At 42.5% G+C, this 144,179-nt stretch overlaps 1 protein-coding gene across 2 annotated transcripts; it reads left to right on the top strand.

Moving 5' to 3' along the window:
• The first annotated feature begins 52,338 nt into the window (after positions 1-52,338).
• Positions 52,339-119,705, top strand: LOC137385018 (lectin-like). 2 transcript variants are annotated; one of them, XM_068059756.1, is made up of 6 exons: positions 52,339-53,829; positions 95,929-96,011; positions 111,216-111,385; positions 117,279-117,419; positions 117,506-117,614; positions 119,567-119,705. In XM_068059756.1, exons 2-6 carry the CDS (start codon positions 95,957-95,959, stop codon positions 119,647-119,649), a joined length of 558 nt encoding a protein of 185 aa, XP_067915857.1. In that variant the 5' UTR covers positions 52,339-53,829; positions 95,929-95,956; the 3' UTR covers positions 119,650-119,705. The 2 variants fall into 2 exon arrangements, with proteins under 2 accessions (XP_067915857.1, XP_067915858.1); XM_068059757.1 differs by having other exon boundaries at positions 52,340-53,829; positions 117,506-117,563.
• Positions 119,706-144,179: the final 24,474 nt, after the last annotated feature.

The raw sequence follows: 144,179 nt of genomic DNA on the forward strand, positions 1-144,179 counted from the left end.
TTCCAGATCATAACAACTCACTGTGTAAAAGAATTTCACCTTATTGCTTCTCTGGGTCTTTGGCCAATTATTATAAATCTGTGTCCTCTGGTTACCTTTCCATAGAATCATAAAAGCACACAAGGAGGCCATTCAGTCTGTCCTGTCTGTACTGGTTCTCTGCAAGATTCCTTCTGCCACTGGAAACAGGTTCTCCTTATTTGTTTTATTAAAGTCCTTGATGAGTTTGAAAACCTCAACAAAATCTGCCCTTAACCTATCCTGCTCGAAGAAGACAATTCCAGCTTCTCTATTCTCTTTACGTAACTGAAGTCCTTCATCCCTGGCACCATTCTATTAAATCTCATGACTGGGGGAAGGGGGAAATCTCACAGCATGGGAGTCCTGAGGTTTCCATGTGGGGTGAGGAGGGACACTTCTGATCCGCCTGGCCAACAAAGAATCTATAAAAGTTTAAAACTAACATTTACTGGGTGTCTTGTGCCCAGGATCCTCACTGCTCTCAGCTTTGGCTGGAATCTCAGTTGGGCTCATGGTTATAATGGTGGGCATGTTCTGATTACATTATTGGGGAGCAATAATGCTGTTTAAACCAGGCCCTTGCTCCTCTGGGATGGGTGTCCATCCAGTCCCCAATTTCAGGCAAGTTATAATGATGGGGAATGAGAACGAATCAGCCCAAAACACTGTCCCCATTTTAACCCCCTGTTGAACCTGTACCATTAGTGCCAGGAGGAGACAGGGGTTAAAAAGCCCTGTGCCATTCAAACAAAGGCAGCTCCATGAGATGCTGACATCACCCAGTGAAACTGAAGATGACTTGCAGCTTATGTGTTTACAGAGTTCAACAGTTGGCAAAAGGCCCTGAATTCTCCTTCATGAAGCTATTCCAAGTTAAAAGGGAGCAGCAATAAATAGACCTAGCAAAATAATCGACGAGGAAATTGTCACATATTTACATTTGGGTGAAAATTTACAAAAGCCAAATTAATTCTTCTTTAAAGACTGCCAGGTATGGGTAACGTGTTGGACACCATTGGCTCCATACCAGCTGGCTCTGTTGTCACAAAGAAATTAATTACACAGAAATATTTTATGTCAATGAGCTGTTGTTTGGACAATAGATAAAGATCTATTGGCACTTGAGCAGAGCTCAATTCCAGAACAAATACTGTGAGCTCAAATTCTCATGTTTTGCTTCACCCCTTTTTCTCCGACTATGAAACCTTCACACTTTAGTGTGGAAATAACCGTGGGTTCATCAGATTAATAAAGGAAAGATTATGACATCCTCAGGCTTCCCAAACACTTTATAGCCAATTTTATTCTTTTTTCTATTTCAGGAGCAAAAGCCAATCATATCAATATCTAAGTCAGATATCCAGGACAAAGCCTCCCGTGTAAGAGTGTGGATATCTCGGAGGCTTTGCCATGTCCCAGGCATGTGAGCGCATGGCTTTTTCCGTGGAAAGGATGGCAACCCACAGGGTGAGCCACATTCCACAGATGTGCGCTGACCTGCAAATCCTCACACAGCCATGAGCTGGATCCAGCAGTGACTAGGCGAGAGAGGGACCAGGGGGGCCTGGAGAGTGTCTCTGGTCCTGGTCCTTCTCAGGAGAGCAGCGAGGTTCCTACGAGCCTTGAGAGGGAGAAGGTGAGCCTGCGGTCCATATCACGTGTCTCCCCTCAGGATGATTCCAATGTGGACACTGGCTGCTCAGCCCCTCTGCTGGTGAGTCCAGCACCAGCAGCCACGACGTCTGAGAAGAGTTCTGCACAGGTGCAGGAGGCCCCTAGGCAGCCGGGGCCCTCCAGGCCTCGCGTGCCCAGAGGATGACTGCCCAAGTCAAACAAATCCAAAGAGCATCCTGATCAGCAGCCTGCCTCCAGTCAAGCTGCTAGAGCACTGTGCTCTCGCACTGTGAAGGAGCACCTGCAAACATTTCAAAAGGACACCATGACACAGATGGGTTGCCATGGTTGACACGCCTATGTATTAATTCCTTCTCACTAAATGTGCTTTTCTAACATGTCTCCTTTTTATTGTGTGAATGATGCACGCCAGCATGTGCTGATTATGTCTCTTCCCATTACATCATTGACCTGAGAGAAATATAAGGAACAACATCGCCATGCCAGTATGCGTGATGTGGCTATGCGTGATGTGGCACTGCGTGGATGCAGTCACATGGGCAATGGCTCCGTCATCTGCTGCCAGTAATGGTGGAGACACAGGTTACAGCTGCACTGCCTACCAGATGAAGCACGTTAATGTGTGACATGGGGAGCACTTCAGGGATTGTGGAAGCGCCCAACAATAACGCATTGTCATGCATCCATTACTCGCTGCTCGCCATGTCTGCACTGTATCGATGCTCTTCATCCACCCATGCGCATATGCTGCTGCAACTCCTCTGTGTCCTCATCGTCCGAGGATGTATCCTGCTCCTCTCTTTCATCATACTGCAAGACCTCCCGCTTCTGCATTGAAAGTTGTGCTGAGCAGAGCATACAGCAACGATGCGCTTTCCCTTTCTGGTGCGTACTGCAGGGCCCCACCTGATCTATCCAGGCAGCGGAAGCACATCTTCGGCATGTTGATGACCTGCTCGATGGTAGCTCATGTCAAGCAATGGCAGGCATTATATATCTCCTGTGCATCGCTGGTGGCGTTTCTCATTGGCGTAAGGAGCCATGTCTGCAAGGGGTAGCTCTTGTCCCCAAGAATCCACCCCGCGATCTGAGCCAGTGCAGTGAAGAACATTGGCACCTGGGACTGGCGCAGGATGAATGAGTCATGGAAAGATTGGACAGTCTCGGCTTGTATCCACTGGAATTTAGAAGAGTAAGTGGTGAATTGATTGAAACATATAAGATCCTGAAGGGTCTTGACAGGGTCGATGTGGAAAAGATGTTTCCCCTTGTGGGAGAATCTAGAACTAGGGGTCACTGTTTAAAAATAACGGGTCACCCATTTAAGACAGAGATGAGGAGAAATTTTTTCTCTCTGAGGGTCATGAGTCTTTGGAATTTTCTTCCTCATAAGGCAGTGGAAGAAGAGTCTTTGAATATTTTGAAGGCAGAGGTAGATAGATTCTTGATAAGCAAGGGGGTGGAAGGTTATCAGGGGTAGGAGGAAATGTGGAGTAATCAGTTCACCATGAGCTTATTGAATGGCGGAGCAGGCTCGAGGGGTCAAGTGGCCTACTCCTGCTCTTAATTCATATGTTCATACGGGCCAGACCCATCTGTATGCTGCAGGTGAATCCGGTTCCTTCAGTAAGTCAATGGCACCTATCAGGGCAGAGAGTGATGTAAATCGGTGCTTCAAATGCATTCTGTCATCGCCTATATACAATGGCATGACATTGCCTGTCTTAGCTTTGAATAAGAGTGGGGCAGCATGAGCACAGTCATGTTATTGACATTTCCTGGAAGGGACCATCAGCAACATGACCTTCAACATGTTACCATTTTTGGCCCCCACCCCTCACAAAGGGTCATGGAGTGCTATTGCTCTGCCTCCCCAAACCGCATTGGCTGATTGCAGGATCAGCCCCCTTCACCCAGCCCCGCCCCCTGCCAAACCTTAGTGGGCACAGAGTGGCTCCCTTTACGGAAGAAGGACATTGGGTGCCTCTGTTCTTACATGCAGAGTTTAAACCCACACATTGCAGTCCCTCACTCACCTTCACATGCTCTGAAGACTGACGCTTCGATGCCGCCGGCTTTCCACAGACATGAAAGTGAAGGCACGTAAGTGCCGCACATCTGAATGAAGATTGTAGCCTGCTGTCTGAATCGCAGTGGCCTGCATATTAAAGAATGCTAAGAGTCCATCTGAATATTCAAAGCCGGGTCCCATCGCTCAGCGGCGGGGAGGCTTCGCCACAGAGTCCCACCGCCACCAGGAAGACCGGGCCGGGCCCTGTCAGCATCGAGGTCCGTGGCGGGACTCGTCTGGGGCAATCTTCATGCCCCCACCCCGCCACAGATCCCAATGTCGAGGCCTCTATAAAATCCAGTCTAAGATGTTGTCAAAGAGAAGTAGACCTGTGGATTGGGAGGATTTTATAATTCAGCAATGGATAACCAAGAAAATAATAAGGAAAAAGAGAATATGAGATTAAGTTAACATGAGAAATAAAAACAGATTGTAAAAGTATCTCTCGGTATGTAAAGAAGGAGAGATTGGTGAAAGTAAACATGTGGCTCTTAGAGGCAGAGACGACAGAGGTTGTAATGAGGAATAAGGAAATGACAGAAACATTAAAGAATTACTTTGTATCTGTCTTCACAGTAGAAGGCACAAAAAACATTTGGAAATAGTTGCAAATCAAGGGTCTAGTGAAAATGGTGAACTTAGGGATATTATTATTAGTAAAGAAATAATACTAGAGAACTTGATGGAACTGAAAGTTAACAATTCTCATGGACCTGATAGCCTACATCCTCATATTTGATAAGGTAGCTACGAGATCGTGGATGCATTGGCAGTGATCTTTCAGATTTCCCTAGGATCTAGAAGAGTCCCCATGTAGTGGAAGGTAGTAAACATAACCCTGCTATTCAAGAAAGGAGGGAGCGAGAAAACATGGAACTATAGGCCAGTTCATTAGTAGGGGAAATGCGAGAATTTATTATTCAGGACATGCTAACAGGGCATTTAGAAAATCATGATTAGGCAGAGCTAACACGGATTTATGAAAGGGAAATTGTGTTTGACATTTAGATTCACTGGACTGATTCCTGCGATGAGGGGACTGTGCTATGAGAAAAGATTGAGTAGATAAGGCCTTTACTCCCTAGAAGTTAGAAGAATGAGTTGTGATCTCATTGAAAGATATAAAATTCTTAAGGTGCTCAATAGTATAGGTGCTGGGAGGATGTTTCCCCTGGCTGGAGAATCTAGAACAATGAGTCACAGTCTCAGAATAAGGGTCGGCCATTTTGGACTGAGATAAGGAGGCATTTCCTCACTCAGAGGGTTGTGGATCTTTGGAATTTTCTATACCAGAGGGCTGTGATGCTCAGTCGCTGAGTATATTCAAGACCGAGATCAATAGATCTTTGGATACTCAGGGAATTAATGGATGTGGGGATAGATTGGGAAGGTGGGGTTGAGGTAGAAGATCAGCCGTGATTGTATTAAATGCTGCAGCAAGTTCGAAGGGCCTCCTCCTACTTGTATTCCTTATATTTCTAAATTAGTTTCTTTGAGGTGTCAGGAGGTGAACTATTCATCAAAGAGTACCCAGCCTCTACCCAAATCATATAGTCAAGGAGTTGATATGTGTGGTTCAATTATACTTCTGGTCAATGGATGTTGATGTTGGGGGACTCGGCAGTGGTGATGCCATTGAAAGTCAGGGGAAGTTGTTGCAGTGGAAATGTTACCAGGCACTTGTCAGCACAAGGCTGGATATAATCCAGGACCCTGTTCAGCTGGCCTCTGATAACAGCTCCACCTCTGACAATACTTTGAAAGGAAGATCATTCATGGAGCAGTTGAAGATGCTTCCTTGAGGAAGTTCTGCAGTGATGTCCTATGCCTGCGATGCTGGACCTCTGGCAACTACAGATATCGTCCTTTGGGTCAAGTGTGACTTCAGTCATTGGCAGGATTTTACTTTGAAAGGCAATGGTGGGTTCAAGTCCCACTCCAGAGACCTCAGCACAAAGGTCTGGTGACACTCCAGTGCAGTCCTGAGGAATTGCTGCACTTTTGGAAGTGCCATCTTACAGATGAGATGTTAATCCGAGGACTCATCTGCTCTCTCAGGTGCATGTTAAACATCCTATGACATTATTTTGAAGAAGAGCAGTGGTGTTGTCTCCGTTCTCCTGGCCAATATTTAGCCCCCAATCAATATCACTAAAACAGATTATCTGGTCATTATCACATTGCAGTTTTGTGGGGCCTTGCTGGCACAAATTGCCTTGTCATGTTTCCTACATTAAAACAGTGACTCCACTTTAAAAGTATTTCATTGCCTGTAAAGTGCTTGGGCACCTGAAGTTCAGAAAGCCTGTATATAAATGCAAGTCGTTATTTTATTAATCTGATTAACCCACAGTTATTTCTACACTAAAGCGTTAAGGTTTCATATTCAGAGTATGTGGAAAAGGTTAAATGAAACATGTGCGAATTTGAGTGGACAGAGTTTGGTCTGGAGTTGATCCCTCCCTGGGTGCCGATGGATCGTTTGTCTGTTGTACTAACAACAGCCTATTTTCATAAAATCTTTCTGAGTAACTCACTTCCTGATTAAAGAGCCAGCTGGTATGGATACAATGTTGTCCAAACTGTTACCCAAACTTTGCAGCCTTTGAAGATGTAAGACCCTCTCTCTGGTCTAAAGATTCCAGCCTTTACTCTGGGTATCAATGGCACAGAACTATCTGTTTGATGTGGTACATCCTTAATACACCATTAAACAATAGTACATACTCACAATAATACCAGTTGCTTAACAGTCCTGCTAGCCAGAGTCAATCCCAGTAGTCAATCTGCCGACAAATCTTCCATGTGTGACTTCCAGATGCCGACCGCACCACCCTAACCACTGCAGCAAAGATGTTCTGTGGGCTTTCTTTATACTTTTTTTCACTATGGCCCTGTTCCATATAAGACAAAACTTCCAGAATTGACCAGCATGCCTTGCGTTTTCAAGCCCACAATACAGTTCATTAGATGTCTTCGGGTCTGGGTACTCCGATACTCCATATGTTGCCACCATGAGACAGACTCCACACACTCAGGACTCTACCACAACCAGTCTACATGTTTAAGCATGTTTAAATGATTTGACAAGTAAATTGAGTTGAGGTGCAGATCAGCTGTGATCTAATTAAATGGTGGAACAGACATGAGGGGCAGAAAGACATACTCGCGTTTGGAATGAACTATGTTCCAATGACTGACCAGAGTATGTGAAGGTTACACTGGCAATTGTTTTTTGCATGACTGAGTCATTTTAGTCTGTGGGAGATGAGCCAATGTACTGAGCACCAATGTGGTTGTTAACAAGTTAGTGAATGTTTTCACCCTGAAATGGGACAAACAGTGCATAAAACAGGTGGGTTTATGTTCCTGATTTCACGACCCACACTAGCTCCTTGCCCCCAGCAGGGGCTTGTAAAATCAAGGCTTGAAGAGATGTGGGAGTTACCAGGGGAGGACTTTGAAGCTGAGGGCACAAAAGGGTTTAATAAACCACTTGTGTCTATGGAATGAGAAGTGATTGGGGATATGTGAGACGATCTGATCTGTGTACTGGGTGCAGTGAAAATGTAAACCCATTCATTGGAACAGGAGAGAACGTGCAGTCAGAAAAGGCTATTCGGCCCATCAATCCCACTCCCTTCAAGGTCCAGCTCTCATCATTCCATCATGGACTCCCTCCCACACCACCTGTTTGTTTTGGGAACACTCTGTTCTGTCCCTGGAGAAACATTGAACAATTCTATTATTTCCCCATCTCTCAAGTCATCTTGAAAGCTGCCAATGATTCTGAATTGACCCTGTTCTTTTCCAAATGGGTTCAATATCACTGCAGTCAGTGCATGAAGGAGACCTTCCACCCCAGTGAGAAACACGGGGAATTGATGGAGTTCAGATCTATTACAAAAGGGAATGGATTGAACGGTATAAAAATTCTCATGTTTTTGTGAGTATTATCCCTTTATTTTGGGGGTCTTTATTCTCATATAATTGTCATATCGTAAATATTCTTATTGATAAAATTATTTAAATCCAAACATCATAACTGTATTCTCTTACAAGTTGAAGACTAGGTCAGGAACCATGATTGCAGTTTCCATTTCTCACTGAGCAGTTACAGTGTCACTTCATACAATCCCTTGCAGCTCACAGAACATTCCCATGGTTTCCACTCAATCCTGTTCTGAGCTGCCAGTCACTGATTGGTCAGCAGTAATATTATTATTAATAATATTATCATTAATAGTCCAAGCAATTGATCGAATTTCAATGGTTCCAAAGGTCTCCACAATCTGTGATATTTATATATTTACAATAACGCTCGAAACCTCATCACATCAGACAACTTGGAGAGAGACAGATAGGAATGGGAGCAGGAAATCCCTACCTTTAAATTGAAACTTTGACACTAATGTTGAATCTTTTTGTTGTGTTTCAGGTTTGAGGAAAGGATCTTCTCTGCAGACATGATGCTGGTGATGGTTTTGGTGCTAAGTGAATTGCTCATCAGTGATGTGACAGTTAAGGGTCAATTAAACATAATGTGTGAGGACAGGTTAGTGCTGAGAGGTGAGGAGTTAGTGGATTACCTGCTGTGTAAATTAGAGGGAACAGAAAGAGGCAGCATCTGGAGGAATGTCCTAAATTGGGAAATTATCAATCTTCTCAAATCTTCAAAATGATACCGAGCACAATCCCACTCTCTGCTCATTCCCCAAAGCATTTATGATTCCTGTCAATCTAATCAAAATCTCCAACGCACCCCCATGCCCTTCAATATCTCACCCAAACTAATTCCACTCAGCTCCTCAATCCCTGTGCCCTCCAATAATCTATTTTTAAGAAGCTGTGTATTTCCCTTTTTAAAGAATTGATGAGCTCTGCTTCAACGTCAGTTTGTGACAGAGAATTCCACAATCTCACCATTTGTTGTGGAGAAATATTCTCTGAAATTCCATGACCCGCAGTGTGGACAGTGATGCTGGGATTGTGCCCAACTGTGCCCTCCAGCATAAATCCTGCACTGGAGTAAGGGAGTGGTCAGCGGGAGGCCCCTCATTAGCATGGACTCAGTGGACAATGGTGTATACAAAGAGGTTGTCTCAGGCTCCACACAGCCCAAACAATGGGCACCAGCTGCCATCCAGATGTTTACCCACTTCCGTCCACTCCACAATCATTCTTGTGTCCCCTTCAGCCACCACTACCCACCTTCGGGGTTCAGGCTGTTTCTCTGGCCTGGATTCCCTGCCTCTGGTGGGCCAGATCCTGTGTCCTGATCCTGTCGAGTTACAGCTGGAATCTGTTGGGAAGCTGTGCCAGTTTGTGAATGTTGTTTATTATTAATTTGTGCCCCTCGTTATCCTCTCTCTGAACTGCAGAAACAGATTCAGTGAAATGCTGGCTTGGTGTTGGGTGAGTCCACATGACAGGATTTCATAAGAAGATAAGAACTAGGAGGAGGAGGCCATTCGGTCCCTTAATCCTGCTTCACCATTCAATAAAGTCATGGCTGATCTTATATCTCAGCTACACCTTCCTTCCCAATCCCCATATCCCTGGATTCCCTTCGTATCAAAAGTCCATTGTTCTCTGATTTGACTATACTCAATGATTGCGCATGCACAGTTCTCTGGGGTAGACAATTCCAAAGATTTACAATTCCTTGAATGAAGAATCTTCTCATCTTATTCCTAAATGTCCAACCATTTTTATTCCAAAAATACATTTTATTTCTAAAAGTTTGCAAAAAATGCATTGCAAACAGTTCAAATTTGATATTTTGGAAAGTGCAAAATAGATCAAATTCCTTCGATATGGAACATGAGGTGCCTCACAACTCTTGCCACTCTATTTTATCTGCAGTGCACATTTGCATGACATAGCAAGAAACATTTATGGTGCACACAGCCCGAGGAGGTTCTATACGGGTTCCAGCCTCTTGGTATATTATGGCGTGAGGGCCTTACACAGTGTCCTTTCCCCATTGAGCCTTTGCGGCGACTCCCCCAAGCTTTAGTGCATCCCTCAGCATGTAGTGCTGGACCTTGAAATGACAGCTCTTTGCACTGGAAGACCAGCAAGCTTTGGGCAAATCAAAGAGCATCTTTCACCAAGTTGATGGTCCTCCAGTTGATCTTTATCTTGGTGTGCATCACGAGGAACAGCCCACACAGCACTGAGTCCTGTATTACGGAGCTGCTCGGGATGAACCTCGACTAAAACCATTGCATCGCTTTCCAGACCTGCTTTCCAAAGGCACATTCCAGAAGGAGATGGGTGACAGTCCCTTCCACACCACAGCCACCTTGAGGGCAGTGTGTGGATGCGGTGAGATTTCGGGCATGCAGGAAGGATCTGATGGGGAGGGCCCTTCTCACCACCAGCCAAGCTACGACTTGGTGCTTGTTTGAAAGTTTTCGTGATGAGGCATTTTGCCAAACGACTTTGACAGTCTGCTCTGGGAACCATCCGACAAGAGACACCATCTCCATTTCCCGCAGGGCCTTAACAGCATTACATGCAGATCACTGCGTGATGGATTTGTGATTGAAGGTGTTTGTCAGCTCAACCTTTTCCACAAAGGATAGATGGTACGGCATGGTCCAACTGAATGGCAATGTGCCAGACCATCCTTCATAACACTGGGGACAGATAGAACCTCAGCACATAGTGACACCTGATGTTTGTGTACTGGGGCTCTACACATGGCTTGATGCAGCCACACATAAAGATGGCCATCAGGGTTAACGTGACGTTGGGTACATTTTCTCCCCCCTTTACCCAGAGGTTTGAACATCGTGTCCTGTGGACATAGTTCATTTCCGATCTCCAAATAAATTGAAAGATGGCTCGGGTGACCGCCGTGGCGTAGGAGTGGAGTATGGGCCAGATCTGCACCACGTACAGTAACTACATGAGCGCCTCGCACCTGATGACCAGATTCTTACCCGCAATGGAGAGAGAACGCAGCTCCCACATGCCCAATTGTTTTACTATGGCTACATGCTCCTTCCAGTTTTAGGCTCACGGCCTGGCCCCTCTGAACTATATCACCAGCACCTTCAGGTAGTCTGACCTGCCGATGAAAGGAACAAAGGATCTGTTGGCCCAGTTCCCAAAGAACATGGCCTCACTTATATCGAGCAGTTGGATCCAATTGCGGATTCCCTCCCCAATTCCCATTTTGGAGAGCAGGTCCATTATGTAGATTTGCGATATCCTGTCAAAAGCCTTCTCCTGGTCCAAGCTGATGAGGCAGGTGTCCGCACCCCCTGTCGCGCACATCGGCGATCGTATCCCTAAGTAGTGCGAGGCTATCTGAGATCAGCCTGCCGAGTACAGTACAGGTCTGATTGGGGTAAATCACCACCTTCAGAGCTGACTTCTCCTGATTGGCAATGACTTTGGACAGAATCTTGCAGTTCACATTAAGCAGTGAGATGGGCCTCCAATTCCTGATTTCCTCCCTCTCCCCCTTCCGCTTGTAGATGAGGATGATAATGCCTTTCCTCATGGATTCTGACAGGCTGCTGGCCAGAAGCATATTCTCATATACTTCCAGCAGGTCTGGGCCGATCCAATTCCACAGAGCCGAATACAACTCAACCGGTAAGCAGTCGCTTCCGGGGATTTTACTCAGCTCGAAGGACCTGACAGCCTTTGTCAGCTCATCCAGAGTTAACGGTTTTTCCAGACTCTCCCGTGTACTGTCATCTAAGACCTCTGTGATAGATGACAGGAAAACTGGGAGGCCATGCTGTCCAAAGACTTCACATCGTACAGCCCAGCATAAAAGGATTTGCTCATCCTTAGTATGTCAGACTGCGATGATGTCCCTGAGCCATCCTCTTCCTTCAGGCTGCTGATCACAGAGCTCTCTCTGTGTACCTTTTGGAAGAAGAAATGTGAGTACATATCATCCTACTCAACGGAGTGAGCACTGGACTGGAAGATGATCTTGGAGGCATCCGTGGAAAAGAGTGAGGCCTGCTGGCTATTCACATCTTGGAGATCCTCCTTGACCTTGACTCCTATCGACTGCGACAGGAGCAGATTCTGCATACTTTTCTGGAGTCGGGACATTTCCCATAGAGCAGTCAAGCATAGAGTCATAAAGTCATAGAGTTATACAGCACAGAAACAGGCCCTTCGGCCCGTTGTTTCGGTGCCGGCCATCAAACACCTATCTATTCTAATCCTATTTTCCAGCACTTGGCCCGTCGCCTTGTATGCTATGGCATTTCAAGTGCTCATCTAAATTCTTCTTAAATGTTGTGAGGATTCCTGGCTCTACCGACCCTTCAGACAGTGTGTTCCAGATTCCAACCACTCTCTGGGTGAGGAAATCTTTCCTCCTTCCCCTTACCTTAAATCTATACCCCCTGGTTATTGACCCATCCGCTAAGGGAAAAAGTTTCTTCCTATCTATCCCATCAAGACCCCTCATAATTCTGTATCCCTCTATCAGGTCCCCCTTCACCCTTCTCTGCTCTAAGGAAAACAACTCCAGCCTATCCAGTCTCTCTTCATAGCTGAACTGCTCCAGCCCAGGCATCATCCTGGTGAATCTCCTCTGCACCCACTCCAGTATTTCCTATAATAAAAACAAGAAATGCTGGAACCACTCAGCAGGTCTGGCAGCATCTGTGGAAAGAGAAGCAGAGTTAACGTTTTGGGTCAGTGACCCTTCATCGGAACTGACAAATATTAGAAAAGTCACAGGTTATAAGCAAGTGAGGTGGGGGTGGGGCAAGAGGTAACAAAGGAGGTCTAGATTGGACCAGGCCGCATAGCTGACCATAAGGTCACGGAGCAAAGGCAAACAATATGTTAATGGTGTGTTGAAAGACAAAGCATTAGTACAAATTAGGTGTTAATACCCTGAATATTGAACAGCAGCAAGTGCAAACCTGAACAAAACAGTGAGTAAGCAAACTGAACAAACTAAGATGAAATGAAATAAATGCAAAAAAAAAGATTGTAAAAAATGTAAAAAAGAATGTAAAAAGAAAGAAAAATCACTAAAAATGAAAGTAAAATGGGGGGCTGTCATGCTCTGAAATTATTGAACTCAATGTTGAGTCCGGCAGGCTGTAGTGTGCCTAATCGGTAGATGAGATGCTGTTCCTCGAGCTTGCATTGATGTTCACTGGAACACTGCAGCAATCCCAGGACAGAGATGTGAGCAGATGAATCTGTCCACCAGTATTAGGAGGAATGACCACCACACAGTCCTTGTGCAGAAGAAGTCCCGTCTTCACATTGAGGATACACACCATCGTGTTGTGTGGCACTATCACTGTGCTAAATGGTAAAGTCTTCGAACTAAAACTAGCAACTCAAAACTGGGCATTCATGAGGCGCTGTGGGCCATCAGCAGCAGCAGAAGTGTACTCAGCCACAATCTGTAAACTCATGGCCCAGCATTTCCTCCACTCTACCATTACCATCAAGCCGGGGGATCAATGCCGGTTCAAAGAAGAATGCAGGAGGGCATGCCAGGAGCAGCACCAGGCATACCTCAAAATGAGGTGTCAACCTGATGAAGCTGCAAGACAGGACTACTTGCATACCAAACAGCGTAAGCAGCATGTGATAGACAGAGTTCAGCGATCACTCAACCAACGGATTAGATCTAAGCTCTGCAGTCCTGCCATATCCAGTTGTGAATGGTGGTGGACAATTAAACAACTAACAGGAGGAGGTGGTTCCACAAATATCCCCATCCTCAATGATGGGGGAGCACCGCACATCAGTGCAAAGATACGTCTGAAGCATTTGCAACAATCTTCAGCCAGAAGAGCCGAGTGGATGATCCATCTTTGCCTCTTCCTGAGATCCCCAGCATCACAGTCTTCAGCCAATTTGATTCACTCCACGTGATATCAAGAAATGACTGAGGGCACTGGATACTGCAAAGGCGATGGACCTTGACAATATTCCAGCAATAGCACCTGTGCTCCAGAACGTGCTGCGCCCCTGACCAAGCCATTCCAGTGCAGCTACAACACTGGCATCTACCCGGCAATGTGAAACATTGCCCAGGTATGTCCTGTTAACAAAAAGCAGGACAAATCCAACCCGGCCAATTACCGCCCCATCATCTATTCTCGATCATCAGTAAAGTGATAGGAGGTGTCATTGACAGTGCTATCAAGCAGCACTTGCTTAGCAATAACCTGCTCAGTGCTGCTCAGTTTGGGTTCCACCAGGGCCACTCAGCTCCTGACCTCAGCTTTTGTTCAAACATCTACAAAACAGCTGAACTCAAGAGGTGAGGTGAGAGTGACTGCCCTTGACATCAAGGCAGTATTTGACCGAGTATGGCATTGAGGAGCCCGAGCAAAACTGGAGTCACTGGGAAACGGGGGGAAAACACTCCGCTGGTTGGAGTAATATCTAGCGCATTGGAAGATGGTTGTGGTTGTGGTATAAACTGAGAGAGGGGAAAATGCAGCGAGACCTGGGTGTTCTCATATACCTGTCGCTGAAGGTAAGCATGCAGGTGCAACAGGCGGTAAAAAAGGCAAATTGTATTTTGGCCTTCATAGCGAGAGGGTTTGAGTACAGGAGCAGGGATGTCTTGCTGCAATTATACAGGGCCTTGGTGAGGCCACACCTGGAATATTGTGTGCAATTTTGGTCTCCTTATCTGAGGAAGAATGTTCTTGCAATAGAGGGAGTGCAGCGAAGGTTTACCAGACTGATTCCTAGGATGGCGGGACTGACGTATGAAGAGAGTTTGAGTCAGTTAGGATTATATGCACTGGAGTTCAGAAGAGTGAGGGGGGATCTCATAGAAATCTATAAAATTCTAACAGGACTTGACACGGTAGATGCAGGAAGGATGTTCCCGATGTTGGAGGAGTCCAGAACCAGGGGTCATAGTCTAAGTATACGGGGTAAACCTTGCAGGACTGAGATGAGGAGAAATTTCTTCACCCAGAGAGTGGTGAACCTTTGGAATTCGCTACCACAGAAAGCAGTTGAGGCCAAAACATTGAATGTTTTCAAAAAGGAATTAGATATAGCTCTTGGGTGTAAAGGGATATCAAAGGGTATGTGGCGAATTTCGGAAAAGGCTACAGAGATGGATGATCAGCCATGATCATAATGAATGGCGGGGCAGGCTCAAAGGGCCAAATGGCCTACTCCTGCTCCTATTTTTTATGTTTTCTATGTTGTTAGAAGTCAATCATCTCCACTCCAGGACATCACTGCAGGAATTCCTCAGGGCAGTGTCCTAGTTCCAACCATCTTCAGCTGCTTCATCAATGACCTTCCTTCAAGCAGAAGGTCAGAATTGGGGATGTTCACTGATGATTGCACAATGTTCAGCAGCATTCACAACTCCTCAGTTCCTGAAGTAGTCTGTGCAGAAATGCAGCAAGACCTGGACAATATCCAGGCTTGGCCTGATAAGTGGCAAGTAACATTTGTGCCACACAAGTACTAAGTAATGACTATCTCAAACAAGAGGGAATCTAACCATCTCCCCTTGACCTTCAATGGCATTACCATCACTGAATTACTATCAATATCCTGGGGGTTACCATTGACCAGAAACTGAACTGGAGTAGCCATATAAATACCGTGGCTACAAGAGCAGGTCAGAGGCTAGGAATCCTGCAGCGAGTAACTCACCTCCTGACTCCCCAAAGCCTGTCCACCATCTACAAGTCACAAGTCAGGATTGTGATAGAATACTCTCCACTTGCCTGGATGGGTGCAGCTCCAACAACACTCAAGAAGCTCGACACCATCTAGGATAAAGCCGCCCCCTGATTGACAACCCATGCACAAACATTCACTCCCTCCACCACCGACGCACGGTGGCAACAGTGTGTACCATCTATAAGATGCACTGCAGCAACGCACCAAGGCTCCTTAGACAGCACCTGCCAAACCCATGACCTCTACCACCTAGAAGGACAAGGGCAGCAGATGCACGGGAACACCACCACCGGCAAGTTCCCTGCCAAGCCACACACCATCCTGACTTGGAACTATATCACCATTCCTTCGCTGGGTCAAAATCCTGGAACTCCCTTTCGAACAGCACTGTGGGTGTACCTACCCTACATGGATTGCAGCGGTTCAAGAAGGCGGCTCACCATCACCTTCTCAAGGGCAATTAGGGATAGAAAATAAATGTTGTCTAATCCAGTGATGCCCACATCCCTTGTATGAAAAAAAAAGGGAGAGGGGTGAATCTCCTTTGCAGCAGCCCTGCCTACTGCTCCTGCTTTTATGGCCTACGCATAGGTGGTAGAATCTTTTGGGCAGGTCTCGTAGAGATCGCCACCCTCCCCACACAGGTTGCAGCACTTGCTCTCTTTGCAGTCCTTTGTCAAATGCCTTTCCTGCTTGTAGTTCCAGCAAAATGTTGCACTGCAGTCGATGATCAAGTGCTCAGTTTTGCCACAGGTGGGCTGTCACCCTGTCAAACGTCGTTGTCATCACCCCCGCCGACCTCAATATGCTGTTGTTGTCGAAGATCTTCAAACTCGCAACTCAGAACTCACACTCGGCCCTGGGAGTAGTATCAAGACTTCTTCCCTGCCAGATAAGCTTGACCAAACCTTTATTCTGAGACTGTGTCCCTAGTTCTAGATTCCACAGCCAGGAGAAACACCCTCCCAGCATCTACATGCGGCACAGTGGCGCAGTGGTTAGCACTGCAACCTCACAGCTCCAGCGACCCGCGTTCAATTCTGGGTACTGCCTGTGTGGAGTTTGCAAGTTCTCCCTGTGTCTGCGTGGGTTTTCGCCAGGTGCTCTGGTTTCTTCCCACCACCAAAAGACTTGCAGTTGATAGGTAAATTGGCCATTATAAATTGCCCCTAGTAGAGGTAGGTGGTAGGGAAATCTAGGGACAGGTGGGGATGTTGTAGGAATATGGGATTAGTGTAGGATTAGTATAAATGGGTATACTAATAAATGGGTCGGTGCAGACTCGGTGGGCCGAAGGGCCTGTTTCAGTGCTGTATCTCTAAATAATAAAAAATAATCTACCCTGTCAAACCCTTTTAGAATGTCATAAGATTCAGTGAGATCACCTCTCATTCTTTTAAACTCTAGACAGTATAGGTCTCGTCTACACAATCTCTCCTCATAGGACAATCCCCTCATCTTAGGAATCAGCCTGTTCAATCTTGGTTCTTTTCCCACTAATGCAACTATATCCTTCCTTACGTATGAAGGCCAAAAATGGACACAATTTTCCACATATGGTCTCATCTTGGCCTTACACAATTCAGAAAGTCCTCTAAGGTTTAAAATTGATCTGCTCCTGTTTTCTGGTGCAGACTTCATGAATCGCGATCTGCCCCCTGCCCGGTCCCACGGAGACAGGCAGCGTGCAAACTGTGTGCTGCCTCCTTATTTCCATGATTGCAGTATTCAGCCGAGCATGACCCACACTGCTGGCTGGCTGAACACTCAGCAGGAGGCCTAGCAGCGTGTGTGGCAGCATGCGTTCCAGCGAGCCTCCAGCTCCTAAAGGCAGCCTTCCCCATTTAGAAGGAAGCTGCTGCTGACTGCCTGAAGGGGAATTGGCTGCAAGTGGAAGCAAAATAATGGAGCACCAGGGAAAAGAGAGGCTCGCAGGTTCACAGGTGCAGCGATGGAGGCCGAAGTGATGGAGGTCGACAGGAGGAGAGAGACCGTGTTTCCACAGGGCTGGAGGGACGTGGTCAGAGGGATGGGTGAAGGAGGCCATCACAGAACATCCTCCGAATGAAATGGGAACAGGTGGTCAGGGTGTTCCACCCATGGAGACTGGCCCAGAGGACCTGGCAACATTACGGCAAGAAGTTCATTGACCTAACTTGGGTGGTCGAGATGAGTGAATGCATCCTCAAGGATATCTCATACCCACTGCAACACCAACTCAATGCAGCACACACCCTTCACTCAGCCATCAGCTCACCCTCACACTCAGGACTCAAGTCTAACATTCATGTCCTTCATCTCATCCTCACACCTTCCAATGATGCCAACCTCACACCCACCTCTTCATGCTTCCAAATACCTCCAGCTATTCAGCTGTGGCAGGATATCATCCAAATACAGTGAAACACAGTCACTGGCATTCTTCCCTCTCTCCTGCAGGACAAGGTCGGAAACAATCAAAGACAGAAGAGCTGAACAGGTGGGGACAGGTACGCCTATGGAGGAGATAATAGATGAGTGACCGTCTGGTCGAGTAGGAAGAGACCCAAAGTGCTGGAGTTTTCAGGGTGTGTTTTAGTTTAGTTTAGTTTAGAGATACAGCACTGAAACAGGCCCTTCGGCCCACCGAGTCTGTGCCGACCATCAACCACCCATTTATACTAATCCTACACTAATTCCATATTCCTACCACATCCCCACCTGTCCCGATATTTCCCTACCACCTACCTAGGGGCAATTGCTAATGGCCAATTTACCTATCAACCTGCAAGTCTTTGGCTTGTAGGAGGAAACCGGAGCACCGGGAGGAAACCCACGCAGACACAGGGAGAACTTGCAAACTCCACACAGGCAGTACCCAGAATTGAACCCGGGTCGCTGGAGCTGTGAGGCTGCTGTGCTAACCATTGCGCCACTGTGCCACACTCAACGCGGTGTTCAGCATGGGAGACTGCTGGGAATGATGACACCTTGGGAAGGAGTATAGACCTGACCATGGCACCAATCAGCAAAGGATTGCACAGGAGGGAACAGCAAAGAGTAGAAATGCCATCATTATAGGAGATTCTATAGTTAGAGGGACAGACAGGCATTTCTGCAACCATCATCATGGTTCCTACATGGTATTTTACCTCTGTGGTGCCAGGGCAAAGGACATTGAGGGGAGGCTGCAGAATATTTTGCAGGTGGAAGCAAGTGATCCAGAAGTTGTGGTACACGTCAGTGAGAGAGCAGTTATTGCAATCCTACGGTCAGATTTTCAGGGGCTAAGGAGGATTTAGAAAGTATGAATTCAAAGGTAGCAATCTCTGCGTTACTCCCAGTGTTGCACACTAGTGGAATTAGAACTAGGAAGATAGGAAGGGTCAATGCTTGGCTTGAGGCATGGTGCAGGAGGGAGGGCTTCAGATTCTTGGGGTATTGGAACCAGTTCTGGGGCAGGAGGCACCTATTCAAAAAGAATGGTTTACCTCAACAGGACTGGGACCAATACCCTTGCAGGGAGGTTCACTGGTGAGGTTGAGGAGGGTATAAACTAAATTAGCAGAGGGGTTGGCACCAGCATAGAGAAGTAGTTGAAAAGAGGAATTAGGTGCATAAAGGTGTGAGAGTGTTGGATAGTACTGTAGAAGAAAGTAGTACCAAATTTAAAAAATATATAAACAAATCTGGAATTAATAAAGCTAGCCTCTGTCATAACAACCCTTCTGTTTCACTAATGTACTTCAGGGAAATAAATCTGCCGTCTGTGCCTGATCTGCCCTACAACTGACTCCAGACACACAGCAATGTAGTTGACCCTTAACTACTTTCTGAAATGGCCTAGCGAGCCACTCAGTTGTACCAAACTACTAGAGAAAAGTCTAAAAGGAATGAAACTGGATGGAACATTCGGCATCAACCTTGGCCCTGGAAATGACAACGGCATATCCAGCCCTGTCGACTCTGCAAATTCCTCCTTCTTAACATCTGGGGGCTTGTGCCAAAATTAGGAGAGTTGTCCCACAGCCGAGGCAAGCAACAGCCAGACATAGTCATACTCAACGAATCATGTCCAAGATGGAACCATCACCATCCCTGGGTTTGTCCTGTCCCACTGACAGCACAGCCCACTATAAGTGATGGCACAGTAATATACAGTCAGCAGGGAGATGCCCTGGGTATCCTCAACATTGACTCTGGAATTCATGAAGGTTCATGGCATCATGGCATGAAACATGGGCATGAAATCTCCGGCTGTATTCCTGCTACCGCATGCCCCTCGGCTGATGAATCAGTACTTCTCCATGTTGAACACCAATTGGAAGGAGTACTGAGGGTGGCAAGGATACAGAATATACTCTGGGTGGGGGACTTCAATGTCCATCACCAAGAGAGGCTTGGTAGCACCACTAATGACTGAGCTGGCCGAGTCCTAAATGACATAGCTGCTGGACTGGGTCTGTGGTAGGTGGTGAGGGAGCCAACAAGAGGAAAAAACCTACTTGAATTCGTGCTCACTAATCTACCTGTCGCAGATGCATCTGTTGATGACAGTATTGGTAGGAGTGACCACTACACAGTTCTTGTGCAGATGGTGTCCCATCTTCACATTGAGGATACCCTCCATTGTGTTGTGTGGCACTACCACCATGCTAAATGGGATAGATTTCGAACAGATCTAGCAACTCAAAACTGGGCATCCATGAGGCATTGTGAGCCATCAATAGCAGAAGAATTGTACTCAACCACAATCTGTAATCTCATGGCCTGGCATATCCCCCACTCTACCATTACCATCAAGCTGGGAATAAACTCTAGTTCAATGAATAGCATAGGAGGGCATGCTACGAGCAGCACCAGGCATACCTCAAAATGAGGTATCAACATGCTAAAGCTACAACACAGCAACACAGGACTACTTGCATGCCAAACCGCAGAAACAAAATGCGATAGACAGAGCTAAGATGATCCCACAACCAACGGATCAGATCTAAGCTCTGCAGTCCTGCCAAATCCAGTCGTGAATGGTGGTGGACAATTCACAACTAAAAGGAGTTGGAGGCTCCACAAATATACTGAGATTCAATGATGGGAGAGCCCAGCACATCAGTACAAAATGCGAGACTGAAGCATTTGCAGTCATTTTCAGCCAGAAGGGCCGAGCTGATGATCCATCTCGGCCGCCTCCTGAAGTACCCAGCATGACAGATGCCAACTTCTGCCAATTCGATTCACTCCGCATGACATCAAGAAACGACTGAAACCACTGGATACTGCAAAGACTATAGGCGCTGACAATATTCCAGCAATAGTACTGAAGACCTGTGCTCCAGACCTGGCCCCCTCCCTATCCAAGCAGTTTCAATACAGCTACAATACTGGCATCCACCGATAATGTGGAAAATTGCCCAGGTATACCCTGTGCACAAAAAGCAGGACAAATCTGATCTGGCCAATTACCACCTCATCAATCTACTCTTGACCATCAGCAAAATGATGGAAGGTTTCATTGACCAGTGGCACTTACTCATCAATAACCTGCTCACTGATGCTCAGTTTGGGTTCCGCCAGGGCCATTCAGCTCCTGACCTCAGCTCACCTTCCAGTTCTGCCTGTTGCTGGCACTCAGGCATCATGAGCTGAGGGAAAAGAGCCCTGCTTAGTCTCTTTCTTTGTTCTTCTTCATGTAGCACTAGACAAATTGGGTGTATGAGACCCATGTCACTGTGGCTTTTCTGAACAATAAATAATCAGAGCGTGGTGATTCAGACCTCTGTTGAAAGTGAACTGAAACATCAAGGCAATAAATAGTTCCCTTAGATCTGCCTTCGAATTGAAGCCAGGTGGAAGATGCACCCACTGTCTTTTGCCTCCTCCCACTCTCCTTGCAATCCTTGAATGTCACCGTGGTTCCCATTGTCATAGAAGAATATGGTGCATGTGGAATTCAGGGCAAGTCTCCCCAACTTCCAACTGTTCCTGCAACCATCCAGCTTGAACCCATCACCCTTGACCGATCCAATGTTACAGTTACCCTTCCCTCCGTTACCATGGATTCTCCCCCATTACTGTACAGTGTAATCATCCATGTATTCATGCCATCCGTCCCCACTTTTCCTCTTCCCATTACTATCGACATGCCGATTCTTATTTCCTTGAACCTCCTCACATCGAACTGAACATTGTGGACGAGTCCCGTTCCCCTTCTTATGAAGCTGTCGAGTACATATCCATTAGTCTTGGCCTTCCCCTCTACAGAATCCATTTGCCCCCAGTGACTGAGACCATTCCCTCTGCTAGCCAGTATCCTCAATTTGCCCCACAGCTCCCTGACGTCAACTTGTTCCTCCCTTTAGGCCCTTGTAAATATCTTCACACCGTACTGATCTAATCCCCCCACCACCCCCGCAGCCGACAAAATGCATCTTCACCAGCAACAACAAGCATTCATCAACCTGGACCCTCCACCCAACCTCTCCTGCTCCTCGATGCACCCAATCAGCCCCACCCTTCCCTCCCGGACTACCCTCCCATGCTCCTCCATGGAGCCCCCACCTATGCCGTCACCGCCATTCCCTGAGATGATTCACCCTTGCCGGTACCAAGCCTGGAAGTAAACATCCATTCCAATTCTGGCATTAATTTAGCAACTGAGTGAGAGAGAGAAGAGCACAGTTCTGAGACTCAACTACACAAATACAACTGTTACACACCATGTTGAAACATTCGTGAACCGTGTGGTATGGGACTATCGCTCTTAGTTCACATAATCTGGCAGGTAGGACTAAATCGTAACTGTTAGGCAATGAGTATTCATGTTATTTAAATGAATACAAAGCTGCAATCCACCACTGCGCAGGGGGAACCCTGGAACGCCATGATCCCGACTTAGTTCCTCGAAAATATCTTGACATCGGGAACCCGAAATGACACATCTCGCCGAATTATATCACCCCACACGCCACAGCGGACAGTATAAAATTCCCCCCACAGTGTGAGAATTATCAGGGACATAAATAGAGGATTATCAGGAAAACAGATTGTGGATTATCAGAGATATAGGGCTGGATTTTAAAGCACGCCACCAATCTCACGATCTACCGCACAGCGACTTGTTTAAATAGCCAGGGTGGCCCGCAGTCCATCAATCTCATGGAAAGGGTGGGCAGTCCATCCCTGGCAATGGCGTCAGCTCCCTGTGTGCAGGCGCTGGTGCCATTTATAAAAGGCAGCCAATTCTGCCGCCCAATTTAAATTTTTACAGTTCTAACCCCAAAATTAAATAAATACATTTCTAATGTCCTTTTTCCACCTACCCTCCCAATAACAAATGCAATAACTATTTACCCTTCCCCCACCAACAAAATACTTACCTTTAACATCTGACGTTTCTCCAGCCACAAACTGTACAAAGTTTAAGGTTCAATTCTTCCCACCATCCCCTACGCCTATTATGTTTATTTGACCCCGTAGCCACCTCCCCACCAGTGTGGTGCCGTGTTTCCCGGGACGGAGACTTGAAGGCGCAGGAGTGACAGCCACCGTGCCGAAGATCATGGTGGGTCCTCAAGATTGGAGGTAAGTGTATGTAAATTCATTAATTTTATTTATTTGCATATTTAAATTGTGGTCTTATCACCCAGTGGCAGGGGTGCCGCCACGGAGCCTGACCACCTCCAGAAGGATTGGGCCGGGCACTCCCGGCATCGAGGTCCATGCCGGGCCTCATCCACAACCATCTTCAGGCACCAACCCCCCCACCCGCAACCCCTCTCCCACCACCCGCCCGCCACGGATCATGACGTCAGGAGCTTGGTATAATCCAGCCCATAGTTTGAAGATGATCAGAAGGATGGAAACAATCAGTCAGTGATCTCTTTCACAACAGAAACTGCCATTGAATACTTCTGTCACTGGAGTCGGGTTCATTTGGAAGGGCATCCTGTGTGCTTGTTGTTTGTGATGGGTACCCGTGGGGATGCAGTGATAGCAACAGACCCTGTGACCTCGTCGGTTTGAATCCCCCGAGGCCAATTTAACTCCCAGTCATGATCAATGTCTGCAAATAGGCCCAGCCAGAATGGAGACAATTGGGTAATTCCCACCTCAATTCCACCTGGAAACTGCACCAATGAAAGGGACTGGGGTTGATTTGATCCACATTATTCATCTGTAACTATCCTCCACTCACTGCATTTTGCTAGGGTAATAACCCTGATTTATTGGGTGATGTTGCTGCAGTTTTGGTCATGAGGCCTGCTTTCTATCATTCACCGATACGCTTTTTGAATAGACGGGGTCGACTATTTGCTGCAGTGTGTTGTTTAAATAGACTCTGTTTGCTGAGTAAACAGACTTTGTTTATTGTAAAATGGACTGTTTGCTGTGAATCCCACTGTAAGTCCCAACCCCTCCTCAAACTCATTGGCTGGCAAAGCGTAACTCATTGGCTGACACAATGGTGACAATAGTCACTCTGCTCATCAATATCTGAAGAATCAGGCAGCCCGGCCATGTGACCTGCACAACCTGGCACCTTGTCCGACTCGACTGAAAGCAGGGATGGACCTCTTAAAGCAAGGATGCATCGTTATTTGTAATTTTTGTTAAACAATTCTGTAAAACTTGCTGATGGCAGCATTGAGTAGAAGAGCAGCTTCCTGCCTTTCTCATGTTGGCCTCTCTGTTCACCAATGTCACTGGCTCATGTTCTGGTTCCCTAATGGCCACGTGTGGACAGTCAATCCCACCCTGCATGTGCGGAAAGCCAGCCCCTGCTGCAAAGACACGAGCTCTGTCCTGGTGACTGCTGAGCTCAGTGGGGAAGGTGATGTGCTGCTCGGCCCTGGTAAAGAGAGTGGCAGTCACCTGCTTAATGCAGCTGTGAACTGCAGACTGGGAGAGTGACTGATGTCTCCTCCAGCAGTGTGAAAGGAGCCAGTGGTGTAAAGGCTCAGGGCTGTGCTGACTTTAAGGGACACAGACATGACCAACAGGCAGGAGGTTGTGTTGCAGGAGGTTGCAGGGAGCTGACACACCTCTGACATATCCTGGCTGGAGAAACACAGTCTCCTCCGACACTGCTCCTCACAGAGATACAAGAAGGTGACTCAGTCTGTAGACCCTGTGTGCTGGGTAGAGCATCTTGTGCACAGTTGAGAAATAAATGTTGGTCAGCAGAACTTCCTGCTCTTTGACTTCGAATGTTGGATCATTTATACCCATCTGAACAGGCAGGTAAGGCCTCAGTTTAACACCTTATTCGAAAGATGGCACATCTGACAGTGCCACACTCCCTCAGTACTGCACTGATATGTCAGTACAGATTATGTACTCAAGTTTCTGGTTTGAGGTTTGAACCTTTGACCTTCTGAATCAGAGTCATAAGAGCTACCACTGAGGCACCCACTGTGATTGAAGCAGTGAATAATAGAGCTTTCCATTATGAATAAACGCTGTGGGGAATCCCACCTCCACTTCATCAAAAGCCATTTCACACAGACAGGAACAGGCTCTAAGGCTCTGAAGCCCTTTTCCTCATTAATATTTGTCAACATGTTCAAAGTACTTAAGAAACACAAAGCCTCTTCCCATTCCCATTCCGGCTCAGTGAGAGCTCAACTTCAGTGGCCTTAGTACCAGGATGCAAGGAGCCATGGTGGGGAGGTGTGGGGCCTGAGATGCTGTCTGGGTCTGGGGGTGCAGCAGGCAGGACCTGAGCATTAAAAGGAAGACTTTGTGACAGTGGACTATCTGGGATGTTGGAGCAGGAAATGGGGAAGGAGTACAATGCAGCTGCTGAGACCTGTTAATCTTCCCGGAAACTGGGAATACCAAGGGTGGAATTGATCACATGAGCCATGTCAACCAATCAGGGATAAGTATATCGAATACCGAGCACCGCCTAGTTGTCAGCTCAGAAAACTGAATCAGGCCTCAGTGTAATAAATAGGATATAGAAGTGTGACAGGAAGTGTGTGACAGGAAGCTAGAGTGACACTTAGCGGAAGTGTGTGTACTTGGAACACTTTGAACATATTCCCGATTGGTTTCACGCAAGGGAAATTTTGAGTTATTCTTAACGTCATTTGCCGTCATCTCTTTTTCCCTGTAATAATGTTGAAACCTTTTTTTTTGAATTCCTCTACTTCCGGAGCCTCCTTTTCCCTCTGTCATGTACAGTTTGTTGATCTTTCTCATTCTCATTACCATACTGTTTCCCCTGGCTGGCGGAAGAGTCTAGAACTCAAGAGCATTATCTCAGGATAAGGGTTGGCTATTTTGGACTGAGCTGAGGAGAAATTTCTTCACCCAGAGGGATGTGAATCTCCAAAATTGTCTACCTGGAGGGCTGTGGATTTCAGTTGCTTCGTATATTCAAGGCCGAAACGGATAGATTTTTGGACTCTAAACAGAATTAAGGGATGTGGGGATAGGGCAGGAAAGTGGAGTTAAGATCGAAGATCAATCATGATCTTAATGCGTGGTATAGCAGGCTCGAGGGGCTGTATGGCCTACTCCTTCTCCTATTTCTTATGTTCTTAGGACATATGCTGGGGATTTTGTTCAGTTTACAGTTATTTTTGGGAGTCTGTATTTATCTTTTACATTCTACGGTGGTTCAGGTTGAAAACAGTTCTATTTTCCATTGGCAGAGATTTCTTTCAGTAATATTTCTCAGTTCATTTCAACCCTTTAAAGTTTTTCTCTTAAAACAAGAGTGAAAGTTAATTTTACAAAGTTTGTGTCACCTTGAGTGAAGAGGTGGGTAGGAAGCTACAGTGAGGCTGGAAGACTGTGATAAACTAGACTCACACAGCAGCAAACACACAGCTCAAGATGCAATTACATTTATTATTGACTGAGAGACTAAGTCAGTCCAGTCCCAACAGGCAGTGACTGCAGCTACAAACAAATCAAGATAAATAAAGACATGAATCCACTCCTGGAAAGGATCTGTGGAACATTGCCAGATTCTTGTAAGCGCACTGCAGTTTGTAGGAACAAATGAAAGGCAATTTGAAATTACACGGCAGATCATTCCAAAGGTCTGCACGACCTGGAGAAAGAAAAAAAGTGAGCCCATTGGTGAATCAGGCTTCTATTTATCTAATGATTTCATCCTTCCCATTGAGAGAGAGTCAGTGTCTGTGATCCATTAACTTTACCTGTCTCTTAACCCATGAATGAGTTCACCTTGTAAATAAAGAGAGGCACTTCCTGTGGTGATTCCATGTGCAACCAGTCAGTGTGTGGGTCACTGAAATCTGAAAACCTTACAATGTTCAGTGGGGGTTTGGACAGTGAAGGTGCTGAGCTCATCCTGGGCTGGATTTCCCTGTGTGGGGTGGACAGCAAGGCCTCACCCCCAGGGTTAAACATTCCCTTCCCCATTACACAGACTTCACATGTTCAGAGCAAAATCTGATTAGAATCATACAATTCATAATGACACAGAAGGAGGCCATTCAGCCTATTGAGTCCATGCTGGCTCTGCAGAGCAATCCAATCAGTCCTATTCCCCTGCTCTATCCCCATAGTCCTGTACGATTTTCCCTCAAGTGCCCATCCCATTTCCTTTTGACATCATCGTCCCTGCTTCCACCACTCTCTTAGACAGCAAGTTCCAGGCCATTACCACTCGCTGCATAAAAGGTTCTTCCTCAAATCTCTCACCCAAAACCTTAAATCTGTGTCCCCTAGTCCTTGTACGATCAGCTAATGGGAACAGCTTTTTGTCCAGCTTATCGAAACCTGTCATAATCTTGTACACCTCGATCAAATCTCCCCAAATCCCCTTTGCTCCAAGGAGAACAACCCAGCTTCGCCAACTTAACCTTCAGCTAAAATCCTCATGCCTGGAAGTATTCTGGTAAATCTCCTCTGCACCCTCTCAAGGGCTCTTACATCCTTCTGGTTGTGACCAGAACTGAAAACAATACTCTAGTTGTGACCTAACCAGAGCTTTATAAAGGTTCAACATAACTTCCCTGCTTTTGTACTCAAATGCCATCCGTCCCCACTTTTCCTCTTCCCTGTGTCTGCGTGGGTTTTCGCCGGGTGCTCCGGTTTCCTCCCACCACCAAAGACTTGCAGGTTGATCGGTAAATTGGCCATTATAAATTGCCCCTAGTATAGGTCAGTGGTAGGGGAATATAGGGACAGGTGGGGATATGGTAGGAATATGGGATTAGTGTAGGATTAGTATAAATGGGTTGTTGATGGTCGGCACAGACTCGGTGGGCCGAAGGGCCTATTTCAGTGCTGTATCTCTAAATAAAATAAAATAAAATAAAAATTACTATTGATATGCCAATTCCTTTCCTTGAACCTCCTCACATCGAACTGAACATTGTGGACGAGTCCCATTCCCCTTCGTATGAAGCTGTCGAGTACATATCCATTAGTCTTGGCCTTCCCCTCTACAGAATCCATTTGCCCCCAGTGACTGAGACCATTCCCTCTGCTAGCCAGTATCCTCAATTTGCCCCACCGCTCCCTGATGTCAACTTGTTCCTCCCTTTAGGCCCTTGCTAAATATCTTCACACCGTACTGATCTAATCCCCCCACCATCCCCGCAGCCGACAAAATGCATCTTCACCATCAACAACAAGCATTCATCAACCTGGACCCTCCACCCAACCTCTCCTGCTCCTCGATGCGCCCAATCAGCCCCACCCTTCCCTCCCGGACTACCCTCCCATGCTCCTCCATGTAGGCCACACCTATGCCGTCACCGCCATTCCCTGAGATGATTCACCCTTGCCGGTACCAAGCCTGGAAGTAAACATCCATTCCAATTCTGGCATTAATTTAGCAACTGAGTGAGAGAGAGAAGAGCACAGTTCTGAGACTCAACTACACAAATACAACTGTTACACACCATGTTGAAACATTCGTGAACCGTGTGGTATGGGACTATCTTTCTTCGTTCACATAATCTGGCAGGTAGGACTAAATCGTAACTGTTAGGCAATGAGTATTCATGTTATTTAAATGAATACAAAGCTGCAATCCACCAATGCGCAGGGGGAACCCTGGAACGCAATGATCCCGACTTAGTTCCTCGAAAATATCATGACATCGGGAGCCCGAAATGACACATCTCGCCGAATTATATCACCCCACACGCCACAGCGGACAGTATAAAATTCCCCCCACAGTGTGAGAATTATCAGGGACATAAATAGAGGATTATCAGGTAAACAGATTGAGGATTATCAGAGATCTTGGGCTGGATTTTAAGAGCACGCCACCAATCTCACGATCTACCGCACAGCGGCTCGTTTAAATAGCCAGCGTGGCCCGCACCCCATCAATCTCGTGGGAAGGGCGGGCAGTCCATCCCTGGCAATGGCGTCAGCTCCCTGTGTGCAGGCGCTGGTGCCATTTATAAAAGGCAGCCAATTCTGCCGCCCAATTTAAATTTTTACAGTTCTAACGCCAAAATTAAATAAATACATTTCTAATGTCCTTTTGCCACCTACCCTCCCAATAACAAATGCAATAACTATTTACCCTTCCCCCCCCAACAAAATACTTACCTTTAACATCTGACGTTTCTCCAGCCACAAGCTGTACAAAGTTTAAGATTCAATTCTTCCCACCATCCCCTACGCCTATTATGTTTATTTGACCCCGTAGCCACCTCCCCACCAGTGTGGTGCCGTGTTTCCCGGGACGGAGACTTGAAGGCGCAGGAGTGACAGCCACCGTGCCGAAGATCATGGTGGGTCCTCAAGATTGGAGGTAAGTGTATGTAAATTCATTAATTTTATTTATTTGCATATTTAAATTGTGGTCTTATCACCCAGTGGCAGGGGTGCCGCCACGGAGCCTGACCACCTCCAGAAGGATTGGGCCGGGCACTCCCGGCATCGAGGTCCATGCCGGGCCTCATCCACAACCATCTTCAGGCACCAACCCCCCCACCCCACCCCCCCCAACCCCCCCACCCGCAACCCCTCTCCCACCACCCGCCCGCCACGGATCATGACGTCAGGAGCTTGGTATAATCCAGCCCATAGTTTGAAGATGATCAGAAGGATGGAAACAATCAGTCAGTGATCTCTTTCACAACAGAAACTGCCATTGAATACTTCTGTCACTGGAGTCGGGTTCATTTGGAAGGGCATCCTGTGTGCTTGTTGTTTGTGATGGGTACCCGTGGGGATGCAGTGATAGCAACAGACCCTGTGACCTCGTCGGTTTGAATCCCCCGAGGCCAATTTAACTCCCAGTCATGATCAATGTCTGCAAATAGGCCCAGCCAGAATGGAGACAATTGGGTAATTCCCACCTCAATTCCACCTGGAAACTGCACCAATGAAAGGGACTGGGGTTGATTTGATCCACATTATTCATCTGTAACTATCCTCCACTCACTGCATTTTGCTAGGGTAATAACCCTGATTTATTGGGTGATGTTGCTGCAGTTTTGGTCATGAGGCCTGCTTTCTATCATTCACCGATACGCTTTTTGAATAGACGGGGTCGACTATTTGCTGCAGTGTGTTGTTTAAATAGACTCTGTTTGCTGAGTAAACAGACTTTGTTTATTGTAAAATGGACTGTTTGCTGTGAATCCCACTGTAAGTCCCAACCCCTCCTCAAACTCATTGGCTGGCAAAGCGTAACTCATTGGCTGACACAATGGTGACAATAGTCACTCTGCTCATCAATATCTGAAGAATCAGGCAGCCCGGCCATGTGACCTGCACAACCTGGCACCTTGTCCGACTCGACTGAAAGCAGGGATGGACCTCTTAAAGCAAGGATGCATCGTTATTTGTAATTTTTGTTAAACAATTCTGTAAAACTTGCTGATGGCAGCATTGAGTAGAAGAGCAGCTTCCTGCCTTTCTCATGTTGGCCTCTCTGTTCACCAATGTCACTGGCTCATGTTCTGGTTCCCTAATGGCCACGTGTGGACAGTCAATCCCACCCTGCATGTGCGGAAAGCCAGCCCCTGCTGCAAAGACACGAGCTCTGTCCTGGTGACTGCTGAGCTCAGTGGGGAAGGTGATGTGCTGCTCGGCCCTGGTAAAGAGAGTGGCAGTCACCTGCTTAATGCAGCTGTGAACTGCAGACTGGGAGAGTGACTGATGTCTCCTCCAGCAGTGTGAAAGGAGCCAGTGGTGTAAAGGCTCAGGGCTGTGCTGACTTTAAGGGACACAGACATGACCAACAGGCAGGAGGTTGTGTTGCAGGAGGTTGCAGGGAGCTGACACACCTCTGACATATCCTGGCTGGAGAAACACAGTCTCCTCCGACACTGCTCCTCACAGAGATACAAGAAGGTGACTCAGTCTGTAGACCCTGTGTGCTGGGTAGAGCATCTTGTGCACAGTTGAGAAATAAATGTTGGTCAGCAGAACTTCCTGCTCTTTGACTTCGAATGTTGGATCATTTATATCCATCTGAACAGGCAGGTAAGGCCTCAGTTTAACACCTTATTCGAAAGATGGCACATCTGACAGTGCCACACTCCCTCAGTACTGCACTGATATGTCAGTACAGATTATGTACTCAAGTTTCTGGTTTGAGGTTTGAACCTTTGACCTTCTGAATCAGAGTCATAAGAGCTACCACTGAGGCACCCACTGTGATTGAAGCAGTGAATAATAGAGCTTTCCATTATGAATAAACGCTGTGGGGAATCCCACCTCCACTTCATCAAAAGCCATTTCACACAGACAGGAACAGGCTCTAAGGCTCTGAAGCCCTTTTCCTCATTAATATTTGTCAACATGTTCAAAGTACTTAAGAAACACAAAGCCTCTTCCCATTCCCATTCCGGCTCAGTGAGAGCTCAACTTCAGTGGCCTTAGTACCAGGATGCAAGGAGCCATGGTGGGGAGGTGTGGGGCCTGAGATGCTGTCTGGGTCTGGGGGTGCAGCAGGCAGGACCTGGGCATTAAAAGGAAGACTTTGTGACAGTGGACTATCTGGGATGTTGGAGCAGGAAATGGGGAAGGAGTACAATGCAGCTGCTGAGACCTGTTAATCTTCCCGGAAACTGGGAATACCAAGGGTGGAATTGATCACATGAGCCATGTCAACCAATCAGGGATAAGTATATCGAATACCGAGCACCGCCTAGTTGTCAGCTCAGAAAACTGAATCAGGCCTCAGTGTAATAAATAGGATATAGAAGTGTGACAGGAAGTGTGTGACAGGAAGCTAGAGTGACACTTAGCGGAAGTGTGTGTACTTGGAACACTTTGAACATATTCCCGATTGGTTTCACGCAAGGGAAATTTTGAGTTATTCTTAACGTCATTTGCCGTCATCTCTTTTTCCCTGTAATAATGTTGAAACCTTTTTTTTTGAATTCCTCTACTTCCGGAGCCTCCTTTTCCCTCTGTCATGTACAGTTTGTCGATCTTTCTCATTCTCATTACCATACTGTTTCCCCTGGCTGGCGGAAGAGTCTAGAACTCAAGAGCATTATCTCAGGATAAGGGTTGGCTATTTTGGACTGAGCTGAGGAGAAATTTCTTCACCCAGAGGGATGTGAATCTCCAAAATTGTCTACCTGGAGGGCTGTGGATTTCAGTTGCTTCGTATATTCAAGGCCGAAACGGATAGATTTTTGGACTCTAAACAGAATTAAGGGATGTGGGGATAGGGCAGGAAAGTGGAGTTAAGATCGAAGATCAATCATGATCTTAATGCGTGGTATAGCAGGCTCGAGGGGCTGTATGGCCTACTCCTTCTCCTATTTCTTATGTTCTTAGGACATATGCTGGGGATTTTGTTCAGTTTACAGTTATTTTTGGGAGTCTGTATTTATCTTTTACATTCTACGGTGGTTCAGGTTGAAAACAGTTCTATTTTCCATTGGCAGAGATTTCTTTCAGTAATATTTCTCAGTTCATTTCAACCCTTTAAAGTTTTTCTCTTAAAACAAGAGTGAAAGTTAATTTTACAAAGTTTGTGTCACCTTGAGTGAAGAGGTGGGTAGGAAGCTACAGTGAGGCTGGAAGACTGTGATAAACTAGACTCACACAGCAGCAAACACACAGCTCAAGATGCAATTACATTTATTATTGACTGAGAGACTAAGTCAGTCCAGTCCCAACAGGCAGTGACTGCAGCTACAAACAAATCAAGATAAATAAAGACATGAATCCACTCCTGGAAAGGATCTGTGGAACATTGCCAGATTCTTGTAAGCGCACTGCAGTTTGTAGGAACAAATGAAAGGCAATTTGAAATTACACGGCAGATCATTCCAAAGGTCTGCACGACCTGGAGAAAGAAAAAAAGTGAGCCCATTGGTGAATCAGGCTTCTATTTATCTAATGATTTCATCCTTCCCATTGAGAGAGAGTCAGTGTCTGTGATCCATTAACTTTACCTGTCTCTTAACCCATGAATGAGTTCACCTTGTAAATAAAGAGAGGCACTTCCTGTGGTGATTCCATGTGCAACCAGTCAGTGTGTGGGTCACTGAAATCTGAAAACCTTACAATGTTCAGTGGGGGTTTGGACAGTGAAGGTGCTGAGCTCATCCTGGGCTGGATTTCCCTGTGTGGGGTGGACAGCAAGGCCTCACCCCCAGGGTTAAACATTCCCTTCCCCATTACACAGACTTCACATGTTCAGAGCAAAATCTGATTAGAATCATACAATTCATAATGACACAGAAGGAGGCCATTCAGCCTATTGAGTCCATGCTGGCTCTGCAGAGCAATCCAATCAGTCCTATTCCCCTGCTCTATCCCCATAGTCCTGTACGATTTTCCCTCAAGTGCCCATCCCATTTCCTTTTGACATCATCGTCCCTGCTTCCACCACTCTCTTAGACAGCAAGTTCCAGGCCATTACCACTCGCTGCATAAAAGGTTCTTCCTCAAATCTCTCACCCAAAACCTTAAATCTGTGTCCCCTAGTCCTTGTACGATCAGCTAATGGGAACAGCTTTTTGTCCAGCTTATCGAAACCTGTCATAATCTTGTACACCTCGATCAAATCTCCCCAAATCCCCTTTGCTCCAAGGAGAACAACCCAGCTTCGCCAACTTAACCTTCAGCTAAAATCCTCATGCCTGGAAGTATTCTGGTAAATCTCCTCTGCACCCTCTCAAGGGCTCTTACATCCTTCTGGTTGTGACCAGAACTGAAAACAATACTCTAGTTGTGACCTAACCAGAGCTTTATAAAGGTTCAACATAACTTCCCTGCTTTTGTACTCAAATGCCATCCGTCCCCACTTTTCCTCTTCCCTGTGTCTGCGTGGGTTTTCGCCGGGTGCTCCGGTTTCCTCCCACCACCAAAGACTTGCAGGTTGATCGGTAAATTGGCCATTATAAATTGCCCCTAGTATAGGTCAGTGGTAGGGGAATATAGGGACAGGTGGGGATATGGTAGGAATATGGGATTAGTGTAGGATTAGTATAAATGGGTTGTTGATGGTCGGCACAGACTCGGTGGGCCGAAGGGCCTATTTCAGTGCTGTATCTCTAAATAAAATAAAATAAAATAAAAATTACTATTGATATGACAATTCCTTTCCTTGAACCTCCTCACATCGAACTGAACATTGTGGACGAGTCCCATTCCCCTTCGTATGAAGCTGTCGAGTACATATCCATTAGTCTTGGCCTTCCCCTCTACAGAATCCATTTGCCCCCAGTGACTGAGACCATTCCCTCTGCTAGCCAGTATCCTCAATTTGCCCCACCGCTCCCTGATGTCAACTTGTTCCTCCCTTTAGGCCCTTGCTAAATATCTTCACACCGTACTGATCTAATCCCCCCACCATCCCCGCAGCCGACAAAATGCATCTTCACCATCAACAACAAGCATTCATCAACCTGGACCCTCCACCCAACCTCTCCTGCTCCTCGATGCGCCCAATCAGCCCCACCCTTCCCTCCCGGACTACCCTCCCATGCTCCTCCATGTAGGCCACACCTATGCCGTCACCGCCATTCCCTGAGATGATTCACCCTTGCCGGTACCAAGCCTGGAAGTAAACATCCATTCCAATTCTGGCATTAATTTAGCAACTGAGTGAGAGAGAGAAGAGCACAGTTCTGAGACTCAACTACACAAATACAACTGTTACACACCATGTTGAAACATTCGTGAACCGTGTGGTATGGGACTATCTTTCTTCGTTCACATAATCTGGCAGGTAGGACTAAATCGTAACTGTTAGGCAATGAGTATTCATGTTATTTAAATGAATACAAAGCTGCAATCCACCAATGCGCAGGGGGAACCCTGGAACGCAATGATCCCGACTTAGTTCCTCGAAAATATCATGACATCGGGAGCCCGAAATGACACATCTCGCCGAATTATATCACCCCACACGCCACAGCGGACAGTATAAAATTCCCCCCACAGTGTGAGAATTATCAGGGACATAAATAGAGGATTATCAGGTAAACAGATTGAGGATTATCAGAGATCTTGGGCTGGATTTTAAGAGCACGCCACCAATCTCACGATCTACCGCACAGCGGCTCGTTTAAATAGCCAGCGTGGCCCGCACCCCATCAATCTCGTGGGAAGGGCGGGCAGTCCATCCCTGGCAATGGCGTCAGCTCCCTGTGTGCAGGCGCTGGTGCCATTTATAAAAGGCAGCCAATTCTGCCGCCCAATTTAAATTTTTACAGTTCTAACGCCAAAATTAAATAAATACATTTCTAATGTCCTTTTGCCACCTACCCTCCCAATAACAAATGCAATAACTATTTACCCTTCCCCCCCCAACAAAATACTTACCTTTAACATCTGACGTTTCTCCAGCCACAAGCTGTACAAAGTTTAAGATTCAATTCTTCCCACCATCCCCTACGCCTATTATGTTTATTTGACCCCGTAGCCACCTCCCCACCAGTGTGGTGCCGTGTTTCCCGGGACGGAGACTTGAAGGCGCAGGAGTGACAGCCACCGTGCCGAAGATCATGGTGGGTCCTCAAGATTGGAGGTAAGTGTATGTAAATTCATTAATTTTATTTATTTGCATATTTAAATTGTGGTCTTATCACCCAGTGGCAGGGGTGCCGCCACGGAGCCTGACCACCTCCAGAAGGATTGGGCCGGGCACTCCCGGCATCGAGGTCCATGCCGGGCCTCATCCACAACCATCTTCAGGCACCAACCCCCCCACCCGCAACCCCTCTCCCACCACCCGCCCGCCACGGATCATGACGTCAGGAGCTTGGTATAATCCAGCCCATAGTTTGAAGATGATCAGAAGGATGGAAACAATCAGTCAGTGATCTCTTTCACAACAGAAACTGCCATTGAATACTTCTGTCACTGGAGTCGGGTTCATTTGGAAGGGCATCCTGTGTGCTTGTTGTTTGTGATGGGTACCCGTGGGGATGCAGTGATAGCAACAGACCCTGTGACCTCGTCGGTTTGAATCCCCCGAGGCCAATTTAACTCCCAGTCATGATCAATGTCTGCAAATAGGCCCAGCCAGAATGGAGACAATTGGGTAATTCCCACCTCAATTCCACCTGGAAACTGCACCAATGAAAGGGACTGGGGTTGATTTGATCCACATTATTCATCTGTAACTATCCTCCACTCACTGCATTTTGCTAGGGTAATAACCCTGATTTATTGGGTGATGTTGCTGCAGTTTTGGTCATGAGGCCTGCTTTCTATCATTCACCGATACGCTTTTTGAATAGACGGGGTCGACTATTTGCTGCAGTGTGTTGTTTAAATAGACTCTGTTTGCTGAGTAAACAGACTTTGTTTATTGTAAAATGGACTGTTTGCTGTGAATCCCACTGTAAGTCCCAACCCCTCCTCAAACTCATTGGCTGGCAAAGCGTAACTCATTGGCTGACACAATGGTGACAATAGTCACTCTGCTCATCAATATCTGAAGAATCAGGCAGCCCGGCCATGTGACCTGCACAACCTGGCACCTTGTCCGACTCGACTGAAAGCAGGGATGGACCTCTTAAAGCAAGGATGCATCGTTATTTGTAATTTTTGTTAAACAATTCTGTAAAACTTGCTGATGGCAGCATTGAGTAGAAGAGCAGCTTCCTGCCTTTCTCATGTTGGCCTCTCTGTTCACCAATGTCACTGGCTCATGTTCTGGTTCCCTAATGGCCACGTGTGGACAGTCAATCCCACCCTGCATGTGCGGAAAGCCAGCCCCTGCTGCAAAGACACGAGCTCTGTCCTGGTGACTGCTGAGCTCAGTGGGGAAGGTGATGTGCTGCTCGGCCCTGGTAAAGAGAGTGGCAGTCACCTGCTTAATGCAGCTGTGAACTGCAGACTGGGAGAGTGACTGATGTCTCCTCCAGCAGTGTGAAAGGAGCCAGTGGTGTAAAGGCTCAGGGCTGTGCTGACTTTAAGGGACACAGACATGACCAACAGGCAGGAGGTTGTGTTGCAGGAGGTTGCAGGGAGCTGACACACCTCTGACATATCCTGGCTGGAGAAACACAGTCTCCTCCGACACTGCTCCTCACAGAGATACAAGAAGGTGACTCAGTCTGTAGACCCTGTGTGCTGGGTAGAGCATCTTGTGCACAGTTGAGAAATAAATGTTGGTCAGCAGAACTTCCTGCTCTTTGACTTCGAATGTTGGATCATTTATACCCATCTGAACAGGCAGGTAAGGCCTCAGTTTAACACCTTATTCGAAAGATGGCACATCTGACAGTGCCACACTCCCTCAGTACTGCACTGATATGTCAGTACAGATTATGTACTCAAGTTTCTGGTTTGAGGTTTGAACCTTTGACCTTCTGAATCAGAGTCATAAGAGCTACCACTGAGGCACCCACTGTGATTGAAGCAGTGAATAATAGAGCTTTCCATTATGAATAAACGCTGTGGGGAATCCCACCTCCACTTCATCAAAAGCCATTTCACACAGACAGGAACAGGCTCTAAGGCTCTGAAGCCCTTTTCCTCATTAATATTTGTCAACATGTTCAAAGTACTTAAGAAACACAAAGCCTCTTCCCATTCCCATTCCGGCTCAGTGAGAGCTCAACTTCAGTGGCCTTAGTACCAGGATGCAAGGAGCCATGGTGGGGAGGTGTGGGGCCTGAGATGCTGTCTGGGTCTGGGGGTGCAGCAGGCAGGACCTGGGCATTAAAAGGAAGACTTTGTGACAGTGGACTATCTGGGATGTTGGAGCAGGAAATGGGGAAGGAGTACAATGCAGCTGCTGAGACCTGTTAATCTTCCCGGAAACTGGGAATACCAAGGGTGGAATTGATCACATGAGCCATGTCAACCAATCAGGGATAAGTATATCGAATACCGAGCACCGCCTAGTTGTCAGCTCAGAAAACTGAATCAGGCCTCAGTGTAATAAATAGGATATAGAAGTGTGACAGGAAGTGTGTGACAGGAAGCTAGAGTGACACTTAGCGGAAGTGTGTGTACTTGGAACACTTTGAACATATTCCCGATTGGTTTCACGCAAGGGAAATTTTGAGTTATTCTTAACGTCATTTGCCGTCATCTCTTTTTCCCTGTAATAATGTTGAAACCTTTTTTTTTGAATTCCTCTACTTCCGGAGCCTCCTTTTCCCTCTGTCATGTACAGTTTGTCGATCTTTCTCATTCTCATTACCATACTGTTTCCCCTGGCTGGCGGAAGAGTCTAGAACTCAAGAGCATTATCTCAGGATAAGGGTTGGCTATTTTGGACTGAGCTGAGGAGAAATTTCTTCACCCAGAGGGATGTGAATCTCCAAAATTGTCTACCTGGAGGGCTGTGGATTTCAGTTGCTTCGTATATTCAAGGCCGAAACGGATAGATTTTTGGACTCTAAACAGAATTAAGGGATGTGGGGATAGGGCAGGAAAGTGGAGTTAAGATCGAAGATCAATCATGATCTTAATGCGTGGTATAGCAGGCTCGAGGGGCTGTATGGCCTACTCCTTCTCCTATTTCTTATGTTCTTAGGACATATGCTGGGGATTTTGTTCAGTTTACAGTTATTTTTGGGAGTCTGTATTTATCTTTTACATTCTACGGTGGTTCAGGTTGAAAACAGTTCTATTTTCCATTGGCAGAGATTTCTTTCAGTAATATTTCTCAGTTCATTTCAACCCTTTAAAGTTTTTCTCTTAAAACAAGAGTGAAAGTTAATTTTACAAAGTTTGTGTCACCTTGAGTGAAGAGGTGGGTAGGAAGCTACAGTGAGGCTGGAAGACTGTGATAAACTAGACTCACACAGCAGCAAACACACAGCTCAAGATGCAATTACATTTATTATTGACTGAGAGACTAAGTCAGTCCAGTCCCAACAGGCAGTGACTGCAGCTACAAACAAATCAAGATAAATAAAGACATGAATCCACTCCTGGAAAGGATCTGTGGAACATTGCCAGATTCTTGTAAGCGCACTGCAGTTTGTAGGAACAAATGAAAGGCAATTTGAAATTACACGGCAGATCATTCCAAAGGTCTGCACGACCTGGAGAAAGAAAAAAAGTGAGCCCATTGGTGAATCAGGCTTCTATTTATCTAATGATTTCATCCTTCCCATTGAGAGAGAGTCAGTGTCTGTGATCCATTAACTTTACCTGTCTCTTAACCCATGAATGAGTTCACCTTGTAAATAAAGAGAGGCACTTCCTGTGGTGATTCCATGTGCAACCAGTCAGTGTGTGGGTCACTGAAATCTGAAAACCTTACAATGTTCAGTGGGGGTTTGGACAGTGAAGGTGCTGAGCTCATCCTGGGCTGGATTTCCCTGTGTGGGGTGGACAGCAAGGCCTCACCCCCAGGGTTAAACATTCCCTTCCCCATTACACAGACTTCACATGTTCAGAGCAAAATCTGATTAGAATCATACAATTCATAATGACACAGAAGGAGGCCATTCAGCCTATTGAGTCCATGCTGGCTCTGCAGAGCAATCCAATCAGTCCTATTCCCCTGCTCTATCCCCATAGTCCTGTACGATTTTCCCTCAAGTGCCCATCCCATTTCCTTTTGACATCATCGTCCCTGCTTCCACCACTCTCTTAGACAGCAAGTTCCAGGCCATTACCACTCGCTGCATAAAAGGTTCTTCCTCAAATCTCTCACCCAAAACCTTAAATCTGTGTCCCCTAGTCCTTGTACGATCAGCTAATGGGAACAGCTTTTTGTCCAGCTTATCGAAACCTGTCATAATCTTGTACACCTCGATCAAATCTCCCCAAATCCCCTTTGCTCCAAGGAGAACAACCCAGCTTCGCCAACTTAACCTTCAGCTAAAATCCTCATGCCTGGAAGTATTCTGGTAAATCTCCTCTGCACCCTCTCAAGGGCTCTTACATCCTTCTGGTTGTGACCAGAACTGAAAACAATACTCTAGTTGTGACCTAACCAGAGCTTTATAAAGGTTCAACATAACTTCCCTGCTTTTGTACTCAAATGCCATCCGTCCCCACTTTTCCTCTTCCCTGTGTCTGCGTGGGTTTTCGCCGGGTGCTCCGGTTTCCTCCCACCACCAAAGACTTGCAGGTTGATCGGTAAATTGGCCATTATAAATTGCCCCTAGTATAGGTCAGTGGTAGGGGAATATAGGGACAGGTGGGGATATGGTAGGAATATGGGATTAGTGTAGGATTAGTATAAATGGGTTGTTGATGGTCGGCACAGACTCGGTGGGCCGAAGGGCCTATTTCAGTGCTGTATCTCTAAATAAAATAAAATAAAATAAAAATTACTATTGATATGCCAATTCCTTTCCTTGAACCTCCTCACATCGAACTGAACATTGTGGACGAGTCCCATTCCCCTTCGTATGAAGCTGTCGAGTACATATCCATTAGTCTTGGCCTTCCCCTCTACAGAATCCATTTGCCCCCAGTGACTGAGACCATTCCCTCTGCTAGCCAGTATCCTCAATTTGCCCCACCGCTCCCTGATGTCAACTTGTTCCTCCCTTTAGGCCCTTGCTAAATATCTTCACACCGTACTGATCTAATCCCCCCACCATCCCCGCAGCCGACAAAATGCATCTTCACCATCAACAACAAGCATTCATCAACCTGGACCCTCCACCCAACCTCTCCTGCTCCTCGATGCGCCCAATCAGCCCCACCCTTCCCTCCCGGACTACCCTCCCATGCTCCTCCATGTAGGCCACACCTATGCCGTCACCGCCATTCCCTGAGATGATTCACCCTTGCCGGTACCAAGCCTGGAAGTAAACATCCATTCCAATTCTGGCATTAATTTAGCAACTGAGTGAGAGAGAGAAGAGCACAGTTCTGAGACTCAACTACACAAATACAACTGTTACACACCATGTTGAAACATTCGTGAACCGTGTGGTATGGGACTATCTTTCTTCGTTCACATAATCTGGCAGGTAGGACTAAATCGTAACTGTTAGGCAATGAGTATTCATGTTATTTAAATGAATACAAAGCTGCAATCCACCAATGCGCAGGGGGAACCCTGGAACGCAATGATCCCGACTTAGTTCCTCGAAAATATCATGACATCGGGAGCCCGAAATGACACATCTCGCCGAATTATATCACCCCACACGCCACAGCGGACAGTATAAAATTCCCCCCACAGTGTGAGAATTATCAGGGACATAAATAGAGGATTATCAGGTAAACAGATTGAGGATTATCAGAGATCTTGGGCTGGATTTTAAGAGCACGCCACCAATCTCACGATCTACCGCACAGCGGCTCGTTTAAATAGCCAGCGTGGCCCGCACCCCATCAATCTCGTGGGAAGGGCGGGCAGTCCATCCCTGGCAATGGCGTCAGCTCCCTGTGTGCAGGCGCTGGTGCCATTTATAAAAGGCAGCCAATTCTGCCGCCCAATTTAAATTTTTACAGTTCTAACGCCAAAATTAAATAAATACATTTCTAATGTCCTTTTGCCACCTACCCTCCCAATAACAAATGCAATAACTATTTACCCTTCCCCCCCCAACAAAATACTTACCTTTAACATCTGACGTTTCTCCAGCCACAAGCTGTACAAAGTTTAAGATTCAATTCTTCCCACCATCCCCTACGCCTTTTATGTTTATTTGACCCCGTAGCCACCTCCCCACCAGTGTGGTGCCGTGTTTCCCGGAACGGAGACTTGAAGGCGTAGGAGTGATAGCCACCGTGCCGAAGATCATGGTGGGTCCTCAAGATTGGAGGTAAGTGTATGTAAATTCATTAATTTTATTTATTTGCATATTTAAATTGTGGTCCCATCACCCAGTGGCAGGGGCACCGCCACGGAGCCTGACCACCTCCAGAAGGATCGGGCCGGGCCCTCCCGGCATCGAGGTCCATGCCGGGCCTCATCCACAACCATCTTCAGGCACCAACCCCCCCCACCCCACCCCCCCCAACCCCCCCACCCGCCCCACCCCCCCACTCCCACCAACCCCCCGCCATGGATCATGACGTCAGGAGCTTGGTATATTCCAGCCCATAGTTTGAAGATGATCAGAAGGATGGAAACAATCAGTCAGTGATCTCTTTCACAACAGAACCTGCCATTGAATAATTCTGTCACTGGAGTCGGGTTCATTTGGAAGGGCATCCTGTGTGCTTGTTGTTTGTGATGGGTATCCGTGGGGATGCAGTGATAGCAACAGACCCTGTGACCTAGTCGGTTTGAATCCCCCGAGGCCAATTTAACTCCCAGTCATGATCAATGTCTGCATATAGGCCCAGCCAGAATGGAGACAATTGGGTAATTCCCACCTCAATCCCACATGGAAACTGCACCACTGGAAGGGACTGGGGTTGATTTTATCCACATTATTCATCTGTAACTATCCTCCACTCACTGCATTTTGTGAGGGAAATTACCCTGATTTATTGGGAGATGTTGCTGCACATTCGGTCATGAGGCCTGCTTTCTATCATTGATAGATATGCTTTTTGAATAGACGGGGTAGATGATTTGCTGCAGTGTGTTGTTTAAATAGACTCTGTTTGCTGAGTAAACAGACTTTGTTTATTGTAAAATGGACTGTTTGCTGTGAATCCCACTGTAAGTCCCAACCCCTCCTCAAACTCATTGGCTGGCAAAGCGTAACTCATTGGCTGACACAGTGGTGACAATAGACACTCTGCTCAGAATCAGGCAGCCCGCCCATGTGACCTGCATAATCTGGTACCTTCTCCGACTCTACTGAAAGCAGGGATGGACCTCTTAAAGCAAGGATGCATCTTATTTGTAATTTTTGTTAAATAATTCTGTAAGACTTGCTGACGGCAGCACTGGGTAGAAGAGCAGCTTCCTGCCTTTCTCATGTTGGCCTCTCTGTTCACCAATGTCACTGGCTCATGTTCTGGTTCCCTAATGGCCACGTGTGGACAGTCAATCCCACCCTGCATGTGGAAGCTGCAGTGGGACAGGAAGGTGCTTGGACCAGGAGAAGGCTTTTGACAGGATATTGTAAATCTACATAATGGATCTGCTCTCCAAAATGGGAATTGGGGAGGGAATCCTCAATTGGATCCAACTGCTCTTTCTAAACATCAGTAGTGCAGTCTCGATCAATGGGTGGGAATCAGAAAGTTTTCCGATCAAATCTGGAGTCAAACAGGCCTGTCCTCACTCCTCTGTCTTGTTTGTTTGCTGTATAGAACCTTTTGCTGAGTCCATCAGGAAGGATGCGGGCATAAGAGCGGTAACAATCCCAGGCAGCGGATTGCCTTCCTGTTTGTATCCCATGCATTTATGGTCAGATCCACCGACATCAAGCTGGTGTTCTTCTCTGACCACTGCCTCCTACTAGCCGACTGTCACTTACAGGACGGCCAGCATGTTGACAGGGGGACATGGAAGCTGAACGGAAAACCACTGACCCGAAAGAACATTGAGGAACTCAAAAGGGATTACAAAATTTGGAGAACCTCTTTGGTGAAACCCCTCTTTGAGTCACCGGTGCACTGGTGGGAAGCGATCAAGGCAAACATCTAGAGGTTCTTCATCCTCAAAGGTGTTCAGAGGGCAAGAGAAAGAAAGAGGGAAATGTCCCGACTCCAGAAAAGTATGCAGAATCAGCTCCTGTTGCAGTCAATGGGGGTCGAGGTCAAGGAGGATCTCCAAGAGGTGAAGAGCCAGCAGGCCTCACTCTTTGCCACGGAGGCCTCCAAGATTATCTTCTGGCCCAGAGGCCACTCCGTTGAGTAGGATGAGATGTGCTCACATTTCTTCTTCCAAAAGATACACAGAGAGAGCTCTGTGATCAGCAGCCTGAAGGAAGAGGATGGCTCAGGAACATCATCGCAGTCTGACATACTAAGGATCAGCAAATCCTTTTATGCTGGGCTGTACGATGTGAAGCCCATGGACAGCATGGCCTCCCAGTCTTTACTGTCATCTATCACAGAGGTCTTAGATGACAGTACATGGGAGAGTCTGGAAAAACCGTTAACTCTGGACGAGCTGACAAAGGCTGTCAGGTCCTTCGAGAGGAGTAAAACCCCCGGAAGCAACTCCTTACCAGTTGAGTTGTATTCTGCTCTGTGGGACTGGATCGGCCCAGACCTGCTGGAAGTATATGAGAATATGCTTCTGGACAGCAGCCTGTCAGAATCCATGAGGAAAGGCATTATCATCCTCATCTACAAGCGGAAGGGGGAGAGGGAGGAAATCAGGAATTGGAGGCCCATCTCACTGCTTAATGTGAACTGCAAGATTCTGTCCAAAGTCATCGCCAGTTGGGTCAATTCAGCTCTGAAGGTGGTGATTTACCCCAATCAGACCTGTACTGTACTCGGCAGGCTGATCTCAGATAGCCTCGCACTACTCAGGGATACGATCGCCGATGTGCACGACAGGGGGTGCGGACACCTGCCTCATCAGCTTGGACCAGGAGACGCTTTTGACAGGATATCACAAATCTACAGAATGGACCTGCTCTCGAAAATGGGAATTGGGGAGGGAATCCTCAATTGGATCCAACTGCTCTGTATAAACATCAGTAGTGCAGTCTCAATCAATGGGGGTGGGAATCAGAAAGTTTTCCGATCAAATCTGGAGTCAAACAGGCCTGTCCTCTCTCCCCTGTCTTGTTTGTTTGCTGTATAGAACCTTTTGCTGAGTCCATCAGGAAGGATGCGGGCATAAGAGCGGTAACAATCCCAGGCAGCGGAGGTCAAAGCCTCCCTGTACATGGACGACATCGCTGTCTTCTGCTCAGATCCACTGTCCGTTCACAGACAGATGAGCACCTGTGACCAGTTCAAACTGACCTTGGGAGCCAAAATAAATTGCGGCAAGAGTGAGGCCATGTTCTTTGGGAACTGGGCCAACAGATCCTTTGTTCCCTTTATCGGCAGGTCAGACTACCTGAAGGTGCTGGTGATATAGTTCAGAGGGGCCGGGGCGTGAGCCTAAAACTGGAAGGAACATGTAGCCATAGTAAAACAGAAATTGGGCATGTGGGAGCAGCATTCTCTCTCCATTGCGGGTAAGAATCTGGTCATCAGGTGCGAGGCGCTCATGTAGTTACTGTACGTGGTGCAGGTCTGGCCCATACTCCACTCCTACGCCACGGCGGTCACCCGAGCCATCTTTCATTTTATCTGGAGATCGAAAATGAACTATGTCTGCAGGACACGATGTTCAAACCTCTGGGTAAAGGGGGAATAAAATGTACCCAACGTCACGGTAACCCTGACAGCCATCTTTATGTGTGTCTGCATCAAGCCGTGTGTAGAGCCCCAGTACACAAACACCAAGTGTCACTATGTGCTGAGGTTCTATCTGTCCCCGGTGTTATGAAGGATGGTCTGGCACATTGCCATTCAGTTGGACCGTGCTGTACCACCTATCCTTCGTGGAAAAGGTTGAGCTGACAAACACCTTCAATCACAAATCCATCACGCAGTGATCTGCATGTAATGCTGTTAAGGCCCTGCGGGAAAAGGAGATGGTGGATCCTGTCGGAGAGTTCCCAGAGCAGACTGTCAAAGTCATTTGGCAGAATGCCTCATCACCAGAACTTTCAAACAAGCACCAAGTCGTAGCTTGGCTGGTGGTGAGAAGGGCCCTCCCCATCAGGTCCTTCCTGCATGCCGGAATCTCACCGCATCCACACACTGCCCTCAAGGTGGCTGTGGTGGGGAAGGGACTGTCACCCATCTCCTTCTGGAATGTGCCTTTGGAAAGCAGGTCTGGAAAGCGATGCAATGGTTTTAGTCGAGGTTCATCCCAAGCAGCTCCGTAATACAGGACTCGGTGCTGTGTGGGCTGTTCCTCGTGATGCACACCAAGGTAAAGATCAACTGGAGGACCATCAACTCGGTGAAAGATGCTCTTTGGTTTGCCCAAAGCTTGCTGGTCTTCCAGTGCAAAGAGCTGTCATTTCAAGGTCCAGCACTACATGTTGAGGGATGCACTAAAGCTTGGGACAGTTGCCGCAAAGGCTCAATGGGGAAAGGACACTGTGTAAGGACCTCTCGCCATAATATACCAAGAGGCTGGAACCCGTATAAAACCCCCTCGGGCTGTGTGCACCATAAATGTTTCTTGCTATGTAATGCAAAAGAACACTGCAGATAAAATAGAGTGGCAAGAGTTGTGAGGCACCTCATGTTCCGTATCGAAGGAATCTGATCTATTTTGCACTTTCCAAAATATCAAATTTGAACTGTTTTGCAATGCATTTTTTGCAAATTTTTACAAAGGAAGTGTATTTTTGGAAAAAAATGATTGGACATTTCGGACTAAGATGAGAAGTTTCTTCACTCAAGGAATTGTAAATCTTCGGAATTGTCTACCCCAGAGAACTGTGCATGCTCAGTCATTGAGTATAGTCAAATCAGAGAACAATAGACTGAATGCTCAGGGAATGCAGGGATATGAGGATTGTGCAGGAAGGTGTAGCTGAGATATAAGATCAGCCATGACCTTATTGAATGGTGAAGCAGGATAATTGCCCAATTTATGACATTCCTCCAGTTGCTGCCCCTTTCTGTTCCATGTAATTTACACAGCAGGTAATCCATTAACTCCTCACCTCTCAGCACTAACCTGTCCTCACACATTATGTTTGATTAACCCTACCCGTCACATCACTGACGAGCAATTCACTCAGCACCAAAACTATCACCAGCATCACATCTGCAGTGAAGATCCTTTCCTCAAACCCGAAACACAACAAAAAGATTCAACATTAGTGTCAAAGTTTCACTTTAAAGGTGGGGATTTCCTGCTCCCATTCCTATCTCTCTCTCTCCCAGTTGTCTGATGTGATGAGGTTTCGAGTGTTATTGTAAATATATAAATATCACAGATTGTGGAAACCTTTGGAACCATTGAAATCAGATCCAATTGGTTGGACTATTAATGATGTCTGTTAGCGGGAATGAATCTGGAAGAATCACTCGACACTCAGGTCTGCTCCAAATGTCAAACAGTTTATTAAGTTACGCCGGCTGGGCAGTCCAGATGCCTCCCTGCCGAACAAAGGAAAATCATCAATACTTAGAAATTTTCGAACAGTTACTCAGCCCATCCCGGCTGGACATGATCCAATCATAGTGATTATAGATTATATACATTGATTATTAGAGCCAATGGAAGTGGTTACTAGGCATGGAGGGGTTACATGACCAGCCCATAGATAGATATGAGATTACTCATGATGTTTTCCATTCCCTCTAATCCATCATCCTTGGTCCTCATTTACGCATACAACCTTATCTTGTCCTTGTTACAGGCTGGTATCTTTGTCAGCATTTCACAAGGACATCTGCTTTCCATTTAATGAGCCGTTATTCAGCTCCTGTGTGGAATGTGGTAAAGTTAGCCAAGCCCCATGGTGCCTTGAGACCCTTCCATCGTTCGCTAAGATTATGTGTTAGTTTATTAATATAATATTCAAACAATATTCATATAATATTTGTTGCAGGTGCCTCGACGCTGGGAATACCCTTCAACAATGTCAATATTACTGCTGACCAATCAGTGACTGGCAGCTCAGAACAGGATGGAGTGGAAACCACAGGAATGTTCTGTGAGCTACACATGAGATTGTACAACGTGGCACTGTAACTGCTCAGTGAGAAATGGAAACTGCAGTCACAGTTCCTGACCCAGTCATCAACTTGTAAGAGAATACAGTTATGATGTTAGGATTTAAATAATTTTATCAATAAGAATATTTATGATATGACAATTATATTCGAATAAAGACCCCCAAAATAAAGGGATAATACTCACAAAAATATGAGAATTTTTATACCGTTCAATCCATTCCCTTTTGTAATAGATCTGAACTCCATCAATTCCCCGTGTTTCTCACTGGGGTGGAAGGTCTCCTTCATGCACTGACTGCAGTGAGATTGAACCCATTTGGAAAAGAACAGGGTCAATTCAGAATCATTGGCAGCTTTCAAAATGACTTGAGAGATGGGGAAATAATGGAATTGTTCAATGTTTCTCCAGGGACAGAACAGTGTTCCCTAAACAAACAGGTGGTGTGGGAGGGAGTCCATGATGGAATGATGAGAGCTGGAAAAGGAGTTGGATTGATCTCTGTTCAGAAGGGGATTGAAGGATGGCGAGATAATGGAACTGCTTGATGTTTGTCCAAGGACAGAACGCAACAATCTCTAAACCAGCAGATTATGCGGGAGGGAGTATGTGATAGAATAATGAGACCTGGATCTTGAATAGAGTGGGATTGATGGACCAAGTAACCCTTTCTCACTCCAAATTCTCTCTTCTAGTGAAGCATTTTCCCTACACCCAGTGCATTGATTGGATCCTCCCATTAATTTCCCAATGGCTTCTCACTCCACAGACACAACAAATGGTCTTTTGAACTCATTGTGCCGTTAGCTTAAAGTCCTCCACTGGCAAATATGTCCTTTCTGAGGAGCTGTGCCCAGAACTGTAGGCACTACTCCAGATGTCAGGGTCTAACCAGGGCTTTGTACAGCTGCAGCAACACTTGATCCCCTTTATATTCTAGCCCTCTGTATATAAAGACTAACATTCAATTAACCTTGTGATTATTTTTTCCACACAACCATTATATTTTAGTGATCTGTGTACTTGGACCCCTATATCTCTTTGTAATTATATCTTCCCATCTACACTATTTACTAGCCCACCAATCTTTGTTTTATCAGAAAAATCGGTTATATGGGTCTCTATCGTGTTACTTAAGATATTAATAAATGTAATAAAAGCAAAATACTGCGGATGCTGGAAATCTGAAACAAAAACAAGAAATGCTGGAACCACTCAGCAGGTCTGGCAGCATCTGTGGAAAGAGAAGCAGAGTTGAAACTCTGCTTCTTTTTCCACAGATGCTGCCAGACCTGCTGAGCGGTTCCAGCATTTCTTGTTTTTGTTAATAAATATAATGAATGGTTAAGGATCCAGCATAGATCGATGTGGGATATAACTCATCACTTCCTTCTAATTTAAGTACATTCACATTATCCTTACTCTTTGACTTTTATTGCCTGGCCAATCTCCTAAACAGGTCAATAACTTGCCTTCAATTCAATGAGATTTAATTGTAGTTAACAGTCTCTTATATGGAACCTTATCCAATGCTTTTTAAAAGTCCATATAAACAACATCCTAGACATTTCCCCGTCTATTACTTTAGCTACTGTAGTGTAAGGGTCTGTAAAGGTTAATCTTGAGAGAGTGTAAAGAATACCTCCTACCAGGATGATGTAAGAGATCACAGAGAGACATGAAAGTAAATGCAGTGTGACTTTAGAGGAGTCACACAGACTAGTGTGAAGCTCTACATAGTTATTATGTAATAAAGGTTAATGTTCTAATTTCTCCAGACTATAGACGAGATGAATGTTTCAGCTTTATTTGTATGTTAACTGAGCTCTCTCACTGCCCAGCTCTGGAAATCCTCCAAGTCATTTACGTTGTCACTAAGATTTTGTTAAAGCTTAAGTGGTTGTCTCTACCTTCATTTAGGTAGGAAGAAGATGGAGAGACAATATAAAATAAAGGGTACGATTCTAAAGGGGATGTAGGAGCAGAGGGACCTGGGTGTATATGTGCATAAGTCAATGCAGGTGGCAGGACAGGTTGAGAAAGTGGTTTATAACGCAGACAATATCCTGGGCATTATTAATAGGGGCATGGAGTACAAGAGCTAGGAAGTTATGTTGAAATATAAGGCACGAGTTCAGCTTCAGCTGGAGTATTGCGTCCAGTTCTGGGCACCGTACTTTAGGAAAGATGTGAGGACATTGGAGAGAGTACAGAAAAGATTCATGAGAATTGTCCCAGGGATGAGGAACTTCAGTTATGAAGATAGATTGGGGAAGTTAGGACTGTTTTCCTTGGAGAAGAGAAGGCTGAGAGGTGATTTGATAGAGGTATTCAAAATCATGGGTCTGTACAGAGTAGATAGAGAGAAACTGTTCCCACTCATGAAAGGATTGAGAATGAGAGGGCAGAGGTTTAAAGTAATTGGTGAGAGAAGCAAAAGCGACATGAGGAAAAACCTTTTCACATAGCATGTGGTTAAGGTCTGGAATGCACTGCCTGAGAGTGTGGTGGAGGCAGGTTCAATTGAAGCAGTCAAAAGGGAATTAGATTTTAATTTGAAAAGGAAGAATGTGCAGGGTTACAAAAGAAGGCAGGGGAATGGCATGAGGTGAACTGTTCTTTTGGAGAGCAAGTGCAGATACGATGGGCTGAATGGCCTCCTTCTATGCTGTAACTATTCTGTCATTCTGTAAAGAATCTCTATAAACTATACTAACTAATGTGGCAGCAGACCAAACAAACATACAACAGCTACTTCCCCAAAAAAATTCAGTTGTGTTCATTAGACACAACTGACTCTTTATAGATCCATATTGGCTCCCTCTACTTAGCTCAAATTTCACTATGTCTTAAATTGCTCTGTCCTTAACTATAGATTCGAATAACTTTCCCACCATAGATGTTAGACTAACAATTCTATAATTTCCTGCTTTCTCCCTCTCACCGTTCCAAAATAATGGGTCTGGATTTTTGCTGCAGGAGTGGGAAATGGAAGTCAGGACTATTTCCACGTCCCATATCTACCACCGGGGGTAAACACTAATGTGCCCTGATTTTCACGGGGGCAACCCCTTAATTGATATGGAGGCAGGTTTGGCGGCCAATTAACAGCTGCTAGGGCAGGAACAAAGGTGGCACAACTCAAGTGCAGGCGCGATTTCAACTGACATGGCAGCCATTACTGTGGCTGCTGCTTCACTGCTGTTCCTGCAGACTGCAAGAGAATAGAAGGCTTGAATTCCACAACATCTCAGCAGAGCCAGGGGCCTGAAACCTAGGATCGAGCAGTCGCTCGATTCTCAGGTGTGGACCTGAAGTTCATGCTATGAGGATGATGACGGAGATTCTCTTCCTGGAGGGTGGCAAGAGGAGGCCACCCACCTGGACAAAGCCTGCATGGGTGGACATCACTGGCACAGTAAGTGGAAGAAGTATGATCCAAAGAAGTTGGCTCCAATGTAGGAAGCCGTTCAGTGATCTGATACGTTCTGGCAAGGTGAGTGTGTGGAAGTGAGCAGAACGACATGGCACTATGCTAGATGGGAAATATAGCCAAGTTAGGAGTAGTCACTTTGCTGAGCTCTGATGAAATGATTTAAAGCTTGAGAAACTGCAATGAAATCGTTAAAAGTAAAGGCTGAGAGTGTGAGATCGTATAAACTTACAGGCACTGGTAATTGCAAGGACATTTGTTCATTCATGACTTGATTGTGTGACTCCTTGTGGTTTGGAACAAATGGATTCCTGTGAGAGATGCTGGCCATCCCTGTGTAAGTGATGATAAGGAATGAAAGGCCACACTATCACTGTATACTGTTGCTGCTTGGTGTTACTTCATGATGTGACTTGATAGAGATTACAGGATCCCAGGACTTATGACAATTGTGGGAAGCAAAAGCAGTATCTGTGGGAATCAAAATCAGTATCTTGTTTCTAACTCTTCTTCCTTTTCTAATTGTCTTAATGTCTGTTTTCTTTTAATCTTGCTGGTACAAAACGATATTTTATTAGTAACAAGTATGTATTGACAATGGAGTGTATTGTAACCTCAGTAACAGATGTACTGCATGTCACCACGTGGGTGAAGTCGAATTGTACCACACTGATTGATTAAACAAGGAGGTGTAGCATGAATCTTAATGTATAAACAGTAGTACCTGTATCACAAACTTCACTTACTCTGGGGGGGGACCCGACAGACTCTGGTGGAGTCAGTGCCGCTGTTCTCAGAGTAAGTCCGCTGGCAACTGCGCAAATAAAGTAATTGATTTTACCTACACATCCGACTCGGTATATTTACTGAACCAGACTGAAGGCAAAAAGAACTCAGATTTACATTTTGGTGTGAGAAGTGGGATCTCAACAGACGACCGCCGATCATCAGCGAAATCAGAATCAGACTAGTGGAGGACGGAGAGAGAGGAAATGGGCCCCCGACGTGAGTAGTTGATGTGTGACCACGCCGGCTTTCCCCTGTCTCGTAGTCCGATAAAAGTTTGATCACTCGCTTATGGTCAGGTAAGATCATCTGGACGAGATCAATAATCAGTCTGGCGGATTAGAAAAGATAAGGGTCAGTCGAAGTAGGTACGACTGAGGTTAAGGTTAAAGTAGGTCGTATTAAGCTACGGCTGAAGGTTGATTAAAGTCAGTGTCGTTTTAGAACGGCTGACACTCAGGTTCAGTCTGTTTCTTTGGAGGACGGCTGATGGGGACTGAGGTAGAATTAAAGTAGGTTGTATTGACTACGACTGAAGGTTGATTAAAGTCAGTGTCGTTTTAGAACGGCTGACACTCAGGTTCAGTCTGTTTCTTTAGAGGACGGCTGATGGGGACTGAGGTAGAATTAAAGTAGGTCGTATTGACTTCGACTGAAGGTTAAAGTAGGTCGCGACTGAAGGTTATGCGAGGTTGTTTTAGAACGACTGAGATTAAGGTTTTATTTTTTATTGTGAGTAACTGTTTAGATAATTTGTAAGTAATAATAGTTTGTTATAATAGTTGTAATTATAGTTTGTGATAATAGTTGTGAATATGGGAAACTGTTTAGATAATACAAGTGATCCATCCTGCCCATTACAAGTACTGTGTGATAAATATCCGGATAAAGGGAAAGACTTCAGACAATTATCAGCAGCCTTAAATAAGAAATTAATAGACCAATGGCCCTTAGGGGGGACAAAAGATTTGGAAGTGACTAAAAAAAACCCAAGAAAAAATCTGGAAACAAAATAAAGGCAATAGGGCCAAAGAATTAATTGGATTATGGATACAATATTGTCAGGAGAAAAAAAAATAGAATCCTCCTATCAAGTTGGCACGAAAACGCCCTCAAATTAGGAATACCGATTAGTGAAGGGGGAAACCAAAAGACTCTAAAAATTCCCTGTCCCATGTTCGTCTCCTTGTGTGTGGTTCGTCCTTTGTTTGTGTTACTGTGTCTATTCGTTTTCTTGTGTCGTTTGTTTTCTTTCGTTTTAATGCTGCTTGATTCATAGAAAAGAACTAGGGTTTGAGAAAGTAGAGGAAGAATGGGCTTGACGGCTTGTAAGGAGGAAGGGTTGCCCCCGGGGACAAGTAAATCATGTCCTCTGGAGAAAGGCGACCCACGTCCGTTTGCCCCCTTGAGAAAGACGCAGAAGCGCCACGGTAAATATGTGTTTTAAAGATAGGTATGTTTTAGAGTAAAAACAAGTTACTGTGTCTTTGTTCTGTACAACTTGTGTTCTGTAAAACTGACTGTCGTTAACTCTTTGTTGTCTGGCCTTAATGATGAGAGAATGAGTCTGTTACTTTTTCTATTTTTACAAGTGTATATTTTGTGGGAACCTTGAGTCATGTTTTGGTTGTGAATTAGTTGAACCTGTGTGTGTTCCTTGACATCGGGACAAGGGAATTTTGAAAGAGATTTGGTATTTTGAATTCGTAACCCATTACAGAAATCAATTTTCGAAGTTGTTTGGAATTGAATGAGTGTGAAAAGTGATTGTTGAGTGTGTTCATTTCGATTTAGTGTTGTGCACCCAGGAATGGGATATAAAATTGAATTATATTTTAAGTTAAAATTTTATTTTGATTTTAAAAGCTGGTTTTGCAACTGTGAAAAGGCAATGAACAATTTTCTAAGAGATAAGCTTCAGCCTTGAAGGTCTGAAGATGTTTGGCAGAAATCCAATTTGAAGTTTACAACTCCTGCTGTAATTGGAGTTCCAGTTTAAAAACTGTTCTAGTTTTTTTGGAGTTTAAATTAAAGACATGTTTTACTGACTGTTTTAAGTAGCAAATGTTAGGAATTGGATATTGGTCTAAGGGAGAGAAGGATAAACAAAGGAGATATAGGAAAGATTCTGTCTGTTTAAAGTTTGTTTAAGAAGCTGGTGTTAAATATTTTGTGTTAAGAATGTTAAATAACTTTTACTTTAGTTTTTGGTTTTATTACAGTCATTTGAAAAGGCGCCTGAAGAACAAGAAAAATTACGTAATTTACCTATCTTTTTTTTTTAAAAGCACGTGCTATTCTGTTCTGTGTGTAGTTAATAAGTAGTATAAGTTAATAAGTCTGAATTGAATTAATACTATTAAGGTTAATTGACCTGTTTAAGTTGAAGAACTGGAAATTTCATTTGTTGCCACAATGAACTTTCAAGTTTATTATTTCATGTTTTGGAGGAGTCTTCGGTTCCGGACAGAGGACTCACTCATATAACATTGGCAGTTTTGATTTTAAATATTATTGCAGTGAATTGGAATTTGGAATCATCTTTGTTAAAAAAAATAATCATCCTTGGATTAGAAACCTCTTATAAAAGATGCCAAAAAAATAAGTTTGGAAACAATTGGAGTTTAATCTAAAATGCTGTCTTTCCTGATGGAGATGGTTTCCTTTGAAGTTGATAATGTTACTAAAGATTTTGTTGTTTGAAAATCCTAAGGATAAAAAAAAACATTTAAAAAGGAGTTTAGTTCTTTTCCATTAAAAAAAGGTTACGTAAAGCGACGCAGCGGAGAATGCTTTGCTCCGCCCCCTTGGAGACAAGCAAGAAATTAACCCTGCTGCAACCATCCTTATCAATGAGACAAAGTGCTTGAGAAGGAGAGATAGTTGCAAGCACTTCTGTCTTTAACGTACAAAAAGTACAACCAAGTCTGGGCATAAGAAATTGGAATCGATAAACTAAATTAAATTGATATGAGTGGTTATTTAAAGCATTCAAAGGGAAATTTACTGTTATTTGAATTTGGAATAATCTGAGATGTCAAAAATCCAGTTTAATTTGGCAAGTTAGTTAAGGAATTAAAATGTCATCGAAGGTAAAAAAAAAACATAAACAATATACACTAATGTCTGGAATCAAATGGAAATGTTTGATTTCTGTTTTAAGGAATTATTAATATTAATTGTAAAGGTTCTCCAGGGCTCAAAATGAAATAGAATTATAATTAATGGGAATTGGCAATCAGATCTGGCTGATGCAAGCGCTAATAAACGAATTCTGGGGATAAACAAATAGTGAAATAAACAGCTAATTTCCAAGAAGCCTCGAATTTTCTAGTGAATGTCAGGAAAGTGTAGATAAGACTAGCAATTGATAGTTTTCTCTTGGAGCTATGAGTTTTTAAGAGAGCTACATTTGAAAGTCTGGCCATAACCAGAGACATCAGGACTCTGCAGGGGGAGGTAAGCAAAGATCTCAGATAGACACCACCAGCCACCCCCCCTTTTTCATCACCGCTGATATTTGATCTTTTGATAACATCACCTGAGAGTTCAGAATATGTGGCATGACAGTGGAATACCAGTGTAAGTGTGCAGATGTGATTTGTTATTTTGAAAGCAGCGGAAGCATTTGTGGCATTTTCAACTTCAAAGGCGAGCAACCCTAAGGATTAAAATGGAGTGTGGTTTTTTTTCCGATCAGAGAAGGAAAAGGTTTTGTAACGTGACGCAGCTGAGACGATTTTGCTCCGCCCCTTGGAAAAAAAACCCCGCTGCAGCTGCTGTTTTTCCATTTAATCCACCACACAATTTTGCATTGCTGAGAGTAAAATTTATACATATTGGACATTGTTAAATTTTAAATTTCTAAATTGACAGATAGAATTGGACAAATTAACCCATTGGGCTCAGAGGCAGAGCCACAGTGGATTCTTTGTGGGTTGTTTTTAAGCAGGTGACGGCAGGCCATGTGAGAATTGATGCCACGGCAAAAGATCCAGCAGCTTTGAGAATTTAAGACCTTAATTGCAGACATCAAATATCACAGCATCTTTATCAATGAGACAATTTTCAGCATGTGCAGTATTTTGCTTTTATTTTAGTGGACAATTTAATCTACCAGGTGTGTCAGCTTTTGACAGCAAAGGCCCTCAAGGGACCTTTTGTGTTAAAATCATTGGGGGGGTGTACAAGGGAAGGAGCCAACAATCAAACCAGCATTCAAAATTTATCAAACGGACAACAAGCTCCAATCACCACGATTACCCCCACATTTTAATTACTAACGAGTAAGGTTACGACCCAACAGCCACAAGTGACTGGTCTCCCTCGCCCAGCCTTGACTACAGAATGGACTTGCGATAATAAAAACTAATAAAATTGTATATGATAACATAAAACTTGAGTTGGTACCGGTAATATTGAATATCTCAGATATCCAGCTACCTGGCTGGTGCCCTAAGAAGAACCGAGAGTTGTACAAGGTATTACTGTAACAATTGCTGAGACAGGAATTTGGTAATGAGGGAATAATAAAGGGAAAGAGACATAAACATAGCTCAGTGAATAACGCAGCCACAGTCCTTAATATGGGAACTTCAATTGTCAATACTATAGATTTGGAAAATGTGGACCAGAATGTTAGAACACTTAGTCAGCTAGTAAAGGATATTTTGAAAAAGGAACAAAAAGGACAGAGTGGTGTAGCTAAAGTAGGAAAGACTTGATGAATACGGTGACAGGAAGGGTGATGAGACTGCCAAGGTATGTCGTAGCAGGTAGTGAGGAAATAGGACCCGCAAGAGAAAGAGTTAAAGATTTGTGAAGGAGCTGTGCAGACAATTGCATAAGGTGAGGCAGGGGGTTCTATAGAAACATGATAGAGGAACAGACAAAGGTGCCTGTTGTGGGAGACAAAGTAATGGTAAAGGGAAGGGCCGATAGAAATACATGGTACCAACTAAAAAAGTATAATCAAGGGAATAATGGTAGTATTAATAGGCATTTGGACTATTATTAGATGGGTTACTAACTGGGCAAGGATTGTGGGGAACGAAACCTGAGTACAACGGGACCAAAGAGATAATTTCAAAAGAGTAGAGATGATAAGAATATAAATTAACTCCTGGATTCCCCAGGACATGTTCGGTCCCCACAGGTAGACATGTATCCCTCATCGGAGGATACTCACAACATGGACAAGTACTAACACCTGGTGACCACCAGGGCAGTGTGTTTAAATTACAGATATAACCACTAGTGGCGAATGGGAAAGAACCGGACTGCAGTGGCTGTGGGGCCTGATGCTAATATCCGGAGAGGAAGATCAAAGACCCGGTAATGGATGCACAACGGATTAATGAAAGGAATATTAATATGGACTATATGAACTATGGGGCATTGCACAACATGTTGGATGGGAAGTGTGTACGGTGTTCCACAGATGACCGTGCTAACTGCGTGATCAGACAGAAAGGGGAAGGGGTAACTGAGAGCTGTGTCTTTGGAATTGTTTGTGCCCCTCCCATTGGGCAATAGATGATAAGGAAAGTTGAAAGGAACATGGATGTGTGTGGGTACATCGAGCCCAGGGGAAGCGTTGTATGATAATGTTAAACATGAGATTGTGCCTGCCCTGGTCAATATCTCAAATGCCGGGATATTGTACGGAACAGGCAAGAAATATAATAGTGTATTAAGTAAGATTGTAATGCAGCAGGCTGCCGATGCCATGGGTGCCACCAGATTTAGAGGCCAGGATCAGCTTTATAGAACAAAGAGAGGGATTGTTGTAGGGTATTCCCAAGCGCAGAGGCACCTGCAGTAAATATCATACTGTTTAAATATTATTTGAATAACCAGTAACATATATTAATGAACAGTGACATTTCAAATAATGAAAGTGTTTGTAGTACATATGGTCCATGGATGTTAGAACAAACGAAGGAAAATTGGAGGCAAATTGGTGCAGGACAGGTACCAGTTTGGATAAATTACACCCAGTCGGAGAATTTAGCTAGTCACACAAATGATAAAATTACCAGGTGCCAAATCAGAAAACTTAAAGTATGGAAAGATCAGGAATGTGTAAATACAGGATCTATGAGTATTGGAGTAATGTTAGGAATACCTGTAATTCTGAGAGATAAGTTAGGGATGCAATTATACAAAGTAGAAAATACAGGAATGATAAGGGGAAAGATTACATAAAATACAATGATATTTTACCCTATGTTATGGAAATTGGAAAAGAGGTAATTGGAACAATATTGTCCATTGTCTGAGTGCAGTCTGGAAAACCAGGTGGTCATACGTCCTCATCCTAAATATAAAACAGCAGAATCAAAATGTGGGTTTAATGCCACTGTAAATTACACCATGGAGACTAGGAAAGCATTGTCAGAGCTAACCCATGTGGCCTAGATGGGAAAGGGGAGATATCGCTTAACCACCACAGCGAAGGAGTACCAGTATGGACATAAACGGACTTGGCCGGTGAGCAACAGTACATTTTGGTTCAACCCACAAATACCAACCCGAGTAGGGAAGATGGAGTTGGTACAGATACATAAGCAAAAGACAGAAACAATAACTGTGACAGAAAGTATTAAGGAGGATTTGACTATTCAGCCATTGCCCACACGCTTGGGTAAAGAGAGACAGCAGATAGAAGTCATTGCTGTAGTGTAATACAATTTGGAACAACAGTCGAAGATGCAACAAGATGAGATTGATGAGATAAATGATTCTACCTGGCAGGAGGACTTATGGAACTGGGGGTCAGACGTGCAGATACACCCCTGGTTTAGAATTATCTCCCATGTCCTGATAGTGGTTTTGGGTATCATGGTGTTATATGTGACCTACTTAAATTGGCAACTTTAGAAATTAATTAGGCGATGTAAGAGGATGTATGAACACAGGTTGGACAGCTACCCGAAAAAGCAATCTGTATTCGAACTTACTCTATAAATGGATAGGCAATTAGTTATGCCACACAAGGGTAAATGTATAACCTATTCATATATTGTTAAAATTAATTAGTGAAAGATCAGTATAGAGGGTGGCACAGTGGCGCAGTGGTTAGCACTGCAGCCTCACAGCTCCAGGGACCCGGGTTCGATTCTGGGTACTGCCTGTGTGGAGTTTGCAAGTTCTCCCTGTGTCTGCGTGGGTTTTCTCCGGGTGCTCCGGTTTCCTCCCACAAGCCAAAAGACTTGCAGGTTGATAGGTAAATTGGCCATTATAAACTGTCACTAGTATAGGTAGGTGGTAGGGAAATATAGGGACAGGTGGGGATGTTTGGTAGGAATATGGGAATAGTGTAGGATTAGTATAAATGGGTGGTTGATGGTCGGCACAGACTCGGTGGGCCGAAGGGCCTGTTTCAGTGCTGTATCTCTAATCTAATCATACTCTAAGAATGAAATTGCGACTGTATTATGTTCGCACAATTGATTGATTATGTAATAGTGATGTTTAAATTGTGCTTTCTTCAATATTACACTGCTTATGCTTTTGCTTTGCAAATGAAATTGTAATTGTACAAGTGTATCACCTTTTATGTTGTAAGAAAGTAGTTGAAGCCCCTGCAAAACTTATGCCTTTACAGAGTTCCCGCAGGCCCCTCTTATGGCACAAGCAGGCAACGTATTGAGTGCGACCCCTCTGGGTGTTGAAGGCTGTTTCTAGACAAATAGAGACCATTAAAGGCACCTAGGTGGGATCAAGGGATTGACTTTTAAAAATGTTTTGAAGAATCGAAGGGGGGACTGCGAGAACAGAATTTAGATTTTAGAATTTTTAAGAACAGAATTACATGGGAACATTTAAGATGAAACAATTAATCAGTCATGTATTGCTAACAAGCTAGCTTCAGTGCTGTAGGGAGGGACAGCTTATCAGAAATGACTTCATAACTTCAGGGCTGCAGAGGCAACTTGGCCTTGCAGCTGGTACAGCGAGAGAGCGAGACATTGTACTTCAACAGCACTCTTCTTATCACCCAGACATGACAATCCTAGGGAAAGGCTAGAATGAAAAACATACCGACCAGGCTAATACACGCCCCCTTGTTAGAGGGTGGCTCAGCCTACCCTTCTGATTCAGCAGTTGCTGAGTTTTTTATATTTGCTTTTATATTATACTGTTTAAGTATCATTTGAATAAATAGATCCATATAATCCTAGTGAATATATATATATATATATATAATCATATAATAAGTTGATCAGTAGAGAGAAGGTTATCATAGAATGATAAAAGGGGGGAATGTGGAAGTGAGCAGAACGACATGGCACTATGCTAGATGGGAAATATAGCCAAGTTAGGAGTAGTCACTTTGCTGAGCTCTGATGAAATGATTTAAAGCTTGAGAAACTGCAATGAAATAGTTAAAAGTAAAGGCTGAGAGTGTGAGATCGTATAAACTTACAGGCACTGGTAATTGCAAGGACATTTGTTCATTCATGACTTGATTGTGTGACTCCTTGTAGTTTGGAACAAATGGATTCCTGTGAGAGATGCTGGCCATCCCTGTGTAAGTGATGATAGGGAATGAAAGGCCACACTATCACTGTATACTGTTGCTGCTTGGTGTTACTTCATGATGTGACTTGATAGAGATTACAGGATCCCAGGACTTATGACAATTGTGGGAAGCAAAAGCAGTATCTGTGGGAATCAAAATCAGTATCTTGTTTCTAACTCTTCTTCCTTTTCTAATTGTCTTAATGTCTGTTTTCTTTTAATCTTGCTGGTACAAAACGATATTTTATTAGTAACAAGTATGTATTGAGAATGGAGTGTATTGTAACCTCAGTAACAGATGTACTGCATGTCACCACGTGGGTGAAGTCGAATTGTACCGCACTGATTGATTAAACAAGGAGGTGTAGCATGAATCTTAATGTATAAACAGTAGTACCTGTATCAAAAACCTCACTTACTCTGGGGGGAGACCCGACAGACTCTGGTGGAGTCAGTGCCGCTGTTCTCAGAGTAAGTCCGCTGGCGACTGCGCAAATAAAGTAATTGATTTTACCTACACATCCGACTCGGTATATTTACTGAACCAGACTGAAGGCAAAAAGAACTCAGATTTACAAGTGCTATCCCCAACGCTCAGGACAGGTCTCTAGGTATTCACCATTTAACAGACACAGCAGCTGAGGATCTTCAGGGTGCATGCTGCATGTGAACACGGGAGGAATGTGTTGCCGGGCTGCTGACAGACCCCACAGAACGGCTCAGAGCCATAGTACAGCTGCGGACATGTAACCACTGATACATACAGCTTCTAATGAATGGGAGCAGCTGGCAGTGACCATAGAGGACAGCAGTGCCTTACTCGCTCGCTTTTGTCCTTGCAACAGAAGCAGGCACATAATGCCCGAAAGCGGGCCCAAACGGTGGAGGGGTCGCCTACCTTCAAATCATCACACCTATGAAGAGGGAGCGATGGAAGTAGCCAGGAAGCTGGCCATGGCAAGATGGGCACTGGTGGTGGAGATGGTGATTAGGGAAGGCAATGTGCTCTTTAAGGGGATGCATTGCATACCACCCTGTCTGACAGCACTTTGAAAATTGAGTTGCATTGGGAAACCTCAGCATTGCAAAGGTTTCTGCTCTCCAAGGCTGCTCTCATGATCTCTTCTTGTGTCTTCCACAGGTGCAAATTTCAAGCTGACACCAAATCCCTCAACATAACTGGGCCAAGAAGACCAGCAAAGCTCTGAAGGAGCACCGTCAGATCTTACACACCGTGCACCAGCACAGATACTGTTACTTTGGTGGGTCCTTGCTCACAGTTAGATAGGGTGGCACTGGCTGAGGAGAATGACATTAGTGAGCGGGAGGAGGTGCCAGAGGCAGAGGCAGCTGTAGGCCATTCCTCTCGGAGGAGAGAGGGTAGACAGAGCATTGCTCAGCTGGGCACAGATGCAGGGCCTCAGGAGTCACTGGAAAGGAGGCTTTACATACACCAGCAGCAACAGATGTGCTCCCACATTTTGGAGCTGCCTGAGGCAGTGCGATGTCATGGGAAGCAAATGGAGGAGTCCATCCGGCTGAGGTACACCACAATGGCTCAGGGTTCTGAATGGAGGAGCTGCCTCATTGAGAGAATGGCAAACTTCATAGAGAGACAGATCAACAGGACTTGGAGGAACTGCATATTGAATTACACAGGATGCACACCACACTGTGTATCCTGGACCAGTCAATGGCTCTGGTGATGCAGAGATGTTTGGAGGTATGCCAGTTGTGCCCCAGCTGGTGCTCCTCTCCAGTCATTCAAAGCGCCAACCAATAACGGAGGATGGTCCTGAGGAGGATGAGGGTGACACCCCTCACTGGGTGCCATCATCATCATCATCAGCCTCCTTGGCTCCTCTGACAGTGGGAGCATCTGTGCAGTGGGGCCCAGTGATGGAGGCTGCCCTGCAATTACTTGGGTGCAGTAGCCCCTGGAGATGCCGCTAGCTGCAAACCGAGACAAGTGAGCAGGATGCCTCCACCTTTTCTGACCTGGAGAGGAACTTTCAGGTGGTGGTGTTCCTATGCGTCTGATGTCCTTGTCCTTCTAAGTGGAAGTGGTCACGGGTTTGGAAGGTGCTGTTGAAGGAGGCATGATGAGTTGCTGCAGTGCATCTTGTAGATGGTACACATAGTTGCCACTGTGCATTGGTGGTGGAGGGAATGAATGTTTAAGATGGAGATGGAGTGCTGATCAAGTGGGCTGTTTTGTCCTGGATGGTGTTGAGCTTCCTGAGTGTTGTTGGAGCTACACTCATCCAGGCAAACGGTGAGTATTTCATCATGGTGGTGGATGGCATTTCAGAGTCAGGATGTGAAATAAATGTCACAGAATTCCCAGCCTCTGACCTGCTGTTGTTGCAGCCCTGAGAGAACCCAAATTAAGCATCGAAGAGCAGGTTATTGCTGAGCATGTGTCCGCTTGATAGCACTGTCAACAACATCGTCCGTCACTTTACTGATGATAAAGTGTAGGTTGATGGGCCAGGAATTGGCCAGATTTGATTTCCCCGACTTTTTGTGTACAGGACACACCTGGACAATTTTCCACATTGTTGGGTTGATTGCAGTGTTTTAGCTTTCATGGAACAGCTTGCCTAGGAGCATGGCTAGTTCTGGAGCAGAAGTCTTCAGTAATACAAACAAGATGTTGCCAAGGCCCAAAGCCTTTGCTGTATCCAGTGCCTTCAGCTGTTTCTTGATATCATGTAGAGTGAATCAAATTGACTGAAAACTGGCATCTGTGATGCTGGCGACCTCAGGATGAGGCTGAGATGGATCATCCACTTGGCATTTGTGGCTGAAGATGGTTCCAAATGATTCAGCTTTGTATTTTGCACTGATGTGCTGGGCTCCCCATCATTGAGGATGGGAATGTTTATGAAAATGCCTCCTCTGGTCAGTTATTTAACTGTCCACCACTATTAACAACTGAATGCAGAAAGACATCAGAACTTTGATCTAATCCGCTGGTTGTGGGATTGCATTGCTCTGTTGAGAGCATGTTGCTTTCACTGTTTAGCATGCATGTACTGTGCTGCAGCTTCACCAGGTTGGCATCTCATTTTTAGGTATGCCTGGTGTGTTCCTGACAAGCTGTCCTACACATCTCATTAAACCAGGTTTGGTCCCCTGACTTGATGGTAATGGTGGCATGGGGGATATGCCAAGCCATGAGGTTACAGATTTTGGTTGAATACAATTCTGCAGCTGCTGTTGGCCCACAGCACCTCATGAATGCCCAGGTTTGAGCTATTCTGAATCTATCCAATTTAGTACAGTGGTAGTGCCACACAGGACAATGGAGGGTGTCCTCAGTGTGAAGACTGGACTTTGTCCCTACAAGGTTTGTGCAGTGGTTACTCCTAACAACACTATCATGGACAGATGCATTTGTAACAGGTATATTGGTGAGGATGAGGTCAAGTAGGTTTTTCCCTCTTGTTGGTTTTCTCACCACCTGCCGGAGGCCTGGTTTGGCAGAAATGTCCTTCAGGACTTGCTCAGCTGGAGTGTTACCAAGTCACCTTTGGTGATGGACATTGATGTCCCCCACCCACAGTACATTCTGAACCAATGTTACTCTCAGTGCTTCTTCTAATAGGTGTTCAACATGGAGAAGCACTGATTTATCATCTCAGAGTGGGCAATAGGTGATAATCAGCAGGAGGTTTCCTTGCCCATATTTGACCTGACACTTTATGTGGTCCAGAGACAATGTTGAGGACTCCCAGGGTCACTCTTTCCTGACTGTATACCCCTGTGCCACCACCCATGGTGGGTCTGTCCTATCAATGGAACTGGACATACCCAAGGATGGTGATGGAGGTGTCTGAGACATTGCTTGTAAGGTTTTATTCAGTGAGTATGACTATGTCAGGCTGCTGCTTGACTAGTCTGTGGGACAACTTTCCCAATTGTGACACCCAGATGTTCATGAGGAGGACTTTGCAGGATCAACTGGGCAGGTTGTGTCTTCAGAATTTCCAGTGTCTCGGTGACTATCGGGTGGTCTGTCCAGTTTTATTCTTTTTCAGTTTTTTCGTAGCAGTTTGATACAACTGAGCAGCTTGTTAGAACATTTCCCAGAGCGGTTAATAGTCAACCACATTGATGTGGGTCTGGAGACACAGGTACATCAGACCAGGTAAGGACGATAGATTTCCTTCCTCAGTGAAGCAGATGGGATTTTCTTTGACAATCTGGTAATTTCATCATCATTACTGAGACTGGCTTTTTATTCCACATTTATTAATTATTTGAATTTATATTTCCCCTGGCTGTCATGGACGAATTTGAATTCATGTCTCTGAAGCATTAGTCCAGGCCTCTGGATTGCTAGTTTAGCAACATAACCATTGTACTGCCAGTCGCATTATGACTGATTTGCTTCTTAACTTCATCCATCTGCCTTGGTTCTCTATCCCTTAAGTCCCTTAAGAAATTGATCAGTCTCGCTTTCTACTTTTCAATTGACCCAGTCTCAAAAAATATTTTTGGGAGAGAGAGTTCCAGGTTTCCACCATCCTTTGTATGAGGAAGTGCCTCCTGATATCATCCTTATAAGAACATAGGAAGATAGGAACAGGAGTAGGCCATTCAGCCCCTCGAGACTGTCACGCCATTCAATGAGATCCTGGCCCATATCCCTTAATATCTTTGCTTAACAAAAATCTATCTATCTCAGATTTAAAATTAACAACTGTTCTAGCTTCAACTACTGTTTGTGGGAGAGAGTTCCAAACCTCTACCACCCTTTGCATGAAAAAGTGCTTCCTAAAATCTCTCCTGAATGGTCTGATCCTAATTTTTAGACTATGCCCCCTAGTTTTAGAATCTCCAACCAATGGAAATAGTTTATCTTTATAGTTTATCTTTTCCTGTCAATATCTTGAAGACTTTGATCAGATCACCCCTTAACCTTCTAAATTCTAGTGAAAACAGGCCTAATTTGTGTAATCTCTTCTCGTAACTTAACCCCTGTAGTCCAGGTATCATTCTTGTAAACCTATGTTGCACTCCCTCCAAGGTCAATATATCCTTCCTAAGGTGTGGTGCCCAGAACTGCTCACAGTACTCCAAGTGGGGTCTAACCAGGGTTTTGTACAGCTGCAGCATAACCTCTGTGTCTTTATACTCCAATCCTCTATATATAAAGGCTAGCATTCCATTAGCCTTTCAGATTATTTTCTGTACTTGCTTGTGGAATTTTAAAGATCTATGCACCTGAACACCCAAGTCTCTTTGAACATCCATTGTACTTAACCTTTTCCCATTTAGAAAGTACCCTGCTCTATCCTTTTTTGGTCTAAAATGGATAATCTCACACTTGCCCGCATTGAAATCCATCTGCCACAGTTTTGCCCACTCACCTAGTATGTCAATATCTCCCTGCAATTTTATGCTATCATCCAGACTGTCTACAATGCTGCCTAACTTTGTATCATCAGCAAATTTGGATATATGACTGACTACGCCATCATCCAAGTCGTTAATGAATAATGTGAATAATTGAGGCCCCAACACAGATCCCTGCGGGACACCACTAGTCACATCCTGCCAATCAGAGTACTTACCCATTATCCCCACTCTCTGTTGCCTACCATTCAACCAACTTCCTAACCATGTCAATAATTTGCCCTCAACTCCATGGGCTTCTACCTTCGTTAACAGTCTCTTTTGTGGGACTTTATCAAATGCCTTCTGGAAGTCCATATAAATAACATCCATTGACATTCCCCTGTCAACTACCTTAGCTACCTCTTCAAAAAATTCAATGAGATTTGTCAGGCATGACCTTCCCGTCATGAATACATGCTGGCTGTCCCTGACTAACTGAAATGTTCTAGGTGTTCAGTCGCCCTATTCTTGATTATAGACTCCAGCAACTTGTCTATCACAGATGTCAGGTTAACTGGTCTGTAATTTCCTTGGTTCCCCCTTTCACCCTTCTTAAAAAGTGGAGTGACATGTGCAACTTTCCAATCCAGAGGGAACACCCCTGAATCAAGGGAACTCTGAAAGATTATAGTTAGGGCATATACAATCTGCGTCCCTACTTCCTTTAACACCCTCGGATGGAAACCGTCAGGTCCTGGGGATTTCTCACTCTTTAGTTCCATTAATTTCCTTGTTACTGATGTTTTACTTACATTAATTGTATTAAGTCCCTGTCCCCTATCGGCTATTAATATTTTGGGGATTTCCGCCAAGTTATCCTCCTTTTCAACTGTAAATACTGAGGCAAAGTAATTGTTCAACATGTCTGCCATTTCCCCATTATCAATGACAATATCTCCATTTTTAGCTTTTAGTGGGCCTACATTGCTCTTGACCACCCACTTTCCCATTATGTAACCAGAAAATTTCTTCTTATTGATTTTGATGTCCCTTGCAAGTTTCCTTTCATAATCTCTTTTAGTAGCTCTGATAAGCTGCTTTGTGACCCTTTGCTAATCTTTGTATTGGCCGGATCTGTGCTGCATTTTGCATTTTTGTCAGCCCATTCTTTTAGTTTTATGCTATCCCTAATCTCTTTAATTGTCCATGGCTGCTTTTTCTGTGAAGTGGAGCTTTTTCCTCTCAGGAGTATATACTTGCTCTGTATTTCGTTAAATGTTTCTTTAAATATTCTCCACTGTTCTTCGGTCGTTTGACCCATTAACAGATCTACCCAGTTTACCGTGGACAGTCTCTGTCTCATTCCAGTAAAGTCAGCCTTACCCAAGTCTAAAATTCTAGTAGCTGATTCGTGCTTTTCACTTTCAAACACTACCTTGAGTTCGATCATGTTGTGATCACTATTTGATAAATGTTCACGCATAGTTAGGCTACAAATTAAATTTGGCTCTTTACTCAAAACTAAATCTAATATTGCCTGTCCCCTTGTTACATCTAGGACATATTGCTGTAGGAAACTATCCCGGACACATTCCAGAAATTCACTACCTTTCTGACAGGTGCTAGTCTGCCTCTCCCAATCTATGTGTAAGTTAAAATCCCCCATTAATGCTACTCTGCCTTTGTTACACACTTGCATAATTTGTGCATTTATACAATCTAACACCTCAGAACTGCTACCAGGGGGTCTATACACAACACCCATTACAGTTTTATGTCTTTTTCTGTTCCTCAATTCCACCCATCAGGTCTCCACTGGATGCTTTCCCCTCATTATATCCTCCCTCACCAATGAGGTGATATTATTTCTAATTAGTAAGGCTGCTCCATCCCCTCTGCCATTTTCCCTGTCCCTCCTGTAAATTTTATAACCAGGTTTATTTAGTTCCCAGTCCCGACCATCCTGCAGCCACATCTCTGCAACGGACACCACATCATAATCTTCCATTTGAATTTGTGCCTGCAGCTCATCTAGTTTATTCTTTGCATTTGTATATAGAACTCTTATATTGGTTATATCCCCTAACCTGTCCCTCTGCACTGATGCTTTATTCGCCTGTTTATTATTTCTCTCTTCTGGTTTAACCAGTATACTTCTTGCAGTTTGGTAACAATCAGCGTCACCACTAACCTGCACTCCTACCTTCTCCTTTAACTTCCTGTTTTTCCATGCAACTGAACCCTCCCCCCGACTATTTAGTTTAAAGCACTATCTACAGCCCTAATTATGTGATTCACCGGGACTCTGGTCCCAGCAGGATTCAGGTGGAGCCCGTCCCATCAGAACAGCTCCCTCCTTCCTTGAACGACTTGGATCTCATTTTAAGTTTCTTCCCCCTTGTTTTGGTTTCTCCCCACCAGAAATAATAGTTTCACTCTAACTCACTGTGTAAAAGACTATCCAAGGATCAACAGTTGGCAAAAGCTCAGAATTCTCCCTCATGAACCCATTCCAAGTTTATCGAGAGCAGCAATAAACAAATTTCTCAAAGCAATTGATGGAGAAATAGTCACAAATCGGCATTCAGGTAAAAATTTGCTGCAGTCAAATTATTTCTTCCTCAAAGACTGCCAGGTTTGGGTAACACATTAGTTTAGTTTAGAGATACAGCACTGAAACAGGCCCTTCGGCCCACCGAGTCTGTGCCGACCATCAACCACCCATTTATACTAATCCTACACTAATCCCATGTTCCCTACCAGATCCCCACCTGTCCCTATATTTCCTAACCACCTACCTATACGAGGGGCAATTTATAATGGCCAATTTACCTATCAACCTGCAAGTCTTTTGGCTTGTGGGGGGAAACCGGAGCACCCGGAGAAAACCCACACAGACACAGGGAGAACTTGCAAACTCCACACAGGCAGTACCCAGAATTGAACCTGGGTCGCTGGAGCTGTGAGGCTGCAGTGCTAACCACTGCGCCACTGTGCCGCCCCATTGTACAACATTTATTTGTATCCTAACTGGTTGGCTCTCGTATCAAAAAGGCGTGATTTACAGAGCAACATTTAATGAAAATGAGCTCTTGTTTTCATAATAGATAAAGATCAATTGGAACCTCAATCGGGTTCAACACCAAACAGATCTCTGTGAGCTCAAATTCTCATGTGTTTCACTTAACCCCTTCTTCTCCCACTGTGTAACCTTCATACTTTAGTGGAGAAATAACTATGGGTTCATCAGATTAATAAAAGAAAGACTTTCACAATCTCAGGCTTCGCAAACACTTTACAGCCAATTTTTCTTCTTCTTTCATTTGGTAGTAGCAAAGAACAAATCGTATCAATATCTAAGTCAGATGTCCAGGCATGGCACTTGGACAGGCAGTAGAGAACCAGGATTTTAAATGAGCGATGAGAGGGGTTGAAAAGGTGAAAAGCTCAAATGAGGAAAAGGTGTCAGAGGTTTAAGGAGACAAAGGTGTGATTTGGTTATGAGATCCACAACCCCTCTGTAATGGTCTGGACAAGGCAAGTGGTGTAAAGTATAACCAGATGGGGAGGCTTCAGTTAGGGGGATATTGTCATCATCCCCTCAGCCCTGATTACATCAAGCCCATGATGTTGATGCAAACATCCACAATAGGTTCATGGATTGTAAGGTCTATTTTCATGATGCAGAGGTGCCAAAATTCCTTCCTATTTTGGAGTCATGCTCGATCACATCCTGTTGTGTCGACAACATCTTAAAACTTTGGGAGGAAACTAAAGTGTAGGGCCCACTTGATCCAGACACTGCTGGATCCAACTGGGGAGCAGACACTCAAACCCTCCATACAGTAGTACTTGGCGTGCTGTCCTCTGTAGTGGAGTACAGCTTACCAGCTTGGCTGTCAAGCCAGCATGCTAAACCAATTGCGGTCCAGCTTGGATTTGCATCAGTATTCACCAAAGAGAAGGACTTGGTGGGTGATGAGCCTAGGGAAGGGAGTGCAGATAGTCTCAGTCATCTCATTATCAAAAAGGAGGAGGTGTTGGGTGTCTTGCAAAGCATTAAGGTAGATAAGTCCCCAGGGCCTGATAGGATCTCCTCTAGAATACTGAGGAAGGGAAGAGAAGAAATTGCTGGGGCCTTGACAGAAATCTTTGCATCCTCATTGGCTACAGGTGAGGTCCCAGAGGACTGGAGAATAGCCAATGTTGTGCCTTTGTTTCAGAAGGGTGGCAAGGATAATCCAGGAAATTATAGGCCAGTGAGCCTTACGTCAGTGGTAGGGAAACTATTAGAGAGGATTATTCGGGACAGGATTTACTCCCATTTGGAAACAAACAAACTTATTAGCGAGAGACAGCATGGTTTTGTGAAGGGGAGGTCATGTCTTACTAATTTGATTGAGTTTTTTGAGGAAGTGATGAAGATGATTTATGAAGGAAGGGCAGTGGATGTTATCTATATGGACTTCAGTAAAGCCTTTGACAAGGTCACGCATGGCAGACTGGTACAAAAGGTGAAGTCACACAGGATCAGAGGTGAGCTGGCAAGATGGATATAGAACTGGCTCGGTCATAGAAGACAGACAGTATCAGTGGAAGGGTGATTTTCTGAATGGAGGGCTGTGACTAGTGGTGTTCCGCAGGGATCAGTGCTGCGACCTTTGCTGTTTGTAGTATATATAAATGATTTGAAGGAAAATGTAGCTGGTCTGATTAGTAAGTTTGCAGATGACACAAAGGTTGGTGGAGTTGCGGATAATGATGAGGATTGTCAGAGGATACAGCAGGATATAGATCGGTTGGAGACTTGGGCGGAGAAATGGCAGATGGAGTTTAATCCGGACAAATGTGAGGTAATGCATTTTGGAAGGTCTAATGCAGGTGGGAGGTATACAGTAAATGGCAGAACCCTTAGGAGTATTGACAGGCAGAGAGATCTGGGCGTACAGGTCCACAGGTCACTGAAAGTGGCAACGCAGGTGGATAAGGTAGTCAAGAAGGCATACGGCATTCTTGCCTACATCGGTCGGGGCATAGAGTATAAAAATTGGCAAGTCATGTTGCAGCTGTACAGAACCTTAGTTAGGCCACACTTAGAATACTGCATGCAATTCTGGTCGCCACATTACCAGAAGGACGTGGAGGCTTTGGAGAGGGTACAGAGGAGGTTTATCAGGATGTTGCCTGGTCTGGAGGTCATTAGCTATGAGGAGAGGTTGGAAAAACTCGGAAATTTTTTCACTGGAACGACGTACGTGGAAGGGCGACATGATAGAGGTTTACAAAGTTATGAGCGGCATGGACAGAGTGGATAATCAGAAGCTTTTTCCCAGGGTGGAAGAGTCAGTTACTAGGGGACATAGGTTTAAGGTGCGAGGGGCAAAGTTTAGAGGGGATGTGCGAGGCAAGTTTTTTGCACAGAGGGTGGTGAGTGCCTGGAACTTGCTGCCAGGGTAGGTGGTGGAAGCAGATACGATAGCGACGTTTAAGAGACATCTTGACAAATACATGAATAGGAAGGGAATAGAGGGATATGGGCCCCGGAAGTGCAGAAGGTATTAGTTTAGGCAGGCATCAAGATCGTCGTAGGCTTGGAGGGCCGAATGGCCTGTTCCTTTGCTGTACTGTTCTTTGTTCGATACAAACAGAATTATCATCAGTAGGTTTTTATCAACGCTAACAGCCTTTCTGCCTGCGTTTGCAAACATCGCATCAGCACGTCTACACTATGAATAAGCTGTCTCCAGACAATACAACCATTACATCAGTAAAGACATGCCAACCTGACCAACCTACCAGCAATCCGTCTGAATCTAGAAGCCTATGTTGGACCATTGTCGAAGTTCTTCATTGATCTCCACCATTGGTGGCCATGCCTTCAGATGCCTAGACCCTAAGCTTTTAAAATTCCTCCATAAACCACTCTACCTCTCCACCTCACTTTCCTCTGTTAAGACGCTCCTTAAAATCTACCTCTTTGACAAAGCTTTTGGAGACCTGCCCTTATATCTCCTTATGTGGTTTGGTGTCATATTTTGTTTTATAACATCTCTGTGAAGGGCCTGGGAGGTTTTAGTACCTTAAAAGCACTATACAAATGCAAGTTGTTGTTGTCGTTGCTGCCTTGGGAATTTGGCCTTGGACCTTCTATTGAACTGTCAGTACTGAGGCGATGATATTCCCACAATGGTGTTACGTAATCTAGGAGGCTATTTTGCACAATCATCGAAACTCTTTATCGATCTCTCCTCTTTCTTGATGACTGATGGTGTAATGCTTGGGAGAACTGTGATGTACCAAATGTATTCCTTATAGAGGACCCCACAGTACCAGCTGAAAGATCAAACCTTCCTCACAAACAATGGCCAATCATCAACTGCCTCAGAACCGGTTATGGTCAATGCTACCGCCTTCTCCATAGAGGGAAGATTAAAACATCCCCATCATGTGACTGCAGAGCTTCCAATCAGACCCTGAAGAACATCATCAAACACTGTCCTCAGAGGAATTTCACAGGCAAAATCCAAGATATCCACGCTGTTACCAGAGGCTTTGTCCTGGATATCTGATTTAGATATTGATATCATTTGTTTTTTGCTCCTAGCATAGGAAAGAAAATAGAAAAATTGACTGCAAAGTGTTTGGAAGCTTGAGATTGTGAACGTGTTTCTTTTATTAATCTGATGAACCCACAGTTATTTCTATACTAAAGCATGAAGGTTTCATAGCGGGAGAAGAAGGGGTTACGCAAAACATGTGAGAATTTGAGCTCACAGAGTTTGGTCTGGAGTTGAGCCCTGCTCAAGTGCCAATGAATCTTTATCTATTGGATAAACAACAGCTCATTGTCTAAGATATTTCTGTGTAACTCATTTTTAGTGATAACAGAGCCCGCTGGTATGGATATAATGTTGTCCAACATGTTACCCATACCTGGCAGTCTTTGAAGAAGAAATAATTTGGCTGTTGTAAATATGTGACAATTTCCTTGTTGATGATTTTGCTAGGCCTGTTTATTGCTGCTCCCTTTTAACTTGGAATAACTTCATGAGGGAGAATTCAGGGCCCTTTACGAACTGTTCATCTCTGTATTGACATAGGCTGCCATCGTCTTCTGTTTCATTGGGTCATGAGACCGTCCCATTGAGCTGCCTGTGTTTGAATCGCATAGGGCTTTTTTTAACTCTGTCCCCAGCTGGCACGAATGTTACAGGTGGGGCGGGTGGTGGGAGGGCAGTATTTTGTGCCAATTTGTTCCCACCACCCATCTTTGTAACTTGCCTGTAATTGGAGTCTGTTTGGACACCGGTCCCTAAGGAGTTGGGGTCCTTGTTTAAACAGCATCATTGCTCCCCAATAATGTAATCGGAACATGCCCGCCATTATAATCATGGGCCCAACTAATACTCACTCCAGCCAAAGCTGAGAGCAGTGAGCATCCTGGGCATATAACCCAGTAAATGTCAGTTATAAACCTTTATGGATTCCTTGTTGGCAGATATGTGGGCAAATCTCAGAGAGGTGTAAAAATAATAGGGTAATAATAGTAGGGGATTTCAACTTCCCCAATATTAACTGAAATAGTCTTAGTGCAAAAGCCTTCAAGGGGGTGGAATTCATTAAGTGCATCCAGGAGAGCTTTTTGAGCCAGCATGTAGAAAGCACTCCAAGAGAAAAGGAGGTACTGGACCTAATCTTAGGGAATGAAGCCAGGCAAGTGGTAGAAGTGCCAGTGGGGGAGCATTTCGGGGATTGTGACCATAACTCTGTAAGATTTAAGGTAGTTATGGAAAAGGACAAAGATGGACTGGAAATAAAGGTACTGAATTGGGGAAAGGCCGATTTCAAAATGATAAAACAGGATCTGGCCAAAGTGGACTGGGAGCAGCTACTTGTAGAAAAGTCTACATCAGACCAGTGGGAGTCATTCAAAAAGGAAATAGAGAAAGTTCAGAGCCAACATGTAACCGTCAAGGTGAATAGAAGGACCAATAAGTCCAGGAAACCCTGGATGTCAAGGGATATAGAGGATTGGATAAGGGAAAAAAAAGAGGCTTAGGGAAGATTCAGAGGGCTGCAAACAGCAGAGGCACTAGAGGAGTATAGAAAGTGTAGGAAGAGTATTTAAAAAAGTAATTAGGAGAGCGAAAATGATGCGTGGAAAAACACCGGCGGGCAAGATAAAGGAAAATCCTACCGTATTTTATAAGTATATTAAGGGCAAGAGGATAACTAGGGAAAGAGTAGGGCCCATTAAGGACCAAAGTGGCAATCTGTGTGTGGAGCCAGAGGATGTAGGTGAGATTTTAAATGATTACTTTTCATCTGTGTTCACTATGGAGAAGGAGGATGTAGGTGTAGAGATCAGGAGGGGTATTGTGATATACTTGAACAAATTATCATTGAAAAGGAGGAGGTATTAGGGGTTTTAGCAGGTATAAAAGTGGATAAATCCCCAGGGCCAGATGAGATTTATCCCAGGCTGCTATATGAGGCAAGGGAAGAGATAGCAGGGGCTCTGACGCAAATTTTCAAATCCTCTCTGGCCACAGGAGAAGTGCCAGAATACTGGAGGACATCGAATTTGGTACCATTATTCAAGAAGGGTAGCAGGGATATACCAGGTAATTACAAACATCAGTGGTAGGGAAACTATTGGAAAAAGTTCTGAGGGACAGGATTAATCTCCACTTGAAGAGGCAGGGATTAATCAAGGATAGTCAGCGTGCCTTTGTCAGGAGGAGATCATGTCTAACAATTTTGATTGAATTTTTCGAGGAGGTGACTAGGTGTGTAGATGAGGGTAAAGCAGTTGATGTAGTCTACATGGACTTCAGTAAAGCTTTTGATAAGGCCCCCCATGGGAGATTGGTCAAGAAGGTAAGAGCCCATGGGATCCAGGGCAATTTGACAAATTGGATCCAAAATTGGCTTAGTGGCAGGAGGCAGAGTGTGATGGTCGAGGGTTGTTTTTGCGATTGGAAGCCTATGACCAGTGGTGTTCTGCAGTGTTTGGTGCTGGGATCCTTGATGGTTGTAGTGTACATTAATGATTTATACGTGAATATAGGAGGTATGATCAGTAAGTTTGCAGATGACACAAAAATTGGTGGTGTCGTAAATAGCATACAAGGCTACAGGCCAAGTGCTGGAAAATGGGATCAAAATAGATAGGCGCTTGATGGCCAGCGTGGGCACGGTGGACTGAAGGGCCTGTTTCTGTGCTGTATCACTCTATGAATCTATGACTCTATAAAGCAAAATTTAACACTGAGGTGCATAAGGCTATATTAGGGCAGATGGCCAAAAGCTTGGTCATAACAGTAAGTTTTATGGAGTGTCTTAAAGGAGAAAAGAGAGGTGGAGATGGAGAGGTGGAGAGGTTTAAGAAGGAAATTCCAGTGCTTCGGTCCTAGGCAGCTGAGGGCATGGTGGCCGATGGTGGAGCAATTAAAATCGGGATGCTGATGATGGCATAATTAGATGAGTGCCGATATCTCAGGGTTTGTAGAGCTTGAGCAGCTTACAGAGATACAGCGGAGAGAGGCCATCATTGGTGGCCATGCCTTCAGATGCCTAGACCCTATGCTTTTAAAATTCCTCCATAAACCACTCTACCTCTCTACCTCACTTTCCTCTGTTAAGACACTCCTGAAAATCTACCTCTTTGACAAAGCTTTTGGAGACCTGCCCTTATATCTCCTTATGTGGCTTGGTGTCATATTTTGTTTTATAACATCTCTGTGAAGGGCCTTGGGAGGTTTTAGTACCATAAAGGCAAAATATAAATACAAATTTTGTCATGGGCCTTCTATTGAAATGTCAGTCCTGAAGTGATGATATTCCCACAATGGTGTTGGGTAATATAGGAGGCCATTTTGGACTGTTGTCAAAGCTATTCATCGATCTCCTCTCTGCCTTGACGTCTGATGGTTTAATGCTTGGGAGACCTGTGATGTACCAGATGGATTCCTTATAGAGGACCTACAGTACCAGCTGAAAGATCAAACCTTCCTCACAAGCAATGGCCAATCATCAACTGCCTCAGAACCGGTTATGGTCAATGCTAACACCTTCTCCATAGATGGAAGATTAAAACATCCCCATCATGTGACTACAGAGCTTCTAATCAGAGCCTGGAGAACATCATCAAACACTGTCCTCAGAGGAATTTCGCAGGCAAAATCCACGCTGTTACACGGGAGGCTTTGTCCTGGATATCTGACTTAGATATTGATGCGATTTGTTTTATGCTACTACCATATGAAAGAAGAAAAGAAATTGGCTGGAAAGTGTTTGTGAAAGTCTTTCTTTTATTAATCTGATGAACCCACAGTTACTTCTGCACTAAAGTGTGAAGGTTTCATAGCGGGAGAAGAAGGGATTAAACGAAACATGTCAGAATTTGAGCTCAGAGTTTGGTCTGGAGTTGAGCCCTGCTCAAGTGCCAATGGATCTTTATCTATTGTATAAACAACAGCTCATTTTCTAAGATATTTCTGTGTAACTCATATTTTGTGACAATAGAGCCCGCTGGTATGGATATAATGTTGTCCAACATGTTACCCATACCTGGCAGTCTTTGAAGAAGAAATAATTTGGCTGTCGGAAATTTTCACCCCAATGGAAATATGTGACAATTTCCTTCTTGATTATTTTGCCAGGCCTGTTTATTGCTGCACCCTTTTAACTTGGAATAGCTTCATGAGGGAGAATTCAGGGCCTTTTGCCAACTGTTGAACTCTGTATACACATAGGCTGCAAGTCGTTTTCTGTTTCACTGGGTGATGTGAGCATCTCATCGAGCTGCCTGTGTTTGAATGGCACAGGGCTTTTTAACCCCTGTCTCCTCCTGGCACTAATGGTACAGGTGGGTAGGGGTTAAAATGGGTCAGTGTTTTGGGCTGATTCATTTCCATTCCCCAACATTATAACTTGCTTGAAATTGGGGACTGGATGGACACCCATCCCAGAGGAGCGATGGCCTGGTTTAAACAGCATCATTGCTCCCCAATAATGTAATCAGAACATGCCCACCATTATAACCATGAGCCCAACTAAGATTCCAGCCAAAGCTGAGAGCAGTGAGGATCCTGGGCACAAGAGACTCAGTAAATGTTAGTTTTAAACTTTTATAGATTCCTTGTTGGCCAGGAGGAGCAGAAGTGTCCCTCCTCACGCCACATGGAAACCTCAGGACTCCCATGCTGTGGGATTGCCTCCTTCCCCCAGTCATGAGATTTACTAGAATGGTACCAGGGATGAGGGACATCAGTTACGTAATGATACTAGAGAAGCTGGAATTGTTCTTCTTAGACCACGGTAGGTTAAAGGCAGATTTATTTGAGGCACTCAACCTAATCAAGGACTGTAATAAAACAAATAAGGAGAACCTGTTTCCAGTGGCATAAGGAAGCTTGCAGAGAACCAGTACAGACAGGACAGGCTGAATGGCCTGCTTGTGTGCTTCTATGATTCTATGGAAAGGTAACCAGAGGACACAGATTTATAATAATTGGCCAAAGACCCAGAGAAGCAATAAGGTGAAATTCTTTTACACAGTGAGTTGTTATGATCTGGAATGCACTGCCTAATGGAGTGATGGAAGCATATTTAATAGTAACTTTCAAAATATTGAATAAGTGCTAAGGGGAAAAAATATGCATGGGTATGGGGAAAGGGCAGGGTAGTGGAACCAATTCAATAGCTCTTTCTAAGAAATGATACCGGCATAGTTGTCCAAATGAGGTGTTGCTTAACTGGGAGCCAATGTAGTTCAGCAAGCACAGGGGAGATGGGTGAGTGGGTCTTGGGGCAACTGGAAACACATATGAGCAGGTTAATAAAGCCATTAAGAAGCAAACAAAAGACTGGTGTTAATAAAAACAAGAAATGCTGGAATCACTCAGCAGGTCTGGCAGCATCTGTGGAAAGAGAAGCAGAGCCAACGTTTCAGGTCAGTGACCCTTCATCGGAATATGAAGGGTCACTGACCCGAAACGTTGGCTCTGCTTCTCTTTCCACAGATGCTGCCCGACCTGCTGAGTGATTCCAGCATTTCTTGTTTTTATTTCAGATTTCCAGCATCTGCAGCATTTTGCTTTTATAAAAGACTGGGGTTCATTTTCTAGAGGGATGGAATTAAAAAGCAGAGAATCTATAGAATCCTGGTTAGACCACACTGTGAGAATACTGTGAACAGTTCTAGTCTCACAAGTAAAGCCACTTTTATTGCCCAACCCTACTTGCCTTGATAAAGTGGTGTGGGCCTTCTACTTGAACACAATGGAGTAGGTAGAGAGTTGCAGGATATTGACGCAATGACAATGAAAGTGAAGTTGAAGGTGATACTGTTACCATAATGATGGAATTCTTGTCATTCTTGGTAGTAGAGTTCACAGGGGCAGGAGATGTGGTCAAAGTAACCTTGGTAAGTTTCTGCAGTGCATCCCATAAATGGTACATACTTCAGCCACAGTGTGCTGTGCTGGAGGGGTGAGTTCTCAGTCCAGGGCCAGGCTACTATTTAGTAGTAGTGAAAGAGACTCCAGGGAATATTGGTCATAATATGTGTTTCAACCTCAATGAGACTGTTAATGTTGAAATAAGTGTTATGATCTCCCTAGACCAATTTAAAGAATTAACACCAATATTTCATGTTTTGTGACATTTTATTGTAATTACTAAACTGAAAATCCCCATTAACTAAACGGTACTTGGTAAGTAGCTAATACTCTGAATTACAGCGAAGAGTATTTTCCTCACTAATTCAAACACTTGAAAAGCTCACACCACATTTATACATTACATAGGTATTGAAGTAAAATCTTTGCAGCTAAAAGTCCCAAACTCCTCCCAGTTGCAATGGGTTGGATCTCTCAGTCCTTTTCAAAGTCAAAGTCCACTTTGCTCACTTCCTCTGAGCACTTTTGACCTGGACTTCCATGAATAAGTTGATCCTGTTCTTCTTTTCCTTCTCTGCACCTCAACTTTTAAATCAGGTTCAAGTCTTCACAGTCTTTTGCTGTATCAATGTTTAGAGAGAAGTTGTTCCCTCTCCCTTTCTCTCCTGAGTCTGCCACTGCTGGTCTTTTCTCTTTCAGTCTTCTTCACAGCTTGTAGGTTTCTTAAAGTCTGTAGAATTTATCCTGAATCAGAAGGCCAAAGTCATTTGCTTTTTCAATATGCAGAGCCCACCAATCTGGCCACAGCAGAACCAACTGGGCCTTCCTTTATTTCCAATTGAAATTCACATTTAAATTTTCAGAGCCACTGGTCCTTATTTATGATCAGAGAGTCTGGGAAAATGAAACCCATTATCTGTCAGATGTTGTACCTTTCATTCACTGCTTTTCAAAAGGGTCTTTGATCTGGGTTCCTTGTTGTCCTGGAAACTAAGATTCCTGCCTTGTCTTTAAGCATAGAAACATAGAAAATAGGAGCAGAAGTAAGCCATTCGGCCCTTCCAGCCTGCTCCGCCATTCATAATGATCATGGTTGATCATTCAACTCAGTAACCTGTTCCCGCTTTCGCCCCATACCCTTTGATCCCTTTAGACCCAAGAGCTATATCTAACTTCTTCTTGAAAACATACAATATTTTGGCCTGAACTGCTTTCTGTGGTAACGAATTCCACAGGCTCACCAGCTCACCACTCTCTGGGTGAAGAAATTTCTCCTCATCTCAGTCCTAAAAGGTTTACCCCGTATCCTTAGACTATGACCCCTGGTTCTGGACTTCCCCACCATCAGGAACATCTTTCCTGCATCTATCCTGTCAAGTCCTGTTAGAATTTTATAGCTTTCTATGAGATCTCCCCTCACTCTTCTGAACTCCAGCGAATATAATCCTAACCGACTCAATCTCTCCTCATACGTCAGTCCCGCCATCCAAGGAATCAGTCTGGTAAACCTTCGCTGCACTCCCTCTAGAGCAAGAACATCCTTCCTCAGATAAGGAGACCAAAACTGCACACAATATTCCAGGTTGGCCTCACCAAGGCCCTGTATAATTGCAGCAAGACATCCCTGCTCCTGTCCTCGAATCCTCTCGCTATAAAGGCCAACATACCATTTGCCTTTTTTACCGCCTGTTGGACCTGCATGCTTACCTTCAGCGACTGGTGTACGAGAACACCCAGGTCTCGCTGCATATTCCACTCTCTCAGTTTATAGCCGTTCAGATAATAATCTGCCTTCCTATTTTTGCTACCAAAGTGCATTTGCCATGCATTTGCCAACTTTCTCAACTTGTCCAAGTCACCCTGAAGCCTCTCTGCATCCTCCTCACAACTCACCCTCCCACCCAGTTTTGTGTCATCCTGGTGACTCAAGCAGACTTGGTGTGAGATCACATGTTTCCTCTGAGTCCACTGACCATGAGAAATATGGGGAAGGCGAGATGGACATGCCTGGTGGAGAGAGTGAATAGAAACTGGAATATGTAGATTAAGGGTGTGCATTTCACTCCATTCTATCCAACAGCATACTAAAGACTCAGCTGCATTGGAAAGCCTCAGCACTGCAGAGGCTTCTGCTCCCTAAGGCTAGTTCTCATGATCTCTTTGTGTCTCCCACAGCTTCAAACATTGAGTCGGAAGGATAGGTTACTGTGTCTGAACCGGGCCAAGCGTTGCCAGAGGAGACCTCAGAGACCTTACAAGCACACCCTCCACCAGCTCAGATACAGTCACCTCGGTAGTTAGCGTGGCACTGGTTTATGAGCACATCATAAGTGAGTAGCAGGAGATGGCAGAGGCAGAGGCAGCTATCGGCAGTTCTCCTTGGGGGATGGAGGACAGAGGCAGCCCTGCTCAAGTGGGCACAGATACAGGCCTCAGACCAGGAGCAACAGATGTTTTCCCACATGCCGGAGTTCCCTGAGGCGGTGCGTGGTCCTGGGCTGAGAATGGAGGAGTCCATTCAGTTCAAATTCATCACCATGGCTCAGGGCTTTGAGTGCATGAGCTCCTCCATTGAGAGATTGGCCAACCTCATGGAGAGCCATATGCAGCAGCACTTGGAGTGCATGCAGGAACTGCACACTGACTTCACAGAATGCATGCCACACTCTGTAGCCTTGACTGGTCAGTGGCATTGATGGCACATAGATGTCTGGAGCGGATGCCAGTTGTGTCCCAGCTGGTGGTTCCCTGCAGCCAGCCGGGGCAGCAACCAAGGGCTGAGGCAGTCACCAAGGAAGATGATGGTGCCACTCCTCATGGTCTCCTTGACCCCTCTGGCTGAGGGCCCATCTGTGCAGCAGGGCCAAGTGATGGTGGCTGCCCTGCAATGACCCCAGTGCCGCGGTCTCTGGAGGTGCCCCCACTGGCACCTTCATGACAAGGTGACAGCCACGTGCATCTCAGCCGCTGCCAGAGACAAGTAAGCAGGCTGCCTCTGCCTCATCCAAGGCCACAAGGGCAGCACAGCACAGAAGTGTTTGAGAGCGGAGGCCACTGTGTCAGCCTGAGTATTGAGTAGGTCACTGGGTTTTGTTACTCCTGAAACCGTGCATTTTTTCTCTTTTTAACACCATGGAAATATTGACCCATGAAGCTAAGCCAGACATGTCAGCTTCCTTTTATTCATGGCAGGACAAGAAAGGATGCATGAAATAGAGTGGGGAGCAAGTGTTTTTAATGGTGACATAGAAACCCTCTGGACAGATGTGTATTCTTCATTGGCGGTAAGAGTTGATCGATTCCAGGCTATGTCTTCAATGGAAGTGCTCCCACAGGAACCTCAAAGTGAGTTCCAGACTATGACGTCGTCCTGGGTTAGAAGGGCTCAGCTGAATTGTGCCTGAATCAGATGATCCCTGATATTGATGGTATCCTGACGAGACCCTCAAGTCCTGTGCCAGGCCAAAGCTTCTGCTGTGCAGCCGGGGCACCTCTGTGTTCTGCATCTTCCTCCTTCTACTCCTCCTCTTCCTCCAATGAGCTGTGTCTTTCCAGAGTCTCACTGTCTTAAAGGTCCACACCTCTCTGAAGGACCATGTCATGGAGAGTGCAGAAGACCACCACAGTGCATGAGACCCTTGCAGGTGTGTAGTGCAAGATGCCACTCGACCAATCCTGGCAATGGAACCACATCTTCAGAAACCCGATGACCTACTTAAGGGTGTTCCTGGTGAGCAGGTGGATTTGATTGTTGCACCTCCGTGCCTCCATGTCGGGTTTGCGTAAAGGGGTGAGGAGGCGTCACTTTAAGGGATATCCCTTGTCCCATAGAATCCATTCACAAAGAGTTTAGAGGGTTGGAAGGAAGAGCTGTGGCACACTGGACTGGCAGAGGATGAAGAAGTCAAGGCAGCTGCCAGGAAAGCGAGCACAAACATGCAGCAAGCTCTTGTTGTGGTCACAGACCAGTCTAACGTTGAGGGAATGGAAGCCCTTCCTATTGATAAATCTCACTGGTCACTGGTTGGTGGTTGGCTCACTGGTTGGTGCCTTGATGGTCAGCGATGATGCCCTACATCTGGGGGAATCCAGCAATGGCGGTGAACTTTGTGTCAGCGAGGCCCCATTTGTCTAGATTTGAATGTACTGTACATTTCTTGCAAATAGGCCATCGGTAACCTGTGAGATGCAGTGGTGCGCAGCTGCTTGTGAGACACCGCCAAGGTCTGCATATCACCCTTGGAAGGAGCCAGAGGCAAAGACAGTCAAGGCCACAGTGACTCTGATGGCTAGTGGCAGGGTATGTGAGCAGTGCTGTGAGGTGTGAGGTATTCTGTGATGAGGGCATAAATCTCTGTGATTTTCTGCCTGGAGAGTTGCAGTCTCTTCCAGCACTGATTCTCCAGCATGTCCAGGTAGCTCCAATCTAAATCGTCAATTAGAAAGGCACAGATTAATCAAGGATAGTCAACAAGGACTTGTTGATAGAACGTCATGTCTGACTAACTTGATTTAATTTTTTTGAGGAGGTAATAAGGCGAATTGTTGAGGGTAGTACGCTTTATAGGAACATAGGAACATAGGAGCAGGAGTAGATCATTCAACCCATCGAGCCTGCCCTGCCATTCAATATGATCATGGCTGATCATCCACTTCAATGCCTTTTTCCCACACTATCCTCATATCCACTTATGTTATTTGTATTTAGAAAACTGTCAATCTCTGCTTTAAACACACTCAATGACTGAGCTTCCAAAGCCTACTGGGGTAGAGAATTCCAAAGATTCACAACTCTCTGAGTAAAGAAATTTCTCCTCATCTCTGTCCGAAGTGGCTTCCCCCTTATTTTGAAATCGTGTTCCCTGGTTGGAGGCTGCCCAACCTGGGGAAACATCTTAGCTGCATCTACCCTGTCTATCCCTTTAAGAGTTTTGTCGGTTTCAATGAGATCACCTCTCATTCTTCGAAACTTCAGAGAATACAGGCCTCATTTCCCCAATCTCTTTTCATAGGACAGTCCTGCCATCCTGGGAACAAGTCTGGTGAACCTTTGTTGCACTCCCTCTATGGCAATGATATCCTTCCTAAGTAGTCTTTATGTCGTCTATAAGGATTTTAACAAGGCCTTTGCCAACGTCTCACATGGCAGACTGATCAGAAATGGGATCCAGGGCAAGTGACAAGTTGGATCCAAAATTGGCTCAGTAGCAGGATGCAAAGTGTAATGGCCAATGGGTGTTTTTGTGACTGGAAGGCTGCTTCCAGTGGGGTTCTGAAGGGCTCAGTACTGGATTCCTTGCTTTTTTGTAGTATTTATCAATGATTTAGATTTAAATGTAGGGGGCATGATTAAGAAGTTTACAGATGATACAAAAAATGTTTGTGTCACTGATAGTGAGGAAGGAAGCTATAAACTGCAGGAAGATATCAATAGGATGGTCAGGTGGGCAGGAAAGTGGCAAATGAAATTCAATTCGGAGAAGTGTGAGTTAGTGCGTTTGGGGAGGGCTAACAAGGCAAGGGATAAGCAATAAATGCTAGGATCCTGAGAAGTGTAGAGGAACCTTGGAGTGCACATCCACAGATCCCTGAATTCAGCAGGACAGGTAGATAATGTGGTTAAGAAGGCATATAGGTACTTTCTTTTATTGACCGAGGCACATAGTATAAGAATAGGGAGGTTATGCTAGAATGGCATAAAACACTACTTAGACAGCAGCTAGAGCACTGCATACAGTTCTGATCACCGCATTAGAGGAAGGATGTGATTGGACTAGAGAGGTTCAGAGGAGATTTACCAGGACGGTGAATGTTAACTATGAGGAAAGATTGGTAGACTGCCGTTGTTTTCTTTGGAACAAAGGAAGCTGACGGGAAATTTAATTGAAATGCAGGAAATTATGAGGGGCCTTGATAGATTGGACAGGAAAGACCTATTTCCCTGAGCAGAGAGGTCAATAGAAGAAAGAACAAAGAAAATTATAGCACAGGAACAGGCCCTTTGGCCCTCCAAGCCTGCGCCGATCCAGATCCTCGATCTAAACATGTCGCCTATTTTCTAAGGGTCTGTATCTCTTTGCTTCCTGCCCATTCATGTATCTGTCTAGATACATCTTAAAAGACGCTATCGTGCCCGCGTCTACCACCTCCGCTGGCAACGCGTTCCAGGCACCCACCACCCTCTGCGTAAAGAACTTTCCACGCATATCCCCCCTAAGCTTTTCCCCTCTCACTTTGAACTCGTGACCCCCAGTAATTGAATCCCCCACTCTGGGAAAAAGCTTCTTGCTATCCACCCTGTCTATACCTCTCATGATTTTGTACACCTCAATCAGGTCCCCCCTCAACCTCCGTCTTTCTAATGAAAATAATCCTAATCTACACAACCTCTCTTCATAGCTAGCGCCCTCCATACCAGGCAACATCCTGGTGAACCTCCTCTGCACCCTCTCCAAAGCATCTACATCCTTTTGATAATGTGGCAACCAGAACTGCACGCAGTATTCCAAATGTGGCCGAACCAAAGTCTTATACAACTGTAACATGACCTGCCAACTCTTGTACTCAATATCCCGTCCGATGAAGGAAAGCATGCCGTATGCCTTCTTGACCACTCTATTGACCTGCGTTGCCACCTTCAGGGAACAATGGACCTGAACACCCAAATCTCTCTGTACATCAATTTTCCCCAGAACTTTTCCATTTACTGTATAGTTCACTCTTGAATTGGATCTTCCAAAATGCATCACCTCGCATTTGCCTTGATTGAACTGCATCTGCCATTTCTCTGCCCAACTCTCCAATCTATCTATATTCTGCTGTATTCTCTGACAGTCCCCTTCACTATCTGCTACTCCACCAATCTTAGTGTCGTCTGCAAACTTGCTAATCAGACCACCTATACTTTCCTCCAAATCATTTATGTATATCACATACAACAGTGGTCCCAGCACGGATCCCTGTGGAACACCACTGGTCACACGTCTCCATTTTGAGAAACTCCCTTCCACTGCTACTCTCTGTCTCCTGTTGCCCGGCCAGTTCTTTATCCATCTAGCTAGTACACCCTGGACCCCATGCGACTTCACTTTCTCCAACAGCCTACCATGGGGAACCTTTTCAAACGCCTTACTGAAGTCCATGTATACGACATCTGCAGCCCTTCCCTCATCAATCAACTTTGTCACTTCCTCAAAGAATTCTATTAAGTTGGTAAGACATGACCTTCCCTGCACAAAACCATGTCGCCTATCACTGATAAGCCCATTTTCTTCCAAATGGGAATAGATCCTATCCCTCAGTATCTTCTCCAGCAGCTTCCCTACCACTGACGTCAGGCTCACCGGTCTATAATTACCTGGATTTTCCCTGCTACCCTTCTTAAACAAGGGGACAACATTAGCAATTCTCCAGTCCTCCGGGACCTCACCCGTGTTTAAGGATGCTGCAAAGATATCTGTTAAGGCCCCAGCTATTTCCTCTCTTGCTTCCTTCAGTAACCTGGGATAGATCCCATCCGGACCTGGGGACTTGTTCACCTTAATGCCTTTTAGAATACCCAACACTTCCTCCCTCCTTATGCCGACTTGACCTAGAGTAATCAAACATCTGTCCCTAACCTCAACATCCGTCATGTCCTTCTCCTCGGTGAATACCGATGCAAAGTACTCGTTTAGAATCTCACCCATTTTCTCTGACTCCACGCATAACTTTCCTCCATTGTCCTCCTCCTATGCCCAGAGGGCATAGATTTAAAGTAATTGGCAGAGGATTAGAGGGGAGTTGAGGAGAAATCTTTTTCACCCAGAAGGGATTGGAGAACTGGAACTCACTACCTGGAAGGGTGGTAGAGGCAGAAACCCTCATTGCATTTTAAAATACTTGTATATTGCACTTGAAGTACTATAACCTACAGGGATACAGACCAAGAGCTGGAAAGTGGATTAGGCTGGATCACTCTTTTTCAGCCGGCATAGACACAATGGACCGAATTGCCTCCTGATGTACTGTAAATGTTCTGTTTCTATGCTCCCTGTGTCTTGCTCTCTCTCTCTCTGCCTGTCTCACTCTTTCTCTTCCTGTCACACTCTCTCATTTTGTCTCTCTGTCTCTCTCTCTGTCTGTCTCTCCCTGCCTATGCACTGTCTCTCTCTGTCTCAGACATTTGCCTCTCTGTGTCTCTCTGTCCCTCTCCCTCTCCCTCTCCATCTCTCTCTTTTGCTCTTTTTCTCTCCATCTTGGTCTTTGTCTCTTTCTCTCTCTCTCTTTGTCCCCATGGAACTTTGTCTGGAAGTATGAAGAGTGGAATTGTGGGGAAAACATTCCGCGATTAGGGGAGGGGTAATACCCATTGCAAAAGAAATCCGAGGTCTCCTTGTGGGCTGAGGCGAGGCACTCCTGCTTCTCATGACCAATAAGATATGCGTAAAACTTTAAAACTATCTTTTACTGGGCCTTTTGTTCCCATGATCCTTACTGCTCCCAGCTTTTTCTGTTGTGTTGGTGACTGCGTGTGCCTTAGTCAGGCCCATGGTTAAAATGGCAGACATGTTCCAATGTCATAAACAGGATGCCATGTTGCTTTTTAAACTAGGCCCCCTCTCCTCTGGGGTAGGTGAACTTCCCATGCCTGATTTCAGGAGAGTTACAACGTTGGGGGGCAGGAATGAATCGGCAATGTGGCATGAAATCTCGCTACCATCTTAACTCCTCATCCCCACCCATACCATTAGTGCCAGGTGGAGAAGGGGTTAAAATAACACCATATGATTCTAACCCTAGCTCTCTGAGATGGCCACATCACCCAGTATAACATTACTGCGAACTGTGTATTTACAAAGATCAGCAGCTGGGAAAGTGCCCTGAAGCTATTTCAAGTTGACAAGTATCAGCAACAAATAATCTTAGCAGAACAATCAACAGAGAAATTGTCACTCAACTGGCAACTTTACAGAAACCAAAATATGTCCTTGCGTGAGCAAGAGATACAACATCATTCACACAACCTGTTATATGTATCCATACAGGCTGGTCCTCTTAGAACAAGGAAGTGAGTTATGCAGAAAGATTTGATGCAAATAAGCTGCTGTTAATGCAATAGACAAAGAGCCATCACCATCTAAACAGGGGTCAACTTCAAATCAAAATCTGTCTACTCAAATTCTCATGAGTTTCACTTTACCCTTTCTACACGGTCCCATTATAAACCCTTCATGTTTTCGTGCAGGAATAACTGTTGGTTAATTATGTAACTTTTTTAACCCACAGATACCCCAGGGATGGCACTGCCAGTTGTAGTCAAGGTCACCTCCTCTCAGCTTTTCTGTCTCCTTACTAACATACGAATCATCTGCATTCTCAGTCAGTTAGCTGCCCGCAGATACATCAAACCAATAACTGAAACATCGTTCAGCAGGGTCTGCACTTCTATCCTCTTTCATTCTGAGAGACTCCAGACCTTGTCAGAGCCTTGATCTAGCCATGGGCACAAGAGCCGAGTGCCGGGAAAAGTGAGAGGAGCTAGTCAACATATCGAGGCAGCACTTGACTGAGTGTGGCACCAAGGAGCCTGAGCAAAACTGTGGTCAATGGGGATCAAAGTGAAACCTCTCCAGTGACTGGAGCCACATTGGACTCAAAGCAGTTTGGTTATCAGAGGCCAATCATCGCAGACCTAGGACATCAGTGCAGGACTTCCTCAGGCAAGCAGCATCGGCACAAACATCTTCATCTTCTTCCTGAATGATCCACCCGCCACCAAAAGGTCAGGAGATTCCACATTGTTCAGCTCCATGCACAACTCCTTTGATAATGAAACAGCCCATACCTGCCTACAGGGGAACCTAAATTGTGTTCAGACATGGGTATACAAGAGGCAGGCAACATTTCCACCATAATCAATGACAGGTAATGACCACCTTCAACAAGAAAAAGACCCAACCAACTCCCCCTGGCATTCAATGGTACCTCCAATGCTGAATACCCCAACTCTCACAGTCTCTAATTTTTAAAAATTCATTTGTGGGCGGTGAGTGCTACTGGCAAGGCCAGCATTTATTGTACATCCCTAGTCACCCTTGAGAAGGTTGTGGTGAGCTGCATTCTTAAACCGCTGCAGTCCACGTAGTGTAGGTACACCCACTGTGCTGTTAGGAGGGAGTTCTAGGTTATTGACCCAGCGACAGTGAAGCAACAGTGATACAGTTCCAAGTCAGGATGGTGTGTGTCTTGGAAGGGAACTTGCAGGTTGTGGTGTTCCCATGCATTTGCTGTCCTTGTCCTTCTAGGTGTGAAGGTCATGGGTTTGGAAAGTGCTTTTAAAGGAAGCTTGATGAGTTGCTGCAGTGCATCTTGTAGGTAGTACACACTCCTGCCAATGTGCACTGGTGGTAGAATGAGTGAATGTTTTTGAAAGTAGCAGATGGATGCTGCTCAAGTGGGTTACTTTGTCCTGGATGGTTTAGTTTAGTTTAGAGATACAGCACTGAAACAGGCCCTTCGGCCCACCGAGTCTGTGCCGACCATCAACCACACATTTATACTAATCCTACACTAATTCCATATTCCTACCACATCCCCACCTGTCCACTATATTTCCCTACCACCTACCTATACTAGGGACAATTTATAATGGCCAATTAACCTATCAACCAGCAAGTCTTTGGCATGTGGGAGGAAACCGGAGCACCCAGAGGAAACCCACGCAGACACAGGGAGAACTTACAAAGGCAGTACCCAGAATTGAACCCGGGTCACTGGAGCTGTGAGGCTGCGGTGCTAACCACTGCACCACTGTGCCGCCCACTGTGTCGAGCTTCTTCAGTGTTGTTAGAGCTGCACTCACTCAGGCAAGTGGAGAATATTCCATCACACTCCTGACTTGGGCCCTGTAGATGGTAAACAAGCTTTGGGGAGTCACGAGGTGACTCACAGCAGAATTCCCAGCCTCTGACCTGCTCTTGTAGCCACACTATTAGAATGGTCAGTGCAGTTAAGTCAATGGTAACCCCTACGATGTTGATGGTGGGAGATTTAGTGATGCTAATGCCATTGAATGTCAAGGGAGGTGGTCAGATTCTCTCTTGTTGGAGATGGTCATTGCCTGGCATTTGAGTGGTGTGAATGTTGCTTGCCACTTACCAGCCCAAGTCTGAATGTTGTCCAGGTCTTGCTGCATGTAGGCAAGGCCTGCTTCAGTATTTGAAGAATTGGGAAATGAACTGAACACTACAATCATCAGCAAACATCCCCACTTCTGATGTTAGGTTAGAGGTTGAGGATGGTTGGGCCTAGCAAGCTACCCTGAGGAACTCCTGCAGTGATGTCCTGTGGCTAAAATCATTGGCTTCCAACAAAGACAACCATCTTCCTTTGTGCTCGATATGACTATAACCAGTGGAGAATTCCCCCCCCCACCCCCGCCATTCTCATTGACTTCAATTTTGTTCAGGATCCTTGATGCCACACTCAGTCAAATGCTATGTCGATGACAAGGGCAGTCACCTTTCACTTCACCTCTTGAATTAGCTCTTTTGTCCATGTTTGGACCAAGGCTGTAATGCAATCTGGAGCCAAGTGGCCCAAGGCAGAATGGTAGCATAGTGGTAATGTTACTGTGCTAGTAATACAGAGACCCAGACTAATGCTCCACAATATGAGTTCAAATCCCACCACAGCAACTGGAGGAATAAAAACAAGAAATGTTGGAAATACTCAGCAGGTCTGGCAGTATCTGTGGAGAGAGAAGCAGAGTTAATGTTTCAGGTCAATGACCTTTCATCAGAATGCAACTGGAGGAATTTGAATTCAATAAATTATTAAATCTGGAATGAAATATTGGTCTCATTAATAGTGATCAGGAAACAACCAGATTGTCATCAAAAACCACTAATGTCCCACAGAGAAGGAAATCTGGCATCCTTACCTGGCCTGGCTAATATGTAACTCCAGACCCACTGCAATGTGGATGACTCTGAACTGACCCAGCCAGCCACTCGATTGTAGATGGCTCACCATGACCTTTTGATGGGTAATAAACGCTGGCCTTGTCAGCGATGTTTACATCCCAAGAATGAATAAAAAGAAAGACCCCAAACTGAGCAGGCGAGCAGGTTATTGCTGAGTAAGTGCTGTTTGATAGCACCATAAATTACCACTTCCATCACTTTGCTCATCATTGAGAGTAGACTGATTGGAAGGGAATTAGTCGGATTGGATTTGTCCTGCATTTTGTAGACAGCAGAAATCTGGGCAATTTTTCACATTGTCGAGTAGATGCCATTGTTGTAGCTCGACTGGAACAGCTTAACTAGGGGCGCAGCTAGCTCTGGAGTAGATGTCCTCAGTACTACAGCCAGGATATTGTCAAGACCCAGAGCCTTTATTGTATCCAGTGCCTTCAGATGTTTCTTGGTATCAAATGGAGTGAATTGAATTCACTGCAGAATGGCAACTGTGAAGATGGGGACCTCAGAAAGAGACTGAGATAAATCATTCACTCAGCACTTCTGGCTGAAGACGGTTGCAAATGCTTCAGCCTTGTCCTTTGCTCTGATGTACTGGGTTCCCCATCATTGAGGATGATGATGATTGTAGAGCCTCCTCCTCTGGTTAGTTGTTTAATTATCCAGCACCATTCACAACTCGATGTGGTAGAACTGCAGAGCTTAGATCTGACCCAGTGATTGAAGGATCGCTTAGCTCTGTCTATCGCATACTGCTTCTGCTGTTTAGCATGAATGTATTCAGCAGGTTAGCACTTCAATTTTAGTTCTGGTTGGTGTTGCTCCTGGCATGCTGTCCTGCACTCATTGAACCAGAGTTGATTCCCTGCTTGATCATAATTGTAGAATGAGTTATATGCTGGGCCATGAGGTTACAGACTGTGGTTGAATATAATTCTTCTGCTGCTGATGGCCCACAGAACCTCATGGATGCCCAGCTTTGAGCTGTTCGATCTGTTCTGTCTATCCCATTTAGCACGGTGGTAGTGCCACACAATACGATGAAGGACGTTCGCAGTGTGAAGATGGGACTTTGTCTCCACAAGGACTGTGTGGTGATCACTCCTACCAATATAGATTGGTGAGAATGAGGTCAAATATGTTCTTCCCTCTTGTTGGTTTTCTCACCACCTGCCGCAGGTACAATACGTTCTTCAGGACCTGGCCAGCTCAATCAGTGGTGGTGCTACTGAGCCACTCTTGGTGGTTCACTCAAGGGCAATTAGGGATGGGCAATAAATGCTGGCTTAGCCAGCAATGCACACATCCCCGAACAAATAAAAAAAAGGTATCGAAGTCCCTTACCCAGAGTACATTCTGTGCCCTTGCTACACTCAATGCTTCTTCCAAGTGGTGTTCAACATGGAAAAGCACTGATTCATTAGCTGAGGGAGGGCAATTGGTGGTAATCAGCAAGAGGTTTCCCTGCCCATGTTTGACCTGATGGCATGAAATTTCATTGGCTTCAGAGTCAATGTTGAGAATTCCCAGGCCACTCCCTCCCAAATGTATACCATTGTGTTGTAACACTGGTGGGTCTGCCCTTCCGATGGGACAGGATATACCCAGAAATGGTGATGGAGGTAAAAGATAAAATGGGTTGATGCAAGTCACAAATTATCGGACTGTTTTACAAAGAACAATGATTGCTCTTGTACGTTGTTGGAGGCCGTGGAAGAGGGACAGCTTATCTTATAAATTGGAAGAAATATTGAAAACTATTTTTTCTATGATTGCTAGTAATTATTTAAGTATGTTACAAATATTTGTTTAAAGAAAGGGGAATCTGCTAATGGTAGGTTAATTATGTCGTTAAAGATACACAGATGAAGGGCATTGTTTAATTGAGGACTTAGAGCAGATATAAAGACAGCCGACATGGCATGGGGGGGGTGGAAAGGCAGGAGGTAGAGATATGGGCTGGATTTTAAAGGCTCTCTGATGCTGGGAATGGGTGGTGGGGGGAATGAAGATAGCAATGGACGAGGCCCACCACCAACCCCGAAGCTCCCAGACTTCATCCCGACCTCGGTGGCGGCGGCCCCGGCCATGCTGATGAGCTGAAGTGTTAGTCAGTTTTGTTAGTCAGGCTTGCAGTGTGGCGCATTTGCACATACTGGAAGCTAGATGTATTAATACACAGCGCCCTGTTCTTTGCAGACAGAAAGAACATGTACACACATTGCCCCTGTTTCAGATAAACAAGATAAGTAATAACCGTTCGCTAGTTCATTCCTCAGGGCAATGCTTTGACCAATCAGAGTCAAGCTGCCTGGTTTAAATTTCAAACAAATCTTGGCAGTTAACTGTCAGTCACCAGAAACTAGTGCATTCTCCTTGGAAACACCTCCACCAGTCAGAATGCACTTGCCAACCAATGAGCACGCTCCTCCCATACAGTGTAAATTTGTTGCTTTCCCTTACATTGGTATTCTTGCAGACTGTCCTAATGAATGCAAGCCAAAAAGCTTTGACAAAATGTCTCTGTTTTCAGCAATACTCAAGTTTTGTACTACCAAACGACTATTTCTGCTATGTTTTATGCCATCTACTGTTGTCATGGTCCTGTAGTTTTTTTTCGGGAATATGCGGTTTGCCTTTAAGGGATCAGTATTACTTTAAGAGCCAGCAAGCCCTAGGAGTTATAGGAAGGTGCAATTTTGTTACCTTAGAAACAGCCGTTTGGAGATTGCGATTCAAAGGGTGCATTCTCGTTACCATAGATGTAGCCACTGGGAATGAGCCTGATGCAATACTTTTATTACAATTCAGTTTGAACTGGCAGTTACTAAGACAGTTTGAACACAGACAGAAGACAGACAGCTATGGTGTCAGCACTGAAAAAGAGCTCTCAACCATTTAACTGAAGGAAATAGGATTTTTGTCTGTTTAATTATTATCTCTCGAAATTCTAAAAAGTCAAGCCAAGACAGAGATCTCTGGTAAATTAAATTGAAGAAAGGGAAGCTAGATTGTGACAATCTTTTATCCCTCAAAAACTCTAAAGTCAGATTGATTCTGTTGAAAACGTTTGCATGTCGTTAATTGTTGAATTTCGCTGGACTTCGAGCAACATTCTGCAGGGATTTCGAACAACATTCTGTGGGGACTTCGAACAGCATTGGACTGTAAATTTGCAAGGATTCTAATTTTTCTATTTTTAAATGTTCACAGTGTTTAAGAATTTGCTTCTTTTAATTCAAGAATTAATTTGTTGATTGAAAGACACCTGGTTTAGTTAGCCTCATTCGGGGGTTAATAGATGGTACAATTTGATGGGTATTTCTTTAATTTGGAAAGTTTTTAAATGATATGTTAGTCAATCTGTGGAACGACGGGATTGAATTAACAGTGCGTTGGTCTCACCACAATCATAATCGTATATTTTGATTGGGGGCTTTGACAGGAGTGGTCGGTCGTAACACTGTGAACATAGACACAAAATACTTGTTTAACATCTCAGCCATTTCTTTATTTCTCATTATAATTTCTCCTGTTTGAGCCTCTAAGGGACCCACATTCACCATCATCAAGGCACAAATCTGCAACGTCATGGAATATTCCCCACTTGCCTGGATGACTCCCTCGACTGCTGATGCACAGCTGCACCAGTTTGCACCATCTACAAAATGTACAGCAGCAACTCGCCAAAGCTCCTTCAACAGCACCTTCTAACCCACGACCTCTACAACCGAGACGAACAAGGACAAAAGACATATGGAAACACCACCTGCAAGTTTCCTTCCAAGTAACACACCATCCTGACTTGGAAATATATCACCATCCCTTCACTGTCACTGAGTCAAAATCCTGGAACACCCTCCCCAACAGTACTATGGGCGTACCTACACTGCAAAGACTGCAGCAGTTCAAGAAGGCAGCTCAGTGCTACCTCTCAAGGGCAATTAGGAATTAACAATAAATGCTGGCCTTGCCAGCGATCCCCACATCCCATGAATAAATAAAAATAAAACCAGTTTTGCGGCTCTTGTCCTTTTTACATACTTGGAGAAACTCTTAGTTTTATAAGCTCATTCTATTTTCTCCCCCTTTATCAATTTTGTGGTCATCCTTTGGCTCAATCCTCAGGCTTACTACTCTGCTTGGCAATAGTATAAGCCTCTTCTTTTAATCTAATACCATTCTCAACCTCTATTGTTAGCCTCTTATTAATCATGTTTCCTATGAAATTTTCATTTCTCAATGGAATGCATATTCATTGAGAATTATTTCTTCAAATGTTCACTATGGTTCATCTAGCATCATACCTTTTTAACTTTCCAATTTACCTGAACGAATTCATCCCTTATATCTATGTAACTGATTTTATTTAAGTTTAATATTCTAGTTTTGTACTTACGTATGTCACTCTCAAGCTCAAGTTATTATCACTCTTCCCTGAGGATCCCTTACTGAGATTATTAATTAACCCTGTCTCATTACACAAGACAAGACCTAATATAGCCGCTTCCCTCATTGGTTCCATAATGTACTGTTCTTGGAAACTGTCTCAAATGCAATCCATGAACTCATCCTCCAAACTACCTTTACTAATTTGATTTTTTCAGTCTATATGATGATTAAACTCTCCTATGATTGTTGTAAGGCCTTTGTTTCAAGCTCCTCTTATTTCTTGAGTAATACTCTGTGGTAAGTGAGTTCCACATTCTTATCACTTTCTTGGTAAAGAAGTTTCTCCGAAATTGCATATTAGATTTATTAATGATGATCTAATATGTCTGCCCCTAGTGCTGGTTTTCTCTGCAAGTGGAAACATCTTATCTCCATCTACCCTATCAAACCCTTTCATAAACTTAAATACCTCCAATAGCTCAACTCTCAGTCTTTTCTATTTGAGAGAATAGAGCCAGTTCAATCTTAAGGGAATATGAAGACTGGAACTGTTCACATTTCTGCAAGTGTGGTCTAATCAAGGGTCTATTCAAGTTTAACACATCTTCTCTGGTTTTTAATTCCATCCCTCTAGAAATAAACCAAACTTTTTTGTTCGCTTTTTTAATGGTCTTATTAACTGACTCTCCCTACCTTTAGTGATTTGTGTATCTGTACAGCTGATCACTTTGCTCTTCTATCCCATTTTCTAAGGTGTAAGGGGCCTCCTTATTCTTCCTACCAAATTTCACCACCTCACACTTACCTATCATTTGCCAATTACACACCCATTCTGCAAGTTTATTCATGTTTCCCTGTATTTTGTCACAGTCCCATTCTGTATTAACAATAAGCCCACAATTTGGATTAGTTAGAAAATTTTGAAATTGAACTTCCAAGTCCAGAGTCCAAATTGCTTATGTAAATGGTGAACAACAGTGGCCCACCGCACCGATCCTTGTGGAACAGCACTTCCAACATTTTGCCGGTCTGAGTAAATACATTAATCTCCTACTATCCATTCTGCTACTTGTCCCCTGACTCCACATGCTCTGACCTTAGTCATGAATCTACTATATTATTCTTTACAAATGGGTCACATTCTCACTGCTGCCAGTGCATAAAGCAGACCTTCCAGGATGTTGGGAAATAGGGGTATAGATGGGGTTTAGATGTATTACAAAAGAGATTGGATTGTTTGGTATAAAAATTCTCATTTTGTGAGTATTATCCCTTTATTTTGGGGTCTTTATCTCATGATAATACCGATCAAATTCTCAATGGTCTGGTTGATAATATTCATGAAATCTTAATTTCACCTACAGTCTGATTAATGGGGTCAGGAACTGTGACTCCAGTTTCCATTTCTCACTGAGGAGTTACACTGCCACCTTGTACAATCTCAGGTGCAGCACCTGAAATATTTGAATGTTTTCCAGCCCCTCCTGTTCCAAGATGTCAGTCACTGATTGGCCAGCATTAATTTTGACATCATTAATGGTCCAGCCAATTGGATGTGATTTTAATGGTTCCATCGGTCTCCACAGTCTGCTATATATATTTGCAGAAGCATTTCAAACCCCATCACATCAGACAACTGGGAGAGAGAGGTAGGAATGGGAGCAGGAAATCCCTTCCTTTAATTTGAAACCTTGACTGTAATGTTGATTTTTTTTCTTGCAATTCAGGTTTGAGAAAAGGAACTTCACTGCAGACATGATGCTGGTGATAGTTTTGCTGCTGAGTGCATTGCTTGTCAGTGATATGGCAGGTAAGTTGATTCTATTAGCTCCAGAAATCAATTATTGCTAACAATAAATAAAGATTAAAAATAGCAGCACAGTGAGTGTATTAGGACTGTAGAATATGGGAAATTGGGGACAATCAGACTGTCCTGGATGACCACCTGTAGGAAATGTCTCTTGTCTCAGACACTCCAGCTTAGAGTCATTGAGCTGAAGTGAGTTAGAGATTCTCCAACACAAGGGAGGTGAAGGATTGTTCTCCAGATTACAGTCACACCTCATTGTAACGCAGGAAGAGGAGTGTGTGACTGTCAGCAGCCAAGGGGAGGTAGAGAAGGAGGCTCCACAGACACTGATTCTGGCCAACAGATATGATGTACTTGCTGCCAGTGAGGATAAGGATCAAGGCTGAAGGGCCCATGCACTTTATGCTGACTGTGGCATCATGGAGCATGAGGCAGTCCAATTTGGGGGCAGGGACTGAAACAAAATGGAAATAGGGGGAATTTGATAAGCATTGGAATTTCATCATTAGATACATAGCATCACTTGCAGTCATGACTGAAAATCCAGGATTGTGTTGCCTATCTGGGCAACACTATCAACATAGTGGATATCTCAAAGAACTTGGAGAGGAACTTTTTGAATGGAAGGGGAAATATCCAGTTGTGGCCCAAGTTGGGACCAATAACATAGAAAAGAACAGGGAGGAGGCCTTGCTGATGGAGTATCAGGACTGTGGAACTTAATAATAAAAAAGCAGGACCCTATGAGTGTTAATCTTTGAATTACTACCTGAGCCACATGCTAATTGGCAAATGGATAGACAGATCAGGAAGATGAAAGATTGAGTGAAAAACTGGTAAGAAGGAAGGGTTTCATTTCTTGGGAAATTGGCACCAGTCCTGGAACAGGAAGGTGCTGTACTGCTGGGATGAGCTGCATGTAAATAGGGCAAAGGTCCCAGCAGAAAGGATAAATTGGGCTGTCGATAAGACTCAATACTAGCAAACTTAGGGATGGATCTGGTAGAAATAGCAATAATCTAAAGATATAAGAGAAAAATTGACATAGCTAACATTAAGATGGAAACTATTCATATGGATTGAGATAAAGAACAAGAATAGATTGGTCATGCTATTAGGGGTATATTACAGACCACCTAGGAATGGGAGAAAACTGGAGGAAAATTCAATGAAATGAATACAATATGTATCATAATAATGGAAGATTTAAACTACCTCAAATAATTCATTCACTTCCTGTTCTTGACAGTTTAATTGGAATGGATTTTTGACTGCGTGTATAGGACTCCTTCCTTATCCAATATATACAAGGCTCAACAAGAAAGGATCTGGGAATCAGAAATGAACCAGAGCAGATAAGAGAAGTAGGTGTAGATGCAGGAGTGCATCTAGGCAATAGTGATCAAAACATAAGGTTTAAGATTATGATTGTGAGAGGCATAAGGAAAGCAAAGGCCAAAGTAATAGTTTGGAAACAGTTACTTTTGAAGGAATGTAGGTGGAACCACAGAAGGTAAACTGCAAAAGAACAGCCATCGGAAATATTTTAACAAGTTATTAATTGATTTTAGGGGAAATATATTTCATTAAAAAAGTATAAAGTAACCAATAATAAAATGCCATAAATGAATAAAGAGACATAAATAGGTTATTAGGAGCAGAATGACAGACATGAGAACCAGAGGAAAAACTCAAAATGTGACTTCATATTCAGCACAAAGTGTGGAGTAGCGTGGGTAGAATAGTTAAGTATTAACTTTACTCTTGAGCGTTGTTAGTAGTTAGCATTTTGTTTTGGTGTTAGCTAAACAGTTAAATAACCTAACAGCTGCAAAGAATCTACAAATAAGTATAGACTAAAAGGTAAGGGAATTTGATCGTCAGTAAGAGATCAAAAATACCTAATGTGATGTCAGCACAAGGGATTGTCAAGTGATTGGTGAGTGTTTCCTTTTGTCCAGATCACGGACAAATCTTAAGGTTATTTCTGGTAAATGTAGATAATCTGATAAATAGAGGCATAGCTGGGCACTTCAGTCTCATTGAATGTGCATGTGTGAACTTTAGGATGTTTCCTGTGTCCCAGACAATGACCTGTGCAGGAAGTGCCATCAGCTGGAGGAGCTTGAGCTCTGGGTTTCAGGGCTTGAGCAGCAGCTGGCATTACTACAGTGCAACCACAAGGCTGAGAGCTACATGGATAGCATGTTTTAGGAGGTGGTCACCTCACAGCTTCAGAGTGTGTAGCCAGAGAGGGAATGGGTGACTTCCAGACAGGCAGAGAGAATTAGACAGGTTGTGCAGGAGTCTCCTGAGTACATTTTACTCTCTAACTGGTATTCAATTCTGAATACTGATAAAGATGATAGGTCCTCTGTGAAATACAGCCACAGCCAAGACAACATCACCATGGGTAGCTCAGCAGTATACAGCTGTGGGGTGTGAGGAGGTAGGCCAGGAAAACAATTGTGATAGGGGATAGTAGTTAGGAGAGCAAGCTGATATTTCTGCAGCTGCTGACGTGACTCCAGGATGGTAAGTTGGCTTTCTGGTGCCAGGGTCAAAGATGTCACTGAGCAACTGCAGAATATTCTGAGGGGGAGGGCGAACAGCCAAAGGTTGTTTTCCATATCAGTCAATGACTTGGGTATTAACAGGGTGAGGTCCTGCAGGCAGATTTTATGGAGCAACGAAAGAAGTTAAAACGTAGGACCTGAAAGGCAGTAATAGTCAGCTTAGGGGAGGTGGTGGCATTGTAGTAATGCCCAGGCTAAAGATCTGGGGACATGGGTTCAAATCCCACCACAGTAGATGGTGAAATTTGAATTTAATTAATAAATTTGGAATTAAAAGCTAGTTTAATGGTAACCATGAAACCATTGTCGATTGTTGTAAAAACGCATCTCATCCACTAATGTCCTTGAGGGAAGGAAATCTGTTGTCTTTACCTTGTCTGGCCTACATGTGACTCCAGACCAACAGCAAAGTGGTTGACTCTTAAATGTCCTCTGAAATGGCTGAGCAAGCTACTCAGTTCAGCGCAATCAGGGATGGGCAATAAATGCTGGCCCAGCCAGCAATGCCCGCATCTCATAAACGAATAAAAAAAATTACAGAAATATGAAGATAGTGCATGAGGGAAGGCTTTAGATTCCTGAGGTATTGGGCTTCGTTCAGCAGGAGGTGGGACCTGTACAAGCTGGATGGATTGCAACTCAACAGGATTGGGAACAATATTGTCAGGTGGTGTTGGGGGATGTGGTTTAAACAGGCTTGGCAGCAGGATGGGAACATGAGGGTAGATTCTGAAGTGAGAGGAGAAAAGATGGAAATGGAAGGCAGGAAATTAGTAAGCAAGTATGTCAGGCAGAGAAAACAAGGGCTCGAAAATATTCCACAAAGGAGTTTGGCAATGCTTAATATGCAAGGAGTCCAGTGGATAAAGCAGATGAGCTGAGGGCAAAGACACTTGAAAGTATATCATAGCTATTACTGAAACATAACTTGAAGAAAGGCAGGAATGGCAGCTCAACATTCCTGGTAAAAGGGATTTCAGACAGGATAGAGAGGAGGATGATAAGGAGTTTGGGGTCACAATATTGGTTAAAGAAATGATCACCACTGTGAGGAGGGATGATATTGTAGAAGGATCATCAAATGAGGCCATATGGATTGAAATAAAGAACAAAAAAAGGGCAATCACACTGCTGTGAGTGTATTATAAACCCACAAACTGTTAGTGGGAGATAGATGAGAAAATATGTAGGCAAGTTAGAGTGCAAAAATAATAGAGCTGTAATAGGGGATTTCAATTACCCTAAAAGTAACTGGGATAGATTCAGTGTAAAAGTTATGGAGAGTGTAGAATTGAAATGCATTCAGGAAAATGCTTTTAGCCAGTCCGCAGAAAACCCAACAAGAGAAGGGGCAGTTCGGAACTTAATTGTAGGCAATGAGGCTGGACAACAACAACAACTTCTTGCATTTATATCGCACCTTTTAACATAATAAAAATTTTCAGGTGCTTTACAGCAGCATTACAAAACAAAATGTGACATTGAGCCACAAGATGTTAGGTCAGATGAGCAAAGGTTTGATCAAAGAAGTCTGTTTTGAGGATTATCTTAAGGGAGGAAAGAGGGGTAGAGAGGTGTATGGAGGGAATTCCAGAGGTGCAGCCACCAATGGTAAAGTGATTAAAATCAGATATTCAAGAAGCCAGAATTAGCTGAGCGCAGATATCTGGAAGGGTTGTGGTTTTGAAGAGATTAGAGATAGAGAGGTGTGAGGCCATGGAGGGATTTGAAAACAAGGATGAGAATTTTAAAGTCAAAACATTGCCTAACTGGGAGCCAATGTAGGTCAGTGAGCAGAGGGATAAGTAAACAGGACTCGGCGCGAGTTAAGACATGGGCTGCAGAGTTTTAGATGAGCAAGTTTACGCAGGGGAGAATGTGGGAGACTAGCCAGGAGTGTGTTGGAATAGTCACGTCTGGATGTAACAAAGGCATGAATGAGGGTTTCAGCAGCAGATGAGCTGAGACAGGAGTGAAGTCAGGTAATGTTAGAGGTGGAAATAGGCAGTCTTAGTGATGGTGTGAACATGTGGTCGGAATCTCATCTCAGGATAAAATATAACAATAAGGTTGCAAATAAACTGGTTTAGTCTCAGACTTTTGCCAGGAGGAGGGATGGAGTCGGTAGCGAGGAATCAGTGTTTGGAGCAGGGCCGATAACAATGGCTTCGCTCTTCCTAATATTTAATTGGAGGAAATTTCTGCTCATTCAGTACTGGATGTCAGATAAGCAACCTGCTAATTTAGCAATGGTGGTGGAGTTGAGACGTGGTGTTATGGTAGACCTGGGTGTCATCTCATTGCAGGTGAAAACTAATGCTGTGCTTTTGGATGATATTGCTGAGGGGCAGCATGTAGGTGAGAAATAGAAGGGGGAGATGGATAGATCCTTGGGGTCACTAGAGGTAATGGTGTGGGAGCAGGAAGAGAAGTCATTGCAAGTAATACTCTGGATTTGTTTAGATAAGAATGGGACCAGGTGAGAGCAGTCCTGATGATGCAGAGGTAGGTGGAAAAGTAAGCTGTAGGGAGAGCACAGGCTGCATGGAACTATAGACAGGTTAGGTGAGTGGGAAACATTTGGCAGATGGAGTATAATGTAGGAAAGTGTGAAGTTATGCACTTTATTCCTAAGAATAGAAAAGCAGAATATTTTTTAAAGGTGTGAAAGTTGTAAGTGAGATGTTCAAAGAGACTTGGGTGCGCTTGTACAGGAATGTAGAAAGCTAACATGCAGGTACAGCAAGCAATTAGGAAGGCAAATGGTATGTTGGCCTTTATTGCAAGGGGATCGGAGTACAGGAATAAGGAAGTATTGCTACAATTGTACAGGGTTTTGGTGAGACCACATCTGGAGTACTCTGTGCAGTTTTGGTCTCCACATTTAAGAAATGATATATTTGCATTGGACGAGGTACAGCAAAAGTTCACTAGGTTAGTTTCTGGGATGAGGGGGTTGTCCTATGATGATTGACTAAGTAAATTTGGTAGTATTCTCTGGAGTTTAGAAGAATGAGAGTTGATCTCATTGAGACATAGATTCTAAAGGGGCTGGATAGGGTAGACACAGACATTATTTCCTCTGGTCGGGAATTCTAAAACAGGGGGCACATCCTTCGGATAAGGAGCCAATCGTTTAGGACGGAGATGAGGAGAAATTACTTCACTCAAAGGGTTGTGAATCTTTGGAATTCTCTACCCCAGAAGGCTGTGGATTCTCCCTCATTGTCTATCCCAGCCTTAAATGTATTCAAACATTTGGTCTCTCAGGGAATCAAGGGATATGGCAAGTGGGCAGGAAAGTGGAGTTGAATCCGAAGATCAGTCATGATTGTTTTGAATGGCGGAGCAGACTCGATGGGCCATATGGTCTACACCTGCTCCTATTTCTTGTGTGTTCACCCAGCTGGACAACAGTGGAGAGGCAGGAGGAAGAGCTATCTGTGGGAGAGCATTTTGATGATAGCGGTCATAATTCTGTTAGATTTAGTAGAGTTACTGAAAAGGACAAAGATAGACCAAGAATTGGGGAAAGGTCAACTTTACTGAGCTATGAATTGACAAAAGTGGACGAGAAGCTAAATGAGTTTCATAGCAGTGGGAGACATTTAAGGAGGAGATGGAGAGAGTTCAGAACAATTCTATTCCCACAAAAAGGGTGGAATTCCCAAATCTAGATCCCCTCTATGTCAAAGAGCATACAGAGGATGATGAGGCTAAAAAGGATGCATGCGTCAAATGTCAAAAGCTAAATACCGCAGAAAGCCTAGTGGAACATAAAAAGTGCAGGGGTGAATTTAGAAATGAAATTAGGAAAGCAAAAAGAAGGAATGAAAAAATATTGACAAAGAAAAAACAAACCCAAAGATGTTTTAGAAATGCATAAAGAGCAAGTGGATAGCTAAGCAGAGTAGGGCTGAATAGAGAGCAAAAAGGAAGCTTGTGGATGGAAGCAGAAGACATGGGCATGGTTCTTCACAAGAGAGGGGGATGATGCAGATGCAGATGTTGTGCTTAAGGAGGAGGAGTGAAATACTTGGTGGTATATTCATAGTGAGGGAAGAACTATTCAGCAATTTAACACCTTTGAAAGTGGATAGATCACGAGGCCCAGATGAAGGGCGGAATTCCATGAACATGCCACAAATTGCAGCAGCGTGCTCTGATCTTGGCGGTCTGCCCGTGCGGATCCGCCGTCACTGAGCCCCCGTGATATTTTGAGTGGGGGCTCATTTAAATGGAGGGGGCGGTGTGACCGCCCCCAATGACATAGAAGGGGCCGCCGCTCTGTCCCCCGGCAACGGCATCTGTCAGCACCACACAGGTGCTGGCGCCATTTTAAAGGGCTTACAGCCCTTCAGGTAGATTTAAATTTTTAAAGGAGTCGCCACATTGTTATGAAAAATAAAGTGTTGGTGAAACTTTGAATCCCCTTTCCCACCCCCCACCCCGCCACTGAGTTATCAATAAATAAAATAAAATAATCTATCCCCCCAGCAAACAAGTTTTTTAAATGAACGAACTTTCACCCTGTAACTTTAGCACCTTTGACCCTCAACCACTTCCCACCATCCCCATATCCAATCAGAGCAGTTTTCCCCCCCTCCACTCCCGCCCTGAAATTTTCACTCCTTTCCCTCCCCAACAGCCTCACGCCTCAGAACTCCAAATGGAGTTGCGTAAGTGTAGGATTTCTGGCCAGCGTCTGGAATATCAGTGTGGGATGGCCGTCACCACCTGGTCAGTACTTATTCTTTAATTGTAGTATCATTTGCATATTAAAATAAAAGCCACACAGCTGGTCGGCGGCGGTTGGGGCTGCACTGAGGCCTCGCTACCATCAGTAAAATGCGGCAGGACCTTCCTGTCATCAGGGGTCGTGGTGGGCCTCTCTTGGAAGAATTTTCCGGGCCCCTCCATCATGACTCCCGGTGTCGGAGGACTAGTAAAACTCAGAATGAAATGTTTCAGGCTGCTTAAAAAAAACCAGGAGGAAAAAAATAGTGGAAGCTCTGATCATCATTTTCTCATCCTCTCTTGAACCAAGCATGGATCCAGAACACTGGAAGACTGCTTAAGTTATGCTATTATTTAAGAAGGGGGAAAGGGAGTGCCCGAATAATTGAAGGCCAGTTAGCTTAAACTTGGCGTGCACATTCCCGCAAAAAAATTCTCAGCCGAGTAAATTGTCATTTAGAAAGGCATCGATTAATCAGTGTCTGTCAGCATGGATTTGAAAAGGGAAAGTTATGTCTGGCTATCTTGATTAACCCTCCTTGCTATCTCCTCAAAAAATTCAATGATGGTAATATGTTTGAGTTTTACATGGATTTTCGCAAGTCTTTTGACAAGGTCAAATTGACACGGCAAATTTGTCAAAAGTAAAACCCATGGATCCAAAGGAAAGTGGCAAGTTGAATCCAAAGTTGCCTCAGTGGCAGTGAGCAAAGAGTAATTGTTGATGGGTATTTTTGACTGGAAGGCTGTTTCTAGCAGGTTCCCACTGAGCTCAGTACTACGTCTCTTGCTGTTGTGGTATTTGTCAATCATTTAGATATTAATGCAGGGAGCATGATTAAGAAGTATGCAGATGATACAAAAATTGGCCTTGGAGTTGATAGTGAGGAAGAAAGCTGTAGACTGCAGGAAGGTAGCAATGGACTGGTCAAGTGGGCTGGAAAGTGGCAAATGGAATTTAATCCAGAAAAGTATGAGGTAATGTGTAGAGGGACAGAGGGACCTTCAGATGCATACCCACGGATCCTTGAAGATAGCACTTAAAGTAGATCAGGCGATTCCCTTTCTTGGTCGAGGCACAAAATAAGAGCAGGGAGGTTTGCTAGAATTGTAAACTGGTCCTTTTCATGTTGGCAGGCTGTGACTAGTGGGGTACCGCAAGGATTACTACTTGGCACCCCAGTTGTTCACAATATATATCAATGATTTGGATGTGGGGACCAAATGTAATATTTCCAAGTTCACCGATGACACAAAACTAGGTGGAAATGTGTGTTGTGAGGAAAATGCAAAGTGGCTTCAAGGGGATTTGGACAGGCTAAGTGAATGAGCAAGAACATGGCATATGGAATATAGTATGGAAAATGTGATGTTATCCATTTTGGTAGGAGGAACAGGTGTGCAGAGTATTTCTTAAATGGTAAGAGCTTAGAAAGTGTAAATGTACAAAGGAACCTGGGTGTCCTCGTCAATAAGTCACTGAAAGCTGACATGTAGGTGCAGCAAGCAATTAAGAATTCTATTGGTACGTTAGCCTTTTTCACAAGAGGATTTGAGTACAGACTAGTGAAGTCTTGCTTCAATTGTATAGAACATTGGTTAGACTGCACCTGGAGGTCTCTGTGCAGTATTGGTCCCCTTACCTTAAGAATGATATTATTGGCATAGAGGGAGTGCAATGAAGGTTCACCAGATTTGTTCCTGGGATGGCAGGACTGCCCTATGAAGAGAGATAGGGGAATCTGGGCCTATATTCTCTAGGGTTCTGGAGAATGCGAGGTGATCTCATTGAAACCGACAAAATACTTGAAGGGATAGACAGGGTAGATGCAGGTAAGCTGTTTCTCCTGGTTGGGGAGTCTAGAATCAGGGGACACAATTTCAAAATAAGGGGAAAGCCACTTAGCACTGAGATGAGGAGAAATTTCTTTACTCAGAGGGTAGTGAATCTTTGGAATTCTCTACCCCAGAGGGCTGTGGAAGCTGCTATTGAGTATGTTGAAAGCAGAGATTGACCGATTTCTAAATACCAATGACATAGAGATATGAGAATAGTGTGGGGAAAAAGGCATTGAAGTGGATGATCAACCATGATGGTATTGAATGGTGGAGCAGGCTCGATGGGCTGAATGGCCTCATCCTGTTCCTATGTATAGAATGCTAGTTGGACCATTGCATACCATTCTGGTCACTGCATTACAGGAAGGATGTGATTGCATTGGAGAGGGTACAAAGGAGTTTTACGAGGATGTTTTGACGGATGGAGAATTTTATCTCTAAGGAAAGATTGGATAAGTTGTGTTTGTTTTCTTTTAAACAAATGAGCATGAGGGGAATTTTAATTGAGGTGAATCCTCCCTCCAAATAAAAGATGTCATCAGGATCGGGAGGATCTATTTCCCTCAGCAGAGAGGCCAATAACCCGGGGGATAGATTTAAAGTAATTGGCAGAAGGATTAGAGGGGAGTTGAGGAGAATTTCTTTGGACCAGAGGCTGATGGGCACCTAGAATTCATTACCTGAAAGGGTGGTAGAGGCAGAAACACTCTAAGCAACTTAAAAAAAAAAAACTTGGCTATAGACTTGTCATTTGTAAACTGCTAGGCTACAGTCCAAGAGCTGAGAAGTCAGATTAATAACTCTCAGCCTGGACAGACTCAATGGACTGAATGGCCTCCTTCTATGTTGGAAATTTTGTTTCTTTCAGGGTAAAATTGAATGTAAAGAAAAGGCTTGCACTATGTACGCAAAGAACAAATGACCAGATGGAATAGAAAGAGGTTAGGAAACTAGTTAAAAACAAAACAATGAAAGAGGAACGACAAAACTAAATGATCATGAAAAATGAAAATAAATAGTAATGCAATTTATAGACACAACATCAAAAGGGAAAATAAGGAACTGACACCACTATAGTCAGCAATGTACCATCAAAAGAGATGGGGGGGGGGAGAAAACCTGAGTAGCATTGAAATAAAGAATGTTCCAACTATCGTACAAAAAGACTCCTATAACTGGGACGTTATATGGGTTCCCGTAGCAATGTCTTTTATTTGGAGGAAGTGAGAGGAGTCAAAAGAGAATTTGATCAACGTGAGAATAAGCTTAGACAGGAGATTGGGTGTGGGAACTGTTTGGGCCTTCGTTAAAGGAAGAAGTGAAGTGGTCCTCAGGGAAGCCCAGTGGGGAATGGAAGTGAAGAGGGGCTGAATGTCCAGACTGATGAGGAGACACAAGAAACAGTGAAGGTGGCAGAGGGCATCTGAAGAGTTGTGCATGTAGCTCAGAAGGTACTAGACAAGGGGAGAAAAAAGTCAGGATGGAAAGAAATCACATCTGAGGCAAGATCAAACTAAAATGATGGGTTTACCAGAGCAATCCTATTTGTGGATCTTCGAAAGGAGGTAAAACTGCACTATGCAGGGTTGGGGAATTGAAGTTGGAATGTGTGGGGATGGTGGGGGGGGGAAGGAAAAGACATCTAGAGAAGATATGGTCTGGGAAATGATGACTCTCAACTTTCCCTTTTCTAATAAGAACAAACCCAGCTTCACCAGTCTGTCCACATTACTGAAGTCCCTCATTTACTAGAACCATTCTAGTTAATTTTTTTTGCATCCTTCCTGAAGTGCAGTTCCCAGAATTGTGCGCAATACTCCAGTTGAGGTCAAACCAGAATCTTACAAAGGTTTGTGGCTCTATTTATAAATCCCAGAATCCCGTATGCTTTTTCAACCAATTTCTCAACCTGCCTTGCCATCTTCAACGATTTTATATCCCTGGGTCTCTCTGTTCCTGCACCCCCTTCAGAATTGGACCCTTTATTTTATATTGCCTCTCCTCATTCTTCCTACCAACATGTGCCTCTTCACACCTCTCTGCATTAAATCTCATCTGCCATGTGCCTTTCAAAATGACAATTTGTATTACCCTCAGAATTTTTTTGCAAGATTTTACACACTACTGAACTCCAGCTGCCTGACCTTTAATTATTCAGGCTATCCCTTCATCCTTTTTTTAAACAGTAGCGGTCCTCCAGTCTTCCAATCTATGCCTGGAGCTGGAGAAGATTGGAAATGATGGTCAGAGCTTCCACTATTTGTCCTCTTGAGGTCTATCACAATCCTCCTCACAGTTCACAATACTTCTAAGTTACGTCATCTGCAAATTTTGAAATTGTGCCCAACACCCACATCTAAGTGATTAATATTATATTAACAATATATATCAGGAAAAGCAGTGGTCCTAGTACCAAACCCTGGCCAACCACATCGTCCAGCTTCCTTGAGTACAAAGACATCTATGACATTTTCCTGTTATTCAGCTAACTTTATATCCGTGCTGCCAATGTCTCTTTTTTATTCCATGGCATTCAAATTGACTGGCAAGTCTATTAAGTGGTGCTTGATCAAACTCCTTTTTGGAAGTCCATGTACAGCACATTATCCTCATCAAGCATGTCTTACCTCATCAAAAAAACTCAATTGATTTAGTTAAATACAATTTCCCTTCAATAAATCCATGCTGGCTTTCTCTAATTAATCTGCACTTGTCCAAATCACTGTTAATTTTGTCCCGGATTACTGTCTCTAAATGCTTTCCCACCACTGAGGTTAAACTGACTGCAGTTGCTGGGTATATTCTTGGGCCATTTTTTTAAGCAAAGGTGGAATATTTTACAGTTATCTAGTCCTCTGGCATGACACCAGTATCTAAGGAGAATTTGAAGATTATGGCCAGTACCTCTGCCATTTCTATCCTCACTTCCCTCAGCATCCTCCGATTTATCCCGTCCAGTCCTGGTGACTTATTGACTTTTAAGTTCAGTCAGCCTTTCTAATGTAAAGTACTCATTTAGTATCTCTGTCACCATGCATAGATCCCCTTCTTAGTCCCAAATCAGCCCCACCCCTCCTCTTAATATCCTTTTACTATTTATATGCCTAAAGAAGACTTTGATTCCTGATATGCTGGCTGCCTTCTCTTGACAGACTCTCTTTGCCTCTCTGATTTTCCTTTCTCACTTCCCCTCTGAACTTCCTATATTCAGCCTAGTTCTCAGTTGTAATATCAACCTGACAACTGTCATTTCCACCCTTTTCCTGCCTCATCTTACTCTCTCTTACCTTCCAGGGAGCTCTGGCTTTGGTTGCCCTGCCTGTTCCCACTGTGTGAATGCACCTCACTGTACCTGATCCATCTCCTCTTCAAACACAGCCCATTGTTCCATTACAGTTTAGCCTGCCAATCTTTGACTCTGATTTTTAACTGGGACAGATCTGTTCGCACCCAACTGACATTTCTCTCCAATTTAATACTTTAGATTGTTCTTTTTCCTTTCCCATGCTTAACTTAAAACTTATGATACTATGATCACTGTTCCCTTAAAGTTCCTTGTCTGTCACTTGATCCACTTCATTCCCCAGAACAAAGTCCAGCAATGAGCCAGAAATGGGTGGATTAAGAAAATTCTTCAGAACACACTTCAGGAATTCTTCCCCCTCTCTGCTTTTTCCACCATTATCCCAGTCTATATTAGGATGATTGATGTTTGCCATGATCACTACTCTATAGCTTTTGCACCTCCACTGTAATTGCCCTTCAAACTTGGTCCTCTATCTTTCCCACTAGTTAGTGTCCTATAGAATACACCCAGTAGCGTAATGGTACCTCTATTGTTTCTTAACGTAATCAAATAGATTCAGTCCATGGTTCTCTCTCTCTCTCTCCCCAACACTGTAATATTCTCCTTAATAATTACATTCCCTCCCCCACCCCGACAACTTTCTTTCCTTTCCTATCTTTCCTGAACACTTGCAGCCCTGAAGTTGGGATCCTGCACAGACACCATTTGAAAATCATGGTCTTGCAGGTCGCATCAGGATCTCAATATCTCCAGGACAGTTTCAAATTTTCAAAGTGTTGGCGTAGGGGTGGTGAGGGGTTGGTGAGGGGGGGGGGAGGGAATGGGTTGGGGGGAGGTGAGGGGGGTGGATGGAAGGGGGAACACTCACACTGCCAATTAGCAGCCCATTAATCTCAGGAAGGCAATTTTTAAATCTGATTTTGGTGCTGCCGACCAGTCTGGTGCACATTATTGTACAGCTGTCAGGGCTGCCGTGGGGCAAAAGAATATTTGTGTTGAAATGAATTGAGGGGCCAACTAGCATCTGGTCGAGCACTGTACCTCCACTTGGCATCCATGGCCACGTTTTGCTGTCTTTATCATCCTGGCCCTTTAATGAGCTGCCTGCTCTCCTCAGCAAGGCACTGGCAGCCCACCAACATGCTGCTGGCTGCCTGGGCTGCAGGTGCCAGGCAGGCAGCTCCCACTTCCTGGAGACACTCAGTGGCTCGAATTGGGTGCCAAACTTGCTTCCTGCCCAATTGGGGCATGAGCATTCAAACGTCACGTCAAGAACGACACAGCTGAATCGTGGGGTCGGGACCCAGAATTCATCCGGGTGTCAAGTTCATGACCCCGCTTTGGAAATCCAGCCCCTTTTTATCAAGGAATATTTGGTTCCCAATCCTACCCTTTTTTGAGCCATGTCTCTGTTATTGTCAGAACGTCATTTTCCCATGTGGCTAACTGCGCCTGCAGCTCACCAGCTTTATATACCCCACCTCATGTGTTTCCATACATGTACTGTCAACCTAATTTAGAGCTTTATTTTACTTCTTAGTCTGACCCATTGAATACATTGCCATTTCTTACACTGGTATTATATCCCTCCCCCAATCCTTTGTGTACTTTGTTCGTCCTTCCTAATGCGACATCCTGGTTCCCATCCCTTATCCAGTTAGTTTAAACACTTCCCAACAGTGCGAATCTGGAAGAAGTTCTTTGGACCCTGGAAAGTGGGAAGGGAGGAGGTGGAAGAGCAAATATTGCAACTCATGTGCTTACATTGAAGGGTAACAGGTGATGTAAGAGTGGACCAGGGTATCGCACAGGAAAAGGTCCCTTAGCAATGCTGTAAGGCATTTTGAAATGGTAGAGGATGCTATGTTGAATGTGACTTCCAGTGGAGTGGAAGGTGAGGACCATGAAACCCAATCGTGGTTCTGGGAGGGAGTGGAAGGGATGACAGCAGCAGTGCTGGAATTGTGATGAGCGTGGTGGAGAGCCCTGTCAACGGAAAACATATCAGAAGCACTGGTGTGGAAAATAGCATCAGAACAGATGTAACGGAGATAGAGAAACTGGGAGAAAAGAATAGACACCTTACACTTATTCCAATCGCACTTCCTGAAATCAAGGTAGCAGTGGAAGGCAAGTGATTTATAACAGATATTCATTGACAGCATGCCCAAAGAAATGGAGGTAGAGAATTTGAGGAAGGGGAGAGTCTGAGATGGACCATGTAAAGACTAGGGAGGTGGAAATTTAAAACAAAGTTGATGTCTTTTTTCAGTTTGGGTCAGAAATATAAGATATCCTCCAATAAGCAATTCAGGAGAAACTTTATCCAGAGAGTGGTAAGAATGTGGTACATGATACCATATGGAGTGGTTGAGATAAAAAGCACAGGTGTATTTAAGGGGAAGCTGGATAGCACATGATGGAGAAGGGAGTAATATGGTTCTAGGGTTAAAGGAAGTAAACAGTGGGAGGAGGTTCCTGTGAGGCATGAACACTGGCATTGGCTAGATGGGCCAATTAGCCTGTTTCTGTGTTCGAACTTTTATATATTTCTATGTAAACAAACATGCTGTGTGAGGACAGGGTTAATGCAGTAAGATGAAAAGCCCCCACCCCCGAGGCAACCCCTGCCCACCATGTGCCCATCAATTTCTAGATCCATGAATCAGAAATAAATTATGACTGTTCGGGGATTGCTGGTCTGATTATTGCAGTTTGTTTTAATCTAATACCCTTTAACTCCAGCTCATGTTGCTCAGAATGGAACATTGGAGAATGCTGAACTGGAGACAGAAAATGATCAGAATCTTGAAAAACGTTATCTATTTGGGAGAGGATTTTGTTCCCATGGCTGGTCTTATTTTGGTTATTGCTACCAGTTTTTCTCTGCAAAAAAGACTTGGATAGAAGCTGAGGTGAGTTCCTGGAGTCTCCATTGTAAGAGAATGAAAGAATCTTCTGATTTGTATCTGGACATTTCTGATTGACTCAGTGTGTTCCATCACCTGGGTAACATGGTCTACATTGTATTCTACATTAAACACAGAGGACACTGAACATGGTCTGCACTGAATCCTACAGACAAGGGCCCAGGTTTATCCACGGACAGTGAGGAGGGTGTTATAACTGGTTTGAGTCTGTCTGGATTAGAAAAGTGTAAAACCAGCACAACTCCCTGATCCTGGTCACCATCCAGTGAAACTTTTCGCAAAATGTGTTGTGTGGAAGTTTGTTGAGGACCGGATTGGGCTCCTGATCCTGCTTTTCAGATCAAAGAACAAAGTCCATTTGAAGGATTTGCTGTCTGCCATTGAAGGGGCAGATAATGTTAAAAATCAGTGACTGTTCAGTTAAATGTTCAGATATTTACAAAAGCCTACAAGATACATTGAATAATTGGTTAGTCTTGTTGACTGGGAACTTGCATTGAGTGCTCTCCTCAGGTCACTTTCACTGGATCAGTAATGTCTCCCAGGGCAATTAATTTGCTCCCTTCCTATTGGGCAATATTTGTCACATGTCCAAGGTCCATCCTTCTATTTTGCATTTAAATATTAGAATTCCCTTGTGGCATTAGCAAGATAAATACCTGGCATACCTGGGCTAATCTATTTTGAGCCCTTTTAGGCTCTTTAGAACTTCCATGATATTTATTGTACTTGTATTTTTGCTTTTGGGAAAGCACGTTGGTCACACTGTCCCTATTAAATATTTGAAGGAAGTAATAGTGTATATATTTAAATGTATGTATTTGGCATGCACTTCCTGTTCACATTATAAATGTTGGTATATAAAAGTGTGAAAACTTTGTTAAAGTGTAGGTAAAGGAAAACAGAAAGCCACCTCCAACCAGCCGAAATCTACTTTAATATGCAAATCAGGGTCCTAAACTTTTCAGAGAACCTTGATGCAAAATTCAGATATGACTAGGTGATGTTTGCATTGTACAGCCTCTGTCCAGTTACACCAGGGCAGATGGCTAAAAGCATGGCCAAAAATTGTAGTTTTAAAATAACATCTTGAAAGAACAAAGAACAGAAGAGAGTCAGATGTACAGGGGGGTAATCAAAGATTAGGGCCAAGGCAACTGAAGTCATGCTGACCAATGGTAGAGTGATGAATATCAGGATTCCACAAAAGACCAAAATTAGTGTAATGAGTTCTTTGTTTGATGCTGAAGATCTCAAACAGATTTATTACAGCTAAGTTATTTACCGTGCAAACGATTTGGAGAACTTTCCTCTCGGTGTTGCAGTTGCAGAGTGACTCTTGCTTGTAGTCACATGACTGCATCCTGGTACTTACCTCATTAGCATACGAAGATCTTAAAGGGATATCACTCTTAAAGGCAAGAGATGTGAGCAGGTTGGAGGAGATTAGGGAGAGGATGGGGCAAGACCATGGAGGGATTTGAAAACCAGGCTGAGCATTTTAAAATCTAGACATTGACTACCAATATAGCTCACCAAGCACAGGGGTGATGTTTGGAATCAAGGACTAAGAGTAGGCCTTTAAGCCTGTTTCGCCATTTAAACAGATCATGGTTGATTTGTGTATAAACTCCATCTATCTGCCATTGTTCTCTAACCCTTAATATTCTTGCCTAACTTTCTGTTGATCCCAAGCTCCAACTTTTTGGGAGAGTGTACCAGATTTCCACTACCCTGTGTAAGGAATTGCTTCCCAACATCATTCCTGAAAATCCATGTACTAATTTTAAGGTTGAGATAATAGCTTCCCTCTATTTACCTCAGCAACATCTTTAATCATCTTAAATACCTCCATTAGATCCCCCTTTAATTGTCTCATAATTTAACATTTTTTAACCTCAGAATCATTCCGAACATATGAATTGGGAGCAGATATAGGCCATTTGGCCCCTCGAGCCCACTCCACCATTCAGTAAGATCATGGCTGATCTGATTGTAACCTCGACTCCACATTCCCACCTACCCCCAATAACCTTTCAGCCCTTGCTTATCAAGAATCTATCTACCTCTGCCTTAAAAATACTTAAAGTCTCTGCTTTCACTGCCTTTTGAGGAACAGAGTTCCAAAGACGCATGATCCTCAGAAAATTTCTCCTCATCTGTCTTAAATGGATGACCCTTTATTTTTAAATCGTGACTCCTTGTTCCAGATCTGCCCACAAGGGGAAACATCCTTCCCACATCCACCCCATCAAGACGCCTCAGGATCTTTTATGTTTCAATCTAGTTTTCTCTATCTTCTAAACTCCAGCGGATACAAGCCTAGCCTGTCCAACCTTTCCTCATAACACAACCCATCCATTCCAGGTATTGGTCCAGTAAACCTTCTCTGAACTGCTACCAACATATTTACATATCTCCTTAAATAAGGAGACCAATACTGTATACAGTACTCCAGATGTGGTCTCTCCAATGCCCTGCATAACCCCTCTACTTTTGTATTCAATTCTCCTCTCAATAAATGATAAAATTCTATTACTTTCCTCATTACTTGCTGAACGTGCATGCTAATCTTTTGCAATTCATGCACTAGGACACCCAGATCCTTCTGCATCTCAGAGCTCTGCAATCTCCCACCATTTCGACAATATGCTTCATTTTTTATTCTTCCTGTCAAAATGGACAATTTCACATTTTCCCACATTATACTCCATTTGCCAGATATTAGTGCCTACTCACTTAACCTATCTATATCCCTTTGTAGCCTCCTTATGTCCTCTTCACAATTTACTTTCCTACCTATCTTTGCATCATCAGCAAATTTAGCAACCATACCTTCAGTCCTTTCATCCAAGTCATTTATATAAACTGCAAAAATTTGAAGCCCCAGCACTGATCCCTGCGGCACACCACTCGTTAGATCTTGCCAACCAGAAAATGACCCATTAATGGCTACTCTCTGTTTCCTGTTAGATTGCCAATCTTCTATCCATGCCAACATGTTACCTCCGACACCATGAGCTTTTATTTTCTGCAATAACCTTTGATGTGACAACTTATCAAATGCCTTCTGGAAATCTATGTACAGTACATCCACTGGTTCCCCTTTATCCACAGCACATGTTACTACTTCAAAGAACTCCAATAAATTGGTCAAACATGATTTCCCTTTCACTACACCATGTTGATTCTGCCTCATGACCTTGAATTTTTCTAAGTGCCCTGCTATTACGTCTTTAATAATAGCTTCACATTTTCCTGAAGATAGATGTTAAGCTAACTTGCCTAGAGTTTCCTGCTTCCTGACTCCCTCTCTTTTTGAATGAAGGTGTTACATTCACTATTCTGGTGAATCTGCTCTTTTAACCTTTAGTCATAATTAATTTTTGCACCTGTCCACGAGCTTTTAGTGATTTCTGCACTTTGCTTCCTAAATCTTTCTGCTTCTCCACTGTTCCTGGCTTCTCACTGTTTAGGAAATACTCTGATCTATCTTTATTAGGTCCAAAGTGAATCACTTCCTACTTCTCCACATTGAACTCCATCTACCACATATTTGCCCACTCACTTAATCTACCAATGTCCATTATAACTTTCTGCTTCCATCTACACTGTTTACTCTGCAACCTACTTAGTGTCATCAGCAAACTTAGATAGACAGCAATAAAAACAAGAAATGCTGGAACCACTCAGCAGGTCTGGCAGCATCTGTGGAAAGAGAAGCAGAGTTAACGTTTCCGGGTCAGTGACCCTTCATCAGAACCCCAAAACGTTAACTCTGCTTCTCTTTCCACAGATGCTGCCAGACCTGCTGAGTGGTTCCAGCATTTCTTGCTTTTATTTCAGATTTCCAGCATCTGCAGTATTTTGCTTTTATTTTAGATATACAGCACTCTATTTCTTTATCCAAGTTATTTATAAATCTAGTAAAGCTGAGGCTTCAGTGCAGATCCCTGAGGAACATCACTAGTCACGTTCTGCCAATTTGAGTATATACCATTATCCCTATCTGCAAACCAATTCCCTATCCAAATCAAAAGGTTGCTTCCAATTCCATGAGCTCTTAATTTTGTTAACTGTGTCTTATATGGAAATTTATTAAATGCCTTCTCCAAGTCCATATAAATAACATTCATAGTCAATTCCTTAATACCATGTTACCACCTCAAAAATTCAACCAGATGCATTAGACATGATTTACCCTTTACAAATCCTTGCTAGTTTTTTCTGATCAGATCATATTTGTCCAAATGCTCAGTCACTCAGTCCCCCATAACAGTTTCTGGGAAAATTACATGTCTTAGCCTATCTTCTACTAAAAGCCTCATCCATGTCTTTGCCTCTCGATTTGACTATTCCAATGCTATCCTGGGTGAACAGGGCTGAGTATGAATGCAGATATAGGCAGCAATATTTTAGCTGGGTTCAGATTTACAGAGGGAGTAAAGCCAGCCAGGAAAGAATTGGAATAGTCAGTTTAATGGTAACAAAGGCAGGGATGCAGGTTTCAGCAGATGATGAGCAGAGGCAAGGTTGGAGATGGGTGATGTTAATCAAGGTCAACTTGGATGCCAGGGTTATGAACAGTCCAGTTCTGCCTCAGACAGGGCCATGGAGAGGGATGGAGTTAACAGCTAGGGAATGGAATTTGTGGTTGTGACTGAAGACAATGGCTTCGGTCTTCCCAATTGGAGGAAATTTCTGCTCATCCAATACAGCGTGTTGGACAAACTGAAAGGCAAATTAGGGGGCAGTGGAGTGATCGAGAGAGGTGATGGTGTCAGCTGGGTGTCATCAGCACACATGTAGAACTTGACATGGTGCTCTCGGATGATTTTAGTTGATTAATATTACCCATCAGAATTACTTTATGCTTTTCGCATTCCCTTTTAATTTGAAATCAATCCCTAATGTCCACTCACTATTTACACATCGCGATCTAAACAGGGCAGTTCATTATGTAACTTTTCACTTCCCACAGCATCAACTTGTTAACTTCCTCTGTACCTGATATCAAGCCACATGATCTCCAGATAGCAATTCCATCTAAATTACATTAAACTGGATACACACACCTAAATAGTAGCGGTGGTCATAGTCATCGAGAGATACAGCACTGAAACAGGCCCTTCGGCCCTCTGAGTTTGTGCCGACCATTAACCACCCATTTATACTAATCCTACATTAATCCCATATTCCCTACCACATCCGCACCTTCCCTCATTTCTCCTACCACCTACCTATACTAAGGGTAATTTACAATGGCCAATATACCTATCAACCTGCAAGTCTTTGGCTGTGGGAGGAAACCGGAGCACCTGGAGGAAACCCACACAGTCACAGGGAGAACTTGCAAACCCCGCACAGGCAGTACCCAGAACTGAACCCGGGTCGCTGGAGCTGTGAGGCTGCGGTGCTAACCACTGCGCCTATTACGATAAATCTGCTCATGTGGGTGTGATCACTTTGCAGTGACATGGACTGCAGTAACTGACACCTGTATTGACCGTAACTGTATGGATAATTAGGGAGAACAGGAGAAACACCAAATAACCCACAGAACATTCAAGCACAAACCCAGCCCAATGTCAGCTGATACACAGAAGCTGCAGCAATTACAATCTGATGGTTTGAAGCCCCTGTGACATTGGTTCCAAGTAAGCAGTGTCTGTGTTCCACAATTCACTGAAGTTTGGAGTCAGTCCATATCAGGATCTCATGGACACAGAGCAGGAAGTTGTCTGTTTTTTATTGTTCACATTCAGCAAAAGAACAAAGTTTCGATATTAAACATTTTACATTGAACATATTCAGTTGAGTTGTTCCAATGTAACAAAGGTGATAAACAACAAATGGTCTGTTTTATTTTTATTTGAAGCTGTATTGCCGAGCACTGGCTCCAAGTGGCCGTCTTGCCTCCATACACTGGCAGGAGCAGAATGACTTTATTGCACAGGTGATACGTACAACACAGCAACACCTTCCATTGACTTGGATCGGTTTCAATGACATGTACAAGGTAAAGTTGCTTGAATTGTTAAATCACATTGTTTATGCTAACATAAAATTTATACCATTTAAAAATGTATATTTCTATTTCCATAGGATGGGACTTTCTTTTGGACTGATGGATCTTCATCAGGTTTTACAAAATGGAATCGAGGTGAACCTAATAATTATAACGGAAAGGAGGACTGTGTGCATATGCTTGGCAGTAAGTTGCTGCGAAATGTGATCAGAATAATGTCCTCTTGGAGAATAATTGCAGGCAAATAGATAAATCAATGGATGAGATTCTAGCTGCCTCTGTGTTTTAGACATTGACAGGGCTGCACTTCCTGCCTCTTTTGCACCAACTTTCCAGCAAAAGTGATTTAATGGAGGAAAGTATATGGGTCACACATTGAAGATGAGGAAAATGCACTGGGTGTAATGCTGCAGTTAGAGGGACGTACACTGGGTGTAATGCTGCTGTAAGTTTTCAGGTAGATATTACTTGAATAAAGGTGAGACAGAGCATACCCAACCCACATCACCTTGGGATTCTTGACCAAGGTAGACCAACAAGGTACAGACTCAAGTTCTGTGGTCAAGTCAGAGTTTATTTGGCTTAACTAAGATATACAAAGTTAATACTCAACATTGGCAATAGGTATGCAGCAGCACCCAGCACCAGTTCATGCTTCTGAGCTTGCTGGGTCACAGACTTCTCTCTCCTTTTGTTGTGTTCATTTGACTGTAGTCTCTCCTCTTTCGAAGTGTGCCAACCATGTCCCATAATCCCTTTTCTTTTATCCTTCTTGGGGTGCTAGGATTTTACCACTTAGTTTATGAACCATTTCAAGTATCCTAATTGGTCCAGGTTGCCATCATTGTTAGACCCTTGTTAGCTCATGGTTCAATCTAAACACTTTACAGATTTTTCCTGTTGCTTTTTTTCTTTTTTAGCAAGGATCCTAAAGGTCACATTCTTGCTGATACCAATTGCATTTGCAAGTCTGCATTTCACAATTATCTCATCTCGTCCCCTGCAAGGAATGCTGAGTTCTTCAACTCATCTCTCTCATTGTTCTTGCATAAAGGTTTAAACCGAGTATTGTCTTGAAAAACCATTTCAGAATAAAACCAGCATTAACTCAAAGACTTCAATATATTAATGTACATAGCATATCATTAGTCGTATTGGTTTAGCCGTCCTTATTTTTCACAAACTTAAAATATGTCACAGTTCATAGCCCCCACAATGTGCCCCGTTCCCCCGCCACTCCAGCTGCACAACTTCCCCTTTTAATTTAGGCTACATGCAGTTCCACCCACTCCTCTCTCAACATGACATTTTGACATATTTCAGTGACGAGGGCCATCATGCTTTGCAATCCAGACTTGACATTACATTTAACCTTACTGAAAAAATATTACAAAGTTATTCAAAGGTAAGTTCTGAAAATGCTCTAAACCTTACACTGCAGTTAGAGGAATCTAGACTGGGTTTAACACTGCAGGTTCTTCCTCTGCTGAATTGTCCAACTCCGTGAATTCTGTAGTGACGAGGTTAAACCGAGACCAGCCTTCTAACTGCCCCACATTTCATGAGCTGATTCTGACATGTCCCAGGCTGTAGCCATGCTCCCAGTGGGTAGGACTCTACTGTCTTTACACAACATTCCCAGAAAAATGTTCAACCTTCCTGTATCCAGCCCTCACTTTACTGATGCACCAAACGCCCCTCCCACTTTCCACAGAGGATTCAATTCCCAGATTTAAGATGATATAATCCAGACAGCCATTCTAACTCCAATCAGACTTTGCTCCAATCATGTGAAGTCCATGCAGTGGTGAAGGGGACTGTTTAACCCTGGGGGTGAGGCTTTGCTGTCCCTCCCACATGGGGAAATCCAGCCCAGGGTGAGCTCAGCATCTTCACTCAGGAACTGTCCAAACCCCCACTGAATATTGTAAGGTTTCCAGATTTCAGTGACAGACATTGACTGGTTGCACACAAGATCACAATAGGAAGTGCCTCACTTTATTTACAAGGTGAACTCATGAGTCAAGAGACAGGATAAAGTTAATGAATCACAGACACTGACTCTCAATGGAAAGGATGAAATGATTAGACAGATGGCTGCCTGACTCACTGATGGATTCAATTTTTTTTTTCTCCAGTTGCAAAGATGAACGTTTGGAATGACTTGTCCTGTAATCGCAAATTGCCTTTTGTTTGCTCCTACAAACTGCAGTGCGCTTAGAGCCTGGTGATGCTCCACAGATCCTTTCCAGGAGTGGATTCAGTGTCTCGATTTGTTTGTAGCTGCAGTCACTGCCTGTGGTGACTTAGTCTCTCAGTCAATAATAAATGTAATTGCATCTTGAGCTGTGTGTTTGATGCTGTGTGAGTCTAGTTTATCACAGTCTTCCTGTCCCACTGTAGCTTCCTACCCACCTCTTCACTCAATACTGCATTGGGGAGAAGGTGACACAGACTTTTTTTATTCATTCATGGGAGGAGAGGATTGCAAACAAGGCCAGAATTTATGGTCCATCCCTAATTTCCCTTGGAAAGGTGGTGGTAGTGGTGAGCTGCCTGGAAGCAAAGCAGTCCATGTGGTGTAGATACACCCAGTGTGTTGTTCAGGTGGGAGTTTCAGGATTTTGACCCAGTGACAGTGAAGGAGTGGTAATATAGTCCACTAACATTGCCACTATGCTGCTGTCCTCCTATTGTAAAATTAACTTCCAACATCTGGTTTTTAAAGAGACAAACCTTAAAGGGATGAGATGGATCATCAAAGTCAGCACAGCCCTGAACTTTCACACCACTGGCTCCTTTCACACTACTGGAGGGGACATCAGTCACTCTCCCAGTCTGCAGTTCACAGCTGCATTAAGCAGATGACTGACACTCTCTTTACCAGGGTCGAACAGCACATCACCTTCCCCACTGAGCTCAGCAGTCACCAGGACAGAGCTCGTGTCTTTGCAGCAGGGGCTGGCTTTCCGCACATGCAGGGTGGGACTGACTGTCCACACGTGGCCATTAGGGAACCAGAACATGAGCCAGTGACATTGGTGAACAGAGAGGCCAACATGAGAAAGGCAGGAAGCTGCTGTTCTACTCAATGCTGCTGACAGCATATGTTCCAGAATGGTTTAACAAAAATTACAAATAACGATGCAAGCTTGCTTTAAGTGGTCCATCCCTGCTTGCAGTAGAGTTGGGGAAGGTGCCCAATTGTGCAGGTCACGTGGCCGGGTTGCCTAATTCTTCAAATATTGATGAGCAGAGTATCTATTGTCACCATTGTGTCAGCCAATGAGTTACGTTTTGCCAGCCAATGAGTTTGTGGAGGGGTTCGGACTTGCAATGGGATTCACAGATAACAGTCTATTTTACAATAAACCAAGTCTGTTTACTCAGCAAACAAAGTCTATTGGAACAACACTGTAGAAAACAGTCAACTGAATCTTCTTATAAAGAATCCCTACAAACTACAGCAAACAGAACCCATCAGTAAAACTGCAGCAACATCACCCAATAAAGGCAGGATTAATCTCCAGAAAAGTGCAATGAGTGGAGGATATTTACAAATCCATGTTGTGTGCAAAATCAATCACAGTCCCTGACAGCAGTTTCCAGGTGGGATTGACATGGGAATTACCCAATTGACTCCATTCTGACTGTGAAGAGTGAAATCACTGGATGCAGGTATTAATGAGGCCTGGGAATTAAATGGTCACAGGTGCTTCAGGTTGGCACAGACACAAGGTCTGCTACATGCCACCCTCCCCCCACCGCCTTCACCACACCCAAACAAACACACATTCCTGGTCCTCGCCACATGTCAGCAGCGACAGTCTCATTGAACACAATGATTTGACTGATCCATCCCTCCCAGCAATTCTAATAATCCTCAATCTGTGTCCCAAATAATCATGAATCCATGTCCCGAAGAAGGGTCACTGACCCGAAACGTTAACTCTGCTTCTCTTTCCACAGATGCTGCCAGACCTGCTGAGTGAATCCGGCATTTCTTGTTTTTGTTTCAGATTTCCAGCATCCGCAGTATTTTGCTTTTATTTCAGATAATCATCAATCTGCCTCCCTGATAATCATCAATCTGTCTCCCTGATAATCATCAATGTGTCCCAGATAATCTTCAGACTGTGTCCCAGATAATCATCAGACTGTGTCACTGATAATCATCAGACTGTGTCACTGAGAATCATCAATCTGTGTCACTGATAATCATAGATCTGTTTCACTGATAATCACCAGTCTGTTTCACTGATAATCACCAGTCTGTTTCACTGATAATCACCAGTCTGTTTCACTGATAATCATCAATCTGTTTCACTGATAATCATCAATCTGTGTCCCTGATAATCATCAATCTGTTTCACTGATAATCATCAATCTGTTTCACTGATAATCATCAATCTGTGTCCCTGATAATCATCAATCTGTGTTCCTGATAATCATCAATCTGCATCACTGATAATCTTCAATCATTTTCTCTCATAATCATCAATCTGTGTCACTGATAATCATCAATCTGTGTCCCTGATAATCAGCAATCTGTGTCCCTGATAATCATCAATCTGTTTCACTGATAATCATCAATCTGTGTCCCTGATAATCATCAATCTGTTACACTGATAATCATCAATCTGTGTCCCTGATAATCATCAATCTGTTTCACTGATAATCATCAATCTGTTTCACTGATAATCATCAATCTGTGTCCCTGATAATCAGCAATCTGTTTCACTGATAATCATCAATCTGTGTCCCTGATAATCATCAATCTGTTACACTGATAATCATCAATCTGTGTCCCTGATAATCATCAATCTGTTTCACTGATAATCATCAATCTGTTTCACTGATAATCATCAATCTGTGTCCCTGATAATCAGCAATCTGTTTCACTGATAATCATCAATCTGTTTCACTGATAATCATCAATCTGTGTCCCTGATAATCATCAATCTGTTTCACTGATAATCATCAATCTGTGTCACTGATAATCATCAATCTGTTTCACTGATAATCATCAATCTGTGTCACTGATAATCATCAATCTGTGTCCCTGATAATCATCAATCTGTTTCACTGATAATCATCAATCTGTTTCACTGATAATCATCAAACTGTGTCACTGATAATCATCAATCTGTGTCACTGATAATCATCAATCTGTTTCACTGATAATCATCAATCTGTGTCCCTGATAATCATCAATCTGTTTCACTGATAATCATCAATCTGTGTCACTGATAATCATCAATCTGTGTCACTGATAATCATCAATCTGTGTCACTGATAATCATCAATCTGTGTTCCTGATAATCATCAATCTGTTTCACTGATAATCATTAATCTGTGTTCCTGATAATCATCAATCTGTTTCACTGATAATCATTAATCTGTGTTCCTGATAATCATCAATCTGTTTAACTGATAATCATCAACCTGTGTCCCTGATAATCATCAATCTGTTTCACTGATAATCATCAATCTGTTTCACTGATAATCATTAATCTGTGTCCCTGATAATCATCAAACTGTTTCACAGATAATCATCAATCTGTGTCTCTGATAATCATCAATCTGCTTCACTGATAATCATCAACCTTTTTCACTGATAATCATCAATCTGTGTCACCGAGAATCATCAAACAGTGTCACTGATAATCATCAAACTTTTTCACTGATAATCATCAATCTTTGTCACTGATAATCTTCAATCTGTGTCACTGATAATCATCAATCTTTTTCACGGATAATCATCAAACTGTGTCACTGATATTCATCAATCTGTTTCACTGATAATCATCAATCTGTGTCACTGATAATCATCAAACTTTTTCACTGATAATAATCAATCTTTGTCACTGATAATCATCAATCTGTTTCACTGATAATCATCAAACTTTTTCACTGATAATAATCAATCTTCGTCACTGATAATCATCAATCTTTTTCACGGATAATCATCAAACTGTGTCACTGATATTCATCAATCTGTTTCACTGATAATCATCAATCTGTGTCACTGATAATCATCAAACTTTTTCACTGATAATAATCAATCTTTGTCACTGATAATCATCAATCTGTTTCACTGATAATCATCAATCTGTGTCACTGATAATCATCAAACTTTTTCACTGATAATCATCAATCTGTTTCACTGATAATCATCAATCTGTGTCACTGATAATCATCAATCTGTTTCTCAGATAATCATCAAACTTTTTCACTGATAATCATCAGTCTGTTTCACTGATAATCATCAAACTGTGTCACTGATAATCATCAATCTGTGTCACTGATAATCATCAATCTGTGTCACTGATAATCATCAATCTGTTTCACTGATAATCATCAATCTGTTTCACTGATAATCTTCAATCTGTGTCACTGATAATCATCAATCTGAGTCACTGATAATCCTCAATCTATTTCTCTGATAATCATCCATCTGTTTCACTGATAATCATCAATCTGTGTCACTGATAATCATCAATCTGTGTCACTGATAATCATCAAACTTTTTCACTGATAATCATCAATCTGTTTCACTGATAATCATCAATCTGTGTCACTGATAATCATCAAACTTTTTCACTGATAATCATCAATCTGTTTCACTGATAATCTTCAATCTGTGTCACTGATAATCATCAATCTGAGTCACTGATAATCCTCAATCTATTTCTCTGATAATCATCCATCTGTTTCACTGATAATCATCAATCTGTGTCACTGATAATCATCAATCTGTGTCACTGATAATCATCAAACTTTTTCACTGATAATCATCAATCTGTTTCACTGATAATCATCAATCTGTTTCACTGATAATCATCAATCTGTTTCTCAGATAATCATCAAACTTTTTCACTGATAATCATCAGTCTGTTTCACTGATAATCATCAAACTGTGTCACTGATAATCATCAATCTGTTTCACTGATAATCATCAATCTGTTTCACTGATAATCATTAATCAGTGTCACTGATAATCATCAAACTGTTTCACTGATAATCATCAATCTGTGTCCCTGATAATCATCAATCTGTTTCACTGATAATCATCAATCTGTTTCACTGATAATCATGAATCAGTGTCACTGATAATCATGAATCAGTGTCACTGATAATCATCAATCTGTTTCACTGATAATCATTAATCTGTGTTCCTGATAATCATCAATCTGTTTCACTGATAATCATCAATCTGTGTCCCTGATAATCATCAATCTGTTTCACTGATAATCATTAATCTGTGTCCCTGATAATCATCAAACTGTTTCACAGATAATCATCAATCTGTGTCTCTGATAATCATCAATCTGTTTCACTGATAATCATCAACCTTTTTCACTGATAATCATCAATCTGTGTCACTGATAATCATCAAACTTTTTCACTGATAATCATCAATCTTTGTCACTGATAATCTTCAATCTGTGTCACTGATAATCATCAATTATTTTCACGGATAATCATCAAACTTTTTCACTGATAATCATCAGTCTGTTTCACTGATAATCATCAAACTGTGTCACTGATAATCATCAATCTGTGTCACTGATAATCATCAAACTGTGTCACTGATAATCATCAATCTGTGTCACTGATAATCATCAATCTGTGTCACTGATAATCATCAAACTGTGTCACTGATAATCATCAATCTGTTTCTCAGATAATCATCAAACTTTTTCACTGATAATCATCAATCTGTGTCACTGATAATCATCAATCTGTGTCACTGATAATCATCAAACTGTGTCACTGATAATCATCAATCTGTTTCTCAGATAATCATCAAACATTTTCACTGATAATCATCAAACTGTGTCACTGATAATCATCCACCGGTGTCACTGATAATCTTCAAAGTGTTTCTCTGATAATCATCAATCTGTGTCACTGATATTCATCAATCTGTTTCACTGATAATCATCAATCTGTGTCACTGATAATCATCAAACTGTGTCACTGATAATCATCAAACTTTTTCACTGATAATAATCAATCTTTGTCACTGATAATCATCAATCTGTTTCACTGATAATCTTCAATCTGTGTCACTGATAATCATCAATCTGAGTCACTGATAATCCTCAATGTGTGTCACTGATAATCTTCAATCTATTTCTCTGATAATCATCCATCTGTTTCACTGATAATCATCAACCTGTGTCAGTGATAATCTTCAATCGCTTTCTCTGATAATCTTCAATCTGTTTCTCTGATAATAATCAATCTTTGTCACTGATAATCATCAATCTGTTTCACTGATAATCATCAATCTGTTTCACTGATAATCATCAATCTGTGTCACTGATAATCATCAATCTGTTTCTCAGATAATCATCAAACTTTTTCACTGATAATCATCAGTCTGTTTCACTGATAATCATCAAACTGTGTCACTGATAATCATCAATCTGTTTCTCAGATAATCATCAAACTTTTTCACTGATAATCATCAGTCTGTTTCACTGATAATCATCAAACTGTGTCACTGATAATCATCAATCTGTTTCTCAGATAATCATCAATCTGTGTCACTGATAATCATCAATCTGTGTCACTGATAATCATCAAACTGTGTCACTGATAATCATCAATCTGTTTCTCAGATAATCATCAAACTTTTTCACTGATAATCATCAATCTGTGTCACTGATAATCATCAATCTGTGTCACTGATAATCATCAATCTGTGTCACTGATAATCATCAAACTGAGTCACTGATAATCATCAATCTGTTTCTCAGATAATCATCAAACTTTTTCACTGATAATCATCAATCTGTGTCACTGATAATCATCAATCTGTTTCTCAGATAATCATCAAACATTTTCACTGATAATCATCAACCGGTGTCACTGATAATCTTCAAAGTGTTTCTCTGATAATCATCAATCTGTGTCACTGATATTCATCAACCTGTGTCACTGATAATCTTCAATCGCTTTCTCTGATAATCATCAATCTGTTTCATTGATCATCATCAAACTGTGTCACTGATAATCATAAAAATGTGTCACTGAAAATCATCAATCTGTGTCACTGATAATCTTCAATCCGTTTCACTGATAATCATCAATCTGTGTCACTGATAATCAACAAACTGTGTCAATGATAATCTTCAATCCGTTTCACTGATAATCATCAAACTGTGTCACTGATAATCAACAAACTGTGTCAATGATAATCTTCAATCCGTTTCACTGATAATCATCAAACTGTGTCACTGATAATCAACAAACTGTGTCAATGATAATCTTCAATCCGTTTCACTGATAATCATCAATCTTTGTCACTGATAATCATCAATCTGTTTCACTGATAATCATTAATCAGTGTCACTGATAATCATCAATCTGTGTCACTGATAATCATCAATCTGTGTCCCTGATAATCATCAATCTGTTTCACTGATAATCATCAATCTGTTTCACTGATAATCATCAATCTGTGTCCCTGATAATCATCAATCTGTTTCACTGATAATCATCAATCTGTTTCACTGATAATCATTAATCAGTGTCACTGATAATCATCAATCTGTTTCACTGATAATCATCAATCAGTGTCACTGATAATCATCAATCTGTGTCACTGATAATCATCAATCTGTTTCACTGATAATCATCAATCTGTGTCCCTGATAATCATCAATCTGTGTCACTGATAATCATCAATCTGTTTCAATGATAATCATTAATCAGTGTCACTGATAATCATCAATCTGTGTCACTGATAATCATCAATCTGTTTCACTGATAATCATCAATCTGTGTCCCTGATAATCATCAATCTGTTTCACTGATAATCATCAATCTGTTTCACTGATAATCATCAATCTGTTTCACTGATAATCATCAATCTGTGTCCCTGATAATCATCAATCTGTGTCCCTGATAATCATCAATCTGTGTCACTGATAATCATTAATCAGTGTCACTGATAATCATCAATCTGTTTCAATGATAATCATTAATCAGTGTCACTGATAATCATCAATCTGTGTCACTGATAATCATCAATCTGTTTCACTGATAATCATCAATCTGTGTCCCTGATAATCATCAATCTGTTTCACTGATAATCATCAATCTGTTTCACTGATAATCATCAATCTGTTTCACTGATAATCATCAATCTGTGTCCCTGATAATCATCAATCTGTGTCCCTGATAATCATCAATCTGTGTCACTGATAATCATTAATCAGTGTCACTGATAATCATCAATCTGTTTCACTGATAATCATCAATCTGTGTCCCTGATAATCATCAATCTGTGTCACTGATAATCATCAATCTGTTTCACTGATAATCATCAATCTGTTTCACTGATAATCATCAATCTGTGTCACTGATAATCATCAATCTGTTTCACTGATAATCATCAATCTGTTTCACTGATAATCATTAATCAGTGTCACTGATAATCATCAATCTGTGTCACTGATAATCATCAATCTGTTTCACTGATAATCATCAATCTGTTTCACTGATAATCATTAATCAGTGTCACTGATAATCATCAATCTGTTTCACTGATAATCATCAATCTGTGTCCCTGATAATCATCAATCTGTTTCACTGATAATCATCAATCTGTTTCACTGATAATCATTAATCAGTGTCACTGATAATCATCAATCTGTTTCACTGATAATCATCAATCTGTGTCCCTGATAATCATCAATCTGTTTCACTGATAATCATCAATCTGTGTCCCTGATAATCATCAATCTGTTTCACTGATAATCATCAATCTGTTTCACTGATAATCATTAATCAGTGTCACTGATAATCATCAATCTGTGTCACTGATAATCATCAATCTGTGTCACTGATAATCATCAATCTGTTTCACTGATAATCATCAATCTGTTTCACTGATAATCATCAATCTGTGTCACTGATAATCATCAATCTGTTTCACTGATAATCATCAATCTGTTTCACTGATAATCATCAATCTGTGTCACTGATAATCATCAATCTGTTTCACTGATAATCATCAATCTGTTTCACTGATAATCATTAATCAGTGTCACTGATAATCATCAATCTGTGTCACTGATAATCATCAATCTGTTTCACTGATAATCATCAATCTGTTTCACTGATAATCATTAATCAGTGTCACTGATAATCATCAATCTGTTTCACTGATAATCATCAATCTGTGTCCCTGATAATCATCAATCTGTTTCACTGATAATCATCAATCTGTTTCACTGATAATCATTAATCTGTGTTCCTGATAATCATCAATCTGTTTCACTGATAATCATCAATCTGTGTCCCTGATAATCATCAATCTGTTTCACTGATAATCATCAATCTGTGTCCCTGATAATCATCAATCTGTTTCACTGATAATCATCAATCTGTTTCACTGATAATCATTAATCAGTGTCACTGATAATCATCAATCTGTTTCACTGATAATCATCAATCTGTGTCCCTGATAATCATCAATCTGTTTCACTGATAATCATCAATCTGTTTCACTGATAATCATTAATCAGTGTCACTGATAATCATCAATCTGTTTCACTGATAATCATTAATCTGTGTTCCTGATAATCATCAATCTGTTTCACTGATAATCATCAATCTGTGTCCCTGATAATCATCAATCTGTTTCACTGATAATCATCAATCTGTTTCACTGATAATCATTAATCAGTGTCACTGATAATCATCAATCTGTTTCACTGATAATCATCAATCTGTGTCCCTGATAATCATCAATCTGTTTCACTGATAATCATCAATCTGTTTCACTGATAATCATTAATCAGTGTCACTGATAATCATCAATCTGTTTCACTGATAATCATCAATCTGTTTCACTGATAATCATCAATCAGTGTCACTGATAATCATCAATCTGTTTCACTGATAATCATCAATCTGTTTCACTGATAATCATTAATCAGTGTCACTGATAATCATCAATCTGTTTCACTGATAATCATCAATCTGTTTCACTGATAATCATCAATCAGTGTCACTGATAATCATCAATCTGTGTCCCTGATAATCATCAATCTGTTTCACTGATAATCATCAATCTGTTTCACTGATAATCATTAATCAGTGTCACTGATAATCATCAATCTGTTTCACTGATAATCATCAATCTGTGTCCCTGATAATCATCAATCTGTTTCACTGATAATCATTAATCTGTGTCCCTGATAATCATCAAACTGTTTCACAGATAATCATCAATCTGTCTCACTGATAATCATCAATCTGTGTCACTGATAATCATCAATCTGTTTCACTGATAATCATCAACCTTTTTCACTGATAATCATCAACCTGTGTCACTGATAATCATCAATCTGTGTCACTGATAATCATCAAACTTTTTCACTGATAATCATCAATCTTTTTCACGGATAATCATCAAACTGTGTCACTGATATTCATCAATCTGTTTCACTGATAATCATCAATCTGTGTCACTGATAATCATCAAACTGTGTCACTGATAATCATCAAACTTTTTCACTGATAATAATCCAATCTTTGTCACTGATAATCATCAATCTGTTTCACTGATAATCATCAATCTGTTTCACTGATAATCATCAATCTGTTTCACTGATAATCATTAATCAGTGTCACTGATAATCATCAATCTGTTTCACTGATAATCATCAATCTGTTTCACTGATAATCATTAATCAGTGTCACTGATAATCATCAATCTGTTTCACTGATAATCATCAATCTGTGTCCCTGATAATCATCAATCTGTTTCACTGATAATCATCAATCTGTTTCACTGATAATCATTAATCAGTGTCACTGATAATCATCAATCTGTTTCACTGATAATCATCAATCTGTGTCCCTGATAATCATCAATCTGTTTCACTGATAATCATTAATCTGTGTCCCTGATAATCATCAAACTGTTTCACAGATAATCATCAATCTGTCTCACTGATAATCATCAATCTGTGTCACTGATAATCATCAATCTGTTTCACTGATAATCATCAACCTTTTTCACTGATAATCATCAACCTGTGTCACTGATAATCATCAATCTGTGTCACTGATAATCATCAAACTTTTTCACTGATAATCATCAATCTTTTTCACGGATAATCATCAAACTGTGTCACTGATATTCATCAATCTGTTTCACTGATAATCATCAATCTGTGTCACTGATAATCATCAAACTGTGTCACTGATAATCATCAAACTTTTTCACTGATAATAATCCAATCTTTGTCACTGATAATCATCAATCTGTTTCACTGATAATCATCAATCTGTTTCACTGATAATCTTCAATCTGTGTCACTGATAATCATCAATCTGTGTCACTGATAATCTTCAATCTATTTCTCTGATAATCTTCAATCTATTTCTCTGATATTAATCAATCTTTGTCACTGATAATCATCAATCTGTTTCACTGATAATCATCAATCTGTTTCACTGATAATCATCAATCTGTGTCACTGATAATCATCAATCTGTTTCTCAGATAATCATCAAACTTTTTCACTGATAATCAGCAGTCTGTTTCACTGATAATCATCAAACTGTGTCACTGATAATCATCAATCTGTTTCTCAGATAATCATCAATCTGTGTCACTGATAATCATCAATCTGTGTCACTGATAATCATCAAACTGTGTCACTGATAATCATCAATCTGTTTCTCAGATAATCATCAAACTTTTTCACTGATAATCATCAATCTGTGTCACTGATAATCATCAATCTGTTTCTCAGATAATCATCAAACTTTTTCACTGATAATCATCAATCTGTGTCACTGATAATCATCAAACTGTGTCACTGATAATCATCAATCTGTTTCTCAGATAATCATCAAACTTTTTCACTGATAATCATCAATCTGTGTCACTGATAATCATCAATCTGTGTCACTGATAATCATCAATCTGTTTCTCAGATAATCATCAAACTTTTTCACTGATAATCATCAATCTGTGTCACTGATAATCATCAAACTGTGTCACTGATAATCATCAATCTGTTTCTCAGATAATCATCAAACTTTTTCACTGATAATCATCAATCTGTGTCACTGATAATCATCAATCTGTTTCTCAGATAATCATCAAACATTTTCACTGATAATCATCAAACTGTGTCACTGATAATCTTCAAAGTGTTTCTCTGATAATCATCAATCTGTGTCACTGATATTCATCAACCTGTGTCACTGATAATCTTCAATCGCTTTCTCTGATAATCATCAATCTGTTTCATTGATCATCATCAAACTGTGTCACTGATAATCATAAAAATGTGTCACTGAAAATCATCAATCTGTGTCACTGATAATCTTCAATCCGTTTCACTGATAATCATCAAACTGTGTCACTGATAATCATCAATCTGTGTCACTGATAATCAACAAACTGTGTCAATGATAATCTTCAATCCGTTTCACTGATAATCATCAAACTGTGTCACTGATAATCAACAAACTGTGTCAATGATAATCTTCAATCCGTTTCACTGATAATCAACAAACTGTGTCAATGATAATCATCAATCTGTGTCACTGATAATCTTCAATCCGTTTCACTGATAATCATCAAACTGTGTCACTGATAATCATCAATCTGTGTCACTGATAATCTTCAATCAGTTTCACTGATAATCATCAAACTGTGTCACTGATAATCAACAAACTGTGTCAATGATAATCCACAATCTGTGTCACTGATAATTATCAAACTGTGTCACTGATAATCATCATACTGTTTCACTGATAATCTTTCAATCTGTTTCTCAGATAATCTTCAATCCGTTCCACTGATAATCATCAAACTGTGTCACTGATAATCATCAAACTGTGTCACTGATAATCTTCAATCTTTTTCACTGATAATCATCAACCTCTGTCACTGACAATCTTCAATCGTTTTCTCTCATAATCATCAATCTGAGTCACTGATAATCATCAAACTGTTTCATTGATAATCATCAAACTGTGTCAATGATAATCATAAAAATGTGACACTGATAATCATCAATCTGAGTCACTGATAATCATCATACTGATTCATTGATAATCATCAAACTGTGTCACTGATAATCATCAATCTGAGTCACTGATAATCATCAACCTGTTTCTCAGTTAAACATCCATCTTTTTCACTGATAATCATCGATCTGTGTCACCGCTAATCATCAATCCGTTTCTCTGATAATCTTCAATCTGTTTCACTGATAATTATCAAACTGTTTCACTGATAATCATCAATCAGTGTCACTGATAATCATCAATCTGTTTCACTGATAATTATCAAACTGTTTCACTGATAATCATCAATCAGTGTCACTGATAATCATCAATCTGTTTCACTGATAATTATCAAACTGTTTCACTGATAATCATCAATCAGTGTCACTGATAATTATCAAACTGTTTCACTGATAATCATCAATCTGCTTGTCTGATAATCAACAATCTGCTTGTCTGATAATCAACAATCTGTTTCACTGATAATTATCAAACTGTTTCACTGATATTCATCAAACTGTGTCACCAATAATCATGAAACTGTGTCACTGAAAATCTTCAATCTGTTTCTCTGATAATCATCAAACTGTGTCACAGATAAACATGAAACCTTTTCTCTGACAATCATCAAACTGTTTCACTGATAATCATCAACCTGTGTCATTGATAATCTTCAATCTGTTTCTCTGATAATCATCAACCTGTGTCATTGATAATCTTCAATCTGTTTCTCTGATAATCATCAATCTGTGTCACTGATATTCATCAATCTGTGTCACTGATAATCTTCAATCTGTTTCTCCAATCATCATCAACCTTTGTCACCGATAATCATCAATCTGTTTCTCAGATAATCATAAATCTGTTTCACTGATAATCAACAATCTGTGTCACTGATAATCATCAAACTGTGTCACTGATAATCATCAAACCTTTTCTCTGATAATCATCAAACTGTGTCACTGATAATCATCAAACCTTTTCTCTGATAATCATCAAACCTTTTCTCTGATAATCATCAAACTGTGTCACTGATAATCATCAATTTTTGTCACTGATAATCATCAAACTGTGTCACTTATAATCATCAATCTGTTTCACTGATAATCATCAATCTGTTTCTCAGATAATCATCAAACTGTGTCACTTTTCATCGTCAATCTGTGTCACTGATAATCATCATCCTGTGTCACTGATAATCATCAATCTGTTTCTCTGATAATCATCAATCTGTTTCTCTGATAATCATCAACCTGTGTCACTGATAATCATCAATCTGATTCACTGATAATCATCAATCTGTTTCTCTGATAATCATCAATCTTTTTCACTGATAATCATCAAACTGTGTCACTGAAAATCATCAATCAGTGTCACTGCTAATCTTCAATCTGTTTCTCCAATCATCATCAACCTTTGTCACCGATAATCATCAATCTGTTTCACTGATAATCATCAATCTGTGTCACTGATAATCTTCAATCTTTTTGTCAGATAATCAACAATCTGTGTCACTGATAATCATCAATCTGTTACACTGACAATCATCAAACTGTGTCACTGATAATCATCAAACCTTTCTCTGATAATCATCAAACTGTGTCACTGATAATCATCAATCTGTTACACTGACAATCATCAAACTGTGTCACTGATAATCATCAAGCTGTTTCTCTGATAATCATCAAGCTGTTTCTTTGCTAATCATCATCCTGTGTCACTGATAATCATCAATTTGTTTCTCTGATAATCTTCAATCTGTTTCTCTGATAATCATCAATCTGTGTCACTGATAATCATCAATCTGTTTCCCAGATACTCATCAATCTGTTTCACTGACAATCATCAATCGGTTTCTCAGATAATCATCAATCTTTTTCACTGATAATCTTCAATCTGTTTCACTGATAATCATCAATCTGTTTCCCAGATACTCATCAATCTGTTTCACTGACAATCATCAATCGGTTTCTCAGATAATCATCAATCTTTTTCACTGATAATCATCAATCTGTTTCACTGATAATCATCAAACAGTGACACTGATAATCATCAACCTGTGTCACTGATAATCATCAATCTGTTTCCCAGATACTCATCAATCTGTTTCACTGACAATCATCAATCGGTTTCTCAGATAATCATCAATCTGTTTCACTGATAATCATCAACCTGTGTCACTGATAATCTTCAATCTGTTTCTCTGATAATCATCAATCTGTTTCACTGATAATCATCAAACTGTTTCACTGATAATCATCAACCTGTGTCATTGATAATCTTCAATCTGTTTCTCTGATAATCATCAATCTGTGTCACTGATATTCATCAATCTGTGTCACTGATAATCTTCAATCTGTTTCTCCAATCATCATCAACCTTTGTCACCGATAATCTTCAATCTGTTTCACTGATAATCATCAACCTGTGTCACTGATAACCATCAATCTGTTTCTCAGATAATCATAAATCTGTTTCACTGATAATCATCAATCTGTGCCACTGATAATCATCAAACTGTGTCACTGATAATCATCAAACCTTTTCTCTGATAATCATCAAACTGTGTCACTTATAATCATCAATCTGTTTCACTGATAATCATCAAACATTTTCACTGATAATCATCAAACTGTGTCACTTATAATCATCAATCTGTTTCACTGATAATCATCAATCTGTTTTTCAGATAATCATCAATCTTTTTCACTGATAATCATCAAACTGTGTCACTTATAATCATCAATCTGTGTCACTGATAATCATCAAACTGTGTCACTTATAATCATCAATCTGTTTCTCAGATAATCATCAAACTGTGTCACTTTTCATCGTCAATCTGTGTCACTGATAATCATCAATCTGTTACACTGACAATCATCATCCTGTGTCACTGATAATCATCAATCTGTTTCTCTGATAATCATTAATGTGTCACTGATAATCTTCAATTTGTTTCTCTGATAATCTTCAATCTGTTTCTCTGATAATCTTCAATTTGTTTCTCTGATAATCTTCAATCTGTTTCTCTGATAATCATCAATCTGTGTCACTGATAATCATCAATCTTTTTCACTGATAATCATCAAACAGTGACACTGATAATCATCAATCTGTTTCACTGATAATCATCAACCTGTGTCACTGATAATCTTCAATCTGTTTCTCTGATAATCATCAATCTGTTTCACTGATAATCATCAATCTGTTTCACTGATAATCATCAAACTGTTCCACTGATAATCATCAACCTGTGTCATTGATAATCTTCAATCTGTTTCTCTGATAATCATCAATCTGTTTCACTGATAATCATCAAACTGTTCCACTGATAATCATCAACCTGTGTCATTGATAATCTTCAATCTGTTTCTCTGATAATCATCAATCTGTGTCACTGATATTCATCAATCTGTTTCACTGATAATCATCAACCTGTGTCACTGATAATCTTCAATCTGTTTCTCTGATAATCATCAATCTGTTTCTCAGATAATCATAAATCTGTTTCACTGATAATCATCAATCTGTGCCACTGATAATCATCAAACTGTGTCACTGATAATCATCAATCTGTTACACTGACAATCATCAAACTGTGTCACTGATAATCATCAATCTGTTTCTCTGCTAATCATTAATGTGTCACTGATAATCTTCAATTTGTTTCTCTGATAATCTTCAATCTGTTTCTCTGATAATCTTCAATCTGTTTCTCTGATAATCTTCAATCTGTGTCACTGATAATCATCAATCTGATTCACTGATAATCATCAATCTGTTTCTCAGATAATCATCAATCTTTTTCACTGATAATATTCAAACTGTGTCTCTGATAATCTTCAATCTGTTTCACTGACAATCATCAAACAGTGACACTGATAATCATCAACCTGTCTCCCTGATAATCATCAATCTATTTCCCAGATACTCATCAATCTGTTTCACTGACAATCATCAATCGGTTTCTCAGATGATCATCAATCTGTGTCACTGATAATCTTCAATCTGTTTCTCTGATAATCATCAATCTGTTTCTCTGATAATCATCAATCTGTTTCACTGATAATCATCGAACTGTGTCACTCATAATCATCAACTGTGTCACTGATAATCATCAATCTGTTTCTCTGATAATCATCAAACTGTGTCACTGATAATCATCAATCTGTTTCACTGATAATCATCAAACTGTGTCACTGATAATCATCAATCTGTGTCACTGATAATCTTCAATCCGTTCCACTGATAATCATCAAACTGTGTCACTGATAATCATCAATCTTTTTCACTGATAATCATCAACCTCTGTCACTGACAATCTTCAATCGTTTTCTCTCATAATCATTAAACTGTGTCACTGATAATCATAAAAATGTGTCACTGAAAATCATCAATCTGAGTCACTGATAATCATCAAACTGTTTCTTTGATAATCATCAAACTGTGTCACTGATAATCATCAACCTGTTTCTCAGTTAATCATCCATCTTTTTCACTGATAATCATCGATCTGTGTCAGTGCTAATCATCAACCTGTGTCACTGATAATTATCAAACTGTTTCACTGATAATCATCATACTGATTCATTGATATTCATCAAACTGTGTCACCAATAATCATGAAACTGTGTCACTGATAATCATCAAACTGTGTCACTGATAATCTTCAATCTGTTTCTCTGATAATCATCAAACTGTGTCACTGATAATCATAAAAATGTGTCACTGATAATCCTCAATCTGTTTCTCTGATAATCATCAACCTGTGTCACTGATAATCTTCAATCCTTTTCACTGATAATCATCAAACTGTGTCACTGAAAATCATCAATCAGTGTCACTGATAATCATCAAACTGTTTCACTGATAATCATCAACCTGTGTCATTGATAATCTTCAATCTGTTTCTCTGATAATCATCAATCTGTGTCACTGATAATCTTCAGTCGGTTTCTCTGATAATCATCAATATTTTTCACTGATAATCATCAAACTGTGTCACTGAAAATCATCAATCAGTGTCACTGCTAATCTTCAATCTGTTTCTCCAATCATCATCAACCTTTGTCACTGATAATCATCAATCTTTTTCACTGATAATCATCAATCTGTGTCACTGATAATCATCAATCTTTTTCACTGATAATCATCAATCTGTGTCACTGATAATCATCAATCTTTTTCACTGATAATCATCAATCTGTTTCACTGATAATCATCAATCTGTTTCACTGATAATCATCAATCTTTTTCACTGATAATCATCAATCTGTTTCACTGATAATCATCAATCTGTGTCACTGATAATCAACAATCTGTGTCTCTGATAATCATCAATCTTTTTCACTGATAATCATCAATCTGTGTCACTGATAATCATCAATCTGTGTCACTGATAATCAACAATCTGTGTCACTGATAATCATCAATCTGTGTCACTGATAATCTAGAAACTGTCACTGATAATCATCAATCTGTGTCACTGATATTCATCAATCAGTGTCACTGATGATCATCTATCTGTGTCACTGATAATTATCAATCTTTTTCACTGATAATCATCAATCTGTGTCACTGATAATCTAGAAACTGTCACTGATAATCATCAATCTTTTTCACTGATAATCATCAATCTGTGTCACTGATAATCATCAATCTTTTACACTGATAATCATCAAACAGTGTCACTGATAATCATCAATCTTTTTCACTGATAATCATCAATCTGTGTCACTGATAATCATCAATCTTTTACACTGATAATCATCAAACAGTGTCACTGATAATCATCAAACTTTTTCACTGATAATCATCAATCTGTGTCACTGATAATCTAGAAACTGTCACTGATAATCATCAATCTTTTTCACTGATAATCATCAATCTGTGTCACTGATAATCATCAAACTGTGTCACTGATAATCATCAATCTTTTTCACTGATAATCATCAATCTGTGTCACTGATAATCATCAAACTGTGTCACTGATAATCATCAATCTTTTTCACTGATAATCATCAATCTGTGTCACTGATAATCAACAATCTGTGTCACTGATAATCATCAATCTGTGTCACTGATAATCTAGAAACTGTCACTGATAATCATCAATCTGTGTCACTGATATTCATCAATCAGTGTCACTGATAATCATCTATCTGTGTCACTGATAATTATCAATCTTTTTCACTGATAATCATCAATCTGTGTCACTGATAATCTAGAAACTGTCACTGATAATCTTCAATCGGTGTCACTGATAATCATCAAACAGTGTCACTGATAATCATCAAACTTTTTCACTGATAACCATCAATCTGTGTCACTGATAATCATCAATCTGTGTCACTGATAATCATCAAACAGTGTCACTGATAATCATCAAACTTTTTCACTGATAATCTTCAATCGGTGTCACTGATAATCATCAATCTTTTACACTGATAATCATCAAACAGTGTCACTGATAATCATCAAACCTTTTCACTGATAATCATCAATCTGTGTCACTGATAATCATCAATCTTTTTCACTGATAATCATCAATCTGTGTCACTGATAATCATCAATCTTTTACACTGATAATCATCAAACAGTGTCACTGATAATCATCAAACTTTTTCACTGATAATCATCAATCTGTGTCACTGATAATCATCAATCTTTTTCACTGATAATCATCAATCTGTGTCACTGATAATCATCAATCTTTTACACTGATAATCATCAAACAGTGTCACTGATAATCATCAAACTTTTTCACTGATAATCTTCAATCGGTGTCACTGATAATCATCAAACAGTGTCACTGATAATCATCAATCTTTTTCACTGATAATCATCAATCTGTGTCACTGATAATCATCAATCAGTTTCACTGATAATCATCAATCTGTGCCACTGATAATCATCAATCTGTTTCACTGATAATCATCAATCTGTGTCACTGATAATCATCAAACTTGTTCACTGATAATCATCAATCTGTGTCACTGATATTCATCAATCAGTGTCACTGATAATCATCAATCTTTTTCACTGATAATCATCAATCTGTGTCACTGATAATCATCAATCTGTTTCACTGAAAATCATCAACCTTTGTAACTGATAATCTCCAATCTATTTCTCTGATAATCCACAATCTGTGTCACTGATAATTATCAAACTGTGTCACTGATAATCAGCATACTGATTCATGGTTATCATCTAACTGTGTTACCAATATTCATCAAACAGTGTCACTGATAATCTTCAAAGTGTTTCTCTGATAATCATCAATCTGTGTCACTGATAATCTTCAATCGTTTTCTCTGATAAGCATCAAACTGTGTCACTGATAACCATAAAAATATGTCACTGAAAATCATCAACCTGTGTCACTGATAATCTTCAATCTTTTTCTCTGATAATTATCAACCTATGTCACTGATAATCTTCAATCCGTTTCACTGATAATCATCAAACTGTGTCACTGTAAATCATCAATCTGTTTCACTGATAATCATCAATCTGTGTCACTGATAATCATCAAACCGTGTCACTGATTATCATCATACTGTTTCACTGATAATCCACAATCTGTGTCACTGATAATTATCAAACTGTGTCACTGATAATCATCAAACTGTGTCACTGATAATCTTCAATCCGTTCCACTGATAATCATCAAACTGTGTCACTGATAATCATCAAACGGTTTCACCAATAATCGTCAATCGGTTTCTCTGATAATCATCAAACTGTGTCACTGATAATCATAAAAATGTGTCAATGAAAATCATCAATCTGTGTCACTGATATTCTTCAATCTGTGTCAGTGATAATCATCAGTCTGTTGCACTGATAATCATCAATCTATTTCTCTGATAATCATCAAACTGTGTCACTGATAATCTTCAATCTGTTGGTCTGATAATCATCAATCTGTGTCACAGATAATCATCAAACTGTGTCACTGATAATCTTCAATCTGTTTGTCTGATAATCAACAATCTGTGTCACTCATAAACATCAAACTGTGTCACTGATAATCTTCAATCTGTTTTCCTGATAATCAACAATCTGTTTCTCAGATAATCATCAATCTTTTTCACTGATAATCATCAAACTGTTTCTCAGATAATCATCAATCTTTTTCACTTATAACCATCAATCTGTGTCACTGATAATCTTCAATCTGTTTGTCTGATAATCAACTATCTGAGTCACTGATAATCATCAACCTGTTTCTCAGATAATCATCAATCTTTTTCACTTATAATCATCAAACTGTGTCACTGATAATCATAAAAATGTGACACTGATAATCTTCAATCTGTTTGTCTGATAATCAACAATCTGTTTCACTGATAATTATCAAACTGTTTCAATTTTAATCATCAAACTGTGTCACTCATTAACATAAAACTCTGTCACTGATAATCATCATACTGATTCACTGTTAATCTTCAATCTGTATGTCTGATAATCAACAATCTGTGTCACTGATAATTATCAAACTCTGTCACTCATAATCATCAAACTGTGTCACTGAGAATCATCAAACTGTGGCACTGAAAATCATCAATCTGTGTCACTGCTAATCTTCAATCTGTTTCTCTGATAATCATCAAACTGTGTCACTGATAATCATAAAAATGTGACACTGATAATCATCAATCTGTTTCACTGATAATCATCAATCTGTATCTCAGATAATCATCAAACTGAGTCACTGATAATCTTCAATCCGTTTCACTGATAATCATCAAACTGTGTCACTGTGAATCATCAATCTGTTTCACTGATAATCATCAACCTGTGTCATTGATAATCTTCAATCTGTTTCTCTGATAATCATCAACCTATGTCACTGATAATCTTCAATCCGTTTCACTGATCATCATCAAACTGTGTCACTGTGAATCATCAATCTGTTTCACTGATAATCATCAACCTGTGTCATTGATAATCTTCAATCTGTTTCTCTGATAATCATCAACCTATGTCACTGATAATCATCAATCAGTATCACTGATAATCATCAAACCTTTTCTCAGATAATCATCAACGTGTGTCACTGATAATCTTCAGTCGGTTTCTCTGATAATCATCAATCTTTTTCACTGATAATCATCAGACTGTGTCACCGATAATCTTCAATCTTTTTCTCTGATAATCATCAACCTATGTCACTGATAATCTTCAATCCGTTTCACTGATCATCATCAAACTGTGTCACTGTTAATCATCAATCTGTTTCACTGATAATCATCAACCTGTGTCACTGATAATCATCAATCTGTTTCACTGATAATCATCAACCTGTGTCACTGATAATCATCAATCTGTGTCACTGATAACCATCAATCTGTTTCTCAGATAATCATCAATCTTTTTCACTGATAATCATCAAACTGTGTCACTGATAATCATCAATCTGTTTCTCAGATAATCATCAATCTTTTTCACTGATAATCATCAAACTTTTTCACTGATAATCATCAATCAGTGTCACTGATAATCATCAAACTGCGTCACTGATAATCTTCAATCTGCTGGTCTGATAATCATCAATCTGTGTCACTGATAATCATCAAACCTTTTCTCTGATAATCATCAAAAAGTGTCACTGATAATCATCAATCTGTTTCGCAGATAATCATCAATCTTTTTCACTAATAATCATCAAACTGTGACACCTATAATCATCAATCTGTTTCACTGATAATCATCAATCTGTTTCTCAGATAATCATCAAACTGTTTCTCAGATAATCATCAAACTGTGTCACTTATAATCATCAATCTGTTTCTCAGATAATCATCAATCTTTTTCACTAATAATCATCAAACTGTGACACTGATAATCTTCAATCTGCTGGTCTGATAATCATCAATCTGTGTCACTGATAATCATCAAACCTTTTCTCTGATAATCATCAAACTGTGTCACTGATAATCATCAATCTGTTTCGCAGATAATCATCAATCTTTTTCACTAATAATCATCAACCTGTGTCACTGATAATCATCAATCTGTTTCACTGATAATCATCAATCTGTTTCACTGATAATCATCAATCTGTTTCTCAGATAATCATCAAACTGTTTCTCAGATAATCATCAAACTGTGTCACTTATAATCATCAATCTGTTTCTCAGATAATCATCAATCTTTTTCACTAATAATCATCAGTCTGTTTCTCAGATAATCATCAAACTGTGTCACTTATAATCATCAAACTTTTTCACTGATAATCATCAGTCTGTTTCACTGATAATCATCAAACTGTGTCACTGATAATCATCAATCTGTTTCACTGATAATCATCAATCTGTTTCTCAGATAATCATCAAACTGTTTCTCAGATCATCATCAAACTGTGTCACTTATAATCATCAATCTGTTTCTCAGATAATCATCAATCTTTTTCACTGATAATAATCTAACTGTGTCTCTGATAATCATCAATGTGATTCAATGAAAACAATGATCTGGGATGATCAGAGAAACAGCTTGAGAATTATCAGGGACACAGATTGAGATTTATCAGGGGCTCAGATTTAGGATCATCAGAGACAAAGAGTGATAATTATTTGGGACACAGTGTGATGTTTATCAGATATACAGAGTGAGGATTATACGGGACAAGCGAAGATTATTAGGGTCACAGAGTGAGGATTATTCAGGACATAGTTTGAGGATTATCAGGGGCACTGAGTGAGGATTATCAGAGACTCGGAGTGAGGAATATTAGGGACAAAGTTTGAGGATTATCAGAGACACAGAGTGACGATAATCAGTGACACTGAGAATTATTAGGGACACAATTTGAGGTTTATTAGGGACACAGAGTAAGGATTATCAGAGACACGGAGTGAGGATTGTTGTGGACACAGAATGAGTAACACTCAGGACACAATGTGAGGTTTAACAGATACGCAGTGTGAAGATTGTCAGAGAAAAAGAATGAGGATTATCTGATATAAAGAGTGAGCAATATCAGAGATACGAAGTGAAGATTTTTAGTAACACAGATTGAGTATTATTAGGGACACAGAGAGATGATTATCAGAGCCAAGAGACAGCAGTATTACGGACACAGAGTGAGGATTATCAGAGACACAGAGTGCGGATTATTAGGGACAGAGAATGAGGATGATCAGAGACACAAAGTGTCGATTATTGGGGATACAGGGTAAGCATTATCAGAGACACAGAGTGCGGATTATTCGGGACACAGAGTGAGTATTATCAGAGACACAGAGTGCGGATTAATAGGGACACAGAGTGAGGATTATCAGAGACACAGAGTGCGGATTAATAGGGACACAGAGTGAGGATTATCAGAGACACAGAGTGCGGATTAATAGGGACACAGAGTGAGGATTATCAGAGACACAGAGTGCGGATTAATAGGGACACAGAGTGAGGATTATCAGAGACACAGAGTGCGGATTATTAGGGACACAGAGTGAGGATTATCAGAGACACAGAGTGCGGATTATTAGGGACACAGAGTTAGGATTATCAGGGTCTCAGAGTTAGTATCATCAGGGACACAGAGTGAGGATTATTAGAGACACAGTGTGAGGATTATCAGAGACACAGAGTGAGGATTATCGGAGATACAGAGTGAGGATTACTCGAGACACAGAGTGAGGATTATCAGAGACACAGAGTGAAGTTTATTAGGGTCACCTTTGAGCCTTA

The sequence above is a fragment of the Heterodontus francisci genome, chromosome 27 (genome assembly GCF_036365525.1).
Source record: "Heterodontus francisci isolate sHetFra1 chromosome 27, sHetFra1.hap1, whole genome shotgun sequence".
Lineage (NCBI taxonomy): Eukaryota > Metazoa > Chordata > Chondrichthyes > Heterodontiformes > Heterodontidae > Heterodontus > Heterodontus francisci.

Bases quoted from the DNA above. Each gene is read 5' to 3' on its own strand.
- LOC137385018 (XM_068059756.1), top strand. From the start codon at position 95,957: ATGATGCTGGTGATAGTTTTGCTGCTGAGTGCATTGCTTGTCAGTGAT. The intron at 117,420-117,505 runs GTAAAGTTGCTT...CTATTTCCATAG, and splicing joins GTTTCAATGACATGTACAAG to GATGGGACTTTCTTTTGGAC. The intron at 117,615-119,566 runs GTAAGTTGCTGC...TTTTTTCTCCAG, and splicing joins CTGTGTGCATATGCTTGGCA to TTGCAAAGATGAACGTTTGG.